The sequence below is a fragment of the Conger conger genome, chromosome 3 (assembly GCF_963514075.1).
Source record: "Conger conger chromosome 3, fConCon1.1, whole genome shotgun sequence".
Classification (NCBI taxonomy): Eukaryota; Metazoa; Chordata; class Actinopteri; order Anguilliformes; family Congridae; genus Conger; species Conger conger.
This window is the reverse complement of record NC_083762.1, coordinates 63865031-64009209: the sequence shown is the minus strand read 5'-3', so window position 1 is coordinate 64009209 and position 144179 is coordinate 63865031. Positions and strand designations below refer to the sequence as shown.

Below are 144179 nucleotides of genomic sequence, written 5' to 3'. Positions count from 1 at the left end.
ATTTGTAAATTCGGGGAGCTAATTAGTAATAGCTCATTTGCCTGTTGTTACTGATAGTGAACTTTTCTTTTACAACTAGATAAGCAATAGTATACAGAGTTTCAGTGATCGTTTGTCTGGGGTGCAATTTTGGCAGCTACACGTTCCTGTTATCTCTTTACGTGTTCAATCATCTGCTTAGTTAAACCCTTATTTCTCTCAAACTGTAAGTTGCATCATTTGCGGTAGACTATCATATCTTAGTTATATAGCTGGCTTGTTATGTAGCCAAATATCTTGCTTGCTCACAATATAGTTGGTTAGTTAAAGTGAAAACTTCAAAGAGACAAAAACTATAAATAATGTTGTGCCCAGAGTCAAGATTTCATAAGGTCACCTGTTCAAACATTTTCTTACTAGAAAGCTACAAAAAGACAGCAGGCTCTCTTCGCCGTTAGGACTCCGAAATTACCTATGGTACCTTTAAGCAGAGAGACAACTAGTCGAAGCATGGCAGGCTAAGTATGCTAGTGTAATACATTTAGCCTCTGTGTTAATTATCTTTGCCTCAAATTCAGTTAATTGCTCATAATTACGAACAACTTGAATCAGTTTTTGTGCATCTTGGGGTGGGGGGAACTGATGGTCAGAGAAGGAACAGTTAATCTCAGAGCATTTATTTGAATGGCCCTTGAGCAAAACATTGCAGAACTGTAATACAGTTATATAATATGGGAAGGACTGAGAGGGAGCTGCACTTGGTGATTGCAAGTTTGAATCCGAACAGGTACTGCTGTAACAAAAAGTCCCAAATCTGTCTAAAAAAGCATTTTTCTAAGCTAATAAATCATACGGTGTCATATAACTTGTGCTGTTATCCTTGGCAATGGATCAGCAAGGACACATGACTGGTCTTGCCACTTTAATTTAATCCAGGACCATACACATGCACTGTTGAGTACAGTCACCATTCAGAAAAATTGAATCTATCATGCAAATGCTAATGTCAGTGTCTACATATGTAGTGGAGGGCATATTTGAAGGCAAAATCTTTTTTGAATATATGGGCAGACAACATGAGTGAATGTTGTGTTGAAGATTACAGTATGGCAAAACAATAGCACTTTGTGAATGTCGCCAAGAGTGATTGTGTTTGATGACCTCAAGGTTTAAACAAACATGAGTAAGAGACACAATATCAGATATGATGTGACTTTGTGCCCCAGAATTGTTTGCAGGATTAGTGCAAACAAAGAACAATGCACTGTTCCTCATATAGTATGACTTTTAGACTCCCCAGAAAGCTGGAAAAGAAAACATCATGGTGAAATGTTCAGGAAGTATCAATGCATTCCAAGTTTACTATAACATGTGTCAATAAACTGTATAAATAATCATGAATCATGATTTACCATTAAACAGGAGCAAACTAACAAAATTATAATTTTCTGCTAATATGTCTAAAGCAGATACAATAATAGACAATACATAGAAGGAATAAACATAGGGAGAAAATAGAAGGATGCTGAAAATTTAGTGCCAGAAATAATTATATGGAAGTGTTCCTTTTGCAGGTATACACCAAAAGCAGAAGATGGACATGGTAGATGGTAAGTACGAGGAAAAGCAGGGATTACAAACAGTTAATTTGACCATGTACATGCAGCGGATCAATAATGCCCTTCTCCACACATGCAATTCCCACACATAACAGCACTCCCAAAATAACACCGTCTGTTGTGCATTATCACTCTCACACACTGCATCAATATCAAGAGCACACAGGGACCATGACTTCTCCAAAAGAACTGTAACATACATAGAGACAGCACTTATACAAACAAAAAATACAAGAGAAGTGGAGGATGTAGCAACACCCCGACAATCTCCACTCACACTCCGCCTGCACTCCAGCTCTGAGCCCTCTGTCCACATTCCAAACGATAGTCAGGGTTCCGGTCGCAGGATTCCCCTTAACCACATTTCACCACTCAGTACAGATGACCGTGTTTCTTCCCAAATAGTATACTTACATTTAGAAAAACATTTGCCTACTTCTGATACCGTATACTCAATGCATATACTCAATAATAGGCAAGGAAGCTGTTTTGGACATGGCCTAGGTTTAGTTCACATCAGTAGGTACTCCCGTTTTGGGATTTATGAAGCCTCACTTTATCATCCCGAGGCAGAGGCATTGAAAGATGTTCAAATGCACCAAGGACAGTCCCCTGGTGAACTCCCATATGTTTTCAGACACCCTGATCCCATTACAGCAGAGCACAAATTCAGTCTTGTATTGGGATTGACAGAAACAAAGAACTTACTTTACTGTTTGAGTTGAGACGGTCATTGAGAATAGCAGTCTCAACAGTGTGCCAGGTGGAATCCCAAAGCTCTGTTTCCCCAGATAGATAATATTGAATCATAGGATATCTGTAAGCTCTCATGAAGGACGGAATTCAAACCCAGGACCTCCTTGCTGTGAGGCGGCAGTGCTACCCCCTGCACCATCCGTGCGGCCAAGAGATCAGTTACTAAGCCTAATTGGCAATTACAACATGCATAAAACTTAATAAAAAAAACGTATAAAAGGGGATGGGGTGTGCAGGTGAGTGATCGGAAGAGAAACTGTGGTGTGGTGAGCTTAGACACCTTATAGGTGATCACAGTCAGAACCCTGCTTCAGAAACCAGTGAATAAAGCACCTAACTCTCAAACTGACGCACGGGGCTAGAACAACAGTATGTGTGTGATCCAGGTGAGTCATCACAACATGCGTTTCTCTCCTTAATGCATATGCATTTAAAAGTGGATCGCGTAAATAAAGGGCGGAGATATTATGATTGTGGCTCCGCCTATAAAGATCAGCCGTAAGCTGAGGCGCAACCGAGACACAGGGCACAAATCTTTAAATAACTTCGCCGTGAAATAATATTTTCAACAGAAATCACACTACGGATTAATATGAAATATTAATGAATGATTGCAGCCAAGCAATAATTAAGGCTGGGTGTTTGTCATGAAAAATATTTATTAAATCATTTATTAAATTAACTCCCAAATTAAATTAAATTCCACGTGGAGCAGTAGGAAATTACTGAAAAAACATACTCAACCTTAGTGACAGTAACCAGTGTTTGAAGTTTCAAAAAAACAACCAGCCATACAAATAACCAGCCAAACAGCTGAAATATGTACCCATTTTATCCTGCGTTGGATACGCTTTTAAGTTTTTTCATTGTCCCCATGTTGTGCATTTGTACATCACAGTCTGATAATGAGCGCCACCACACTATATCGTGTTGGACATCACCAACCCACCCATTTGGTATGCTACATCAAAAAAGTAGGGGTGACATTCATTAGTATAGCAAGTACTCACAGACTCCCCATAGCTGGGTTCTGTCTCATTAAAACCTCACAGCTCTGGTAGCATCCTATTACTATCATTCAAGGTTGACCTGCTTTGCTGCCACCCATTCTGTCTTCTTTGGGCCTCCTCGGAGATTGTTAGCCGAGGACAGTCATTCATCAGACCCCAACACTCCTGACCTACATTCCAAAGGATGAATTCCACACAGACATTAGAAATTGTTTTTTTCAGAGTGTTTTACTGAGTGGGATGGCTTGCCTCTGTAGTGGAGGCAGAGACACTGGGTATTTCAAGACCAGGACTGATATGGTGCTACTATCAAGCTTTTAGGTAAACTAAGCATGAGGTACGCATTAGTGGTAGAAAACAGTGTTCCCATCATTATGGCATTATGTCATGTTTTGTTAAACACAAAAGTGGATCTGAGGGGACATTTCTGAACAGCAGGAAGAAATTTGGCAGACCTCTATAAAGCACAAAACCGAACCCTGACCATAGCCAGCAGTGAATCCAGTCATTTGCAAATGGCATGCAATCAGGCAACACCCAGCCAGCTTTGGTCCACAACAATACTCATGCATATTGTAGATAATTTCATACAGAGAATGCAGTTGGCTAGTTTCCAGCGAAAAGGATTAAGCTTCAGCTATTTTAGCAAAGAATAACTGTAGGCATACTGTACTGTACAGCTTGGTGTATATGCTGCAGGGGCTGACAATTCAGTAATTGCAAAATGATTTGGCATATACACATACATTCAAAGTGAGGTAATAATGGTAATTACTGTGTCTTTAATCTACTTCTAGAGTTCTCATGGACCACACTGATGCCCTTGTTTCTTATCAATCAGCTTTTGAAGCTTTTTGCCGCATTTAATAATTACATTCCCACTTTACATAATTATTGCAGATCAAGAAAAGTGCCAGATTGTCCAATTTTTTGTGGGAATTAATCAGGCAGAGCACTCAGCATTTGCACTTGGTGCATGAGATTTAGGGACTATACACTCAGTGGGCACTTTATAAGTAACAGCTGCTTGTTAACACACATAGCCTGCTCCGCCGAACAGAAAATCAATATAAATATACAAAGCATTCAGACATGATGAAGAGGTTTAATTATGGTTCAACCTAATATTAGAATTGGTAAGACGACTTTGACCATGTTAATGACAATGGTGGTTCTAGCATCTCAATATCAGCTATTCTCCTGGTATTTTCATTTCAATCATTAGAGTCTAGAGAGAATGGTTCAATAGACAAATGAAATCTGATTCTTGCCTTAGCCCTTTTTGGTTTATACGTACCAGTGTATTACTTGTGCTCGACATGTTGCCCCTCTGCTCGCCGTAATAGTAGCTCCGGTAATTTAGAGTGTTTCCAGCAAGGTTGCATCCTTCCAATGGGACATTGTTTGTTACTTTGCTTTATTATTTTTGCTTTATTGTTTTTGAAGGTGATCCTGAGAGGAGACCTGATGTCAGTTGGAGGTAGGCTACATGCTGCTTTGAGCCCGGTAAGTCTTCGAAGACCTGCTGAGGTTTATTTAGACTTGATTAAGCAGACAGGACAGGAGTTACTTGTCGGTCTGCAGTTCCGACTCTCCATTCTCCCTATCCTTTACCCTGCCACAGCCTGACCCTATACCAGGTAATAACAGACATGCAGATGGTAGGGTCAGAATTTGGCATAAACAACATGAATACCATAGAGCTATCCTACATTGTGTCAATGGTGCAGGCTAGTGGTGGTGGTATAATGTTTGGGGAATGTTTCCTTGGCATATGTTAGGCGCCGTAATACTAGTTAAGTGTCATTTGAATGGCACAGCATACCTAAGCATTGTTGCTGGTCATGTGCATCCCTTTATGGCCACAGTCTACCTTTTTACAAATGGTTTATTCCAACATCTTAATGTGCCATGCATCATCTCAAACAAGTTCCTGGAACATCACAGTGACTTCCGTTTACTTCAATGGCCTTTACAGTCTCCAAATCTGGAGATAGCATTTGCAGAGACCTCCGTCTGGTGCCCCCCTGGATGGATGGATCCCTAGGTGCGCGCCTATGTCGCCTATGCCTACTGCTGTTATTATCAGTGGTGTTCGTCGAACTGTGCTTGTGAAAAAAAACTTGTGAAATAATACATCAATTAACTCATTAATTTTAAAAAGTTTTGACATGACACCGGAAGAAAAACATAAAAACAGAAACATGACTAATTAGCATCAGGAAGAACCTAACATGTCAGAACGTTGAATCTTCCAAAAACAGTGGGTGATACTTTATCAGTGTGTCGCTGTCGATTAGAGCAGTTAACAGTCCTGGGTTTGAAGTGTGGTGTGTGTGCGAGTGGTCAAACAGTCTGTGTGAGGTGCAAACGCCCAGGGCTCTACTGTCAGTTCCACATGTGGCGGTTCACATTTCTTCACCTTTTATCTCATGGTACACAGTCCCTCTGGTTCCTATTGGACTCATCTGTACTCTGTTATAGTTGAATTAATACTGGCTATTTTACTGCCAAGTTCAGCCGACACGAACATGAGCAGAAATAGAATGGCGACTCAGCGGGTGTTGGAATGCAAGCGTCCTGATCCTTAAGGGATGGGAAATCCTCCCAAAAAGAAGGCCATTTTCCTTTTTGGAGCAGGTGTTCCAACAGTGATATGGCTTATGTACGACACTGGTTTATGTACAGAGCCATGAGGGGATATGGAACTTAGGAGATCAAACACTGCAGCCTATGTACATAGCGCTCAGTCTCGCATCAGCACTCCCAGTATAAATATACTATAACTGCAATCCATACCCTTTTAACTGCATTCCGTAATTGTGTGATGTGGTCTTCCTTTTCTTTAAATTCTCCATGATTTAAATGCATCTACTAAACCTCACCTTTGAAAATCTCTTTCCACCCACCCCTGTCACACTTATCTTTCCTTCTGTGAAAACCTCACCCCCACATATTATAGTAATTATAACATGAGTCATGCATCTTTTTCTGGGTATTGACAGCCATACATATAGTGACAGACCCCCCACAATTTGTTATCCATTTGGGCTAAATTTATTCAGCCTGTTACAGTTTGAAGCATAGACTGTATAGGTCTGAAAGTCTGTGTGACGTCTCATCTCTCTAATCGTGTCCGTGGTTCCAAGGCATCTGAGGCGCTTATTGTGCAGCGATCAGCTAACCCTGCCAAGACTATCCCTCTGGAGTGGCGAGCCAATTATGCCGCTCCACGTGAGCCGGCCAAACTTGGCTTTTGGCAGGACTAGGAATCAAACCCCGGTCCCCGGTGTGCAACTGCAGCGAACTGCAACCGCAAGTCTGTTGTATCTTAGCCTGTTGCACCACCGCGGCCCCTGAACGGCATATTTTGAAATGCAATGCTGGAGCGTGAGCTATTGATAGGCATTCGGCTATTCGTTTCTAGCCCCCCCATCCAGTATCACCACCACTGATAATCATCATCATCATCATCTTCAGCATCAACAAAAACACATAATGTATTATGTGTTACAGTTTCAGCACATAGCAACCGTGAAGGAAAGCTCATTTTGCTTTCTGATTCAGAATTGTGTCCACTATCATGACATGAAAAGGTTAGGCCATGTTAAATAGCAGAATAATGCCACATCAGATCCAAAATGAATGGTATTGGACACATTTAACTTAGTAATTAACTTATTTATAGAAGCATGGACAATGAACTGTTTTAGAAGAACCTGGGCTTGCAATTTCCTCATATCTGTACTGAATCACGCCCAATTTTGTTAAAATGTGCGTACAATCAGATTGACCTTTTTGGTGACCCAATTACTGAAGGCAAAAAGGGAAATGTCATATCTGCATTCAATAAGAAATGACTGCACTATCGAAACTGACATTTGTATGAGTGACAGGAGTAAAAGGTTTAGCCTAATTCTACTATAGAGCCTTGCATTACAAATCTTCAAAAAATAGTTTGAGAAGAATTGTAGAATAGTATTGATTAAGTCAAATGCTATTTTTAGCAGGAAAGCCTAATTTATGTTTTTTTACTGCAAGTATACTGATTAATCTATACAGCTGAATATTCAAGTGAGATATTCAGGATATGTATCTTGAAGATACAAAAAAAAACCTTTACAGGATCCAAATCTATAGGCCTAATGCTTACAGTATATACACTACCTTTCAAAAGTTTGGAATCACCATGTCTTTTTCAGCTTTTTCTGATTTAATGTTTGAGACAAATTAATGGCAATAACTTCAAATATAAAAGATTCAGGTTTCATATTTGGTTGCATATCCTTTGCATGCCATTACTTCCTGATGTCTGTGTCTGGATATTTAATTTCAGGTTGTCCTACAAGTGATACTAAAACTCTTTGCATCTGAATGGATCTCAATGGGAATTGAGGGGAGTAACTTGATTCAGCTGTAAATTATGCTGATACAGTATGGAACACATTTCTTGGCTAAATGGCATCAAGGATCCAAGGTATCAAATGAGCCTCAAATGTTTCTCTTGAATAATTTTCCTGTTGAACTCAATGGAAACAATTATTGTAGCATCTACTGCATATCTGGCAGCAGCACAGTGGTTTGAGGCTCATTTGATACCCTGCATCCTTGATGACTTAAACACATTCTAGCCAACAAGGGGTCCTTTTAGAACCTTTTTCTTCTGAGAGTGTAGTATACAGACGTACTCCTTTAGTACTTCTGGTCGTGTCACCAGCAAATAATTAATCCTGAAAGACAGCCGGTGGCACCTATACAAGATAAATTACTGATCTACTGTATGAAGTTCTACTTGCAGCAATACAGTTACGCACTTAGGCAGCCTATGAAAATTTTATTAACATACCTAAATCCTTTCCGCTGATTCTACCACATACAAACGGGGGATTAGATTGAAAATTACATTTGTTCATCACACTTGCAGCCATTGTGGGGGTGTTACGACTCTCTCCCACGTACCATGGAGAACAAAATGGACCGCAACCTAAAGCAAATGCCAAAGTAAAAATCATAATATGAAGAAAATTACATGATAAAATAATTTAAAAAAAGAAAAGAAAACACTTTGCTTGAAAGTATTGAAACACAGAGCTCTAAAAAGGAGTCTCTTAAAAAAAAGGTCCTAGAAGCCAAGCACTTGCAACAGGTCAAACTTCAGAAAGGATTCACCTACAGGAGCCAGCCACAGGCATGCATGGATTCCAATACAAGAAAGCGTAACAGATGGTAATACCTTAAATATTAAGAAAAGTACACACATATTGATGAGCACATTCAAGTGTTGAGTAAGACTGTTATTGCTAACATTAACATAGTGAATAATCTGAAGTACTAGGTCTATATAAAAACTTGACTTATTTTTATTTTGCCTGTAAGTCTGCATCAACGCAGACTGCAGGATACAAAAAAACGGACACCTGCATTATCGATCACCTCTCCATCTGTGGGAGTACTGCTACTGGTACACTATTTACACAGTGGTGTCAGTGTGGGGGAGAAATGAATGTCAGTGTTTGTTGTGTTTGTTATGTTGTGGGTCAAGTGCAATGTTTTTCTTCCTACAGTGCCGCCATGTCATGCTTGACATCACTGTGCAGCTGGGAGGTTTGAGTGGTGGTGTAAAATAGAATCCTTTGAGTATGAAAGTCCTTTACCAGAAAAAGGCCGGAACAGTGAATGGCTAGTGGTGCTTTATTATTTTGATAATTCATCACATCACCAAAGCACACACAAAGCCTTATTCTGTGGGGAGAGAGAGAGTGAGATAAAGAAATGTTTTGTTCCGCTGGTGCATGAAGCAATCTGGACAAGGTTTGTGGAGCAATCGATAAAAATGCATCATTCTCCCTGCTGAAACAATCCTTTACTGTGTCATGCAGACCAGCTTGAGGGTGAAGTTCTACCCCTCAATTAACATGCACATTAGAGGGCAATGTTATCTTGCCACACCTAGATATACTGTTGCATGTATGTACACCCATGGGCAAATGTTCAAATAAAAAATTACTCATCAACAAAGAATCCAGCTTTTCAAACATATGGACAATCCTCAAGCCAATGTCTATGCATGCCATGTAGTGTTATTCCTTACACTTTGTATGGAATTTGGATTGTCCTTTCTATTAAAGTTGATGAAGTGAATAATTAGGCCTGCAACAGTGTTAGTTCACCACATGCTCCACATACAAAAATATATGATCGTTTTATGAAAAGAGGTTTTATTTGCTCATTGGGTTTTCCTCACTTTGCATTTTGGCAGTAAAGCAGCAAGTTATTAAGGGACACTCCACTGAAGTCCAAAAATTTGAATGATGATGATGATGTTTATTATTATTGTTTAAATATATTTGTTTAAACCTATGCAGTAATTATCTTCCTTATGTCCCTCTCTATGCCTTATAGAATAGAATCTATTCTGAATTGCTCATGACTGAACCAGAGTCAGCATTCTTCTTCTGTACTTATTGATGACTCAGTTTGAGCTTGCATCTAATGCATTTTCCCACCTGGTTTGCTTTAGAACATAAGAAATAGCCACATTGCACTACAGTTGCTGACAAAGACACATCACTTTCTAGAAAGGTGTCACATTGTTCACCACTGTACAAAGCAATCTAACAGTGGTAAGCAAGATACGCCATTTCACATCTCCCAAAAGGACAAAGCAAAGGAAAGGTGGTAGTTTTTTTGTTTGCAGCATGGAAATTAGTTTGTGTTATCTTTTTGCATCTGCTGATTTTCCAGATTTCAGCTCAAGATATTTCAATTTGGTACAAACAAAAGTGTAACATAATGTTGAGGCAACTGGGCTCTAACTCAGTAATGTAACCCTTAAGTGATGTACCTAACCTTGATGCTACAGACTACGCTAACTGAGCACTTTATTAGGAACATCTACTTAATCATGCGATTATCTAATCAGCCAATCTCGTGACAGCAGTGCAATGCATAAAATCATTTTACTCATCTTATTCATCTTATCGTGCCGAAATGTGTTTTCTCCCCGAGGCCTGCAGCTTACTGATAGAGACAACAGCAGAGGAAATCTGGCACTCCTCTGAAATAGAAATGTCTGCTGCTGATGCTAACCTCGCATTCCCTTGATGTCTCTGCTGAATTTAACCACTTCTTCTGGAGCTCACAGATGCTCTCCCCGAGGATATACAGATTATTTACCAACTGGCATCTCCTGCTTGTCCTGCTTTTGGGAAAAAAAAAAACGGAAATAAGAGACACTAGAGGATGCAGAAGGAGTATCAAAACATGAGAGATGTGCAAGGATGGCAACACCTCGTGTCATCATCTTTCACCCCCTATCCTATTTTATTCTGTTACACAACTGTTCTAAAATATGGTATTCGTTACAGAAACTGCATCACCTGTACCAATCAAATCACATCTGGGCATGGTGTTCTGTTCCTATTTTAATTTTGCACTAAATAAACCCTTTAAGCACTAAGGTTAGATTGTATTTCCTAGTTTGTACAGGTGCATTCATTTTCAATGTAGCAGTGTATTTATGAAAAGAAAATACCTTGAAAGTCAATAATATTATTTTATTTGAGCAAATATTTATAGGAGCTCATAGCAAACCTACGAGTTAGGATTACATTTAACCTCAAACCCCTGCATTGTTCATAATGAACAATTTTCTAAGCAAATGATGTGTTCAACTAGGGCAAATCTGTTTGTAAACTATCCATGCCCACACTATTATGTAGCCTTTATGTGTCATAGAGTTGAGGTTAAGTGGGTCCTGGACTTGCTTAGTACACAGTCGCTGCTGTAAACCATGTGGGACAACAGGAAGTGATGTAGGCCAAAGGAACAGGAAGTCTCAGTGCAGTGATGGAGATGCAGTTCCTCTGAAGGCACCATGCTCCAGATGAGACACAGATGCAGAGAAACTCACTGTGCTTCCTGCCCATTACAATTATTGAAAGAGCTGTGGCATTAACACCAGTGTCCTGGGCAGATGAAACATCTACTTTTAATTACTCACCCCAAAACCTGTGGAATAGCTGCACAATCCTTAGCATTCACCATCCGCCTCCAATTGAAATCATGATTAAAGAGATTTTCTCATGTGACCTTCTGTGTCACATAAAGACAAACCTTCCCCAAATGATTATTTCCCACTCATGGAACAGGGTACCAGACTGAAATGACATTGATAAAGATTGACATGGTTCATTATCAGATGGTACAGTACATGGCAATAGCAATGGAATTGCCTCCCTGCGAAAGGTAACGGTAGAAAACCTATCCTTCATTCATAGTTCTATTGTAATTCAATCAAGGTTACCTCATGTTCTTCCATTTAGTAGACGACTTCCTCCTTCCAGAAGAGATAAAAGGTAAGATGTTCATCCACCTTCTTCTTTCTGTGGCCTTCAGACATGGAACACGAACCGCATCCCAACCTACAACACGAAAAATAAAAACACAGAAGTAATTTAAATACAATGCACAGCACAAGGGGAACCCGGGGAAACGCATGAATAAAAGGACGGGGATCCAGGAACAGGGCATGACATCGGCAAAAACAGTTGTAGAGATTTCTTGTTCTATTTTTCTTCCCCTCAGACAAGTGTTTGGCTGAAATAAAAACAAATGTAAACGCTGTGTCAATTATATTTCTGACATCTATCGTCAGACGTCATTTGTCCAAATATTTAAGAAAATTTCACATATTGGTACAATTATTAGAATTTTGAAATGCAGGTGTACGGTAGATACAGGGTATTAACTCAATGGCAATCAATTTGGATTTTGGAGTATTTTTCACCCCTGTGAATGGTCGAATATGAGACATATATCTCAAGCTTGTGTCAGGTCACATATTTAATATACATCCTTGATGTAACTGGTATGAAAAGGAGATGGAGTTACAGTACAGGATAACATTTGCTGTCTTTTACTGATCTTATTGGGACATGCCTACCAATAAACTGCAAAGCATGCCAAAACAGTTGAACATAAGGGGTTTTACAGTGAGGGTCAAAACTAGACTGTCAATACACAGCAATGTAAGGTTGGGCTTAACAGGTCAGTGCTCTCTGCTGGTGTCAATTGCAGAGGCACTCGTGTACTCTGACTGAATAACTGCACAGCTCATTTGCGGAGTGCATGTTTCACGGATGAGTCTACAGTTACCGTTGGATATTTAAAATGTAATGTGTAATGAAAGTGTGAATCTATTTTGAAGGAGTTTATTAAAGCTGTGTTTGCAAAAGCTGTGTTGGCCATTCCAAGTCCAGTAAAAATACCAAAGTGTTGGTTGCACAGCTATACTGGTATATCTTTTTTAGAGGAGGAAAAAAAAGATTCATTTCTGTACTTCAAAGGCATGTCTGTGTGTGCGTGAGTGCATGTGTGTGTATGTGTGTGTGTGTGTGTGTATATATACGTGTGGAAGTGGATTACTACATCAAGGTTCTTCCATCTAGTCGACGATTTCCTCCTGCCAGAAGAGATAAGCGGTAAGATCTTCATCCACCCATTCCTTCTGAAATTTGTTGTCCTTCCACTCATTCCACTGCCCGTATTTACCACACAGGGAAAGGACGTGTGAGACACATGTTTCTGGGACATGTCTGATGCTATTTTCTGTGGATAAGCCTTCAGGAAAATAGACTGCTGTGGTTGTCTGCTATTAATTTTTTTGCAAATTCTTTAGAATCCAACACAGCCATAATGACGTCAGTTTGTGAGCATATCATTTCTTATTTCATTACATGATAGGATAGAATCTGCATTGGGACACATTTTCCCTTTTTATATTCATATTACTGTAATGCAGGAATAATAGCAATTTTTGAATATTCAATACTGAAAAAAAAACTACTTCAGCACAACTAATTTAGTCAGGTATTAAACAGTTCATTTTGCCAAAGAGCCCCACAGAGGGGTAGTTTTTGTCTACTGGAAATAGACATGCCACTCACACAGAGGTTGTCAGGCAACAATCTACAGTGGGTTCAGAAACAGTCAAGCTGAATATAAATTGCCGATTCAAGTGATAAAATGCCCAGTGACAGCACAGAACAGTGCATTCCTTCACTGAAGGTGATATGATTCTGTTTCTGAGCCTTGGTGACACCAGATGAGTCATCGATAGTGATGAGATCACATCGGCCGTGCCCAAGCATGGACATTTTCATGGACGATCGTTGAGTTCAATTGACAAAAATGAAAACATGGCTGTAACTTTTTTATTTATTTATTTATTTATTTATTTATTTATTTATTTATTTATTTATTTATTTATTTATTTATGTATTTAATTCTCTTCAACCGCAGCTGCATTTGTGTACAAACCCCACTGCTGATTCGGGAGTGTAGTCATCCAGGGATATCCTCCGAAAAGCACTTACAAAGACATGCAGGACATTGCTACAGCCAAGTGGAGTTGGAGGAAGACCTTTCATAAGCAGCTTTGACTTGTTGTCCACGGGTGCCCAATTGACCAGCGGGAGTGCTAGGGAGCAACGAAATGCAGACTGAACCCACCCCTGGCTGATGTAATCATGAATTTTGCGCTGCCCCATAGAGCTACCAGCCACAGCCAGACCCAGCACCAGATTTAATCATCTATGCAGCACAGTGTGTCTCAACCAGATAAACCACCCAGCAGCTGTGAGCCTGTAACTTTCACATGTTTTTTCAGTACCCTAATCCCAATAATGTAAATCATGCATAAGACATTGAGAAGTAATTAATTGTAAGCAATTTGTCCTTACATGCCCTAATCACTACCCGTGGAGCTGACAAATTGCTATTTGAACAATTATGCCTCTCTCAATAATCTTGGTGTAGACCTTCAGCTAAAGAAAGACCAGTTGTCTCACTTATTAAATACTCTATAAGATATATGTACTTTTCATATTTATATGAATAAAGATAGAGGTAATGCAGGTACTTAAATATAGCATTAAAATAATACAAATTAAAATAATATTATACTGTAGGTGTATAGAGTAGAATTCAGCAATGAAATAGGGAAAACAGGTAATAACAAAAAATTTATAATAGTAATCTGAAGAGCCTAATATCCTTGAGTTTTTTGTGATGCGGACAAAGTTGTTCTCAGGCATCATATAATGTCTCTGCAAGCGGATGTTGCCCTTTTACTATGTGTCAGACAGCCTCTCTTTTACTGTCTACCACCCTGTCATTAACTTCAACTGTGTAAATTTGTTTTACTATTTATAGCACATCAGCCCATTACTAGTCCAGGGTCCGACAGCTTTGGTCAGGAACAGTCAAAATATCAGAAAACAGAAACCAGATCAGACCCAAGAATCTAGTTGTGGTTTAATTTATCAAGTAAGTGCTGAGTAATAATGAAAACCCGAACACACTGACTCTCCAGGATCTGGGTTGCAGACCCCTGTGCTGTCCATTGCTCATCCACTCGCCTGTTATACTAAATCATAGTATCAGGGGAGCTCCATTCTTGTTTTGCTGCCCTTTTGCATAGGTTGTAGGTCTCTGGCTGTTTTGCATTTTTACCTGCACTGTGCATGAGGTACTGATCCAGGCAGTATCACCAAAGGTGTGTTGATGAATGACTACCGCAGTAGAAGACGTAGGGCTTTGCACAGGCAGGTCCTCCCGCCTCTCTCCATTTTCTGTCTGTCACTCCCTAGTAATCTTCTCTTCACATTGTTAACCAATATAACCAAGTTACTATGCATGGTATGCATGATATTCAATGGTGTAGCTCAATACGTTCTGATAAGTGATTGAATATATGCAGGGGCTGATCCCTTAACTGCCTGGTACGTGAGCACCAAAGTTTTAAATTTGATGCGAGTCATGACAGGCTGCCAGTGGAGGTCGCTGAGCAGGGGGGTGACATATGAATGTCTGAGGTCACTGTGGTATCCCTAGTGAAATTGGAAAATCGGAGAAGGGAGGGGTTAGAGCAGGGAAGAAGATTAGCTCCGTCTTACCTGGGTTGAGTTTTAGACAGTGGTTGCCCATCTAGCGCTGGATGTCTCTCAAGCAGGCGGAGATATGGGTAGAGACCTGTGTGTCAGATGGGGGGAAGGAGGGAAAGAGTTGATTGTCATCTGCATAACAATGATATGAAATGCTATGAGCAGAGATAACAGGGCCAAGGGATCTGGTGTGAATGGAGAAGAGGAGACCAAGGACTGAGCCCTAGGGGACTCCTGTAACAGGGGGTTGGGGGGTTCATACTCTACCAGCCCAGGTCACCTGGGAGGATCGGCCAGAGAGATAGGATTTAATCCAGTCTAGGGCTGTGCCACGGATCCCTGTCGGGATATCGGTTCCACTAAATAGACTGAAAATGTATGCAAATTTATCATCAACAAAACTAAAACTATATCTTTTCACTATGAAACATGCTCTTTGAAGCAATTGCTTGAAAACATCTACAGTAGTGCATTATTATTATTATTCATTAGATAATTATGATTATATTTATAATAATAGCTGATGAACATGAAGACAGCAGACAGAAAGTATTGATGAAGAAAGCCTGATTAAAACAAATCTCCTCAGGCCTTATTTTCTTCCTAGGTCTTGGGTTGCTTGGCGAGACAGGTTGTCAGAGGCGTTGAGCGAGTGTTCCGTCAATGTGACAGTGCAGCTGGGTTCTCCAGCCATGGCCTGTATCTCCACACCCATCGCTCCATAAGTGTGAACGGAGAGGGGGGGTCCTTTCACAGACCCCCAGGGGGTGCTCGCCTACTGGTGACCCATCTTCATGTTCTGCCTGGCAGATGCCCCATCGTTAGAGGGATCGGCAACTGTTGCGGCCTCCCAAGGACGCGTATATTAAGTGTCAGAGCAAAGCTGAGGCCCCTTGCCATCACTCTCATTATTTTAATAATTCTACCCCAAGCTGTCATGAGCAACTGAACCTCTTCTCCCCCCCTCCTCCTGAAGAGGCAGTTGCACCCCAGTGGGTTCTAGTTTCCCTATGTATTGCTCTAAACAACCTTGACTTGCAGTCCCCTGTCTATTTAACTTCCTCTATAATCTTCATGACTTTCTTCTTAAAGTTTGGGGCTGAAGAACACAGGTTTGTCATTGGCCTCCTAATTTTGATCTTGATCTAAATCATCATAGAATCATAGAATGTTGTCTGTTGCTCTCTGATGAGTCGAGAGTTGGTGTGTGTAACGAGATTAGATCATAGGCCACGGTGGATTTTGTGGAAAGGTGAGTTTGTGCTGATTGCATCATCTGCTGCAGATGATTCCCCCAAGCTCAGCAGGTGAATCACAAAGAATGTCCTCCATGTTTTTTCAAGGATTCTATCCTTTCTAAAGTCACCTTTGAGGCCCCATGAGTCAGCAGCAGGCAAACACCAAACTGTTTAACGGTGGAAGTGTGGAATAAGTAATTTAGTAGGGTTTTAATAGGGGCTCAAAACAATAGTATACCAGTCATTATCATTAGTTGAAAAGCTATATGGTATGGGATTTTATGGTAGTTATTGAGTGCCATTTGGCACTCTTGGGACTGAAATAGTTAATGAGCTGGAAAAGCCCAATGAAAAGCCGAATGAAATTAGTTAATCAACACGTGAACTTATACACAGCAACAATATCTTCTAGGAATACAAACAATTAGAATATAATAGAAAGCGCTGTGATGGAGAGATTTGACGGAGGGGTGGGCGAGTTGGGGAAAGATCTCCCTCTACACCCTGTACCTCCACAGCCCATGAGAGCAGATCATTCAAACTGATTTTACATTTCGAACTGCTGCGCACTCCCAGCAGGTTAATGATAATACTTTCCCTCAATGACAATACTGTACGTCGGGGAAGCATATATTCTTTCATAGAAAGCAGTTGGCCTCATTTCCCAAATGGATCCAGTTCTAGTATCTGTCGTTTCGCTGCACACCTTGGCCCTCACAGCATGTCATAATAAGTGAAGATAAGCGCCGGGTGCTGCCATGTCTCTGCCGAACGTGTTGTAATGTAATGTCTACTTCAGCTGTTTCCTCTCGGTTGGACAGCTTTATGCTGTATTTTCTCATTTCCATGCTAATGGCATAATCATCCATTAATGATGCACGCCTTGAATGTTTGTGGGTTAAAGTTTGATGCATGCTGTGTAGAGTACATTCAGAAATCGAGAGACTTGAAGTGTTGCAATGACAGAATACACTGATCGTCACAATGTGGGTGTCGTCTGAAATTTGTTCACCATTTAAACATTTTTGGAGGAGAAATGTGGGAAAGAAACCTCTCGACCACGTCTACAAGTTTTTATTCATGTACTTGCTTCCACATGATTGGCTGATTAAATATTTGCATTAACAAGCTGGGCGGCACGGATGGTGCAGTGGGTAGCACTGCCGCCTCACAGCAAGGAGGTCCTGGGTTCGAATCCCCGTCGGCCGGGGCCTCTCTGTGTGGAGTTTGCATGTTCTCCCCGTTCTCCGGTTTCCTCCCACAGTCCAAAGACATGCAGGTTAGGCTGATTGGAGAGTCTAAATTGCCCATAGGTATGAGTGTGTGAGTGAATGGTGTGTGTGCCCTGCGATGGACTGGCGACCTGTCCAGGGTGTATTCCTGCCTTTCGCCCAATGTATGCTGGGATAGGCTCCAGCCCCCCTGCGACCCTGTTCAGGATAAGCAGGTTCAGATAATGGATGGATGGATGGATGGATTAACAAGCTGGTGTTCAGGTCTACCTAATAAAGTGGTCACTGAGTGTACATCTGGCCTTGATTAAGGCCATTCATGCTAGTTAACACGACATAAAAACATATTGCATATTGCTTTTGTGAGACGCTTACAAATGTCCGTTTTAAACATGCAGCATACTGTGTAAGTAATAAGTACTCATGGGATTGAGGTTCCGAGCACAGCTGTGACAAACTAAGCCTCAATGGGATTTACAGAATGCAGAAACAAAATACGATTTAAGCCTCTTCACACCTTTCTCGTAGCGCAGAATGATCTTGTTACAATATACAGTGAGCTCCATAACATTTGGAACAAATAAATATGTTTGCTCTTGGCTCTGTACTCCGCATGTCTCGCCAAACCCACCGATTTTGATTCACCAAACAGAAATTACATCAATGTTTATGCATAGCCCCCGACCCCCTCCCCCCTTCATTTCAGGGCACCATAATGTTTGGGAGAAATGGCTTGACAGGTGTGTCTGACTAGCCAGACATGTTCAATTGCTTTCTTTGTACAAGTATAAGAGAGCTTTCAGTGTCTACTCTTGATTCTAGGCTTTTGGTTGTTCAGTAAATTGACTGTAAAGGGGCTGAGGTAACAAATGTCAGTCTCTTTCTGGGCTTTTTCCTTATATTTTCTCAGAACGGAAACTATCTATCAGCCATTAGTCTTTCTGATGTGCTTATCCCCACTGCCCTCCCTCCCCTAATTTGAGGGAGGTGTAGGAAGTTAAAAACCTACAGCACAGCAACCTTTAAATTCATCAGCGATGATCTAGACCGCTATGTTACGGGTCCCTTGTGGTTTCTGATGATGATGATTGATCCTTATGCATGTGCTATACATGCTAAGCGAATATGGTGAAATTCAGCCATAGGTGTTTCAGCTTTGCTTAAATGTCCCACAACAAACAAATGAACAACAGTTAGTTAGTTTTCTGCTCTTCATATTCACAGCACTTCTACCATTCTATACCATTTAACTGTATACATTTATGTGTATGTATTCAGCAGACGCTCTTACCCAAGGCAGATTACAAGTAAATACATAAGGAGATTATAAGCAGTATGTGTGGTAAGCTGCCTCCGCTACTCAGATAAGGCTTTCGTATGTGTTTATTTTTATATATTATCTGGTGGACATTGGGTCCACACAAAACACAAAAACATGAGAACAAAACAGTAGTAAAACAAAAGAAAGACAAAGGTACAAAAAGCAACCATTTGTGAAAAGATGCAAACAGCTCATTATTGCATGCACACACACATAGGCACACATTTATAGAAAACATACACTTCATTAGGTTCAACTGAACACCAGCATGTTAATGTCAAAATGTAATCAGAAAGGCAAAACGAAAAGCATGCAGACATGGTCAAGAGGTTCAGTTGTTGTACATCAAAATGGGAAAGAAATGCTAGAATGCTTTGACCATGGAATGATTGTTGGTGTCAGATAGGGTGGTTTGAGTATCTCATAAAGTACTGATCTCCTGGGATTGTCATGCACAATAGTCTCTAGAGTTTACTGAGAATTATGAAAATAAAACACATCCAGTGAGCGGGAGTTCTGTGGGCAAAAAAATACCTTGAGAGAGGTCAGAGTAGTTAAAGCTGGCAGGAAGGCGACTGCAACTGAAAGAGCCTTGCGTTACAACAGTGGTATACAGAAGAGCAAATCTGAACATAAAGCACATTGAGCTTTGAAGAGGATGAAGACCTGTAAGTCTGAAAAATAAGTCGAATAAACACCTACAGTAATGAAGCAGTCACTGAGTGTAAGTATGTACATGTGCATTCACACAGAGACCACATGCCTTTAACCGACTGCAGATCTGCTCCAGGGCTGCGTGTATTTGGCATGTTCTCCTTATTTTGGAGAGATGCCTGCACCCATACGGCCTGCTCACGCTATCGTTCTCATTCTGGACAGTCCTGCTCCCACGCAGCCTTTTTTGCAAAAGGGAGCACACAAATGTACCGTCCATCTGTACTGCATTTGACACCAATCCGCACGATTCCGTAGTAAATACGGCCAAATTATCCAGACCTGCGAATCAACATGGAGAATGTGGAGTCTTGCAATAGGACTGAGGGGAAACCGTCAGAAAGAAAAGGGATTCTGTCTGCCAACTGTGACTACTCCAAAGACATCAAGCCTGCAGGTTAAGAGCAGCAACAAAGAGCTTCAACTAGTGGTCAACCCACTGACATTGGCTCAGGAGATAAGAGCAGTCGTCTGGCAGTTGAAGAGTTGCAGGTTTGATCCCAGCCTGGGTGTGTCAAAGTGTCCCTGAACATGACACCTAACCCCAAATTGCTCCTGAAAAGCTGGTTGGTACCTTGGATGACTGCCAATCGCCATTGGTGTGTGACTGCGTGAATGAGAAGCATCAGTTGTACAGCGCTTTGGATAAAGGCCCTATATACATGCAGACATTACATTTACTGGCAAACATGAAAGGAACTTGCTCCTGGAACTTGCAACTGAAGATTTTCCAGATGATGGAGTTTATCCAAGTGACCTTTCCTTCTGCTAACAAATCATGAAGACTCCCATAGTTCTCCATAGCTCATTTCAAATCCACAGATCACCAGCAAAGGCTCCCAGAATGCCCACACAAACCCTGTTAGGTAAAATGCGGGAGTCGCAGTGATAGAGGAAACATTCGGTGGAGCGGTGAGCTTTAGCAAGGGAATCAGCTGTGATGCCAATATGTGGAATCACAGGCATGAGGACCCATAATTCCTTTTACCCCAGGGGGATCCTTGATCTTGTTCCCCAAACTCTCAAGAAACAGGCCGGGTGATTAATGCTGCTAATCTCTCTCTCTCCATGCTAAGCCCAGTCAGATGTAAGGAAGATGTTTCAGCAAAGAAATTACATTTTGTCCCCCAGGTTTTTACATGCAATATATCAGATATTCTAATTCCTATCTTGTAAATGTGGCATCCTGGGTGCAAAGGGATCTCTCACTACAGTGCCATTTCTGTAACCGGCCTTTGGAAAACAGCATGGAGCCTCAATGAATGCCTTTCCCTAACCTAGTAGGGGGCACATATGAAATTATATTTACATTACATTACATTAATGGCATTTGGCAGACGCTCTGAGCTAATCAACTGAGTGACGTACAGTTGATTAGACTAAGCAGGAGACAATCCTCCCCTGGAGCAATGCAGGGTTAAGGGCCTTACTCAAGGGCCCAAAGACTACACCGGGATTAGAACCACCGACCTTGCGTGTCCCAGTCATTTACCTTAACCACTACGCTACAGGCCACCTCATTAGCAGGTTATCTTTTAACTTGCCACCAAGCTCCCTTTAGTGCTTCAAACTAAAAGTGTACACCACTGGCAGACATGTCAGGACTATGATGATGATGATTATTATTTGTATTATTATTAATATTATTGGTATTATTATTAATATAAATATAAATGTAAATATTATGTAAGGGCCCAAGGTGGCTCAGTCACTGCTTGGCCGAGATGGATCACATGATGCCATGAGTGAATAGAGTGAACCTTACCCACTCAGGCTTAAAGCCTGCTGTAATCCTAGTGATTCAGAGCAATGACATCACAGGCAATGTATGTGTATGTATGTGGGCATGCATGTGTAAGCGTGTTTGAGAATGAGTGTGAATGAGAACATGCACATGTCCCTATTGTGTGTGTTTATAAAAGTGTGTGTGTTTAAAATAGTGCAATGTGTTATCATATGTATAGTTGCGTCATTTATTGTACCTTAGCACGTAGATGCCTGTATGTTTATGTGCATTTATGTGCCAATTTGCAAAAGTCTCAAAGTTTCAACATCAAGCAAATACAGTTAATTAAAATATTTCAGTCGAGCTGTACTTGCATGAATATTATTCACGCTAAATTTGAATCATGACACTATGAGTCCCCATGTGGGTTTGGCAGGAAGGCAGGTTAATGGAAAGAACAGGAACAGCTACAGGTATATTCCACAAGTCAACGAGCATTGATATATCCAGATAATTAGTTAACATTTACCAGAGTAAATGGTGTCCATCCATTATCTGAACCCGCTTATCCTGAACAGGGTCGCAGGGGGGCTGGAGCCTATCCCAGCATACATTGGGCGAAAGGAATACACCCTGGACAGGTCGCCAGTCCATCGCAGGGCATACACACCATTCACTCACACACTCATACACTCATACCTACGGGCAATTTAGACTCTCCAATCAGCCTATCCTGCATGTCTTTGGAATGTCGGAGGAAACAGGGCAGACACGAGAAAACATGCAAATTCCGCACAGAGAGGCCCCGGCTGACAGGGATTCAAACCCAGGACCTCCTTGTTGTGAGGCGGCAGTGCTACCCACTGGACCATCCCTGGACCAACCCTTAAGGAACTGTCCAACCCTGCTTTACATAATTCCAGTCCCCTGTACACCCATTAACTCCAGTCATACAGCTGTGCCTTACAACCATTTGGTCATTTTCTAACCTTTTAAATATGTTCCCATTGATCTCTCATTCAGCACACAGCACATTCTTATTTTTATTTCAGAATTACTAGCATTTAATAAGATATTAGTTATTAGTTCTTAATAATATATTATTAGTTCTTTTTAGTTTTCTTTACATCATCTTCATATGTTGAAACAGCTTAAATCTTACTCTTTCAATTTAGTATTCTGCACCCTGTTACAGATACTGTACTTATAGTTCCATGTTGGAATTGTAGTCTATATACAGCTAAGAGCCCAGTATTCCAAAGTTTTCCAAAAAGGCAGACTCACAGAAACATTTTGTCTATGCCAGGTTAACTGCAGACAGACAGTACATTGTATTGATTAAATGACACAAATATACGTAATGGATTCAGAACATTACAAAATAATGTACTAAACTAAAAACGTATGACACTTCATTATTTATAACCCTTGTGTAGTCTTATCATTCTGTATACTACCCTCAAAAATGGCCTGCCTTCATGAAACCCCTAAAATAAAGCAGTTTAATTGAATTTTCTAATCTACTTTGCATGAAGAAACAAGCTGTCACTCATCACAAAGTATCATTTAGGGGGTTTTCTCTGCTGTTAAACATAACAAGGGTACAAACAAGGGTAAAAAACATAATTGTTTACCCTTAAGAACATGAACAAAGTACATGAATTCAGTGAGTGGAGGAATGGATCCATGTGGAATGGAGCCAGGTTATTCAGGCTGTGCCCGTTGTCCTAAGGCAAAGGGCTCTGGTGAGCTCAGCACCTGATTGGCATGCCACAGGTGCCAGGCTGGAGATGCCCTCATTGTCATTCAGGGAAACGTGGCAGCCTTAGAGCTCTAGCTCCTCAGAGGGAATATAGCGCTGACAAATTATGCATAGTGAGTATGCGCGTGAGAGCTGCTTCACTCTGCATCCTCTTCCTGATGCAATCAAGGGCTTTTTGTCGTTTTATTGGATTGTATGTGCACTTGCGTGCGTGTGATCATGTGCCTGTGTGCGCGTGTGTGTGTGCATCCGTGCGTACACGTGCTTGTATGTGCGTGCGCGTGTACAGTATGTGTGTATGTGTTTGTGCATATGTATGCATGTGTGTGTACAGTATGTGTATGTATGTGTGTGCGTGTGTTTGTGCATATGTTTGCATGTATGTGTATGTACATTATGTGTATGTGTGTGTTTGTGCCTATGTGTGGCTGTGTGTGTACAGTATGTGTATGTGTGTGTTTGTACATATGTACACATGTATGTATGTGCGCATGTGTGTGCACAGTATGTGTATGTATGTGTGTGTGTGTGTTTGTGCATATGTACGCATGTATGTGTATGTATGTGTACAGTATGTGTATGTATGTGTACAGTATGTGTGTGTATGTGTACAGTATGTGTATGTATGTGTACAGTATGTGTATGTATGAGTTTGTACATATTCAAAACTCCTGTAATTTGATGGCACAGTAACAGCCTGGATTCCCCAGGCACTAGCTGTCATATGGAACTGTTAACAGCACACATACACCTCAAATTTAATATGCAATATGGATACTTGTTTTGTTTCAATACATTTTTATTATGCATGGTCTTTTGTAGTGTTGCCTGTCATATATCTTTTAATTTTTTCTTGCTCTTTGGTAGAATAGCCTCCATGTTGGCTATCTTTCCTGCCAGGTGGATACTTTGGGTACTGGGTGCCTGAACTCTGTTCTGTTCTATCGTCAGATATGCTGTTGGCATACCTGCACTTTCACTGTGCACCAAGATACAGGAAGGTGGGTGAACACAGTTTATGTCATCAATTTCAGAGAACTCTGTGTGTGTGTGTGTGTGTGTGTGCATGTGTGTGTGTGAATGTGTACGTGTGTGTTTGTCTGCGTTTGAGGGTGAAAAGGGTGAGACAAGGTTAACCAATACAATGTAAATTATAGACCTTCAAAAATGGAATTAATCCATATGAAAAGATGCAATTGATGGAGCATGGCATAAAAATGTGGATGAGTTTGAATAAATTATTATACATAAGTTATTTGGAAAAAATATTTGGATGCTTTTCCAAGGATACATTTTTTCTTAGAAGGCGATGTTTGAATGCATAATTTCATTTGAAAGTTTGTGTTGTGGAAAAATCTAAAAGTTATGTTTCTGCTGCTGTTTGTCAATCCATCCATCTCAGGGATTTTACATTTTAGACATGAAATGTCTTCAAATATATTGGAAAAACAAATATGAGCTCAAAGTACAATGTCACTTGTAATCTGGGGGTATTTACATCCATATCAGGTGATCTGTGTAGGAATTACAGCCCTCTTTGTACATAGTCCATCCATTGTAAGATTTTGCTAAATGAATGTGGAGAATGACCATAATCTGAATTAAAATGGTATTTACTACTTTTAGTGCTAAATATGTACATATTTATTATATATAATTGAAGTTCATATTTCACTGCACATTTAATATATTTATAAAGTATAAATATATTTCTGATGACATTTCTTATGTTATATTAAGACCTTCCTGTGCTAGTCATAGTGCAGAACAGAAGGCTCTTCAAAACTGCATTATGCTTGATATCAGGATTGAAAACATTCAAAGGAATGGTATTTTGGTACTCAAAGCAAAGTACATTACATACCTGTGGAAGCTAGAGCTTCCAGATAAGTGTAGTGAAGAAGACATGTCGATATAATAATACATATTATAAGAAAATACATGTCTGCTTTCTGCAATAAAACTGCCAAAAATGCCTTGCTTGTATTGGAACCTGATATGAGGTCTTGGCTCATTTTGATGATTCATGGATTTTAAACAGCAGACAATCTATTGAGGGAGAAAAAAGAACACACACAGGCTCATTATAAAAATAAGCCTCTGAGCTATTAAAATGACCCCACTTATGAAAGCAAAAACCTATGGTAACCGATGTTATTTCAAGTCATGTTTTGTTTAGATTTTGTTTTGTGTGTGTTGATGTTGATGAATTGATTATCAATGATTATCAGATTATCACATTTGTTTTACCTAACCTGGGGACCAGGGATTGACATTCCCCTGAAGCTCGCAAACTTTAGTAATTACCAGAGGAATTGCAGTTTATTAAGTCTCTGGTGCCGAAAAGCACATTTCCAAAAGAAAAAGTCAATTTGAAACTAGGAATTCACCCTGACAAAATGATACTCATTTGGACAGCACTTCTAAATTCTAAAATGTCTTCACACTGAAATAATTATTCTCCAGGGATTTTTTGAGACCCAAAAACCGTGGGTATGTTGCGCATCTCCTTTTATGCATCGCTGTTTCAATGCCAAACTTGCCGATGCAGTATCTGACCAAAACACATCAATTTTGCTCTCATTTGGTGATTTTAAATATAATTTAACGAAAGTGCTGTGGTCAGATTAGACCAAATTGAACATTTTGGTCAGATACACCATCGGTATATTTTCCAATACATGCTGTGCACCAAATACTCATTGCGGAACCTTGATTTTGGTTAAATCTATTTTCATTAAATTAATGTTTGATTTAGGTTGGTTCCATGGAAACATTAATAAAGTACATTTGACTTTATCTCAGTAATCATATTGTTTTTTTTTTTTGTTTTTTTTTCTGTGCATTGCCAGTCAGTGGTGTCAATAATTCTGGAGCCCACTGTATATACAGTATGTTTGTGTTTCTATGAATCCCTTCATGTTTAGATGCCCTGGTGCCAAAAAAACCAAAAAAAAACCCAGTGTGCATGTCCTGGTGCCAAAAGCCCCATAGTCGAACTTGGAAACCTCCATGAACTGGATTCATGCGCCACTGAGAAACTCCCACAGGAATCCATGGAACTGGTAAGCAAAAGTCGTCTCCAGTTCTTATACTGTAAATCTCAATGGGCCTAACTATTCCTGGACAAGTGAAAGACAGGCATATACACATTATCAAGGGTCAAGAGTGCATTTCCTTGTCAAATTCATGCCACCGAGGGGGTGTTTTTGGCTGAAAATAAATTAAGTGTCAAGGATATAGAGGTGAATTAAAGACAGAATTTTCCCTGAAAGTACAAAAAAGAAACAGTCAATGGTGCTAGCATACCATTACAATGAATCCCAGTGACTGTTTTTCCAATTTAAAACTTATTTAAAAAATAATAATAATAACAGGCTTTTGTCCAAGATAATAAATAATAAAAACAAACTGAAAGATATTGAACACAAAATAAGTGAAATTGACCATTTCTTCCTAATGTGACCACTAATATGATTCATGTCATGTTTAATATTTACAACTAGCTCTTTTGATGACCATGAGCACTTTTCGCTTACATGAACGTTTATTGGATGTGATGATATCACATGACCCTCCCCTTCACGGATATGAAATGGAAGTGGATGTTACAAAGAATAATAACACTAAAATAAACATTTGTTTATTGATAATAGAAGACATCAATCAATTTTTGATTACTTTATTCATTTAAAAGTCCTTAGACTTATGCTGGTCCTTACTTATTAATCTGTTTAAGTACATGTATTGGCAGAATTGCAGTGTGCAGGAGTTGATCTTGGAAAAACGAATTAAGGCACGGATTTGTTTTTTATTGAGTAGCATGGATTATTTGTTTAATTTGTGCTTGTTATGTTTTTGACATATGTAATTGCTTTGTGAGCAACTGTACATTCTGAATCAATGCTGTCGAGTTACAGCTGTGGCACCTACAATAATTATTGTTCATGAATCTTTGCTCACGGTCACTTCTGGAGTGTTCCACCATGGTTTAAGTCTGAATCGCATCTTAATGAATACATAAATTAAATTAGTTTTTTTTTCTTCTATGGGAGCCTGACCCACACGTCATTTTTGAGGCATGAATTCGTGCATGTAATTTCGGTTAAGCGTTTTGGTACCAGCTCAGCGGTCACACCTGGAAGCACATGTCAATGCAAAATCGATCCAGGTCCTAAAAGTTGTCTTCAGATTTGATCTGAGTGGAGGGGCTTCTACCATCCAGCTGTGTAATTGGATTGTATGTGGTGACTTGGATAAAACCGTAATCCGTGCAAATGTAATAAGAGCGACGGCTAAATGGCGAAATGTGTAATGCATGTAAATGACAAAAGTTGCGCTGAACCTAGCAAATGTGCTCCTGGCTTTAATTGGTAGGTCGAATAGAAATGCTCGAATGATGCTGATCAATACGGATTTTTTAAAATACCCTGTTTACATTCTCTCTCCCTCCCTATTTACTGTGTGCGTGTGTGTGTACCTGTGTGAGTGCGCACAGGCATTTAGGATGTTTTCATACCACTCCGGCTGTAGTTGGGATACTCTTAGCCCCCAACACACTGCTGTCCGTGTGTATCCTTTCTCTTGTGTATGCTGACGCAACCCAGTTACGCAGCAGCCATCATAAATAGCCTAGAGTTTAGCTCTCTATCATTACTCTGCTGGAAAGCCAGAACACTCCGAGTGCCCCTTCAGTCGCATCTATACGAGAGCACTGCTACACATGCTGCGGCTGAAGTGAGCAGAATAGCGTGAGACATGGGTAGACAGATTTTGCACCGCTGCGCTCCAGCAATATCTGAGTAGCACAGGGGATCACAATTGCTTCGCAAATTCCGTTTAGCAGTTGGATAATCCGTTATGTATGCTATTAGGTTTCAGTGTCGTTATTAACCATTCTGAACTAAAAATAAAGACGCTAAGCTCGTGTGTCATCATTTCAATTCAGGAATAGTGGGACTTATTTTCACGAATCATTTAAAAAAAACCTGTCTGAAATGCAAAGAAGGAAAATTGGGTAAATTACAGTTGGGAGTTTTCAGTTCCACGTGAGGGACGCAGATTGATGGATACAGACTACAATCGAAACTCTTCCACGTTGTTTGCTTTTTGTTGGTATCATCACGTTGCAGTCGTTACAACCGGACTAATTGTTTCTGAAATTTCACTGCGTTTCTGAAATTTCTTTGTTAAAATAGAGGCTTTTGTTTTACATTTATTGGAAATGTAAACCCTAACCAAAAAGGAAGCCTTGTTTGAGGAAGTTGCTTGAACAGGTAGGCCTAGATACAATTTACAAAGGACAGGAAGGATATTCAGTGCCTTACTGTAAAACCGTGTATTTAGTTAAGTAGCCTACTTACAGTGGGCAGGCGCACTTCTGTCTTAGTTATGACCTCGTTACGTGTTGAATTTAAAGATACACATGCCCGATATGTTCAGGTGTGTGGAAAACTTTCTGGAAGGCTACGTGTTTCACCTCTGTTTCAAACGAAAAGGAATAGATGAAGTAATGAGATTTTAAGACGGGGATTCTGCCGCCAAAGATGTTTTCTGAAGTGGCCGATTTCAACTATAGCTCCAACACAAGCGAGGAGTATCCCTACGCTGTTCCGGACCAAGAATGGAGCGACGTACCGGTGGGGAAACTCTCCAGGACGGGGTTCAATGTGATGTCCGTGTTTTTGGGATCTATTATGATATTTGGTTTTCTGAACAACTTTATCGTTCTCATCTTGTTCTGCAAGTTCAAGACCTTGCGGACCCCGGTGAACATGCTACTTCTCAACATTAGTGTGAGTGATATGCTGGTCTGTCTCTTTGGTACCACGCTCAGCTTCGCCTCAAGTGTTCGCGGAAGATGGTTAGTCGGGCAAGGTGGTTGTATGTGGTACGGCTTCATCAACTCCTGCTTTGGTGAGTGTTTCATGATAATCAGGAAAACATTTATGTGGCAGCCATAGCTGAATGAAAATGGTCTTCGACAGTACAACAGGTAGGCAAGGCTAGAGTGAACCACATAGGCTAATACAGTACATACTGTTTCCTGAAATGTCTTTATTTCCCATGTAGAATTTCTGCGGTGCTGGATTCCCTTACTTTGAGGGAATCGTTTAAGTACATGTCACGCGCTTCGCAATTGCTCCCTGTGCGTGGCGCTGTATATGCAGCTGAGCAAATATTAAGTAGAATTTAGAAAAAAAATAAAAAATAAATAAAATAAAAATAAAACAACAACACGCATTATTTCGGTAGTAGGGACCACCTTGAATTGGCAACACTCAAAGTAAACATAGCGAAAACGTTTAGTCCGGCATTTGATTATATTTTTGATGAGTCAAATAACAGCCCACTCTGCATTGTATTTCCATGGGGAAATCAATGAAGTTTTCACCTTTGAATTTCAGATGAGCACCAGTGGGGGTAGTGGGTGGGGGCATGGGTGTTGTGGATGGTGGTGTAGCTCACCACATCAGGCATCAGGACTGATCTCAAAAACAAGAACGCCCTGGAGCCCTGTAGCAATTGCAATTGTCTGGGCTGAAACTGTATAGCAATGTAAAACACGCTGAAGAGGGTGTGCCTACTTAAGGGTATCTCTTGTAAGTAGTATGGATGTGTTTTTGTGGGGTGAGCGGGATCTGAGCTTTATGAGAGAGTGAAGCCTAACCCTGAGCACAGGTTGTGCTGAAATCTGAGAGTTGGATGAAATCTTTGGTCCTAACGAGTCAAGTGACGGGGGAGTGGCACATGGTCGAACAGAACCAGATTAAAGTGGATTTAGAGTGTGAGGACTTAAAGCCTGAGTGGTGGAAGAGATGTGTGTGTGTATGGTGGGGGATATGGTAGGGCACAAGTCATGTGAAAGGGATGAAGTGAGTAAAAGGTTGGGAAGACTGCAGACACCAAACAGGTGTCCCTCGGAGGAGACAGTCAGCAGAGTCTCTGCCAGTCTCAACCTCCAACAGTATGGCTTTCTCAGAGATCAAGAATCCTCATGACCACAATAGCGAAATAGCAATACACAGTATCAGCTTCTTACAAGGCTATTCTCCATATCTTGAGAAAGCATACATGCTTTATATTGTGCCTTGGTTTCCAGCAACTATAATTTATAATTTATAATTATAATGAGGTTCACTACACAGAGAAGGAAAAGTGAACCGGTAATCTTCTGTCCTCAAGCATTTTGATTGTATTCATAGGATATATTCAGTTTGATTCAATTTTATTTCATTTATTTTTTTCACAGAGAAACTGGCAGAAATATGCTGTTGAGGATGCATTAAGCTGACCAAATGTAATCTTTTTCAAAGGGAGTGCTATGGCATGGAAAAGTACCCAGTCCCCTGAGTCATCCATGTATTAGGACTTGGCCACACGACAGACTGCCTCCGAGGCATTTTTAAAAAGGTTATCTAAGATTTTCAAGCTCCACTTTAGATGATTTTTTGTAGGGTATACAGATACTTTTTAAGGTACCTGTATATTCAACAAAATAACATAACAGAACCTTTTGTTCAAAACAACCCTTGATGACCCGCAAACAAAATGGCCCAAACATGAGATGCAGTGTTTTGACTGATGGATACGGTGTGTGCACACCCCAGATGTTAACTTTTTACAAGCAATTTGCGAGTTCGCAGACGTCCCTCTATCTCCAGTAGGGGTGTGAACAGTATCATTATGTGTAATCACTGTTCATAATTTGATTAAATCCAATAATTTTCCAACTAGGCTATTTCTTTTCTTGATTGACTTACTTAATAATGCAATCTCTATCCAAGTGTTGTATTCTATATATCTAATATTGGCCAGTGCTGGCTTACCTACATTTGGCTCTGTACTCCAGATCCGTGTAGGAATTACATCCCTTTTTATACATAGCACCCCCATGGGGACCAGAAGTAATAAGTGGACAAATGCCTCTCAGCTGTTTCCGATTAGTTGTGTATTCAATTAATTCCTTAGTAAAGGTATAAGAAAGCTTTTAGTATCTAGTCTTGATTCTAGGCTTTTGATTGCCTTTGGAGTCTGTTATTGGCATTTGTCAATATGAGGGCCAGAGTTGTGCCAATGAAAGTTAAGGAAGCCGTTATGAGGCTGAGAAACAGTCAGATACATTGGCCAAACAATAGGCTTCCTGAAACGAACTGTTTGGAACATCTTTAAGAAGAAAGAGAGCACTGGTGTATGTTTGGAATCATTGCCTTGGCTCTGGGATGAAGCATTGTCCAATGGGCCTGATTTATCAAACGCAGGCTGAACAAAGTTGACCATAAATGAATAAATCGGAAATGCATGTACACATCAGTTTTTGAATGTCTGTTTTTGAGGATCCGAATGGACTTCACGATTGCTCTCAGCAGTATTGTGTGCGGGAGTGAAATCACAGAGCTTGTTTTGTGCTTTTTTTATTCCATTCATGTTTTATTTGAAAATGAAAATGAGTGGCAAAATAATTTTAATAAGCCAATTGGATATGATAATTATTCATATATTAAAAACACGACTGGATTCAACATTAAAACAGCTCGGCAAAGAGAAAGGGCAATGTTTTTTTCCTTTCCAGCCACATTATGGCTTTTTTGACTGTGCTTAGGACAATTGTGGTCCTCACACCAATAGCAGGGTCCAAAGGTGATCAAAAACCTAGAATCAAGACTATTGAAAGCATTCTTATATGAATGGACATAGGAAGTGATTGAATACACATGACTAATCAGAAACAGCCGAGAAGAGAACTGTCCAATTACTTTTGGTCCCCTAAAATAGGGGGGTCTATGTATAAAAAGGGATGCAATTCCTACCACCCGAAATGGATGTAAATAACCTCAAATTAAAAGTGACAGTCTGCACTTTAAGGTTAACATTCATTATTTAATTTAAAACGCAAAGTGCTGGAGTACAGAATAATCTTTAAAAAAAAAAACAGAAATTGTACCACTGTCCTACTTACAGACCTTGAGGTGTTCTGGGCCAAATATATACTAATATATTTTGTGTATTAGTATATTTCACCATACAAACAATTTACTGCAGAGAAAATGCTGGATTTATATTCTATATGACTCGGTTAATGTGGACTAGGTAAGGAGGCTGTTGCTTGTTTGCTGTTGAGCTTAACTCAACTTTTAATACATTTCCAATGCCATTCATATTGCAGAGATGGCTTGGCACTGTGTAAAGTGGATTTTTATCTGGAATACACAGGTTTACTGTATGTCAAAGAGTTACCTGTAGAATTGCAATCCAGTTTCGTTTTTTGCTTGCAATGCCTATGATCATATTGAGATAAATTCATGAGAGTTGGTGTGGATTTGAAAGCTCAGTCCAGTTAACCCAATTTTTCATTTTCATTTTACATTAAAATTAAAATGAGGGTAATGGCTCTGCCTTGGGCTTCTGAGAGGTTACCAAAATAATTTATTTAAACTTGAAAAACAGAACATGTTTCATATTTTGAACAACTATGTACAGCCATATCCTTTGTGAAGTTTGCGAAGAAAATAAACGGTTTCACCAGAATGTGAAGGTGCATCTGTTCTGACATTGAGCCAAAGACTTCAAGAGACGAAGTGTGCATGCATTCTGTTAGACATCACCAAAACACTGGAATTTAAGCTTGCATAAAAACAAAACATTGGTCTTTTACTAAGCAAAAACAAGAATTCTCTAGCTGAGTGATTATGATGATCTCTCAGTAATGTGAGCGACAAAGCCTGGACATTTAAGCCACCAATCTTGGCACTTGTTGTGCTTAATGACATTAAGAATCTACAGCTAAGTGAGCAGTATGAGATTTGAATCAGTGCCAAACTGGGCATGTGTATTAGAGCTACATTTCTCAACCCACCGTGAGTGCCATTTTCACTCCCCTGCATAGAACCAAAATTGTACCACTGTCCAAATACCTCCGGACTACGCTGTACATGAATCTAATTAATCACTGTGTGTCATGTTTTATCTAAAATTTATTCTGTATTACAGAAGCTATCACTGTATGACTTGGAATGCGTTGGCCTGTTTGGCTGACATCTGAAAGTACCCATCTAAATTGACATTGTCTGAAGGCCAGATATGTTTTTCAGTTAATTAAACAGGTAGTAATTTACAGTATTTTGACTCACCAGAAAACTTCACCCTCAGTTTCACACATTTCTTCATTCTTTAATATTTGTCTCCTCCAATATTCTTTAAAGGTTCAGGTTCAGTGTGCTGTGTGTTCAGTGTGGGCCCCACCACTAATGCTGTCCATTTAAGCTATACAATGTGTGATCTTGCCAGATACTTCACACGTACTGCAGAAATATCAGGATGGCATTTGATGATAAAATCATCAGTCAACATTGTTATATCACCACAACCATACAAAGTCTTACTACAGTATTTCTAAATGCTGTGACAGTTAGTGTTAACTGGGAAAAACACAGTGATCCCTTTGGGAATGATGTCATACACAATCATGTGATTAACATCTGAGACCCCATGCTGTGAAGCAGTAAAAAGCTAGGCTGTTTATGATCCAGCTTGAGGGGTTATACCAAATCCCACCTTCGAAGGGTCATGTGTATGCTGAGCAGCCTATTGGTCAAACAAGTTCTCCTTTTCTTATTGGTCCAATTGGAAAGCAGTTGAGCTTGTTTCTACTTGAGGCTTCCCCAGAATGCATTTTGGCTTCTTGAGCATGATTGTAATCTGGAAAGTACAAAGCAGCAGGCTAATTAATTCATTAAGAGCAGTGATTGGTTTAGAAAGCACTGCATATGATGCCCTGCAGGAGGTTCATTTGATCCCTTATCTTTTTTCCCATGCATGGTACAAATTAGTGCCAGCAATTTTATAACTTGGTGATTTTAATTATTCTATGAATACATAAACAGCTTAGTTAATGACTCTTTAGAACATGAACACCAGAATTTAATAAAATGCACTGACCAGGCCAACTTGTTTTTGATGTTGTGTTCGTTTTGTGGACCTGCAATTTCTCATGGGACGAAGTAACATGTCATGGACATTTTATTGGTTCTTACAGGAGAAGATTTATTGGATTTACAGCATATGTAGGTTGAACAGGCTCATTTGAATGACAAACTTTAATGTGGCTGGTTAGGTTTTACTAAGTTATGAAAAAGCCACAATTCACCATGGCTGCATGCTCGATATAGAAATGGTATATAGTATATATTTTCATAGCTTTGTGAATATTTGTTATTTACACTCACCAAGCACTTTATTAGGTATTTATTAGACTTATTTTTTTTTACTTCTACTGCTATAGCCTTTCCACTTAGAGTTATGATGTGTTGTGTATTCAGAGATGCTCTTCTGCATATCACTGTTGTAAGGTGTGGGTATTTCTCACCCTCCTGTCAGCTTTGACCAGTCTGGCCATTCTCCTATGATGTCTCTAATTAACAAGGCATTTCTGTCTGCAGAACTGCTGCTCACTAGATTTTTGTTTTGTTTTTTGTATTATACTTTGCAAACTCTAGAGACTAGCATGCATGAAAATCCCAGCAGATCAGCAGTTTCTGAGATACTGAAACCACCCTGCCTGGAACCAACAATCCATGGTCAAAGTCACTTAGATCACATTTTTACTCATTCTGATGGTTGATGTCAACTGAAGCTCCTGACCCATATCTACATGATTGTATACATTGCACTGCTGCCACACAATTGCCCAATTACATAATCGCATGGATAAGTAGGTGTAATAAAGAACAAATATTCCAAATAAAGTGCTCAGTGAGTGAGAACCACCTTTCTGCAATTACATGAATAAGCAGTAGTTTCAACAACATGTTATTCACAACCCTACCATTGCAGCATGTTTCCTGATGTTTCAGGAGACTAGTTTAAGTTAGCTCAATGTGTGCTCTTATTTGGTAAAGTTCTGGAGATTATTGTTTTTGGAGTTACAGTACATTTGGGATCATTTGAAGAAAAGAAGCTAAAATTAAACTATAAAGATCCTTCATATTCCTACCCTTGGTACAGGTGGATCAAAAACAATGATACATCTGATTTAAAAGCTTTGAAGATTAGAAGACTTTATCCAATGAGAGGCACCTGTCTGAGACAATCTGAGATTAAGTTTCTTATAGTAATTTCTTGAAAGAACATTGACCTAATTGCAGAACTCATGCCTCACCCAGAAGGAAAGTTCACGTTCATGAGAAATTCATGTCTTATGCTAAAGTGTATTCATGATTAGGACTGGGCCAGTTATTTTATTATCATGTGATTGACAATCAGCATGGATAATTTGCATAAAACAAAAAAGAAATCGTCATCATAATCGTCCATTGCATTATTAATTTTTTCATAATGTTTCCAAAAGCATGTACTTTCCCTTTAAATAAGCAATATGTATGATCCCTGAAAAACATACATTTCTCCTTGAACAGACCTTCAAAGCAGACTTTCTCTAGTTTCTCGTGCTCTGTTAATCCGGGAGGGGGTTGGGCATCATGAAAGCAAGCTTTGCTGTTGTTTTTAAACTGGCCTATGCAGTCAGCTATGTACAGTAGGCCTATTATAATAATAATTATTATTATTATTATCCATCCATCCATCCATTATCTGAACCTGCTTATCCGGATCAGGGTCGCAGGGGGGCTGGAGCCTATCCCAGCATACATTGGGCGAAAGGCAGGAATACACCCTGGACAGGTTGCCAGTCTATCGCAGGGCACACACACCATTCACTCACACACTCATACCTACGGGCAATTTAGACTCTCCAATCAGCCTAACGTGCATGTCTTTGGACTGTGGGAGGAAACCGGAGTACCCAGAGGAAACCCATGCAGACACGGGGAGAACATGCAAACTCCGCACAGAGAGGCCCCGGCCGACGGGGATTCGAACCCAGGACCTCCTTGCTGTGAGGCGGCAGTGCTACCCACTGCACCATCCATGCCGCCTATTATTATTATTAATATAGATTATAGATTTCATATGGTTTGACAAAATTAATTAAAATTAATGAATTGGGTAAATCCCCATAAGTGTGGCTTTAGATGATTGGCCATTCAAAACCAGTGAGAAAATGGGGGCAGTAACTGCCCCCATTTTCTCACTGGTTTTGAATGGCCAATCATTTTGAGTATAGCTGAGTATGGCAGGATTGAGCTAGAGCTTGCCGTTTGTACTTGCATATACTGTATGCATAGAAACACATAAACATACACACACACACACAAACACACACATAGACACACGTATACACACACATACAAATCACAGAATATGCTTTGCAATTTAAATGTTGCTGGATCTGCCTGGTTTATAGAATGTATTGGCATGATATGAGAAAAAATATTATATGAATTTGTTTTCAAAGGAACAGGCAGAGGCAATGCATAGCTCTTGTTTTTGCTGTAAGATTCAATCAATGCCAAAGATACGCTGCACCATCTCCCTTGTGCCTTGTCTGTTCAGACAAACTCATTGTTTTGCCAACCATTCTACAAGATGTATTATGTGTTTCATGAAATGTTCAAAAGTCTTGAAAATATGAATTTCCAATACCATTTCATGTCTATTCCACTGATTGCTCTGGAACATAGTTCACTATATAGGCTCGGGGATGTGTTTTTATTCCCTATAGTTCCTTTTTTATTCATTATTATTTTAGATGTTCTACATTTTTCCTGGAAATGATTGGACCAGTAGATGGAGTTGTACCGTGAATTGTCGAATTGTCAAATTGCATTGATATATATAATCCAAGACGCATCCAATCCAAGGCCCTAGTGTTGGCATTTCAGGCTGCTAAGGGGACTGCCCCACCTCACATACAATCCTTGATCACTCCCTACTCCCCAGCTAGACCACTCCGGTCTGCCAGCTCTGGTCGCCTTATGGTTCCCTCACTACGAGCACCTGGCGGTCGAGCTGCACGTTCACGCCTGTTTTCCGTTCTGGTTCCTCAGTGGTGGAATGACTTGCCTACCACTGTCAGGACAGCAGAATCCCTCATCCTATTTCGACGCAGACTAAAAACACACCTTTTCAAACTCTACCTTAGCCCTCCCTCCTGATTTCCCCCGTCCCCCTTTCTGATATCCCCATCCCTCTTGTCTAACCCCCCCCCCCCCCAAAAAAAAAAAAAAAAATGCACTTATGATGACTCTATGTTTAGAACAGCACTTCCTATGTATTTTCCTAGTTATGGATGTGGTGCTTTGACTTGTGGAAGAACCTATGTACTTGTAAATCGCTTTGGATTAAAAGCGTCTGCCAAATGACTAAAACGTAAATGTAAGACATACCCTAATTGTGGGTAAAATAAAAAGGAAAAATGAAACAAGAACAAACAAAAATGTCTTGAGGACATACAAGGGGAATGCATAACAAGTAATTAGTTAACATTTGCCAGTGTTAAATTTCACTGCATACATGGTGCTTTAGCACCAGAGGAAGATGGTGTGTGCATGATTAATGCAGATGGCCTGGCTGGCTGAAAAACCAGAGAGCAAGAACTGTGAGACTCTTTATTCCTAATGGCTGTTCCTCTACCTGAAGGGTCATGAGGAGGGTGGAGAAGGCTCAGCTGTGCTGGAATATCCCCACCCTAATATCCTCCTCACGTGCAGTTCCAGAGTGATCCAGTGGTAATTTCAGATTCTTATGAATGGTCCACACCTGTGAAGATCGCAGAAGTCAGTAGGTTCATTCATCTCTCACTAATGATGCATCTTCATGGACACGTTTTGCATGATTGTGGAACAATGGGAATTCTTGGAAAGTAATAATAAAAGGGGATAGGATTATAAAGTCACCATGATTTACTTCCAAGCCAAATACAAAAGGATTCTTGTTGCATTCCAGGCTTCAAGAACTTCAGCATTTTTGTAGCTACCATGTGGTGTTATTGACACTGGTTTGTGTCAATAACACAAACATGACACATCTCCAACTTGCACCCCAATTTGGAATGGCTAATCACCTACAACCACAGCCGTGCTGATGTTGCAAAACCCACTACCCCACATCATACATAAAAAAAAACAGTGGCCATCTTTTACCCATTACCCTCCATAGTTAGTTTGTGGTTTAAATCTATTAAGTATGGCGAGGGCCCAAAAATGAATGTGAGTGAGCTCGGAGCCTCACAAAGACATTGGTATCTCCATACCAACAAACCCTGGAAGGATGGCACGAAGACAGCCCTTACTGAGCACAATAAATAAAACCAAGCATCTGAAGTTTACAAAACCTCATTGGAATTATGACTGGAAGAGAGTGCTATGGTCAGATGAGATCAAAATGTTTGGCGGTAAAAGAGGAATGCATATAAGAAGAATGCATGCCATGGAGGTTGGTCATTGATGTTTTGGAGATATTTTGCTGCCAGTGGTCTAGGGGCACTATTTAAGTTAAATGGTTCAAGGTACCAGGAAGTTTTGGCAGAAAATCTGGTTGTCTCTACTAGGAAGCTGAGACTTGGTCATTGGTAGATTGTCTAGCAGGACAATGACTCAGAACATCACACAGAAATCCACACAGAAATCGATAAGTGAAAACAACATCCATGTTCTATAATGGCCATCTCAGTCTTCAGACTTAAATCCCATCAAAAAATTGTGGTCTGAACTTAAGAGTGGGGGTCCATCCATGCAAACCCAAGGATATGAATGATTCTGAAAAGTTCTGCATGGAGGAATGGTAAAGATTCCCTTCAAATGTGCTGTCCAACCTTATCACAAATTATATGTGTAGAGTGCTTATTTTCCCAAAATATTATTGGCACCCCTGGGTAAAGATAACAGGTTGGTAAATAAAGTTCATTTCAGTAATGGTTTAGTTTATTATCTATTATAGATTATTATCTCTGTTGTTTACTGAATACAGCCCTTTTCTTCATGTTCATCAAGGGTGCCTAATTTGAGCCCACTCTATCAAATTAGAGCTGGCAATCTACACGTTAACCTCACATTCATAGTATTTTGAATCCAATGTACAAAAACAACAAACTTTCCCAATACTTTAGCATTTAATTGTAAATGCTAGTGCTTTTAAAAAATAATTTGAATGTGGGAATTGAGAATTTTGATATAATTCTTTTTTTTAATACTCTGTCTCTTCTGTATATTGAGGGAAAAAATATATGAATAATAATATTAGGTATTGATTAATTGTTTCAGTCATTCATTTCTGTCATTGATCATTAGTCACTTGTGTGGATATGCTTACGCTCATAATCACTTCATTAATTCAGAGACTTGGTAATGAGGAGGCATTAGCAAGTTCAAACATGAAATCCAGAAAGATGAAAACCCAAACAAGAGGAACCAGTACCCCACTATTTATCAGGACAACAACCTCTTTTTGTCATTGGCTTGGCTATGGTCACTGCCTGGGGTGCTACTGAACAGACTTCAGGCCGTGAAACCACTCCTGCCATGTAGCTGCGTCACATGACTTAAGTGACACTTAAGTCACTGGAAAATCATTAGTGGTTAACTGTACATCTGTCATTTCGCATGCACATCCAATTGGATATTCATTTTAAAGTAGTACCGTCCACTCATTCAATCAAATTTCCATTAGTAATATATGGCAATAATTCCCCCTGGCCCCTGCATCCATTACCTCACTTGGTGCTTTCCTTTTTTTCAAAATGGGCTTTCATAACTAGCATTTAGAAGTAGGTTCCTATGGTGTTTGAGAGATTGGGTCATTTACTCATTTAGAAATCACATTATTCAAATGGGTGGACTTAAAAATGCTGTGTAGTCCATAAGTATTTGGACACTGGTACAATTTTGGTTCTTTTGGCTCTGTACTCCAGCACACAGGATTTAGAATTACATGAATATGAGGTTAAAGTACAGACTGTCATCTTTAATTTGAGGGCATGTATGTACATACATACCTGCTGATCCGTATAGGAATTATGGGGGGTAATTGGACAGTTGGCTTCTCAGCTGTTACTGATTAGTCAGGTGTGTGTTCAATCGCTTCCTTAGTGGAGGCATAATAACGGTTTCAGTGTGTAGTCTTTATTCTCGGCTTTTTATTGCCTTTGGAGTCTGTTATTGCCATTGGTCAACATGAGCACCAGAGTTGACAGTCAAGGAAGCCAGTGATAGGATGTGTGATAGGCTGGGAAGTGTGCTGGAGTAGAGAACAGAAATTCTACCACTGTACCACTTACGGATAGCTCTGTATCACGTTATTGACTCAAGTTCACATATCAAGTGGCAATGCAGTCAGTTCTCCCGTAAAGTATTCACAAACATTTCTGTTAAGACTCTTTTGTTAGGATTTGTGTTTTGTGTATTGTATTTGGTATAAGTTGCTAGTGTTTCCGTGTTTTTGTTACCACTGTGCACACCGTAGCCGCCCTGTCAGTTTGTCCACTTCATTCATTCATTTAAACCCCTTTGAGTGTTGATGATAAGAACATTATGATATAACAAGACAACCAAGGCTTGTAATCGTTCCTGCTGCCTATTCCCAGTGGCATGCATGCTGGCCCCCTGCAGGCAGTTGAAATTCAATTTATAGCATCTAATGAGCCATTTTAGCCTGTCAATTGGAAGATGTTACACACACCTGATTTATTTATTGATGGTCCTCCACTGTTCAGGGTTCTCCTGGGGCTGTGCATGCTGAAGGGCTCCCCCGACATGTTTAGAAAAGTGTGAAGCAAAAGGGCAGCTTGGTGGCAGTCAATTTCTGCTTTTTCTTTTTTCACTTTTCACCAGCTTCCACAAGGACCTTTCATCTATTTTATTTGCTGAAAAGATTCTGTTCATGCTCCTCCATATCCCATGTCTGTTGGTGTGTATTATACATTTTTTTGCTTCATTATTATTATTATTCTTATTTCTTTTTTTTTGTTTTACTGTTTAATGTGATCACTTGTATCACTAGTTAAAATAACTAACTAAATAAATAAAACAAAAAATCTGGCCAATCAGGGTATTTTTCAACAAGATCTCTTGGTGTTTTCTGCCTGGGGGACTTATCTCAAAACTGCTGCACTGTAGTTTTAACACACCATAGAGCAGTTGATGTGACGTTGGATGATAATTATCCCCATGGAATGTGGTGGGTGTATTTCCACGGAGCTGGGGGTCATAGTGTCTCAGGTCAGAGTTATATGAGAGACGTCCCATCTCTCGGGAAGAAAACTGTCAAAAACCATAATGAACGCATTTTTTTCACAGACTAAGCAAAATTGAAAACAACAGAACTGATTCACCAGGTTCACTCATGTAAAATATGCCTATTACCAAGAATTCCCCTATTGGATTGAGCAACAGAAAATACCTATTAGAAAATATATTACATTTACTCCCAAAAACAAATATTACAATTGTCACTGTAATAACTACCTGTGAACGTAATAAACCATGAATGTAATACCAATTTGCAGCTTAAAATGTTATAATAATTGAATAATTATTGAATAATTATTGAATGTTATTGAATAATAACATTAACATGATTAACTGACTGTTCGTAAATTAACTGATTTCAGAGCGCTCTATGACATTGAAATCAGAGCGCTCTGAAACGAACGCACCTTTAAAGTTTCCCTGATGAGACAGATCTGAAGCAGTTACTTAGCATTATCGCTAGATTATACTGAAGCAAACAAATGCTTTTCTTTATGAAAACATTTATTTCACTCCTTTTTCATATTCTTTACTGAATTGAAACCATAAGTGAATGAAAATGAAAATGAGAATAACATTTCTAAAAACTGTCTAAAATTGTCTAAAAACAAAATAAGAATGACATCTATCTTAAATAAATATTATACCTGCCATATTATCACCAGCCACACATGGAAAGAAAAGTTGAAGCAACAAACTTGGGTGACTTGGGAGGACTGAGACTTTTTTTGTGGCTTCTGGATGCTCCTTCATGCAAGGGCAACCTAAAATTGCTCTAAAGAGCCATGATGTTGCCATGAATGTGAACATGTTTCTTTTGTCTCCTCTTGTTTGTGTGGTAGCATGGCCTGTGTGTTTATTGTCTTGTACTACGGTGGCATAATATGGAAATGCTTGGATCAACATCAATAATCAATATATAGTATACTAAACTGTCATACTGCCAACGCCAATATCTTCAGGCTTCTGCATTATAGCACAGATTCAACCTGCAATCATATCATGTTCCACATGACGCAAATGAACACTGACATGAAGGGAAATTGTTTTTGCATAAGAAAATATTTTAAATTGCTTACTTTATTATTAACTCTGGGGTTGACAAGATCAGATCAACTTCACTTTGTATTTGGATGATTCACTTTGTGAACGAACATATTGACAGAAACCTTAGAATCTAGACTTCGCAATGTGCCTATTGATACATAATATTAATAGTTTTAAAACGTTTTAAATTAGATGAATAAGACCACTGTGATTTCTTAATCTGTACAGAGTGCTTCATAATAGAGTCTCTATAGTTTTGCTTGTGAGCTTGGCTAGCAAAAAAAATAAAAATAAAACAGTGTTGTGGTTTCAGGGTGTGTGTGCAATTGCTCTCCTCACCGTTAGCAGTCCGAAATTACCTATTGTACCTTTACACAATCTTGTGGTGTTATTTAAAATAGAGGAAACACTCTTAGGGCTGATTGCCTTCTCAGCTGAAGACATATCACAGACTGCTCTGGCCTGGTTGTTGAGGAAAGTTCCATCACACCCTCAGTAATCAGGTGATATGAATCGATCAGAATATAAATCAGGTTCACAGTGAAATTGATTTTAGTGATTTTGACGGCGTTCTCTGTCTAATTAAAGAGGAAAATGAGTTGCTTTGATCTGAAATTCTTCACAGAGGGAACACAGCTTGACTCTTGGAGCTTACTGAGAATGAGCCCCCAGCTCAATGTGTGCGTGTGGTGTTAACAGCCTGAAAGAGATAAGATAATCATTGCTGGGAAAGGGGTAGGCAGGTGATGTCTCAATTTCACATTTTAAAGATCATACAGGGCTTTCTTTCTTTATTCTTGTTGTATAAGGTTCAGTAATATGATTTTCCACTGCAGCATGAAGCTGCAAAAACACCAAAATATGAATGGTAGGCCTGCTGGGTGCCTTGTGGTGGTAAGGCTGGCCAGATCCATACTTGGCTGTAGGAGGGCTTTAGTCTGTAGGATGAGTGTGCACAACCCATCCTTGATGGACTCTGCCTGTATCTCTGAGCAGAAATTATCAGAAGCTTTCAGCGGAGTGTGTGGTTCTCTTTACAAACTGAAACTTCATTGAAAATCACAATCGGGAATTCCAAGTTTGAAGTAAAAAGACAAACCCAAGCACACACAAGCACACACACACAGACATGCTATTTATTACACGGGGGTCAGTGTTTCCCATTACAGTGGAAACACCACAGCATAGTTACTGTACAGTACCCAATACAAATACAATGACTGTACATGCACATACTGTATGTAAAATTATCACTGGCATTAATTGGTGCTGAATTATCACTGGCATTAATTACAATCAAACCAGTCAATCAAATTTATGACATAAATCATGGAATTGTGGAATTGTTACCAACTGCATTGCATTGCCCATGGTCATAGTAAGGGTGAGTAAGACATTACAAGATGTGAGCAACACTGATGAGGTCAAAGCACTTTACATTCAGTCATGTTTACGCCTACAAAATAACTCCCACTAATCCAGTATTGAACAGCTCCTGAGTGCAAATTGTGCTGGAGGGTTTGTCCTGCTAAAATTATAATTCTATGCACGTTTAGAATTTTACATTTTATTCCATTTAATTTTTTGCCTTTGTAATGTAAGCGTTAGTTGCAGCTATTGAATTAGTCTTACATCAGAGGAAATTTCTAAGCTCATTTCTAAAATTAACTAAAATATAAATAAATAATGAGGATTGAGGATTAAAGCATACGTTTTAAAATGAAGAATGAACTGGTTGTTATGAGGACCATGAAGGGAGTTATAAACAACAGACAGAGAACCAAATGGAGCCTGTTTCCACTGCTTTAGGGTTCAATTTTACTTTTTCATCTTTCATTTCTTTGCAATTCAAAATATGTGTAAATTGGGGCCTGTGGTTTTACTGTTGTAATCCAGCCACCATGTGACTGTTTCTGTCTAATTACCAGTTGTTCAGTGTTCAAATTCACTAAAGCATTTCATGCATCAAATTTAGATCGAAATGGGCCATGTCGGCTTAATTATAAATGGAATGCAGTACAACACATTGCGATAGCAAAATAATTACACTACACATAGGTGTACTGTAAAAGTACAAAAAAGAACCCTATAGGTCCTGAATGAACCTTAAATTTAATTTAAGAACCCTTCCTCTGTCATCGGTTCATATTTGAACCTTTGTTTGTTCGAAAATGATCCCATCTTTAAAAAGGGTTCAATAAATCTATAGTTTCTATCTATTTTGTCCTATTGAATAGAAGCGGCTGGTAACATTGCCTATTCCTCCCTCGCCACCAGGAATCGTGTCCTTAATCTCGCTGGCCATGCTCTCCTACGACCGCTACAGCACGTTAACCGTGTACAACAAGCAAGCCCCCGACTACCGCAAGCCCCTGCTGGCCGTGGGAGGGTCCTGGCTGTACTCTCTGCTCTGGACAGTGCCCCCCCTGCTGGGCTGGAGTAGTTACGGACTGGAGGGGGCAGGGACGAGCTGTTCGGTCACATGGACCTCACAGACGGCGCAGTCCCACTCTTACATCATCTGCCTGTTCATCTTCTGTCTGGCCCTGCCCGTGCTGATCATGGTCTACTGCTATGGGAGACTGATGTATGCCGTCAAACAGGTAAGTTGCCCGTTGGCACGGTGGACCAGCACTGCAGAAATCATAAATGTCAATGGATCCCCTGGAAATTCAGGATAATATTCCCAAATATTGCCCATGATACAGTACTGAGCAAAGGTTTTAGGCAGGTGTAAAAAAATGCTGTAAAAAATAGAAATGGTCATAGTTTTTATCAATTAACAAAATGCAAAGTGAGTAAACAGAAGAAAAATCTAAATCAAATCAATATTTGGTGACAACTCTTTGCCTTCAAACCAGCATCAATTCTTCTAGGTTCACTGGTGGAAGTTGCAAGTTTGGGGCTGCATTTCTGCAAATGGGGAGTTGGTCAGAATTAATGGTCTCCTCAATGCTGAGAAGTACAGGCAGATATCTATCATGCAGTACCATCAGGGAGGCATCTGATTTGCCCCAAATGTATTCTGCAGCAGGACCAACGACCCCAAACATACAGCCAGTGTCATTAAGAACTATCTTCAGCGTAAAGAAGAACAAGGAGTCCTGGAAGTGATGGCATGGCCCCCACAGAGCCCTGATCTCAACATCATCCAGTCTGTCTGGGATTACACGAAGAGACGGAAGCATTTGAGGCTGCCTAAATCCACAGAAGAGCTGTGGCTAGTTCACCATGATGTTTGGAACAACCTACCTGCTACAGGGGCGGCCTGTAGCGTAGTGGTTAAGGTTAATGACTGGGACACACAAGGTCCGTGCTTCTAATCCTGGTGTAGCCACAATAAGATCCGCACAGCCGTTGGGCCCTTGAGCAAGGCCCTTAACCCTGCATTGCTCCAGGGGAGGATTGTCTCCTGCTTAGTCTAATCAACTGTACGTCGCTCTGAATAAGAGCGTCTGCCAAATGCCAGTATTGTAATGTAATGCTGAGTTCCTTCAAAAATTGTGTGCAAGTATACCTAGAAGAATTGATGCTGTTTTGAAGGCAAAGGCTGGTCACACCAAATATTGATTCGATTTATATTTTTCTTTTGTTTGTTTACATCTTCTGTTCATGCATTTTGTTAATTGATAAAAAATAAACTATTAACATTTCTATTTTTGAACGCATGCTTATCTTACAGCATCTTTTTTACACCTGCCTAAAACTTTTGCAAAATACAGTATATATATAAGAATATATTTGCAGAATGACTATTTGTTATTTGTACTATAGCAACCAATGTATTACAACCATTATCAGGCATTCCATGTGCAAAGGAATCTGGGAAGGGTCAGAGGTCACAGGACTCTCTTAGAGAGATTTAGGGTGCCTGCTGCCCCAATGAGGTGTGTGTTCAGGGCCGACGTGGAGCACACACTGAGGATAATGATGAGCTGAAGATGGCACCATACTCAGGGGACCTTCTACGTATTACCTTACAGTGTCTCTTTGAAGAAGAGATGGATGTTGCTCATTGTAAGTCCAATCACAGGGCATTTATTCTTTTTTTCTCTTACAGATTCTTTGGAAGGTGTGCCGGTTTAATTCACCTTCCCTAAGTCTGAATTGTGTGTGTATGTATGTGTTGTGTGTGATGAAATGTGTTTTCAAGAGTGTGTGTGTGATCAAATGTGTTTTCAAGAGTGTGTGTGATCAAATGTGTTTTCAAGAGTGTGTGTGATCAAAAGTGTGTGTGTTTACCGAACTGATGCAATTACATAAAATCATGACACAGTGGATGCGAGGCTATGTGAAGAACAATGAGCATTATGTGCACGTTCATTTTTGCTCTGAAACACACCATGTTTCATGGAGGCAGAGGCAGAGAAACACAATGGAAGGATAGTGGAAGACCTCTTTATATCAGGAGCTCAGCATCGGACTGAAGCCTCAGTAAATACAATTCTCCATTCTCCAGTGCTACCTCTTCTGAATGTTTTAAACCCTATTCATAGGGCAGATAACCTGCTCCATTCTCGAGGCTAAGCCTAGAAAACAGATTTCTCAATAGAGCACATTTAATTCGAATTTCTTTGTCCTGCCTGGCTGAGTGGTAATCAAAGGTACATTATCCCAACCCTGTCATCAGCACTTGACATCAATGACATTGTCAATTTTAATTTCAATCTCAATTTTCCACAACCATTTTAATACATATTTGCACCTGACTATTCTGTGCTTTCTCTTTTACTTGAAAACATAATGAATATATATATATATATAAATAATATATAACGCTGTCCTTATCTTCAAAATTCAGATCCACATCTGATTAATGCACAGCAACGGATAACAAGTAAGAGTAGTTGCAAACCCTTGTGACCTGTTGTATTAAGGCTATGTTTCTCTGAACAATGGCTGCAGATCACGGCCAATGAACATGACTGACAACGCCAGGGCAGCAAGCAAAACAGGAAAACACTTCACTTTATTTTTTCATTCAAATCATGCAGGGCTTGATAAATATGTGCAAAAAAATACTATAAACTAAAAAATGTGATTGACATATAAGCTTTATTTTCCAAAATGAGTAGTGCGCTTTATTAATCATTAAATGTTAAATGTTAAAAAATGTTAAAATGTTAAATGTTAAATGTTAAAAATTTGTTTCTGATCCCCCCCCCCATTTTCTCACAATTTGGTTGCCAATTGTACCCAACCTGTTTCTCACCCAACAATTACTCATTCTAATTACTTAAGATACACTGTCTATGTCCTCATCCCTCGGTGGCCCGGTGAGATCTAGTGATCCGTAGAAGGACACTCCGTCTCCAAGCCGCATCGTTCAGCCCGTGACCGTGATACCGAGGCCAGTTTCGGCTACAGACATGGCGATCCTACTAACCCCGGTCCTCGGTGTGCAACTGCAATGAACTGATGCCTGTATAAAGGTCCGATGCCTTGGCCGAGCGCCAAAGCGACTCCCCAGGAATTACATCTTTGAATTAAAAAACATTGTTTCACAATTACTGGCACCCCTGGTTTAATACCTGCAAAACACTGTTGGCAAAGATGACAGCCTTGATTTGTAATTTGTGATAAGGTTAGAGAACACATTTGGATGGATTTGGATGCGCTTATGGACCTTCAGTTCAGTTTTTGAAGGTCTGCTTTTGACTAAAGGAATTGAGTGTGTGTTTCCCCATGTTGACATAAGCACTGAGGGTATAGTGGTCTGCACCCCCTCTTGATATTGGCAAATACAACCCCATTCATGACCCGGTCATGAAATTGGTTATTTTGGCCTGATTGACTCACTGATTGACGTTCACAATCAGTCTCTGTGGGATCCTAAATGCTGATGGTTTGGCCACGTGCCTACTGAAAATACCACATGCCTAGAACACTAGAAATGGTAATCAACCACAGAGGGCCACTTGAAAGTAAGGTTTCAATTACTCATTGATTACTGGGGCAATTGCACAGAACCGAGGCATAAGCTATTCAGGCGGAGATGCAGTGAGAAACAGGGTAGGAGAACGCAGGCCGCCACTCCTCCAACCTGCGCCTGCTCTCCTCCTCTCCTCTCCGCTACAGGGGGCCGGGGTGGGCTTGGGGGTGCTCAGGGGAATGTGTGCAATAGCCGCGATAACGCCTGCTGCCGGCTCGGTGACGTGCGGTCGGTGCGAAGATTGAAGGAGTGGCCCTGCATTTCTAAATGAAGCGAAATGGAATGGATGGATTGATCGTTGCCATGGTGTCAGGGTAAAAAAAAAGAAAAAAAAGAAGAGGGGGTCAGTGCAGGAGGAGGGAATTGGTGCTGTAGACCCCCCGGCGTACCAGCAGTGCCACTTTCCAGTAGCCATGGGAACACAAAATCAGGTCCTTTAAGCTGAAAATGAAAAATCATGTGACTCGCATCACATGCAGCACCTGTTTTGCTGGAGAAAACTGCGGTCTCCATCAACAGCTTATTGTGATACACTCCTAGTCTCCAAGTTCTTCCAAGATCCTAGAAGCCAAGATGACATACTGGGCACAGCAAAATGTTCAGCATTAAATCAGTTTTGATCCAGTAGCTTTCACTTTGATAGGAGTAGGAACGTTTTTATTGAAGCTGAAACAGCAGTCAAGCGTTATTGTCTTAAGTGTTGAGGAATGAGTGTCATGCGTTGTGCGCAGAGTACGTTTGGTCAGGGAACTCTACTGCAGCTGTCCAATGGTCGATCTCGTAATCGCATACACACACATAATCAACCAATCGCATACAGATTTTCATACATATCCAATCACAGGCACACATCAGTTATGGAGTGCCTTCTTATATCACAGTCAGATATCAGTCAGATTCCCTGGGCTGGGCATTGCTTGTGCTGCTTCTGCATCCTTTGCCTGCTACTGCAGTATTACTGCTCACCCTCCACCTTCCCAACTACCACCCATTGGTTGGGTCTGCTCCTAGGTACTAAGGGGGGTTTCTGGTATCCTTCTCATTTAGTAGGGGAGATATTTTGCTCCCTGTTTGATAGGGTACCTAAAGCAGACCTCCAGCAGATCCAGTCAGAGCCAGACATAAACAATGCCCTAATCTAAATATGCATGTCCTGACTGAATTAAGATTCATGAATATCAACTGTTTGGAAACTCCTAACCTCGTTTCCATTGCTTTCAAGGTGGGGAAAATCCGAAAGTCAGCAGCTCGCCGGAGAGAGTATCACATCCTTTTCATGGTGATCACCACCGTGGTGTGTTACCTACTTTGCTGGATGCCCTATGGCGTGGTAGCCTTGATGGCAACCTTCGGAAGACCAGGCATCATCACGCCGATCGCCAGTGTGGTGCCCTCCATCCTGGCCAAGAGCAGCACTGTCATTAACCCCTTAATCTACATACTCATGAACAAGCAGGTGAGCCAAGCCCTGCCCCATATGGCCTTTCCCCCTGCTTGCGGTGCACTGTGGGGTTTGTAGTCTTGACAGACTCAGAGATCTTCCTTTTCAACTTTTCAACTAGATAAAAGCCTACTTTTGTTTGGTTTTAAGTTAGATGTTTTGTCATTTGTTTTCCCTGCTCTGAAACTAGGAAGGAAACCAGGAAATACATTCATGTTTTATGAATAGTATTATTGAATATTATTTTTAAAAGGAATTTGACTTCCAGGAAGAAGCAATTGAAGAACACCACTGTACACATTGAGTCAAATCAGAAGTTTCAGTTTTAGACAAAGTCAAATGGATTTGGAATGGGATTAGAAATGAATACTCACTCAGACTCTGGATTGATTCCCTGTATGGTTCCCTTTTATTCAGACAGTAGAAAAAAAACGATTGAACAGAAAACAAATTGCGAAAAGTAACACATTTTCTAATAAAATATGTGAATTACAAACGAGTGAAAAAAAAAGAAATCAGCTCCCAAACCATCCAAAAGTGAATAAAAGTGACTTGTCAATAGCATTTGTACAGTCCAGTACATCTAATTTTATTGTGATTGTTTACCTGCCGAAATGTAAGGTTTTACAAACATTTGCTGAGAAAGATTTTAAAACCAACATTACATTATGTCTAACATTTCAAAAGCCATCTTTATAGTGAATGAAATCCATAACACATTAGAAGGAATGAACAGAAACGCACCAACCACACTCGCTCCCACACATTGAAGTATTTAAATGCTCAGAGAAGGAACACTTTCTCTACCTCTATTAGGATGATAATCTGTTGAGACATCTGTCATTAAAGAATAACAGGGCTGCTACAGCCCGTAATACAGCATGACCCTCATAAAAGGATTTGGCACAGTATCAAGATTTGACTGCCACAGCCAACGGCAGTGCATTCTCATAAGTGCTTCCAAATCAATTCATAGTTTGTTATAACCTGACATCCCTACATAGAACCAGTGATTAAAGAACACCACAGCTTATACTGTTACACAGCTTGTACACACTGTACCTAGGCAATTCATGAATTTATTTTTAAAAAAGATTGACTTGTATTTTTAGAATAACCAACCTGTTGCTAAAAGGATCTGGGGGGAAAAAAACTACTTGACTTGATCAGAAAAATACCCGAAGCCCTGATTAAAATTGCAGGCTAAGTGCATTTTATTTCCAAGAAAATATTATTCATTATTTTTATTCTCTTGAAAATTCAGTGGGTAGAATAATCGGTCTTGTGACTCCCATGTCTATGCACTGTACTTGAGAAGAAAATGGGAATGGACTAAGTTCTAAGGCTTATACGGATTCAAACATTGTATGCTTTCACGTGGTACTTAATGGAAACATAGAGGAGTCATTTTTTCTCTTCAAACAGGAGTACATTAAACATTGAACTGAACACCATTGCTTATATTGAGAACATGTACCACAGGCTATTTACCAACAGATAATGTGCATGTCCTATCTGTAAAGTATACTGTATACTCATGCACACACACACACAATTGATATACTAACATGTTTTATAAGCAGTCTTTCCTGGAAGTCATTCAAGCTTTCAGATGGAGATTACACCTGATAATAGACTCAATAACCATTGTTTTATATGGTTGTGAAACTTTTCTGTGACTGATTACTTTCTTAAGCTAGCGACTAAAGAAAGTAGTGTAAAATTTAGCTATGCCAGCTTGACCAGCTTGGAAATTGAGCTGATCAAGCTGGTCATAAGCTGGTCTAGCAGGTTATGAGTTGGTGAACCAGCATGGCCAAACTGGTCATGAAGCTGGTCAAGCTGGGTATGAGCTGGTGTTGGTAGCTTATTTGAGCTGTAGTGGTGGCATCATTATGATGTATACCGCTACTAAATTTGCACCTTTTGCTGCCAATATTTCTGAGCAGAGATTGCAGCGGCCAGCCACTAAGATATACTTATTCACTTGTGCGTTGGTCTGTTAAATGAGTTTAATGTTGTTCTGTGGTGGAATCTGCTTTTACAGTACCACCATGGGGGTTAAACATTAAAAACGAAATTATTTAATTTGAAATAAATTAAACTAAAATTTACAACTCATTTAATTGAGCTCAGGTAGACAGAAAACGAGAACACACAGGTGTCTCCATATGAATTTGGCCACAGTAAAGAAACACTGGTTTCTGACTCTCCTTGGAACACTGCGGTGTGTGTGTGTGTGTGTGTGTGTGTGTGTGTGTGTGCAGCAAATGGATGCACATAAGGCTTTATCTATGGTACAAGACCTTACAGTTGTAGAAATAACTCCAAAAAAAAATATGTATTTGGAAAAAAATGTAAACACCAGGAAGATAATGGACTTTAGAACAATGCACATCGAGGCATTTGATGGCTTCAGGGTTACCGATTAACAGAATGATGATGGCTGATCCCTAGAGTAAGGACATGAAAGTCTGTGTAACACTCAGTATTGACCAAAGTATCACACCCATTCAGCCACTAATGGATATGGACATAAAATCTCAAGTTACTGTAAATAAGACATCGCTCTGCAAAGAACAGCTAGCTCTCTCTGGGACTTCCTCGAAAAACGAGCATTTGTCATGGCAACACACATCCAGAAAACACACAAACAATTACCTATTGCTATCTTATCATCTTAATTAGCACTAGGCTCCAGTTTTTTCTTGTTTGTCTTGATTTCGGCTCAGAAGATGCAAAATGACTTGAGGAGATGTTCCTTTTTTTAACGGCAGGGAGATGTTTGGCCACCCGCCCTCAGACCCAGTCTTTATGCTCGTAGCCATTAAGCTGCTGTTAGTCTCCTTTTGAATATGTGTCATGCCCTGATTGGCTATGGCTATGTTTCTGGTTGTGGTTCAGGCAGTCCTTCCCACCAGAGAGAGAGACCCGGGGTCAAGGCTGAGTAATCAGGAGTCACAGTTGACTGTACTGAACCCAGACAGCGTGACCTTACCATTCATCTTGAGGTCACGTTCTGAGCCTATGTTCATGTGCTGGATCAGCATCTTCTCATACAGCAGTGGGTGGTAGGCGCCCAGAGTGCAGGCTATGTCATAGTAACGCTCGTGGTAGTGGCACAAGTCCGTCTGCCTCACAGAGGGAATGTACTCATACACGTGGACCTCCTCGCAGAGTGACAACATGAGGACGATTCCTGAAATTCACAAAGAAGACAAAGAAGAACGGCCAGTTCAATTCACAGCAACTCCGCTAAAAGACATACTCTCATTGCTAATGCAAGCTACAACCATTGGCACTGGAAATTACCTTCAGCTATAAATGTAAGCTTAAAAAATGTTAGCGTTTGAAATTAGCATGATGCAAATGTTAGCACAGGAAATCAAGTGCATGTATCTCTCCCTGATCTTCAGAACATGGCAATACAGTTTCAAGACACTCAGTTCAACAGACCAACATAGAACAGAGGTGCAATTTTAGCATAACTAAATAAAAGCATCATTTTAGCATAGAGGCATTTTGAGCATGTAGCAACGCAACAAAGTCACTCAGGAACCATGACACACAAGAGTGACCAGGACAAAAACGTGCAAAGCTGCATCCAAATCGCTCAATAAGGGCTTGGCACAAGTACAAAGCAACAGCATAGACGCTGATAACAAAAAACGCAGATAACTTTATTTTATTCTCTGAGCCCACTTGAAAACCTGTTTATAAATGGAACCACTCAAAAACGAGGGGAAATGATCGATTGATTGATGACTTGAAGAGTGATATTGTTGGTGGTTCTCGTCTCCAGTTCTACAGGTGTTTCCTGATTCTCTTTCGCTGCAAGGGGCAGTTACCGGAGAATGGCCTCTCCTCCATGCCCTCCAAGACCACGGCCATCCAACTCAACCGCAGGGTCTACAGCAACAATGTGGCCTGCACTGCCCAGCTCTCCCCTGGGAACCACCAGCAGGACTGCAGCACCCTTGTTACAGAGAAGTCCAACCCCCCTGATGTCACTAACTGACGCCCCAAAAATGCCCCCACTGCCCCCCCTTCCCACCGGGCTGCCATGTGGCACCTCCTGTTTCCTCTATGGACAATCTCACTGTGATTTATAACATAGTCTCATACTCGGCACCTGTTTTATCTAGCTTGTTTGTTATTAGTATAGGTGTACCATTACTGTCTTACAGTCAAGAGGTGTAAGTGCTTTTCATGCTTTTATATTAACCTGTGCGCGACTTCTTCTATGGTTGTGTTTGGACTGATGCAGTCATCAACCTTGTGCTGTCTTTAACGTGATCGAGACCAAATTTTTTATAAAGAGCAGTAATGAAAATCAAGTTAAGATATGTAAAAAAGTTAAAATACTACACGCCATACTACTGCTGTACACTCTCAGAAGAAAATGGTTCCAAAAGGAACCCTTTGGTTCAACAGAAGAACCCTATCTACAGAAGTTCAAGGGTTTTTTTTGTCAGGCAAAAGGGTTCACACTTCGTACCTGCAGTATGATAGAGGGCTACATAAAGAACTGAAAGGCGTTCCTCTGTGGAGCCACAGAAACCTTTTTTCTGAGAGTCTACCTTTGAGGAAGGCATCTCATCCAAATCAGTCATACCAGCCAAATATCTCCATGGGAAGCGTAAAAATTGCATTTCCTCTGGACATGGGAAGCTTCAAAGCAAATATGCTGTAATGAAAACAGCTACAGTGATAATAAGTAAACAAGATAGGCAGTGATGTTTCTCAGCTTTCTTAGTTCTTTATAATTAACTTTTCTACAGTTTCTCCACATCCAGCTCATGACTGGTCAATCTAGACTGTAATTTGAAGAAAAGATCAGAGATGTTGAAGCCCATGCAGACGTGAGAGGAGAGGTCTGAACACCAGAAAGAGCCATGCACTGTGATCTCTGTATGATAAGATTACTGGTTATATATGAAACAATCAGAACAAAAAGACATTTTGGGCACTTCCCAAAACTGTAAGCCCAGAAAAATGTCCAGTGTAAATTAAAATCAAACAAAGTTGGTCAGAGTGGACTCATACGAACTCTATGAGTTGATGTAAAACTGGACATTTTACTGTGCAGACTTAAAGCCAGTGGCAGTGTACTATAATGGTTAGCGAACTGGACTCACAATGCCAAGATTGTAAGTTTCATTCCCGACTGGGGCACTGCTGTTGTACCCTTCAGCAAGGTCATTAACCTGAATGGTGTCAGTAAATATCCAGTTGTTTAAGTGGATTGTATGTAAAAATGAAGTCTTTGTAAGTTGCTCTGGATAAGAGCATTTGCGAAATGTGTTAAATGTAAACATGCTTTGAACTGAACAAATTCAGGACAGACTTGTATCTGGTCCTGGTATTTATGTTTAAAACTTGACTAGTGTGAAGGCAGTCCACACTGTCTAAATGTTTCTTCATCCTTTGGAAGTAGTTATGTCCTCTCATTTGAAGTAACCTTCTTCTTAATCAAAACCAAGTGGGCTTCTACTTTGAATGAAAATTATCAGTCTTTTACTCTTGCAAGACCTCCCACCAAACATGTAGACCATGGCCATGGAGGTCAATATTACGTTAATTAGTGGGGCACAAATGGAAGTTTTTCTGTTCTTTTTGGCCCCGTCGTTTGGCCAACATCAATCAGCTTGTAGCTCCGATGCAGGTCGAGAAATTGTTTGGGGGGGCTTAACCCTTTTTTAATAAAAGGAGGCTTGGCAAAGTACGACAAACACGTTGGACTGGTTGTTGCATTTCTTCTCCCAAAGTACATTTATGTCATAGTAAATTCCGTCCAGTCCAAGCCAAAAATGCCTTTGGTTTTGATTCAGAGGACAGCTTAATTTTGAAACTATTTGCTGGCCCTCCGAGGATGAGGCTAACTGTGAAAAAACTTTGCAGATGTCTACGCATTTCATTTGCTGCACTGGGAGTCTTAACATGGTGTGATTTTCTCATTTGCTGCCTTGCTAGTCTGTACACATCAATCCCAAACCCATGTGAGCCTGGGGGGTATTTGATTTGTGCATGCAGAATCGGTTGTCACCATTTTTCGGTAAGGTCTGATCTGAGCCTGTCAGGTTCCTCAGTGCTATCCCCAGCCCAGCAGCTGAGATCCAATAAAAATGCCTTTGAACACTGACTGCTTAACAATTTTTTTTTCAGCCGCAGTCAAAACCAGTGATGTGCAGACAGTGGCACTAAGGACAGACAAACTTGAAACACAATCTACATTTAGCACTGAATGTAGCATCAAAATGTAGAAAAAGAGAATGTAGCATCAGAATGTAGAAAAAGAGAATGTAGCATCAGAATGTCTAAAAAGAGAATGTAGCATCAGAATGTAGAAAAAGAGAATGTAGCATCAGAATGTCTAAAAAGAGAATGTAGCATCAGAATGTATAAAAAGAGAATGTAGCATCAGAATGTCTGAAAAGAGAATGTAGCATCAGAATGTCTAAAAAGAGAATGTAGCATCAGAATGTATAAAGAGAATGTAGCATCAAAATGTAGAATCAGAATGTAGAAAAAGAGAATGCAGCGTCAGAATGTAGAAAGAGAATGTAGCATCAGAATGTAGAAAAGAGAATGTAGCATCAGGATGTAGAAAAAGAATGTCCTCTTCGCACTTGTACTTGTGTTTGATCTGCACTTTGTTGTACGTGGCTCTGGATAAGAGCGTCTGCTAAATGCCATGTAATGTAATGTAATGTAGAGAATGTAGCATCAGAATGTAGAAAAAGAGAATGTAGAAAATGTAGAATCAGAATGTAGAAAAAGAGAATGTAGCATCAGAATGTAGAAAAAGAGAATATAGAGAATGTAGAATCAGAATGTAGAAAGAGAATGGAGCATCAGAATGTAGAAAAATACATGACTCAGTGTACTGAGGAACACTGTGGTCACCGTACATTGGGGATATAGTGCTGTCAGAAGGCACATACACACACACACACACACACACAGCTCCCCTCATTCTGGGGTCCTTGTGTAATTCTCAATTCTCAGGGCCCCCCAGTAAGGGGAAACACACATTATCACACAGAGGCGGTGGGGCTGGTAGGACCCACCCCTGTCTTTGATGCTCCTGACCCCAGGGCCAGTCTGCTTGGTTCCCGCTGTGAGGAGAAGCCAGATAATATATATAATCTGCTTTCATCGGTTCCAACGCCTCACACACGTTCACGTCTGCATGCATGTTCACAGCACGCATCGCCATGGAAATCTCTCTCAGACAGCCCCCTCAGCCTGGCCTGCCCAGTGGCCTGCCCAGCTATACACACGGGCGCCCCGGGCCATGTAATCTGTAGATCAGTTACACTACATTCACTGACACTTCCGCTGACTGTGGCACTGAAGTGTGTTTTCCACCTCCGCAGGGTCAAAAGGGCATACTCCCCACCACCCAACACATTTACGCTCTGAATGGCACTGGAAATATGACAGAGCTCTGTCATGCAATCTGTTTTGTGTGGCAACACACCATCTTGAAAAACACAGATGCTACAATGCGGTGCGGATAAAAAGAGACAACAATCCTGGAATGTGCAATATTTCCATCAGTAGAGAAGAAGATGAAGCAGAGCGCCCAATCCCTGGGACAGTGAGGACCTTACTGTCAGGTTTGGCCCCTCTGAATGACAGTGAGGAACCTTACTGTCAGGTTCGGCCCCTGTAAAAGATGGCGAGGGGCCTCATAGCCAGGTTTGCCCCCTCAGAATGATGGTGAAGGACCTTACAGCAAGGTTTGGCCCATGTGAATGACAGTGAGGGACCTCATAGCCAGGTTTGGCCCCTCAGAATGACAGTGAGGGACCTTACTGTCAGGTTTGGCCCCTGTAAAAGATGGCGAGGGGCCTCATAGCCAGGTTTGCCCCCTCAGAATGATGGTGAAGGACCTTACAGCAAGGTTTGGCCCATGTGAATGACAGTGAGGGACCTCATAGTCAGGTTTGGCCCCTCAGAATGAGAGTGAGGGACCTCATAGCCAGGTTTGGCCCCTTAGAATGACGGTGAGGGAACTTACTGCCAAGGGTTTTCAAGACCAGGCTTGATAGGGTGCTAGATAGTATTTTGTTTTTAGGCAAACTGAGCAGTACGTACACTTTAATGGTAGGAAAAGGCAAGCATTGTTAGACTGAATGGCCTGCTCTTGTCATTGGTAAAAAGGTAAATGGTAGGAACTTATATAGCGCCTTTATCCAAAGTGCTGTACAATTAATGGTTAATGGTTGGAATTTATATAGCGCCTTTATCCAAAGCGCTGTACAATTGATGCTTCTCATTCACCCATTCATACACACACTCACACGCCAACGGCGATTGGCTGCCATGCAAGGCGCCGACCAGCTCGTCAGGAGCATTTGGGGGTTAGGTGTCTTGCTCAGGGACACTTTGACACAGCCTGGGTGGGGGATCGAACCGGCAACCCTCCAACTGCCAGACGACTGCTCTTACTGCCTGAGCCATGTCGCCCCTGCTATATCGCCTCATTATGCTATGTTAACAACAGTCAGGCAACGGACGCAATCCCACAGACAGACGGACACACAGGCCGCAGGCCGAGCTTGCAGACAGACGAACGGACGGCACTTGCCGATGAAGCCGGAGGAGGGCGGGTTGGGTTGGATTTCCTCCTGGGTGTGTCCCTGAATGACGTCCCACATCTGCCAGAGGAATGCTGGGTGGAGGATGTAGAAGGGCTGGGCAGGGCGGCGCTGTCTGTGCTCCACGTAGGGCCTGAAAAGGTCGTAATCCGGGCTCTGGTACCACTGCGGAGAGGGAGGGAGGAAAAGGAAGCTCTAAAGCCCAGTCTCTAGCAAACAGTCTATTGAGACGAGACGATACGGTTTCATAACGTCTTTAGAAGAAAGTTTTATCGGTGTGAACTGTCCAGTTTCAGAACGTCGAATTTCAGCAGCTGCCGTTTCGAAAACTGCGAACTGCCTAGTCCATACTCACAGACGTTTTGAGATTCAATCACGGACGTTCCGAAATTTCACTAGTCTTGTCTCATCTTGTCTCGGCTGTTTGGTGGAGAATGGGCTTAAGGCAGGGGTGCACAGCAAGGGCCAATCCGCTTCAGGATTTTGTACCAACTTCTGCTCATAATTATTTAATTAGCTAAATAATGTCTTGATCAGACATTTGAATATGCACCAGCTACAGCTGCAGACTGCAAGATGTTACTGTGCTCAAGTACAGGAGTGAAACTGCTGTAATTTATAGCTGTTGGAAAAATAAATTAAGGTAATCGGTTGGAACAAAAACCAGGTCGCAGACTAGACATCCAGGACCGGAGTTGTGCATCCCGGGCTTAAGGTTAACAGTGAACTTCAAAAGTGACCCTCACGCTCCTGCCAACGTGACTGTGTCTGTCAGTATCCACTTTGCAACCGGCAAAAGCGGAACTGTTATCTGAAAAAGCCACGTGTCAGTGTACTTTATAAGTAGATGGGGGCTAATGAATGGATATTTCACAATAACACTATTCATAAGCTCTCTACAGAACCTCAGCTCTCAATAACACCTGAAAAACTGCTCTCAACAATAACATGACTGGATAGAATTCTCACCTGGCTAGACCACTACAAAGACTACTATACTTCCATTATCACAGAACATAATAAAAATGATTCTTACACATATCGAAGCATTAATTAAATTATAATGATTTAAAAACATGCATGAAAAAATAGAGCTACGGTCTAGGAAATTTCAGAATCTCAAAAATCCATATATGTTGTTGTAAGTTTCTTAAAACATAATGACAATAATCATAACAAGACAACCAGAAATTATCTGGTAATGAGAATGACCTGCACGTGCACATACAGTAGACTGCAGGTACAGGGGAACAGCCACAGTCCCCTGAGAGATGAGGCTTCAGATGAGCTTCTCTGCATCAGCCAGACTAAATTCCAGGTAGTGTCAGAGGTGCCCGACAGCTCCAGCTGCGGTGATTTATGGTCCTCCGCATCGGCGTTGTGTGAAAGATAACATCTGCTCACACTCAAATCCTGCGCAACAAATCTACGACTGACGACCCTGCCACCTGCCCGTGCTTCCAGCCAAAGACGCCGCTTCCGTGGCAAAAGACATACATGCCTGTTTGACTCCTAGCGCAATGATGCGAGTGCAAGTTTCAATGAGCTACAGCTAGGTAACCAGATGCGATGTTGTAATCAGCCAATACTTCACTATCTAACAGCAGGTACCGTACGTTTCACCATATGACTGATTATGACAAATTATTGATACCGTGGTACTGTTAGCTAGCAGACACAACGCAACGTGCACATGACCAATCTTAGGCGCACTAAGATTTATTATTTTTTCTGATTCTTTCAATGTATTATTTTAAAGCAAATTGTTTATTTTCTTCAGGTACACAGTGCTTTGGCAAAAGACAGATTTGAGCTTTATTAAAAACAGAATAAATCCTCATTTGGATTATCCACATTATCTGTGGATAACAAGGGAGAATGGCAGACACTCTGCACACCAACAGAGTATAGTGGAGTGTATTACAGAGCTGAGTGTTAATAGTGCTATAGTGGTAGAGTGTACGTATTTGATTGCTGAGTGTTGACAGATTCACCTTCTGTACAATCACAGAGTATAGTAGTGGAGAGAGCTCAGTGTTGATAGTGGCAGAGTGTATTGGAGAGCTCAGTGTTTATAGTGGTAGAGTGTATTGGATAGCTCATGGTTTATAGTGGTAGAGTGTATTGGATAGCTCAGTGTTGATAGTGGTCGAGTGTATTGGAGAGCTCAGTGTTGATAGTGGTAGAGTGTATTGGAGAGCTCAGTGTTGATAGTGGTAGAGTGTATTGGAGAGCTGATTGTTTATAGTGGTAGAGTGTATTGGATAGCTCAGTGTTTATAGTGGTAGAGTGTATTGGATAGCTCAGTGGTTATAGTGGTAGAGTGTATTGGAGAGCTCAGTGTTTATAGTGGTAGAGTGTTTTGGAGAGCTCAGTGTTTATAATGGTAGAGTGTATTGGAGAGCTCAGTGTTTATAGTGTAGAGTGTATTGGAGAGCTCAGTGTTTATAGTGGTAGAGTGTATTGGATAGCTCTGTGTTTATAGTGGTAGAGTGTATTGGAGAGCTCAGTGTTTATAGTAGTAGAGTGTATTGGAGAGCTCAGTGTTTATAGTAGTAGAGTATATTGGAGAGCTCAGTGTTTATAGTGGTAGAGTGTATTGGATAGCTCAGTGGTTATAGTGGTAGAGTGTATTGGAGAGCTCAGTGTTTATAGTGGTAGAGTGTTTTGGAGAGCTCAGTGTTTATAGTAGTAGAGTGTATTGGAGAGCTCAGTGTTTATAGTGGTAGAGTGTATTGGAGAACTCAGTGTTAATAGTGCTAGAGTGTATTGAAGAGCTGAGTGTTTATAGAGGTAGAGTGTATTGGAGAGTTCAGTGTTGATAGTGGTAGAGTGTATTGGAGAGCTCAGTGTTTATAGTGGTAGAGTGTATTGGAGAGCTCAGTATTTATAGTGGTAGAGTGTATTGGAGAGCTCAGTATTTATAGTGGTAGAGTGTATTGGAGAGCTCAGTGTTAATAGTGGTAGAGTGTATTGGAGAGCTCAGTGTTTATAGTGGTAGAGTGTATTGGAGAGCTCAGTGTTTATAGTGTAGAGTATATTGGAGAGCTCACTGTTAACAGATTCACCTTCTACAGGATCACAGACTATAGTAGTAGAGTGTATTAGAGAGCTCAGTGTTGACAGTGGTACAGTGTCAGTAGAGGTACAAGGATCACATTTCCCAAATGTACCCTGGAAGTTCAGTAATGTTCTCTTTGGGTACAAATTAGTATGCTTTCCTAGCAAAAAAGGTAAAGGATAATTATACAGTCAGTGAGTAATTTAGTAGGTAGACCTATACACCAGCTTGTTAATGCAAATATTTAATCCAATCATGTGGCAGCAACTAAATGCATAAAAGCATGCGGACTTGGTCAAGAGGTTCAGCTGTTGTTCAGACCAAATGTGAGAATGGGGAAGAAATGTGATTTTAGTGTCGAGAGTGTAGAGAGTTGCGTGATGAGGGAGACCCACCTTATGCAGGTTTACAGTGTACGGTGCTGGGTCCCAGGCCAGCAGGACCACATCCTTATACAGGGAGCTGGTGCTGAAGCGATGCTGCGGCTTAGCCAGGATCTGAAAGGGATTGAGAGGTGGGGAAGGTAAGCTGATCCACCTTCCCAGAGGGCCACAGATCCCTCTGCCCGAAAGCAATGAAGTTATGAAGGTAATGTTAATCAATTATGTGTGTGTGTGTGTGTGTGTGTGTGTGTGGGTGTGTGGGTGTGTGTGCATTTTCGTGACAGCTCTCACCTGAGAGTTGATGATGCGCAAGGTGGTCTTGTTACCGACGTCTTTCTCGTAGCCCTCCGTAGGCGCGGAATTGAAGCGGAGAACAGCGTCATGGGAATCTGAGGGAAACCAGGGGTCAGAGGGTCAGGATTCAAAATCTGCAGAGCAGAGAGGTGCTCCTTAAGTAGTTCAAACCCACGAGCCCTCTCACAAGTAGATTGAATAGAATTACTATGTTTGATTAGGAGATGCTTCTATGCATGGACAATTAAGAAAGAGCAACAAAGAAAGCTCTCTTCAGCTGAAAGCCTTCACGAGAACTGACTCATTGGAACAGTTAATCCCACAAACGACAACAAACTACATTATAAAAGTTCTCACGATCGGGGATGAAGATGTTTATTGAAAAACAGCAATCTGTACCTGTTGTACAACTTAATGTATTTACGGCACAGACAGAGGATGGCTGGGGTTTAACACACTTAATCTTCCTTAAACTGCCAGCCATTCTGCCAGCTGGCCAATCACAATGAAATTTTGAAATTATGCCATACCAACATAGTCAATGTGCAAGGCACAGAGGCAAAGTAAGAGCTTTGATCCTTCAGAAAGATAAAAAGAGCCTGGCAACTTTTCCTCTGAGTAATAGCCAGGGTGGAGGCACAAGGCAGATATAAATATTATACATAAAAAATTCCTGTTATCCTAACTCCAACACTAACAGTTTGTTTATTTCTCTACTGTGAGAGACAGTGAAGAGGGGTGTATGTATACAGTTTGGCTTTTGGGTTGTAACGATCCATCTTAACTAAAAAGAGCCTGGAAACTCTTCCTATATATAGCCAGGCAGCCCCAAGTGGATGAAAATATAAAAATAATTTTCACATGGTATTCTGTTTTTCTTCATTAATGGTTTCATGTTTTCCCATGCCCTCAAAAGTACACTATAGGCAAAGTACACTATAGGCTATAAAACCTTGAATTCCAAACAAACACCAAGTACTGAAATGTAAAGAGGTCAAGAAAAATGTCCACTATATTCCATCTTTATATACTATTCACTGTGTCCTTGAAAAAGTTCCATTCAACACATTTCAGAGTACTCTGCCACACAACACAGCATGCACACACACCCACACACACAGGAAAAGGTGAATATAATAATTGTTCAAATGATTATCTTCAATTTTAAGCAAAGGTTTCATAACACACATTCACCTAAATCCAGTTGTGAAGCAATCAATGTTTATTCTTGTGTCCACAGCAATGGCTCCACCAAGTGGTCAGGCCCTGTCTGAGGCCAGAATCATAGTGATCACATCAGTCACATCCCAGTCCTACCTGACATTGTAGTGCATGTTTACCAGGATCGTTCCAACCCAAAAGCAAAACCATATACACACACACTCCACAGTAGAGAAATGAACACTGAACCAACTGTTCGTGTTGGAGTTAGAATAACAGGATTCATTTGTGCGATACTTGCTTGTTAAAAATTCACGTATGAACACACACAAACACCTACATGAGGTATACGGAGAGGATGATGGTCACATCTTCTGACACTCGCATGCGTGTAACCGCAAACAAAAATCAATCCACACATTCTCTCCGCTGGATGCATCATATTAATGGATTTCCAAGCCATCCATCACTCAGCCCTCTGATGGACACATTTGCTGACCTTCATTGATTGAACATATGAATAGAAAAAATATGTCTCTTTAAAAAAGAATGGAACATGGTTTTTGCCAGTAGCTGCGAGACATCAATTTGGCAGTCAGTGAGTCACTCAGATGGTGTTCATCCGCTTGGGAATTCTATCTGCAGTAATTTAATTCACATTCTCCGAAAGGTCAATCATCACCAATATGCTTTGTTGTGTTTCTAAGGTAGGAGTCATCACGGTTTGAGAGAAGTGCTGAAATCTGGACCTGTATTCATACAACGTCTGAAAATATGGAGTGCGGACCTGAGATCACTTCATCATTTTAGCTCATATTTGACAAGATTACAATTAACCTTACCCTAGATGCGTGCTCCTACACTTCTTGAAGACTATTCCTGGTCTCATCCCGTATTTTGTTTTTGGATAATCAACACGATAAAAAAACTGGAACTGGGGACTGGAGTGGTGTGGGAGGGCTCCGCCATAACTGAGTGACTGAGTGACTGACAGGCAGGTCACCAACACCAGCGAAGCACTTTAAACCACAGTACAGAGTCTTGCTCAGGTGGTTGACACATGCAGCTCCAGATTTATATCCCTTTCACTTATTTTCGACAGTTTTGATATCATCCTCCTCATCCGACTGCGACTCTACGTCAGCGTTCTGTTTTCAGGAATGTGAGCCGAACGACAGTGACGCAGTGTGTGGGTAGAAAACTTCAATACCCGTCGCTTTTCTTGTGAACCTGCAGACGACATCCGCTCCGCTGGTCTGGAGTCAGATTAAATGCATTCCATTGCACCAAATGAGCAAAAAGCACTCATCATTTTCAGGTTCTTTAAAGGTCACTTAGCAGTGGCAGTTGGCACAACAAATCCGGGATCGTCACGTTCAGGTTCTTTAAAGGTAATTTAGCAACAGCAGTTGGCACAACAAACATATGATTTTTAGAGCTTGTGCATGCACTCTATTAGTTCCATGATGATGACTGTATGTGACCTGCTCTATCAAAATAAGTCACACAATGTTGAAATAAAATGTGGAAGGATAATAACAACAAAAAAACAACAACAACAATAATAATAATAATAATAATAATAATAATAATAATAATAATAAAGCCATAAACATGAGTATTAATTACAGGGAGTTTAAAATGCCTTAAAAGACTAACTAGCTATGCCCACCTCAGTGAGCACTTTATTAGGTTGTTAATGCAAATATGTAATCAGCCAATCATGTGGAAGCAACTAAATGCATAAAAGCATGCAGACATGATCAAGAAGTTCAGCTGTTTTTCTGACCAAATCTCAGAATGGGGAAAAAATATGATCTATATGACTTTTCACGCACAACAGTTTGCGGAGAATGGTGCGAAAACCAAAGAAACATAGAGTGAGCAGCAGTTATGCGGGCTGAAACACGTTGTTAATGAGAAGGGTCACAGGAGAAGGGCTAGTCTGGTCAAAGCTGGAAGGTGACAGTAACATAAATAGCCACACATTACAACAGTGGTATGCAGAAGAGCATCTCTGAACATCTGCATGTCAAAATTCTAAGTGGATAGGCTACAGTAGTAGAAGACCAATAAGTAAAACAATAAGTATAATAAATACCTATTAAAGTACTCACTGAGTGTATATTGGAATCTACTGCACTTGGGAAGCAAAATTGAGATTAATGGGTGCAATTGATAATATGCTCCACTAGAGGTCAGCAAAGACTACGCCAGGATTCACGATTCTTTCAACAGTCAGCAAGGGGGCAGCCTGTAGCCTCGGGGCTAAGGTACTTCATCAGGACCCGGAAGGTTGGTGGTTCAAGCCCCGGTGTAGCCACAATAATATCAGTGCAGCTGTTCAGCACTTGAGCAAGGCCCTTAACCCCACATTGCTCCAGGGGGATTGCTCCCTGCATAGTCTAATCAACTGTCGCTTGGATAAAAGCGTCAGCTAAATAATAAAGTATTATTCAGCAAACAGTCTTGCAGCTGGTACAATGAATAATTTATTGATGCATGGTTACAGTGTAACTTAGAAAACTAAGAGTAAAAGCACGATTGCAAATGTACGCTGAAAAATAACAATGCACAAATAAGCAAATGTCCCAAGTTCTCAGATCTCTGAGAACTTGGGACTGAGGGAGATAAAATTTGAATGTTATGAAAATGTCCAAGAGAAGAAACTACATGTGAAGTGGTCCAACTGCTTTAACATATTCAGAGAATGCAAACAGTGTAATCTGAAAATTCTTTGAAAAATCGTCACACATGATTCCTCTACTTTCAATTGCGGCCAAGGAACGTCATGTGTTTGATTAATTGCAGTTTCACGTATTTTAGCCACATAGATTTTCGGAAATATACCATCTCCTTAATTCCCCAAGTCCTGTGCAACAAATCATTTTTTCAGGTGTTCAACTGTGAAATAATTTTCTCAACGATGCTCAACAACTAAGAACTGAGCTCATTAATCTGAACTGCCCCAAATGTCGTTGTTTGTCCTTGACAAAGAGATATTTTTCCTCAGCACTGAACACGGTCATTCATCCAATTGTCTGGGTCCAGTATTTCAAACTCTTTCATCTAGAACCAGAATTATCTGGGTTTTGAAATCCCTTTTTTTGCTCTCCGAGATCAAATCGATCTCGTTGGTTTTGTGACGATTTTTCAAAGAATTTTCATATTACATTACATTACATTACATGGCATTTAGCAGACGCTCTTATCCAGAGCGACGTACAACGAAGTGCAGACCAAACACAAGTATAAGTGCGAAGGGGACCTGAGAGGACAGTACAGTTCCAAGTCCTAGTGTAAACATACAGATAATCAGAACCCTTGAAGAGTACAATCAACTAGGATCAGATAGGATCATTCTGATCCAGCTACCACAAGTATCAGTATTACAGAATTTATATTTGCAGTCTTTGGATCTGTCTCTCTGTTGGACAAAATAATGCAACATTTAATTAAGACAAACATTTTTCGAAACATAAAATGTGTAATTCAGTTGGCCTATTAGTCCGATTAATCTGAAGCAGTACACAATACATGGGCCAAATCAGTCTAATTTGAAAATGCAAAATTTCAAAATGCAATGCAATGAATAATAAAAAATAATTCTACAGTAACTACAATAATAAAAATGAACTTACAAAAACAAGACCTTGAGACCTTGAAGTTTTTGCTGATCAATCGTCCCTAGTTCAAATAATGGTTTACAACAATTCGGCAATTATTTTAGAATCAGAATATATTTTCAAATATATCTCAAAGCATTTTTAAGTCTTTCTTTAGACCCCTTTTAGTGTTGTGGGTTCTTCTTGAAAATATTTTATTGTCCATTTAGAATGGACATTGTTTTGGAAGAGTTTGTGTTAATGAATGTGCAATCACTGGATAAAACATTTATTAGAGATGTGCCATTTACCCCACATGTCCTACATCAATCTTAAATCCATCCTGAATCCGCCCTTTCAGTGGGATCAAGATTATCCACAGTATCAAACCTATCCTTATCTCCACCTTAGAATTCTGAAATACCCAAAACCAAAATTTGATGGAGAGAATCTAGATTCTATGCAGGGTGGGATTATACCTAATCCTAATTTTTAGGATCAGGATCAGAGTTTCTAGTTTTGAAATACTGGGCCTTGACGATATGGGTTCAGTATGTACTGTTGCAGCAACACAGCAATCTGGCATGCCTGGACTTGTTCCCTTGACAGAATCCACAGTATGGGCAGCACTCAAAGTCTTGTTTTCCTACTCTGCTTCCCCCAAGGTCAAACAGGCCCTGTTTTCCCTAATATTCACTGTGCTTTCTCACGCTTATTTCCAGAATTCTGGGCAATACTGCATAACACAGATGCAACATTGGATTGCATTGGCTGTAGAAACAAGATAAGTGTTGGCTTTTCATGAATCAAATTTCAAAGTATATTAATGTTCTCATTGGGTACAAGCATAAAACGGTACAAATTAGTTACATATAAACTCAATAAGCACTTCATTAGGTATTTATTAGACTCATTTTTTACTTATTGGCCTTCTGCTGCAGTAGCCTATCCATTTAAGAAGTGTGTTCAGAGATGCTCTTCTGCATGCGACTGTTGTAATGTGTGGTTATTTGCATTACTGTCAGCTTTGACCAGTCTGGCCATTCTCCTCTGACCTCTCTCATTAACAACACATTTCTGCCAGCAGAGCTGCTGCTCACTGGATCTTTTCTGTTATTCACACCATTCTCAGCAAACTATAGAGACTGTTGTGTGTGAAAATCCCAGGAGATCGGTAGATACTCAAACCACCCTGTCTGGCACCAATAATCATTCCACAGTCAAAGTCACTTGGTCTGACATTGGTCTGAAAAATAACTGAACCACTTGTCCATTTTTCATGCATTTATTTGCTGCCACATGATTGGCTGATTAAATATCTGCATTAACAAGCTGGGTGGCAGCACGGATGGTGCAGTGGGTAGCACAGCCGCCTCACAGCAAGGAGGTCCTGGATTCGAATCCCTGTCGGCTGGGGCCTCTCTGTGTGGAGTTTGCATGTTCTCCCCGTGTTTGCGTGGGTTTCCTCCGGGTACTCCGGTTTCCTCCCACAGTCCAAAGACATGCAGGTTAGGCTGATTGGAGAGTCTAAATTGCCCGTAGGTATGAGTGTGTGAGTGAATGGTGTGTGTGCCCTACGATGGACTGGCGACCTGTCCAGGGTATATTCCTGCCCAATGTATGCTGGGATAGGCTCCAGCCCCCCTGTGACCCTGTTCAGGATAAGCGGGTTCAGATAATGGATGGATGGATGGATTAACAAGCTGGTGTACAGGTCTACCTAATAAAGTGTTCACTGAGTGTATATTGATGACTATGCACCTAATGGGTACTGCCCCATTAACAAGCATTTGTACCTTTTTAGGAATGTTTTGTACCTGTCTCTGAGAGTGCAGCTAATTCTAACGCTGATTCAACTGCTGTTTGCATCTCTCTGGTCATAAAGTTTTATATTTTATGATGAGTTGCCAAAAATAATGCTGTGTCATTCACGCTCCAACAATGCATAAGGCATTCAGCACAGCATGGAAAGCAGGTGGGAGGGACTCATCCAGGCACAGTAAGCGCCAGGGTATGAACGTCCTCCCTCTCTTTAAACAAGGGCCAGTGTGGGTGCAGGTTTTTGTTTTAGGCCAACAATATGGTGCGTGACTCATTAACTAAGCGTCGTCTTCAATCAATCAACATTGCTGGGCTCAAACCAAAACCTGCACTCACTCCGGCCCGTGTCGGATAAGATTGGACACCCCTGCTTGAAATGGACTCGTTCACACACTTACATTGCATTAGAGTCATTTGGCAGATGCTGTTATCCAGAGCGACGCACAATAAAGTGCAAATCATGACCAGGGACAAGTGCGCTGACTAACTCAGAGCTGTTCCTTTGTGTTACACTGCATACAAACACACACACACACACACACAAACACACGTGCTTGCCACCCAGTTTCAGCAGCTGACCGAGGGTGGGTCTGTGCACTGAGGGAACCAGAGTCCAGATTGGAGAGTCCAGATTGCCTGTCCCTATGGCATGCCGCGTCTGGTTGTCGGTTTGTCTGGAACCCCCCCCCCCCCAACCACCCACCCTCCCTAACCACCCACCCTCCCTACCCAGCTGACAGATTGTCGTTGTAGCCTGAGGTTTCAACCGGTATTAGCCTGCACACACTGGGAATTACAGAAATCCTGTAGAACAGTTGTTAAACCTGTTCCTGGTTTTCATTTCATCATAATTTGGCACACCTGACTCTACTAATTAGCAGTGCAAAGCTCTAACTGTTGAATGAGGTTAACTTTATTAGGGTTGGAGTGAAAACCTCAGTATGGTAGATCTCCAGGAACAGGGTTGGTTACAAATGCTCTAGAGCTTGGTTAAAATGCCACTACTACAAGAATACTGTGCATTGCGATCAGGGAACACACAGAATTACGGGAATCCTGTAATATAGAGAGTGGTTGAAATGCCACTACGACAACAATACTGTGCATTTCAAAAATCTGGTGACTCCAGAATCATGGATTATTAGCACACAAAAATTACCTCCAGAAATCCCGCGGTCCCTTGAGAAACTCACCGATCTCCTTGCCCAGGTTGGAGTTGAGGATGGCCCCCGCGGAAGCGACCACCGCGCAGGTGCTGAACTGAGCCTGGTAGAGCTGCTCCAGGGGTCGGGTGGGCACGAAGCGGTCCCAGCCGAGCCCGGAGAAGGGCTGCTCGCTTCCGTCCAGGGTCCGAACGTGCACCTGCTTCTTCATCTCGCACAGCAGCTCCCGGCCTCTCAGCTGGGTCTTGCGGCGCCCCCCGTAGACGGCGCGGTGCTTGTTCATGTTCACGTAGTTCTTCTGGGCCCTCTGCAGGTGGACGCTGAGCATGCGTGCCGAGACGTCGCCCTTCCACAGCTTGCGGATCACCGACTTCTCCTTGGAGAAGTAGAGTTCCTCCGGGTCCTCCTCCTTGGGCCTCTCCTTGACGCTCTGGCGCGTGGTCTTGCTGGTGCGCATGGTCTTCCTGGCCTCCTCCCCCTCCCCCGCCTCCTTCCCTGAGTTGGACCGGGGAGCCGGCACGGTCAGCGGGCCTCTGGCCGCATTCGCCGGCCGCGGGGGGTCCGGTTGAGAGGCGGGGGTGGGCCGGCTGTCGGCCTGGATGGAGGTGAGGCGACGGGTCTCGGCGTGGGACTCCTGAGACTGCTGGAGGGAGGTGGGCTGCTCTTCAGAGCGCCCGTCCATGCTGTAGGCGAAGAGCGCCAGGCACAGAAGGGCCCAGGCCACAACGGCCGCCAGAAACACATGCTTCCTTTGCTTCATCTTCATGGTGGGGTTTCCCCCCCCCGCCACAGAACCTGGGCCGGCCCAGGAGGTGCCAGGGGCGGGGGGCAGGACAGGCTCTGGGAACACAGAACACCCCAAACAAGCATGTAACACAGCCCAAAAAAAGCATCCCTCAATACACAGCTCCATGTGCGCCAGTTCTCTGTGCCTCTCTGTTTCCAGACTTAAATGTTTCTCTCTCTCTCTCTCTCTCTCTCTCTCTCTCTCTCTCTCTCTCTCTCTCTCTCTCTCTCTCTCTCTCTCTCTCTCTCTCTCTCTCTCTCTCTCTCTCTCTCTCTCTCTCTCTCTCTCTCTCTCTCTCTCTCTCTCTCTCTCTCTCTCTCTCTATATATATATATATATATATATATCTAAGGCAGGGGTCGGCAACCCTGGTCCTGGAGAGCCGCAGGGTGTGCTGGCTTTCGTCTCCACCTTAAAATAAGCAACCGATTCAGACCCAAGAAACCAGGTGAGGTGAGTTAACTGTGCAATCAACAGCTTTCATTGATCAATTAATGCCAAGTAACAACGAAAGCCAGCACACCCTGCGGCTCTCCAGGACCAGGGTTGCCGACCCCTGATCTAGGGCTTCACTCTTTCTTTATTGATCTCTGCTTTATCTCTCTTCCTCCCTCTGACTATGGCATATTTCTATTTGCTGTCCTCTCTCTCTCTCTCTCTCTCTCTCTCTCTGTTTTATGAGAAACTATTTCCTCTTCTATGGTTACATGTTATCGTCCAATAAATTAGAATTTCCAAAATGTACTGCTGGACAGATTCATACTGGTAATTTTGCTACATGCAAAGATAATGCGTGCAGTGGGAACTTTTTTATTTTTAGATTGGTATATTTTTCCACATAAGAGCCACATAACATTAATATTTCAAAATGATTAAATATGAGTGAAGTTGTGATACGGACAAAATAGGGGTTTATTATTTTCACCTGGTGCTCATTAGTGCCAACAGGGTGGCTACCTCCAGAAGGTATTTAAAGCCCTCTTTGACCATCGGTCGATGCTTTGGTGTCACTGTTCGCACTGCCACCAAGCTGGTAAGCACACGGTAGACTCACGGTTAAATGAGTCAGGTATTGTGCTGGTTCTGGGTTTTGAATTTAAAAGAAAAAACAAAACGAAAAAAAGGTAAGGAAGGTGTTCTGCTCGTTGTGTGTGTGTGTACACTGCGAACACCTTCCTGTAGATTCTTTCATTTTCTTTTCTCTTTTGTTTTTGGCTCGTGTGAGTCTGTGGGTGAGGGACGTTGTCCCCGGTATATATTTTGGTTTGTGCGTTTTCCGGAGCTGCGACTCACGGTTGTTTATTTTGTTTACCTAGTCTTTTTTACTAGGTTGTACTTTTATTTTGGGGATCCCCGGTCCGGGGTTTCAGGGCTCGCCTTTTAGCCCTCTTTTTGGTTGTGTTATTCGCCCTGGTTTTTAAGGGTTGCTTTATTTTCATTAGCCGTTTTTTGGGGCTATTTTCTTTATTTGGTCGGAGCTGTCTCCGAGTTGTTTTCGTGTCCTCGACCTCCCTGGGTTTAGTGGCGGACACGTTCGCGTGCCCGCTTACTAGGGATTACCCTTAGTCGCGCGTGCTCTCCGCCATTCCTCAACCTCATAAGCCTATGCTCTAGGGACTGTTGAACTAGTCACTGTTAACCCCCATCCTCAAAAAACCTGGTTTAAATCATACAGCTCTGATAGATGCCATTTTATCAATAACTACAGATCCCATACAGCCCCAGTGTTCCATGGTGTCCCCATATGAAATATTATATCGCTTGTCACTTATCCATGCATTTATCGCTTCTAGACTTGACTACTGCAACAATATTCTTTATAGCACTTCATCCAAAAACCTCAATAAATCACAATATGTCCAGAACTCTGTTGCTCGACTGCTCATTCACTCTCATACCAGAGATCACAAAACACCTGTTCTTGGATCCATTGGCTACAAGTCAAACAAAGAATACACTTGAAAATACTGCTTACCACCAAAAAAGTCCTTAACATCCTTGCCCCCTCATATCTTGCTGACCTCCTCCATCGGTACACCCCCATCCGAAACCTTAGATCTGCTGATGCTAAACTCTTCTTCTTCTAAAAATCTCTCCCCAACAACATTCAAAAAAGCACTCACCTTAGAACTCACCTCTTCAAACTTGCTTGTAATGTATGTATATATTTTTTAAACCTTGTTTTTACCTTTTGTATTATTAGCAAAAAACGAAATAAAAAAGTACCATTTAGTCTCACGAAAGAGCAGATATCAGGAAGTAAAGCCAGATGTGAATTTTGTGACGCCTAGCAAACATGAACTTGAACAGGACTAATATTCAAAGTCATGTAAAAATATTAAAATTAGCCAGCGACTGTTCAATGTCATGTAAAAATATTAAAATTAGCCAGTGACTGTTACGTATATGATATGCAGTGGTCTCAAACTCAGAGCCATGGAAGGCTGTGTTTATATAAAGCCTCAGATCTTCATATCATATAAAAAAAACATAAGTGGATTCAACATTAAAATGCGTGATGTTTCATTCGGGTAATCCTGATGAATTCATGCTTAATTGGAGTTGAATATGAATGTCATAAAACATAAACAAAGTTTGCTATAAACAGGGTGTACAAGTCATAGGTTAGACATCCGCTGTTATGATTCACCTCTCTTTACATTACATTTACATTGATTTATTAGAATGTTTGGCACATTCAAAGAACAAGCCGATTTCTTTGGTGAGGTCGGTTCTGACTGCTTCTGGGTTTGTGCAACGCACTGCAGCCAGAACTCAACACGCAGTTCTTGTCCAATTACAGAACACGATCAGGTTCTTTCCGTCCTCAGCTTCTTCGAGACTGGCACAGGACAGTGTAAACATATTGCTGTTGCCCTCCTTGGTAATTCCAGACATTCCACAACATCTCTCCTATAATTTTATAACTTTGCCTCCAGTTTTATGTCAAACCGTTTTTGTTTTACCTGTTCCATAGTACGTGGAACTCGACTCGAGACAGAGTTTAAAACAACAGCAATATCTCCAGTGTGTATACTAGGGGTGCAACGAATAGTCGACGTAGTCGACTAAAATCGATGACCTAATTAGTTGCAAACAAATTTAATTGTCGATTTGTTGGTTACATCATCACGTGTTTTTCGCACTGACTCGGCATTACCTGCTTTATTTCCTGGTTTATTTCCTCAGAACTGGAGTGGTTTATTCTGCTTATTCCACAGCTACTCACCAAATAAATAATTCTGCCCTTATTTTGAATTCCTATTTTATTATTTTGACAGAAGAGTATTATGGTTATACATGTGCACATCCACAGAATATAGCTAGATCCTTGCTAACTAAATTTTAAAATGTTTTTATACGGTTTTAAAACGTCGGCCATTCGTTTGAAAAAAACTTGTGTAACTATATGCTATGCTAACTGTATGCTAACGTTACCGTATTTTTCGCTGGAGTGTCATGTGATCACCTGGAAGGGTGGCCGCCCATAAACCTCTCTGCATTCAAAGGTGGAGTTTGAGCGCCCGTTACCTTCTGGGAAACACAGGCTGGAGAATCAAGCCAAACACATCCAGTGAAGTCACTGGACATGTTTGCCCTGAGAAGTTTTGCCCCATATTTAGGAAACAGCTATACTGACAGTGATTTTAAAAAGTCCTACACACATAATTTAAGCACTTATTCAAAATAATAAATATTAATAATGAACAAGCATGACAGTGCTCCTTTAACCAGGAGATTATGTAGGTCAACCAATTACAATCCAGCTTTTCCTCACTTGTTTAAAATCCTCACTTCACCACTGCTGACGAGTTACAAGTTGTTCAGTAGCCTACAACAAAACATTGACAAAGAACATTTATTCTGTTGAAGTAAAAAAATATATATATTATATTAGGCTCTATTACTTTTTTCTTTTTTGGTTAACTACAAGCCATACAATTTCTGTCAAAGTATGGCTTGCGAGCCATGCAACTAGAGGTTCTCAATCATTGGTGTAGGGACAATATTTGTATGTGTGGGTCTGCGTGCTTGTGTGTTGACAACTGGAATGGCAGGATGCGTTTATTACTTACCACAGCTGATACCCCTACTTCTTTGAATCCATTTGGCTAACAAATATCGGCAAGGACCTACAAAAAAAAGAAGATTAAGCACAGACACACAGACAGCAGGACACACCCTGTTCAGGATAAGTGGGTTAGGATAATGAATGAATGAATGATAGTTTCAGATGCCACAGAAAAAGTGTCCTGTTTAGGTTCTTGCTTTTAGCTACAGATTCACCTCAATTAGGCCTATGTCTATTTTGATCTTGATCTTTTTTTTCCAAAGGTATTAGGGCTCAGAGGCTAACTGCACATTTAGGAACATATCTTTGTTTGAACTGAATAAAACAAGTTGAACAAGGAGTATATAAAACCTCAAAATATGCAAATGCACAGCATACAGTTGAATGATTTATGATATGTAAAAAATACAGGAAATACAGGATTCGTAAGGGGTACAACGTTGATAAACTATGTGCATGAAAAATTGTTCATTGATAAATGGGTGCCCATCTGTCTCTACTCCAGAATAACAAAATGGCCTGAGATTACTAACCAGTCATAATCCTGCATGACCAAGCAGTCAACATGCAATCACTTTCATTTTATAACCAACATTATTTTTCAATACTCTGCATCTTCAAATGTCCTTTTTATGTCAACCTTTTTATATCAAAACTGCGGACGCAGGGCAGTACGGCACACTTACGTATCTAAACTACCAATAAATGCAGTGTGTTCTAAAGAGTCAGAGGATTCTCCATGCAGTGAGGAGTAGATTATGGACGGGGGGTGGAGCTTGGGATCCTGGTTCTGCATGCTTTTTAACCAGACCCAGAGCACAGGGCTTCCCACATACATAGAGACCACAGAAGAGCCATTTCCCCCAATCAAGACGGCAAAACAAGCCATAATGGGCAGCAGGGAAGAGTAATCGAGACAATTGAGCCCAATGACACAAACCTGATAGCTTAACACAGCACGCTGAGGCTCCACTGGGGCCGACTGATTTCACTGCCTCTTTCATGGAATCAGTTAAGCAATCAGTCGATTTTTCTACAGCACCAAATACAGCCAGGATGTTGCACTGCCACTTCCCAGTGGACGTATTCCAGAGGGAATAAGAGAAATTGAGCTAACGTGGGAAGAAATGACTAAAAAATGTCAGAGCTGAATTGCAGGAAAATGGTGGGCAACTACACATTAAACAAAGAAAGAGACACATGGCAAATGATCAAGTGGGATTCTACAGAATGTCTGTGGCTGGGTCCCTTGACACATTGAGGTCATAACAGGACATTGTACCGATTCTGAGAAACCGCACACTGAGCCAAAACTGTCGTCCTGTGAGGATAAATATATAGAAAAATTATGCATGAATGGATAAGATATGGGCAAAGGGTTTGGATCCCGGGTGTCCAGACAAAAGGTTCTCCAGACTTGAGGCACACACACATCCCAGCTGTTCAAAGCCCAGAGAAGAGTCAGACTCAGGAACCTTCTCACTCAGCTAACAGGGAACGTTATGATGTTATGAGAACATTCAGTACTATTTTCTATAGGTTCTAAGAAGGTTCCAATGTAACGTTACAAAAATAACGTTCCTGGAAGGATGTTTTACTTCATTGTGTTTTTAGAATATTGCTCACATAATGGCCCCCAGATAATGTTCATGCAACGTTCTGATTTAACAACATTTTGCTTCACGTTTTCAGACTGTTGCTCGCAGAACGTTCCCCAGTTGCTCCAAAAATAACAGGAAATGTTCGGGTAATGTACAAGAAGTTTCATGACGTTAGTTCAATGCTGTGAGAACATTAAGTAAAGTTACATAAAAACATTCTAAGAACTCCCAGAAATCTTGACAAATTGAATGTTCTGGGAACTAAAACAAACCTTCAGAAAACATCCAAAGTACCTAAAATTGTTAGCTGAGTAAGAACACCGATAAAGAAGGGAGTGTGTGCACAGGCACACACGCTCACACACAGGCACAAACAGACCACTAAAAAAGCCCTCAAAAATGCAAACTGACAGTTACTTCAAGGAGTTTTCAGGATATTTTTCTGTATGTTTTAAGAACGAACTTCAACATCTCAACCCCCTAAGGACAAAAAGACAATAAGAGAGAGAACAAAAGTTGTGACAGAGAAAGAGGCCAAGAGGCAGTATGAAAGCAAAAGTAGTAAAGTACAAGAAAAAGCAATAGACTCCACCCTTGATTATCCATCCACATCCAGAATTTTCTTTAGAGTGTCATTATGGAAGCTTGCAGAGCCCCATTCTGATCAGAGCAGTGTTCACATTAAATACAGGGGAACAAGTCATGGAGGTGTCAAAGCTCTTTAATAAACAGCCTATATTTCTGCTGAGTGTGTTCAACCAGACATTTACAGTAATTCCTCGCCCATTTGACTGAGCCTACACACCTTTAAGGAGATTAAACGTCAAAGCTGTACAATGTGGGTCACTGGGAAGTGAGCCGCTTACTTCATGACGCCAGCAGAGGTCAAAGGTCACAAATCGCAAGTCAGGCACCTCCCCACCCAGGGAGTTTTTTTTAAATATTAAAACTCCTTTCAACTGACTACTTGTGTCTCCTCACTGTTGTACGTCACTTAGTAACTGCAGGACACCATTATCTTCAGTATCACAGTGGTTTCAGCCACTTTTTAACCTTGCAGGGATATTTCACTTTGGTATAAGTCATTTTGTGGATTCTAACTAATTGTATTTGCATAGCATGAATACTAGCAACATTAGCTGTCCCTGAAGATACTGAAATACAACAAGCCGTTGTTTGATTAATTTTGTTGATCAAACTTGGGTTCGAACTTGGGTCTCCAGGGGAAGAGATGGCAACACGAACCACTACAGATTAATTATCAGAGAGCAGCTAAGCCCTTAGAACTCTCCAAGAAAAGTTTGTAGAATAGGCATAAAATTTAAATTAAATGTTGCAACAACTCCACATGATGGTCACACAAACACCCATGCTGAAATACTATAGTTGCAAGACACTCAGTTAAACTGAGTGTTGATGCTTCCAGTTGAGCAATTGGTGCAATTATAATGAAAGATGATTGTGATTGTGATTGTCCGTCAATTCGCAACTGGATAATGTGCTTTTCTAAACTTTACTTTGCCTTTGGTCCACAATGCTGATTTGTGGTACAATTATAAATGGCAACAATTTATGCTTGCTTGCAGTTATCAGAGAGCAGGTGCTGAATTCTCGGAGACTCCCAGAACTTCCAGGAGAATCCTGGACCTTCCGGGAGAGGTGGGATGTAAGATACCGAATGTTCTGGCCAGGAACAACAGCTCAAATCACATTTCTCATTTCAAGATGCACTACATGCAACGTACAGAATACACAATCGCAAGGAGTCTATGAGGGATCATGATATTCCAGAGAAACCTTGGCAGAAGTTAGGATCAGACATAATGTGATTTGAATTCAGAGGACTACCTCATTCTAGCTGAGTACTATTAAAACATCATAGAAGTAAAGAAAGTAAATAACATAAAGAGCCAGATCATAATACAAATATGTGAGCAACAACTCGACATGGCCTTTCACAAGTGTTTGAATGTAATGCTAATGGAACAGCTTTTGCCTTAGCCGATTTTGGCATCTACAGCAATGAATATGGGTTTAGACATGTCAACTCTTCACAAACAAGACCCACGGCTAGGGAATTGCTCCAACTAGAACCCATCAAAGGCACTGCAAACCATCTGAAAAACAATCAAGCAAAAGAACAAAAGAGAAACATAACTATGACAGAACTGGAACCAGGAAATGAGGCACAACTGCAATAATATCCACACTGGAGACCAGCAAGGGTTATCTGTCCCCACCATTCATATTTTAAATCTCACCTAAAAACTAATCTTGCTTTTAACTCCAGGTGGTCGTTTGGTTAATTTGTTGTTTTGCGTGAATTTGTGTGCAGTTTTTTCCTTCTATATTGCCTATATTGTGCATAAATATATTGTCTTATTTGTGTGTATGTGTATACTTGGAAAGAGATGCTCCTGTTGAGTTTTTCTAATGTAAATTGCCAGCACATTGATGAGCATAAAAGATTAAAGCTAGAGAGCTCCATTATATCACGGTGAACTGTATCCGAAAAGTTAAAATCTGAAAATAACGTAACACACTTTAATTTTAATTTTTGGGTGAATTGGCCCTTTAAGAAGACACAAGAATCAAGATCAAGAATTGGTGGTGCAGCAGGAGGAACAAGTGCCCGCAACTGCACATAAAACAACAAGATGGCGAAATGAAGCAACACTCAAGGACAATCAAAAAGGAAGAAAATACAGAGAAGTGACTTCTAAAAAACATTAATTCATAAGCAATAAATGCATAATTGGTCAGTGACTGCAACAGGCTAGCGTAACAATGCCCTTAAGGGGGGAAAATTTAATGATGTAGTACTAATGCCACAACACTAGGTTGCATTAGCAATAGAGTAATTGAGGTAAACTCATTTAGCACAGCTGTCTTCTTTCAGAAAAATTGACAACTGAGGCATTCTTTTTTTTCAACAGAGATCAAACTTAAACATTTTGTTAACAAAAGGGTCGCCTTTCTCTCGCAAGGTAGGTTGAGTCGTAAAAACTGCAGTAAAAGTGCATAAAATACACGAAGGACGACAAAAGATGACAACACGCCAACATGAAAAACACCGCAGGTCGCCACAGTGCAGCGCCCCGGAAGTGGTTGTTTATGACGGGTTTGTCATGTGTCCGCAGAGCTAAAGCCAATTTGGAGGTGCACGAGCACTGTGGGTACTTATTCCAGCAGGGGAGAACTCACAAAACAAAGAAACACAAGTCAAACTGAGCTACAGAAAATAACAACAAAAAAATGGACAAAACCCAGGAAAAACTGCACACACATAGAGGGAGACAGAGAGAGACGTTAGAGAGGTGCCGCAAGGAGAGAAGGATATCCCCCAATCTGTTTTGGTCCGTTGTCCTTTGCCGCCTGACCTCGTCCTCACCCTTCCCAGTGGCGACTTTAAAAAGCTATATCCACACCAGTAACATGACCAGAAACATCCTTCAAACTGTCACCGCAGGGCGAAAGATGGCTGCCAAATACTAATGTAAAAGACACTGTTTTCAAAAAAGCCTTATGAGCAAAACTGCAGATGGAAAGTAAGAGTGGGCAGGAGGACACAGACAGGGGCATGATCTCAAAGCACTCTAACCAGGGGGAAATTAAGGGATCCCTCTTCTCCAAGCACAGATCGTGTCTGTGGACATCTGAGGAGGGAGCCACAAATAATTCATGCAATCCTTCTGCCTCCTCTGGAACTTTTTTACGTTTAGAACTTTTTTACGTTTAGAAAAATAAAAACAAATAGCTATTCACAGATTTAAAGAGATAAGATCAGTCAAAAAAGTCTGAGCAAAAAAAAAAAGGTAAGTAAAACACTTAATTCTCAGACCTCATTACATTACATTACATTAATGGCATTTGGCAGACACTCTTATCTGCACGCTTATCCAGAGCGACGTACAGTTGATTAGACTAATGCAGGAGCCTGGAGCAATACAGGGTTAAGGGCCTTGCTCAAGGGCCCAATGGCTGTGTGGATCTTATTATGGCTACACCGGGGATCGAACCACCGGCCTTGCGGGTCCCAGTCATGTACCTTAAACACTACCCTACAGGCCGCTACATACCTTATGATAAAATAACTTCTGTGAACAATGTGCACATTGCAGATCGTGAGAAGGCGATGCCTTCAGTGAGGGAGAAGGTGTGAGGTTACTCCAGGTCAGAAGCTGATCTCTCTGACCGAATGTCGTCTCACACAGATGGCTGTCACAGCATGTCTGGGCTGTGCCCAAACTCTGGGGGGGGCAGAGTCTCTGCAGGAACAAACAGACTTGAAAAAACAAGAGAGAATGAGATAACGGGACCGGAAGATTGTTCATCACCTTGTCCTACAGACATGGGGAGCCTGAAATCTGAAGGGTTCCCTTACTGGCGTACACTGAGCCCAGTCTCATCTTGCTTGTATGGACAGGTTAAAACATAATTAATTATCTGTAGTTTTATTCTTCACTCCAGAAGAATGAAGTAACTTGCAGTGGCTTGTTTGTTTAGAGCGCAGTAAAGTGTCAGAAAAACCTTAGGGCACCATCTCGGAGGGGCGTGTCACTCCACCCCTTTCATCATTTGATCTTTTAAAACATATGGGGGAGCAAAGATCAAACACATTTCTGCAAGTATATTAACCCATTTCACTATAAATGTGTCAATATCTCAAAAGGTTGTAACTACATAATCAGTTGGATATTTGGTACCTTAAATATGTCTGTATCAATTAATAAAAAAAAAAACCATATTTCTACCAAATTAAAGAAATTAAAGAAATGCACTCTGTTTAATACGAGACCTTTTTTTTGGACTCTGAGAAAGACATTGTTTGACATTGAAAGTCACACATTAAGCAGAGTGCATTTCCCTGTTCCACCGTCTCTTATTTCGAGCTTGTCTCTTGGAAGTTTCCAGGTAAGGAGTCTCAGGCATAAAGGTACTTCAAACTACAAGCACAGCAAATCCACTGTATACACAGGAAACATACAATCTCAAACAAGATCTATCCGTAGAACAGAGCTGATTCTAGTTTGTGTCTGCATTTCACAGTACTCAGGAGTAATCCAGCAATGATGTTTAGAGCAAATTAGTCCATTTAGTCCATGGGTAATTGAACAAAAACACTTTATGATATTTGTTTCCACTAAAAAAAGTTTCACTCGATATGAAAGATTTTAGTCCGCTTTCATTGTTCAGTGGTTGACCTATTCACTGATGCACCGCAAGAGAATATAAGGGTTGACTTGCTGCCTCCAATTGCAAGCCATACCTACAGAATGATTTGATTCTTCAGAATTAACTCACCATTAGGAAAAGCTGGGTGGTTTATAACCAGAATATCAACCCAGTAAGTATCATACATTCACGAGACTGACAAGTTTGGCTATGAAAGAAAAAAAAGAGAGCCATCACTGGAGTGCATGTATAAACACAGATGAATGTGTCACACCAAAGGCCCAAGGCTCTGTGTATACCACCATTACAAGCCCAGCATAGGTTCAGAATAATTTATACTATACCAGCATCACAGGGCCCAGGACACTCTTGCTGCAGAAGAATACCAACTGGACTGTGGGTTTCTTTCACTGGGGCAGTGAGTGTTGAGTTTAATCAATGGTCAGAGACAGTACAAAGTATGTGCACATATGAGTATCAGCAGTCATGTGTTTGTACTTTAGCAATCTGGGGGTCATTGTACTGTACGTTGTTCTTCCCCTTTGGTCATCCTATTATTTGCTTTATTGATACATTATCTTACCGATGCCTTCTGCTGTGCCATAAAAGCTAATATTATTATAAGATAAATATTAGTCTCAATGAAAGCTTTTCATTGGCATGTAAAATTTAGCATGAGTGACTTTCAAACAAACAAAGAAAATGAGCAATGTATGGATCTCTTTTGACACATAGGAATCAAACTGATGCCGAATTATCAGTGATTTTGCAACTCACAGAGTTTTCTTTCTTCAGCAATCAGAAAATCCTTTATGTTTACAGTTATTCACCTTTTGTCTGTCCTATTTTTAATAACAAAAGTGTATATTGTGGTGATAGTCGTGTGTAAGTATGCCTTTGAGACAAAAAGATTTTGTAACAATATTTGTCCAAGCTCCAATTTAATCAGCTTCCTGGAGAGCAAGGTCATTACAGCCAGTGTGAACCCTTCAAAGTTAATAAGAGGGAAACATACGAGCCATTTGAAATTAGAAAGCTAAAACTCATCATCTTAGATATGATCTCCGTTTATACTGCCGAGAGGCGAAATCGATAGAAAAATATTAGCGCCAAATAAATTAACAATGACCTGCTGTGTCTTTCTCCATCTCTACAAATCATTCCATTACAGTGACTAAAGATACAGCTTTGTGTGATTCTTACCTTTAAAGGTCAATGGCAAGAGTACATTTCATGGCAGGTGTCCAGTCTAGAGAGAGCAAATTACTTTCATTTCTTTTCATAAAACATTCATAATCCACCTGATAACAGATTATATTACCAGTCCACACGAAAGCACCACTGCGGCATAAAAAAACCAAGCATAAATCTCACAGACACAGAAACAGAAATATGTGACACCAGACAAAGATTGTCCACAGCAGTGCATCCACATGAGTGTGATGTTTTTTCTCTCTATTTGCATTAAGAAAAGTTGCCTTCAGCCTCTCCTGGCCTACTGGTCACACAGAAAACCTCACAGCTTTACATAACTGTCCTGGCTCCACTTTTTTATCTCATGAGCCGCATTTCTAAGTTGCGAGATGGCCCAGCATGTGAACCACGATAGCCTGCCTTAATCTGCTCTCCTAGGCAGGCGGAGAGGCCCCAGGAAGCCTAACTTAAAAAAAATTGACCTCAAGCTAGATTGGCTAACAGGTTACACACACAACAACTGCTGCTACAACCACTCCATCTCCCCTCTCAAAGGATAAACAGGCTCTGCGGCATCACAATCTGCTACTTCACTGGGATGTCTGTCCCAACACTGCTTTATCTAAAATATAGTAGAAGGCTTTCCCTCAGTTCACTTGGTGATAGCTATGATGGCAGAGACTCAGGTCTAGACCTGTTTTTTATATAGATCTAGATCTGCCCAGCATAACTGCCCTGGCTCACTCACTCCCCGGTCAGCCTGAGCATGTTCATCAATGACACATATTTACTGAGAATGTCAAAGCTCAAGACTAAGAGGGGCCAAATGTTCTGATAAGTTAGCCTCGTGTGCAAAAAGAGAAAATAATTCCATGGTGACAGTGAAGTTGGTATACAAGTCACCAAGTACTATAAGGGAATGCACACACTGGAAGCCTGTAAAGATGGACACACCAAGGTAGTTAGTACGCAATTATGCTGAATTCAGCAGGAGAAATATCATAACGTTCGTCAACAAGGACATCAACCAACTGGCGTTAGCTGATGGACATGAAAACCGCCATCTCATAACGGTTCCAAACATTTTATTTTGGTAAGCATATTGTTTAGGCTCTTACGGCATTGTTCTTACTTCACAGCCTCATCTTGACTGTTATAAGGCTGGTCCTTATGTGAGCAGCATGGCCGGATGACAGCAGGAGGAAGCATACGTCACACATTACCCCAATACGAGCCCCTGCACTGGCTGCCAGTGAAATTTTGAATCAATTTAAACATTTTATTAATTACCTACAAGGCATTACATGGTTATTATTATTATTAAATGCCAATAACATTCCTAAAAATCAAGACTAGATACTAAACGCTTTCTTATACCTGCACTCAGGAAGCGATTTAACAAATTAAAGGAACAGTCCGCACTTTAACGTCATAATCATTGTTTCAAATAATTTCAAATCCAATGTACCAGAGTACAGAATCAAAAGAACATAAACTGTACTACTGTCCAAATACTTATGGACTGCACAGTACAACATTTTTTATGAAGTAATATTCTTCCCTCCGTTGAATAAATAAAAAGCTTCATGGGAATTATCTCTCTCTCTCTCTCTCTCTCTCTCTCTCTCTCTCTCTCTCTCTCTCTCTCTGAAATACCTGGCAAAGCACCAGTTTGACCTTCATGGCAAATCGTTCTCCAGTAAATAACATAGCGGACCCCCATTTCAATGACATCCTTTTTAACTCAGGATAATAGAGTGCTGAATGCCTTAAATGGATCCCTCCCAGGAGCAAGGTCTTTCAAAAACGGAACACTTCAGTAGCATACAGATTGAGGATACAGGCTGTCTTACCAAGTCTGGCAAGCGTGAAACCTTCTAGCACTATAGGGGCACTTAAGTCAACCCCCACAACAACGACAATAAAACAAAAGGTCAAACGGAGCTGGGAGTTTGTGAGCACATTTAATGAGGGTTATGTCACTGTGCTTGGAAACTTAACATGGCCTGCAAGTGTGGACGCCCATGTTAACATGGTAATCCCTCCTTCCCCTGAGTTAGTGCACTGCTGTTGTAGCTGAAAGTAGAAGGCTTTTCGGCATGCACAAATTATAAATTGTAAATAGCCACAGACACAGGTTCAGAAAGTCATAATCAGATAACTCTTTTCTTGTCTTTTTCTGCTGCACAGTGCCACACAGATTGAAGCACTGACCTAATTACCACAAACCTTCTGTCACACCAAGTGGCTAACAGGATTTCAGCTAATTAGCTGAACATACGCTGTGTCTGTCAGGTCGTGGGCCGGACTGCCTTTTTGAGGCATGTTTAAGTGTGACTCTTTTACATGAAAGCCCTGGTGAAAGTAAACATTCTCTTCTCCTCTTGGACTGCTGGAATACTGCCGTGTGTCACTGATACCAGTTGTGTGTATCCGTGCAACTGGACACAGCCTCACTACCTTTTTTTTTTTTACAGTTCTAGCCATTGAAAGTCATACCTGAAATGTTTCTGCATGTGTCTGTCTATATGTCTGTGTTTTTTTGTTTGTGGGGGCACGGTGGCTAACCACATTATTTTCCAGAGTTTGATCACATGATCAGTCCTGCTACTTGAGGATATGTCAGGTGTGTAGCCAACACTGAAGACCACAATCAGTTTTATACATTACCTCCCACTCCCTGTACAGTCTTTGTAAAAAGAAAGTATTAATTTATATCGATTTGATGCTCACTTGAGGAAAAGCACAAAATAAAATTAAAAAACACAAAATAGACATCTTGCACATACGTTTTGGCTATGGCTTCTTCACTGTGCAAGTTCAAAGCTTGTGACATTCTACCAAGCCAGGCAAGTTCAATGGCAATCAATTAAAGCTGCCAGCTAATCTGTGGATGACAATTTCTGTAAGCATCAGGGTTACTGGAGGCATAGAACAATGATATTAAGGGGTAGTTAAGGGGTAAATATGTCCATGAGGCACCACAGCAGAAGACAGGCAGCATCAGGCAGAGTTGTTCATAAATATGAATGGACATCCATAGATACAGACACAGAAGTATTAGCGTCTGTACATGTACATGTACATGTACAATTGTACATGTTTTATTTTAAAATGTAAGATGTTGCTTGATTCCATTGAATCATATATAAAGCACACTACTTCATGTTGGGAAATAAAGCATATGTCGACATGTATATGTATTATCTTTTACAGTACTTTTTTGTGCATATTTATGAAGGGTGCCAATAATTATAGACCTGGCTGTATGTCACCCATAATTAATAACATAACACTGACCTCTTATGATTGAAAAAGAAAATGTATCAAATGAACCAAGGCTACTTAATGTAGTCTTGGTTTATTAAGCAACACTTGGTGTACCTATAATTTGTAAATCAGCCCTGAAAGGTGCCAGCGACTTGGCGGTAGCTTTGCATGGACAATTACACATGTAGGATAACCAGGGGTTCACTACCAAATATTTATTTGAATCATATTCTTTTCCATAATTAATTTCATAGTACAAGGTATTGTCCACTTCATAGTAACGCACGTTAATTCCAAAAAATAAAAAAAATCCATCTTATTCATCAAAGAAATAGCCCGCAATTATCTAATGTGTTTTGCTGTAAATTACACCAAATTATTCACAAATTACTTGTGAGGCCCTGAGGTGTTGGAGAATGTTTTATATATATTTAAAAAATGAGACAGCTTAGGTGTTTTACGAAATAATATTTATCCCTAGCTTTCAGTTCGTGATGCGACCCGTAGTGCTCCAAAACTAGTGCGGACATCATTATCGACACCGTTTGAGTTATACTCCTGCTTGAGTACCCAATTTAAAGAAAGCTGGCTGCTGCCTTTACAATGTAACTTGCGGCCATTCGCGATATGGGATAGCAAATTCTCCTACACACAGGCTATGTTATATGCTGTTGTTAATGTGTTAATAGGGTCTGAACCAAGCTTCCCATTTATCACAGTTGCAATAGGCTACTGGTTTTCTCTAAAATTAGGTTATGCTCATTGCATTTAACCAAACAGTCTAATAAGCGACTGACCTTTGTTTTTCATTTACTTTGAAGATTACATCACATTCTGTATTTTACGGGTGCTCATCGTCTAAGTAGTCGTTTACACACGCACACACACACACACACACACACACACACACACACATCAGTGGCGTTAATTGCAACATGAGGATTCAACATCTGGGTAACAGTCCCGAAGACTCCACCGTCCGCTATCTAGCTAAGTAGCGAGCTAACCAATCCATCTAAGCGGCATCACAATAGTTTCTAAAGCGATCCGCGTGCAAGTTATGCGGGAAGCAAACAATGAATTACCTGCAAAATTCGCCCGCCTTCATTATTTTCGGAAACAGAAGATGCAGCCTTAGTATTTCGCCCACCTCTATAGACGGCATGCAGTTAATGCATGTCTTTACTCCATGTACCGATGAACCACAGCGACAGCTCTTAGCGTGATTTCAGCACTGCCCGTTATTGATAGCCCTTTTCAGTTTTCACTGCCATCCCCTATGTGTTTATGTGTGTCTGTGTGGTTGCCTGCAAGGAGGGGCGCATGTAAGCTGTAGGCGGGGCAACGCAAGGTATAGTCTACCATGTCATGAGATATTATTTTGTTGCTACATCTCCAAAGTACGGTTTATTTATTTATTTATTTATTTATTTATTTATTTATTTATTTATTTATTTCTACTTTTTATTACTCAATGAACTACTCCTTTTTTATTTACACAATGTCAAAAACCGTTGTCAAATGAGTCGGTTCCCATTCATATGTTCACCAAGGTTTCCAGTGTGCACTACCTAACTAACTGGCATGAAACAACCACACGAGATAGGTAGCCTCAGAGGTGTTACTAGGATGTCATCTTTGGGTGGGCATTTGGATTATTTGGGTGGGAAACAACAAAATGTATGTAAAAGGCATATGTAAACAAGGAATACAATTACAGCATCCAATTCTTGTAGGGGGGTCCATGGCCATTACCCTGTGAAAAAGAAAAATATAATTGAACTGAATATTTAGATTTAGATTGTATGATGATAATTTAGAGAGGAACTAGAGAGGAACTAGAGAGGAACTAGAGAGGAACTAGAGAGGAACACTTTGTGAGCAAATGTTGGTTTAGATCTTCAGTAGGCTACAATAGAATAGAATGAACAGGATCAGGGAGCAATGCCTGTATGTCTAGGCCCAATATGATTAGCAGATTTTACTGGCTGTGCTGCCTGTGTCTATAGGCATACATCATCTTATGAGATGTTGCATCTGAGGATAGAGGTTGCTGCACATCTGAGACTGACTGACCTATTGCTGTCTGTGGAGCTGGATGATGAAGTAAGTGACCCTCAATATATTAAAAAATGTACTTTGATTATATTATTATCATTTAATTCTAATTTATTCACACAATAACTGTTCAATCAAGTCTAAAATTGGTTGAGATATTCTCTCTCATCTCTACATAACATAAGCGTATACAACTACATAATAGATCATGCAATCGGCCTAAATAAGCATATAGAACCACATCATATTTCACTGAGAATGTGAACAACATACATTTCAGCAGTAAACCAACACATTGCTATTTTTAACAAAGCCAGTGATTGCCTTGCCCAGCACTTGCTTGGGCTTCTTTTGTCTTTGGCCATGATGGAGCTGTAAAAAGGCAAAGTGAAGGTTGCACTAGAACAGGGGAAATGGGAAAGCACACACTTCCAGTAGGCTATATTGCCAATATCAATACAAAAGTTTTGGAAGCTGAATGATAGCCAACTAAAGCTGTGGGTTCCCTCGTACAAACCCCCCTTTTTTTTTTTTTTGCTAGCACCACTTTTTCGTTTTCTACTCTGCACAATTGGTGAAAACATTCAGACAGAAGGGAGATAAAGACAAAAGACAGCAGTGTGTCTTTTTGTAAACGTTTTCTACTCAGCTTCTATTAACCATTTAAACGTTTACACCCCTAGTTTGTATTCATTGACTGGAGGGCTGGAGTAAAAATATGTGACAGGATTGGAACTGAAATAGCTGGCTCTTGTGGAACTTACTGCTTCCTGTCTGTACCGTACTGTCGTGGGTGGAGAAGTGTTGGGGGGATGGGCAGATGATTCCTTTGAGTGGGCATGGCTTACTCCCACCCCAGTCCACCAGTAGACAGGCCCCTGGGTAGCCTAGAGGTTGGTAACTAATAAATATAAAATTCAATCTGTTGAATTAAACGGTTTAATTTAGGGAATATTATAATGTTGTGGATAGGCTTTTTTTCTGTTATAGTAGCTACCTCACCCCAGGGCTACCCAGGCTGGAACAATATTTACCACAAGTTCACAGACCCGCGGGGAGGACAGGTGACAAATCCCTGGAGACTCCCGGACCTTTCAGGAGAGAGAGAGATGAGCTACAAGAAAATAAGCAAGCAGCTTGGTGAGAAGTTCACAACTGTTGGAGCAATTATTAGAAAATGGAAGAAACACAAAGTCACCGCCAATCTCCCTCGGTCTGGGGCTCCACGGAAGATCTCGCCTCGTGGGATATCAATGATCATGACAAAGGTCAGGGATCAGCCCAGTACTACACAGGAGGAGCTTGTTAGAACAAGGTTCCTCTGCTGAAGAAGGCACATGTACAGGCCCGTCTGAAGTTTGCCAAAGAACACCTGGATGATCCAGAGAAGGCTTGGGAGAAGGTGATGTGGTAAATGGTAAATGGCAGGCATTTATATAGCGCCTTTATCCAAAGTGCTGTACAATTGATGCTTCTCCATTCACCCATTCACACACACACTCACACTCACACACCGACGGCGATTGGCTGCCATGCAAGGCCCCGACCAGCTCGTCAGGAGCATTTGGGTGTTAGGTGTCTTGCTCAGGGACACTTCGACACAGCCCGGGCGGGGGATCGAACCAGCAACCCTCTGACTGCCAGACGACTGCTCTTACTGCCTGAGCCATGTCGCCCCATGTGGTCAGATGAGACCAAAATAGAGCTTTTGGAGGAAGAGAAATGCTGAGTACAACCCCAAGAACACCATCCCCACTGTGAAGCATGGAGGTGGAAACCTTATGCTTTGGGGGTGTTTCTCAGCAAAGGGGACAGGACGAGTTCACCGTATCGAGGGGAGGATGAATGGGGCCATGTACCAGGAAATTTTGGGCGACAACCTCCTTCCCTCAGTGAGAGCACTGAAAATGGGTCGTGGATGGGTCTTCCAACATGACAATGACCCAAAACATACGGCCAAGGCAACAAAGGAGTGGCTCAAAAAGAAGCATATTAAGGTCCTGGAGTGGCCTGGCCAGTCTCCAGACCTAAATCCCATCGAAAATCTGTGGAGGGAGCTGAAGCTTCAAGTTGCAAAGCGACAGCCTCGGAACCTTAAGGATTTGGAGAGGATTTGCAAAGAGGAGTGGACCAAAATCCCTCCCAAGATCTGTACAAACCTGGTGAAAAACTACAACAAACATCTGACCTCTGCTTGCCAACAAAGGTTTCTCCACCAAGTATTAAGTCCTATTGTTCTATGGATCAAATACTTATTTTATATGATTGTTGTTATTGTGGATTATTTTGTGATATTCTGTCTCTCAATGTTAAAATGTACCTATGATTAGAATTCTACACAGTTCCATTCTTAGTAAGTGGGCAAACCTACAAAATCAGCAAGGGATCAAATAATTATTGCTCCCACTGTATAATAAGTCCAAACAAATTCCAGTGATGTACTTTTCTAATAGCAGTGGTCAGTTATGTCTGATAAACTATGATATTGTGTAGGTGGGGCAGCAGCAGGAGGTGTATCAATCTGATCAACTTATAACATAGTTCTGGTTAAACCTTATTTCAATAACTAGACTCATTTATCATCAGCAAGGAAGATACTTTATTTCTTGAAGGCAAACTGGTGATAAATCACTCTAGACAGATGAAAGAATCCCAAAGGTATGTGTTCAAAAAGGGCCCAAGCATTTATATGGTAGTGAAACACCTGTCTTTCAGCAACATCAGAGCTTGCCCTATTATTAAAGAATGTCAGAGTCCAGGTACATCTGTCATCAGTGTTATACACCATTCTCTTTGTTCTTCCATGGGGAGCAGAAGCTACCCACACACACACTCACACTCATGCAGGCACGCACGCACGCACGCACACACACACAGACACACACACACACATTGACTAGATAGAAAGAAACATCTATTTTCATACCTGTATATATTATATCTTTATTTTGTGTGACAGTGTAAGATGATGAGGCAGTCAATAGCCTAGGTGCTTGTCTGGGGATCTGGAAGGTTGGTGGTTCAAGCCCTAGTATAGCCGTAATAAGATCAGTGCCGCTGTTTGGCCCTTGAGTAAGGCTTAACCCTTAAGTAAGGGTAAATATTGCTCCAGGGGTGGATTGACCCCTGTGTAGACTAATCAACTGTAAGCCACTTTGCATAAAATGTGACAGCTAAATAAATATAATAATTATTTGCTGAATTCTCACAGGCCTGGTGTGTATTGAAATGATAGCTCGTTTAGCTCTCCTCCCATGCGATTAAATATTGGTTTTATTCAGATGGATATTTACAGCCAGGTTTCATGGATTGTCTATATTCAGCATTTTAATGAAAATAACACACAAACATAAGAATGGGCAATGACACAATGGGAATGGGAAAGCAATATGGAGCCTATTGTAAATGTCAGCAATTCATATTTTCATTACATTCATGTGGATGCCCTTTTTTTGTGAGCTTGAATGTGTGTGTTTCAGAATGGCTTTTCACCGCGTGATATTAGCTAAAACTATCAGTCCAGTCACTGTTCAGGACAAATCCTGTCATTTTCAGTGGTGGGAATGTGTCTAGTTTTGTTCTCACAGGATTATAAAGGACCCTTTTGACTAAGTAGAGATCTTTTTTACCAAGGCCTTTGAGCTAGGTGTCACATTTGAGTTCTCTGTCCAACTTTTCCAGGAAAAGGACCGAGCAGTCCCATACTGGAGCTGCCAACCATGCAAACTTACATGCCTGATCGGAGTGTGTTTTGGGGGACTCTCAGATGCCACCTGTAATTAAAATGGAATGCCACTGTATGCTCACAATCACCATTGAATAGAAAGAAGACACTGCTGAGGTTCAGTTGTGTTTGTTTACCTTGATTATCTTGCACGTAGTCTGATTCCCACAGTTCACACTGAAAGCATTTCTGCACAGAGAACCAGCTGTGGAAAATGATCCTGCCGGTTTTCATGTTGAGTGAGTTCTGCCTTAAAATTGAATATAACAGTCATGAAGCAATGCAGGTGCATGCAAGCCAACACCGTTTTGTCTGCAGTTAATCATTGAACGTGGGTGCTGAATAAATATTTGTTTCATCCGTATAAGTTGATTGCTTGTTGGTTTTGCCGTATAAGTTGGTTTTGTTTTGTTATTAAAAAGAGACCTTGAATGTTTCATTGAATGAAGCATGACATGGTGGGAAATATTATTATTATTATTATTATTATTATTATTATTATTATTATTATTATTGCACAAGACACCCAAGATAAAACATTAATTTCCAGTTTATAGTTGAAACATGTTAAACTGCACATTATCTCTGCCTGAGATTATTTGAGGCAAAGGCTGCCATTGTGTTTGATGAAAAAACTGCACAGTAACAGAACAAAATGAGTAGAAGGCAGCAAAACAGTAGATCTATGTTGATCAAAGGGGTGTTAGTACCTATTTTAGCCAAGCTCACTGAACTAATATTTATAATTATATCAGCAAAGAAGCTTCCTTAACCTCAGGTTGTGTTCTTGGTTCTATTGTTTATGTTCCAGTCTTAAATCTAGACAGTCCATTTTAACTGTTTATCAAGCAATCAAAAAGTTTAAATTACCCCCTTTTGTTATACGTTTTAACCAACTTAATTCCCAGCCATTAGCACAAGATTTACACTTCTTTTCAGAATTATTGGTCTATAGACCTAATTTACTTACAATTACTGTACCACTTGTTTTTGAGGCATGATTTATGGATATTGGCTTAGTAAATACTAATTGAAAACACGCTCAGTGCCTCAAATCATATCCTGTAGGATTCACGATGGCCCAGGCATTACACATATAATGGAATCCAAAACCAAACGTTTGCATTGGTGTGATTTATTGCCTCTCTTGTGCAATGGTCAAGTGCAAGACATGCATTTCAGGCCCGCATTTGGTCATATGTAACATTACAGAATAACACGAGCAGTCCCATTTTGTCTGTGTGTTTGTGTGTATGTATGCATGTGTGTCTGTGGATGTTTTTCCCAGAAAAGTTGTAAATCGGTCAAATTCGACCATTGAGATTTAAGATGATGAATTAACATTTGAGCAGGAATTTGTCTGACATGTTGCGACAACAGTAAAATTCATAAAATGTGTGGATAGCTCCAGGGGTTAGTGCATGATATCCACAGAAAATATGTGGCTGGAAAACAACAGGATTTTGCAATTCACTGTGATTTCTTTGAGAAATAATTTGGGAATGTTTAACACACACTTGTACACATATACACACAGAAAAGAACGCCCATTGGTGCTCATACACATCTCATTGAGGTTTTACATGGGATTCACCCCAGTGGTGTTGCTTTGTAGCATGTTATTACTGTCCTCCATACACTCTTTTCAGGTAGCTAGCCTGAGTGGTTCACACCAAATACTGACTGTGAACAATAAGCAGAAAATATTTTCCTGACTTAATTTGCATGAGATGGGTCCCATTTCTCACCTTTACCGATTTGATAAAAACCATGAAATGAGTGTAAAATTACATGGAAAGAATGCCTGTGAAGTCACAGACTGGCTGGATTTTAATTTGCACAAAGCAAATTCTCAGTCACTTGGTAGGAAAATGCTGGACCTTTGCTGAATGTGGGCATTCATTCATTCATTTCTATCTCCCTGCCACTCTCGCACTCTCTCTCTACCACTTTTATACTGGTTCATTTAAACTCCATTCTGAACCTCGTATGCACTGCATGTCATCTTGACATGTGATATCAGTGCCTCATAGTTATGGCGATGTCTCTGCCAAATGATTTCTTGTGCCTGGGTTCAGCTTAGCCAATCACAGATGATGTGTACATGGTTTTTCCATATAACTGTAATGCATTTTTGTTTGTCAGTTTGATATTGCTAACATTAGTTCACTGTAGAGTCCTCAGAAAGGTGTGCAATTCGTAGCTCTAGGCTGTATTATTAAACTTAAAAGAAGCCCTCTCATCACGTGGGTTTCCCAAACACATTTGTTAGATAGACATCCTAGTGTGAGTAAATAGCAGTTTCATATTTTTTACAAATAGTCCCTGATAAAATACTCCATAATGTTGCCTTTATTAACATTGGCTACAATACTGTGGAAAGGTCTTCCACAAATTTCAACAACAGTACTGACAGTGCTGGCAATAGAGTTTAACTGCTGGGTAGATGCTGCAGAATACGGGTGTGCTTTGCCGGAAACTTCTGCTTTCGTGGAAACAGGTGGCCTTCTGGCAGCAGAATAAATAGTTTTCAATTAAAATGTGTATTTTTGAGCTCTGTTAATGTCCATGAGAAACTGTGACATTATATTAGGAAAGAGACATTGCATTTTTCTTATGTCAATTAGAGGACCATTATATCATGGTGAACTGCATTTTAAAAAACGAATATACTTAAGGAAGAGAATACTTAATACTTTTCCTGCTGCTGACCATATTATAGTGATATACAGTATATGAACGGTAGAAGCCTTTGTCCTTTTTATCTTTGATCTATGTCTCATGCCTTGATCACAGAATATGTTTAACTACCTTGTTAAATTTCGCACAATATACCTTGATTAAGTTTTTTAAATTCAAAATAAAGAAATGCCATACACTATATGTACAAAGCAGTTCAGTTGTTGACATTCAATTGACCAATTCAATGCAATAAGTTTAGCCATGAGTAATTCTTCACCCAACAATTTATTTGTTTAGTTGACTTTGTTTACATTACATTGTTTAACTGCATACGTAGTTCGGTTTTGAAAAGATTGTCCTGTGATTTGTATGTTGGTGAGGACAATGTTTGAAGCCATTGTATGTTATGAATGAAAAATGTATTAATGTAGGTAATAAATGTAGGTGTATTAATCTTTGGTACAAGGGGTATATTTATTGCTACACAGCTTTTTGGGAACTCCTTTAGCTCAGGGGAGTGAGACAATATGCAGTGTGCTTTAATTCCTGGCAGAGGCTGAACAGTGAAGTACAAGCGGGCAAGCCGCTCAAAAGCTGGAACTGGGTTGTTTCCATGGCGACTGTGGACATGATGGACGTGCCAGTGTGTACACACTGGTCCAACACGATGGCCGTCTTGTAAGGAATCTAAATGAACTGTGCCGTAATTAGCAGCTCTTCCCAACAGATGATACCCCTATTCTCCCCTATTCTATCCCTTAAGATCAGCTGCAACAGATTAACATCAGGCTAGTTTAGCTGGTTGGTCCTAAACAGAGCTGGTCATATTCTTTATAGCAGTGGAATTTTCATGAAATTTGTTTTGTATATTTATCTTGGACGAATATGAAGCCAACACCTCATCAAGAAAAAAATGATGTTCCACTGGAGATCACTGAGTTCATTTTTGAAGGCATTAAAGGCATCAAATTATTGACATTGTATTTGCGAGGTGATCATTTATCTTTCTCCACTTACGAGGTGGATTAACAGAATTAGTCAAGAGGAGGAATGTCTGAAAAGAAAAGCAGGGTGTGGTGGCAGTATGCACGGACATGCATTTCTGCTTCAACTAAACCACACTGTGGTATAGTGTGTGCTTTGTGTGGTTATAACAAAGAAAAACAAAATGTACAATAATAATAATGTATCATCAATGTAATTTTTTACAGAAAAGTCATGGCAGGTACAGGGTGTGTCATGTGGACATATCAGTTGCAATGACAGAATTATAGTTCCAGTATTTTGCCATGTTCTGCTATCTTTGCAGCTAAACTGTACACTCAACCTAATGAACCAAAATAAAGCTGACAGCCACTGGCTTATTAGAACAGATCAAATAGATTTGCTCTCCACATGGAAATGCAGCAATTTGTTCAAATCGGCTCTGCCAATTTTAGGTTTTATTAAAAAGCACTAACAGTCACCAAACAAACTTAATTGGTCATCATCGGTGGGAGACAGGCATGTCTATGTGAATTAGTTTGGTTGCATCTGATGTGATCTTAGGAGAGCTCCTGCCATCTTTTCACCCATGCAGAAAATATCTCACCTATGCCGGTGATGACAGTTGCCTTGCTTACCCCTGATGAAGGGATATTTAATATTGAATGGAAACCCACAAGAAGAAACAATGCTGTCCCATTTAATTTCAACGTCAACAAGGACTCGATTCGCCTCAATTCTTTAATCTTTTGTTGCTTTCTTTCTTACTTTCTTAATCATTTCAACTATTTTCAATGATTGAAATTATTTTTAACTTCATTATTTTATGGAGATCCTCCTGCCATATTCACCAAGTGGATTTGCCAACATCATAAAGAATGTATTTTAATAGACTTCTTCCTACAGCAGTCATGCTTTGAATTTTTTCCAGTTTTCTTGTGAATTGGCATCAAATTATTATTAGCATTAAAGCATAATAATTTGGAATGAAGTGGAAAAACACACTTCTGATGAATTTACCCTTTAATCGTCCTTTGGCATCTGCCATGGTATAAAAACGTATTTACATTCAGTGCACTAAGTGTACTCTTTTCCACTGTAAAGGCTTGAAATATAAAAAGGAATAAATCCATTCCTGTGATGTCACTGATGAAGTTAGGGTGGTAGTGGTGGTGGGGGGGTATTATCTTTTCATACCCCCAAGCCATCTCTGCCTCACCTTCATGGGTGTACAATGTCACTCAGACTATTTACTCACTTTTGGCTGGAATGCCTAGACACATTTCCCTACTGGGTTTCCATACACAGATGTAGGCCTGCATTCAATCAATGCTTGCCCTAAACTAAACCTAAAATGAATGAATGTGTCACCTGACTCACCTTGAATTTCAACTGCAACATTCCCTTTTTAGTTATCCAATAAATTTGCTACAATGCTTCTGTACCACACACTGTTCCATTTAACCTTCATATCCCAACAAAATTGTCGATACAGTTGGATGTACAATGATAAAGTCGTAGCCCAGTGGGCATGTGACAGGTTTAGCAAAGGCTGATCTCATGAACAGAATGTTGACCTCTAGCTAGGTACTACCATGTAAAATTTTGGAACAGACTGAAAATGTTCCATTCATGCAATATGTATCCTTTCAGCTTAAAAATTCATACTTGCCACATGCTTCTTGGACCCCGTAAATTACTGCTTGCAGTATTTTATTTTTGTAATTTTAGAACAGCCTGATCTGGAGAGAGGGGAGGCTACATGACTACCCTTTTGCGTGCAAACGCTCACTCCGCATGTGACATGTCTCTTTGTGGACACTGCCCCGGGACAACGGCGATATCACCTGTTCTGTCTGTCATTCATGTGAGCACTCCAACCCTGAGGCCAGGAATAAAGCCTCATCACTGAGAGTTGGGGGTGGGCGGGGGGGCGGCGTGCCTTCTATGGCCATCAGTCTATGAGTTAAGTGATAGAGAAGTCGACCTTGCACTATTGATTGGGAAAATGTAAGATGCTGGCTTGGCACCATGCCTAAATGGTTCAAATTGCCTGGGATAACATTTACTTACTGGAGTGCTGTCTGGATGTGAGTAGGACAATGACCCCCCCCCCCCCAAAGTCTTTGTCATTGTGTCTCCAATGATGACAGATTAAACATGACTCACTGTATAACCCCCCCCTCCATTTTCACCCCTTGCAATCATACAAAGCTGTGATGTGCAGTATAGGAATGTGTTTTTGGCTAATGTGTACACTTAAGCTTTTTACGAGCAGCTACCCATCTTATCTACTTACAAGACTTAAGACACATAAGACTGGCATTATCTGCTAATGATGACTGAAAATTGACAGTGTGCCACTAAACTGGAATTTTAGGGCTGGTGACGCCAAATTGGCAAAAGTCTGGAGTCTCCATTCCATTGAAGTACAGCCATATTTATTAGTCATCAGCTGCTATGATTTCAGCTGCACAGACATACGATCAAGGACACTTCACAATTGCCTATCTCATTTGGAAGAATAAAAATGTTATAAAAATGAAATAAAAAATGGTAAATACACACATTTTCCTGTGGCAAAAAGGCCAGCTTCTTCCAATATGTAAAATCATGGGTTGGCCATGATTCACTCTTATAACATGTTTCCATACAGGCTGCTGCTGTTGTATTAGTCTATTTGAAATCACAATTAAATTATTCAGTTATTCAATTTATTTCAGTACAACGCATTCATATGTCATATTATATTAATATTAACATTCACTTTTAGCAATGTTAGCATGGATTGTGTCGCACATGATGAAAGAATGGAAAATTGGATATGAAGAAAATATTTCCATGTTCATCTTGCTCAGAGATATAAGAAACTAATTGAACAGAAAGATTTGCTGCAATTTCTGGCTCTGCTGTAAGCTGTCTTGGCCACTCCGAACAGATACATTATTGTCTACGCCAGTGTCCAAAACCACAGATAATGCACTCATCCAGACCCTATTCTAACACAACTGTGAATTAGAAGCTCTCTGTACTTTAATTTCCCATAATAACTCTGACCAATGCTAAATGACTCTGAAAGATCTTTATATCAGTTTCTAAAAAAACATTGCTGGTAAAACAGCAGAGTGACGCATGTGTATTACTCAGAGGAAAATCATTCCCCTGGCATACACACAATACAGTGCTTTCAGTGCATCCTGGCTATTACCTGTGCCCTAATGTTACTTAGTTCTGCTGGAGCTGTCTGTGAAATGAGCCAGTACTTTACCAGAGCACACTGTTTTAGTGAAAATTGGAGCAATGCTTTGCCGTCTAGGCCAATTACAGCTGCCGGCGAGCTCCACATTCTCCTTTCATGGTCAGATTTATTTTAAGCTCACCATTATGCAAATTCCCATCCTGTGTCGTACCTTTTTTTAAGAAGTCCTTGTCGTTGACACACTGTGTACTTCCATTTACTAAAACCAGGACAGCCTTACATGAATAAAACATGTAGGTTTTTTTTGTTTTTGTTTATTTATTTTTATTTTCTTCTACTTAATGCCAGACTATGCAAGAAATGCAGAATATTGCATGACCTAACATCTTTCTTCATGATACAACCCACCAGGTTTATACATCCATGGGCACCATGAGAAGTCTTTGAGACAATTTCCTGTTTGTTTGCTTTTTAGTTCTTGTTTTTATAGTATGTTCATGTATACACACATATACATCTTGTTTTGTTCCTGTAACACAGCAGTTGATTGAAGGCAGAAAGGAGAGTGTTTGTGTCTTGCATAACAGCTTGAACTCAACTATGGGGTTTGTTCCTCAGCTCAGGCCGTAGAAAAGATTATCAATGGGCCTAGTGTGACAAAATGACAGCATTCGTTACAAACCTGACGACCCATGGCTGCCTGCTTTAGCAGCGTCAGCTTCAGTTCCCAGTCCTGTAGGTCTGTCCAAAATGTTTTCTTCACATTCATCCATCCATCAGAGCTAGGCAACCCTGATCCTGAAGTGGCAGATGGCATTGCTTTGTGTTTGATTGCACAGCGCGGTCCATTAGCCAGAGGATGAATATTTAGAGTACGGGGAAACACTGATTACCACTAGAATATGGTCACCAGCATTCATTAAACCTCATAATGAAGGTAATTATGTAGTTAAGGGTTTAGATGGAGCAAAGATCAATACCATCTCTGCCAGTCAAGGGCCTGGGTTGTGTATCCTTGCATTCCATCGCTCCCACAGTTTTCATATTCATAGCTTTACAGTAGGGATGGAGCAATAGGCTTTCCTATATCATCTCTAAGTTGGTTTGTTATGAAGACTGCATACAAACTATATGCATACAAATACCTACACACAAATTGTACCGTTTCAGTGTGTCAGCCATTTGTGAGTGACCTACATTCTACTTAACACATTAAAATACACATTGAAGGCTAAAGAAGCACTGAAATCAGCGGATTAAATAAGGAGCTTGTAATTTTTTCTTTTGATTGAAAAATGTTGTGTTTTATGCCTCTCTTTCATTGAGAAGTGCAAAACACAACAAAGACCCTCTGACATTGAATATATCTGACATGGACTACACTGTAAATGAGTGGGAGTTGTTCCGCTCCCTTTAGTTGAATGGGATTGAATCGACGATGACTAAAGGGGAACTTTTCTTCGATATTTGTTCATCTGTTTCATCATAAATACACAACTGCTACCTGCACTTAGAATCGCAGCCTGCAGATAAATGTCAGACATGTCCCTCATCTAAACAGAACTGATCTTCACTGACATTTTTGGAAGAAGTGCTTGTTCCTCTTGAGTTTTGTAAAAGGTCAAGTTTGATCCAAGCCACTTGTATCTTGAATTAAAGCATTCAGAGCTGAGAGATGACGATATCATGCTTATGGCCATGAGGGAGTCGCTTACCTTTCATTTAATCTCATTTGACAACAACAAAAATGCTCTTAATTATAAACAATTCAAACAAGGACATGTCCATGAAGACGTACTGTGGAAGGGTAAAAGGATGCACTACCTTCTTTATGGCATCACTTCAGGACAGGACACAAATTCTCCACAGTCAGGATCTCCACACACAATACCAATTTTGGACTATAGGACATTCAGACTCCGTCTTTGCCTTCGGTTTAAAGCACAGGTGTCAAACTCCAGTCCTCCAGCCACAGTCTGCTGCTTTTTGGGGTGTTCTGGGCACCCGTAGTTCATTCAAGTCATCGATTGGTTAAAGTATCCACACGCCTTGTTCTCAAGCCTTAATTGGCAGCTGATTGAAAGAAAATAACAAAAACCCATAGGCATTGCGGCCCCCTGGGAATTCAGTTTGACGGCCCTGGTTTAAAGAGTATCATGTTTCAAGCTCAGACTCCCTCCAGGAAATATACCTCACCTGCATGATCTTGCATTCTGTTCTATATTCTAATAATCGACATTGCAGGTATGACAGATTTGTCTATACATGTCTTTAAACCTTGAACATTCAGAACTATACCAGTGCCATGATATAATAAAAGAGAAGAACAGAACAGGAAATTCAGCCCATCTAGACTCCATTTGCCAAATACCGATAGAGAGTACGAGTACTTGGTCAAGCCTAGACTCGAACACCCCAAGGGTATTTTTCTTGACTAAATTTCCTGGCTAGTTCATTCACATCCAGTCACTGACATGGCAGGAGCAATGGACTTGACACCGAGAGGATTTGTGTTTGAATCCTGGCCTTATTGCACCGTGGCAGTGCAAGGAATTTAACCTCAATTGCTTACACGGCCATCTGGAGCTATGGAAGCGCATAAGAAATGTTGATGGTTAAGGAGCCTCAGCAGTGCAAATAAACAACAGATGGGATGTTCTGCAATCTCTTGCATCTCTTCAGTCCCACCCAATGGAGCCTCTGGATCTGCTCCAGGGATCAAGCCTTCTGAAACTCACCTCCACCCCTTCCTCCCTATATTCTGCTCACTCGCCCAGTCAAAGACTTCGCTCTGTGAGTGCACCCTCACACCAGTTGTCCTCTACAGTGAGGATATAGCTAAAGTACTCTACTTCATCAAATCACAATCCTTGAGGGCCAAGAACAGCTGGTTTTCCAACCTTACTTTACCTGTGAGCCATGTGAAGACAGACTAGCCAGCCAGTAGCACTAATTGTTGAGTTAATTACTTGGAGAAAAAATAAAACCAGGGCTAGATTTGGGTTGTTGGGCCAGATTTGATGATCCCTGCCCTACCTCACCAGAGTCAGGATATCTTCTGATAACATTGTCACAAATGTTTCTATGGATGTCTGGCCATGGTGAGGTGGTAGTGGTGAAGTTTTCCACGGCATCCCACAGAGGAAGGCATATTTTGGCCATGGGTTCACCTCTTTTATATTATTGATACCGCATTTTGGTATTCCTTCAGTAGGGTAACACTGTTCACCATGACTGTGACTGTGAAATCGCTGTGGATAAGAGCGATTTTAATGTAGAGACTGTATTTAATGTAGTGTAATGGCGGAAATAACAGACGACCATTGCGCATATGAAACCAGCCCTCCCCAGGTACCTGTTGACTTGTCTCAGGCTACATTTTTTCCCCTTTCTGTATTCAAAGCATCCTTGTCTGTGAAACACGAGAAAGAAGGCACTTCCTATCCCCACCACCATATTCACTGCATCCCAAGTGGGTCTTTGTAGATGAGCAGAGCAGAGAGCCTCTGGAATGTAGCCTTTGGAGCTGAGATTTCTCATCGTGAAAGGAGCACAGCGGGGGGAGGTGCCTTACCAGAACATTCAAACACACTGCTGATTGCCTTTGGCACCTGAATTTAATGAGGTGATGAAACTAAATTTGTGAGCAAACTGCAGATCACCCTGTATTTGCCGGGATAGAGAATATGTGAAACAGACCGTCTGATTTGTCATTGAATATTCAGTGATGTTTTTTTAGAACCCAGAAAATGTATCATGCATGAAAAAAAGGACAAAATTAATCCCCACCAGGAGGTTTGATAAGATGTTTGTATCACCTTTTGGTAGTCTGAAGTTTGATATGACCAGAAGTGCAAGTGCTTGGAAGAATCACTGCCAATGTCCATAAATATTATTCCTCCCGGCTCCTGGCTGTTTGCCAGCATGCGCGACTTGCTACGTCTGCAAGATCACATCCTGCACGACTTGTGTCCGTCTGGAGGAACAGAGATAAATCAGTCATTTGGGTTCTTGGCAGGGCTGGGACCATGAGGCGGGGATTGAGCTGTGTCCTTGGGGGCGGTGGGGAGGGGGGGTGTGCGGTTGGGGCTGGTTCCAGGATGCCCTGACAGCTCCCAGCAGGAGGAGCCACTTCCCGAAGCAGAGAGGGAAGGCTGCATCTGCTGCTCACATCAAACTCCCGGGATACGGACTGGCAGGGCCGAGAGCGGAGTTCACATGGCGGGTTCGCCGGAGGGAACATCCCAGGACGTTCACGCGAGGACGCGCTCAGTCCTTTTCCCAGTTCGCTGCAGTGCAAAAAAAAACCAGGGCTGATCTGTCACCCATCCCCCCAGCCAGGTGTGCTTTATTAAATCTCCCAGAGCAGCAAGTGTGGGAAGGGAAGGCCTCCATCTTTGGCTCTGGCTGTCGTCTTATCTGCTAACATCTTATTTCTTTGAAGACATGTTCAAATGTAAGCTAATCTTTCTATTAATGCAACAGAAGTTAACCAGTGCTGCCAGATAATTCCTGGAGGGTGGGGGTGGGGTGGGGGGGGGGTGAACATTTAGGATAGAAACCAATCCCTCTTCTCTTTCTTGTCCTCCCCTTTTCCCACCCTCTCTCTTTCTCTGGATTTATCAGTGGGAAATTTTAATGGCTTATTATCAGCAGGGGGTGGCGGTTCATTTTAATTTAGCGGTCCGCCATCGTAATCCCCACACATGTACACACACTTTCACGTTAGTGAAAGGGACTGTGTTGAGAGCTGTCTGTTTCCTGGCAAATCTATGGGAATAACACAGTGAAATGAAGAGGGATGGTGGTGTGGGGTGCACTGAGACAGCAGTGCCAGGCTTTCTGGTGCGCTCCAGCTCCTTTGTGAGAAAGGCAAAAGAGAGACTGATGGTATCTGTCGTCCCAAAATGAAAGCAATATATGGGATGCCACAGGAGTTATAGATGGCCTTACATTGATTTGCGAGCTCTGGCAGAAAGTCTCTCTCTGTCTCTCTTTCTCTCACACGCTTTCACTCCCCCATCTTTCTCCCTCTCTCCCCCTCTTCTAACTCTCACTCACTTCTCTCTGTTTCAAGATCACGTACATTGTTAGTTTTTTTTTCTTCATTAGAGATTGTTCAACATCAGTGTGCATAGTATGCATTTGTCAAAGTGCTGGTGATATACTCAAAGGCCAAGCCATAATACGGTGATATTCCAGAGGCTTCTCAGCTGCACCCACGCTGTTGCCCGAAATTCTCAATGCTGAAACCCTGAATCAACTGAAAGATAAGTGAGTAAAAGCCCTGATTGATTGAAACAATAAGGACAAACTACTACTTTTACTACTATGTTTATTTCTGATTACCTAATCACTTCAGTCTTTGTATATCTGAGGGGAAAATCCGTTTTTGATTAAAATGTTCATGCACACTCAGCCACTGGCAAGAGAAAAACAATCACAACATAAAGGGGATTTTAATACTCATACAAATACTCATACAAATACTCATACAAAACTGGTTAAAGTAATAAAGCATATATATTTCAATATGACAAATATCTTTTTCTTTTTCAGAATGTACATGCAATGCTATCATTTATGTTTAATGCAGGGCCTCTGTCAATTAGTATTCAATCAGTATATAAACCTTCTTCTGCATCTTCTGTTCTGTTGTGTGTGAACCAGAGAACCAGTCTTAATTGTTTCTTCTTCTTCTTCTTCTTCTTCTTCTTCTTCTTCTTCTTCTTCTTCTTCTTCTTCTTCTTCTTCTTCTTCAGGTTTTTAGTAAGGATTTCCTCCTTTGCACTTTCTACAGTAATAACACTCAAGTAAATACAAGTTAAACAAAAGATAACAATATAAAAATAAAAATAATTACACCTACTGAAATACATAGCACTCATGGGCAACTGAAATACATAGCACTCATGGGACACTGAAATACATAGCACTCATGGGACACTGAAATACATAGCACTCATTGGCAACTGAAATACATAGCACTCATGGGCAACTGAAATACATAGCAGTCATGGGCAACTGAAATACAAAGCACTCATAGGCAACTGAAATACATAGCACTCATGGGCAACTGAAATACATAGCACTCATGGGCAACTGAAATACATAGCACTCATAGGCAACTGAAATACATAGCACTCATGGGCACAGTGTGATTAAACTGTTTAAGCAATAATTCAACACAGAGATGGGATTATCACTCACATGGAAGAATGAATTAACAAATTGGATGATTAATATAGTGACTCATTACAAACAAGTTAATACTGTAAGTCAGAAATTGATTGTCTTCTTAATGATCAGGGAATTCTTCTTGAGCTTGACTCTCTGTCACATACTTCCTGGATTTCTTGCGATCACGGTATTGGTTGGGACAGCATGACACAAAGGCAGGGGAAAAACACTGCCGTGCCAGGAATTGAAATCTGTGAAGCTGGATGACATAGACCGGCAAAAACAAATGTTCTGGGAGTCACATTATGGGACTTGGTGCTTAGAAAACAGGAACAGCAGCCCTGAAAACATCAAATGGAGCGAGACAGACCTCACCAAAGACAGTGCGTCGAGGCGTTTTGTTTCACGGCACAGATGCGGGAAGGGGGATGTGGTGTGTGATGTCTGGTGTCAGCAGGATGCAGCTGTGCAAAGATGATCTCTCACAACCTTCTCTTCACCTGCGGGGACGGACGATTGGAGAGAGAGAGGGAGTGAGAGACAGGGACATAGGGGTACGGAAGAAAAGGTTGTCACCCATCTGCCACAAATACAGCAAGCATTTTATTAGGTATTTATTAGACTTATTATTTAGACTTCTATTGCTGTAGCCTATCCACTTAGAGTTATGAGGCATTGCGTGTTCAGAGATGCTCTTCTGCATACCAGTGTTGTAATGTGTGGTTATTTGCGTTACTGCCACCTTCCTGTTAGCTTTGACCAGTTTGGCCATTCTCTCATTAGCAAGCCGTTTCTGTCTCCAGAACTGCTGCCTTTTTTTGTTTTTTTGCACCATTGTGCGTGAAAATACCAGGTGATCAGTAATTTCTCAGATACTCAAACCACCTCTGCCACCAACAATCATTCCATGGTCAAAGTCACTTAAATGACATTTTCTTTCCATTCTGATGGTTGATATGAAAATTAACTGAAGCCCCTGACCCATATCTACATGATTGTATGCATTGCTCTGCTGCCACACAATTGGCTGATTAGATAATCGCATGAATACTTAGGTGTAATAAAGTAAATATGTTCCTAATAAAATAAATAGAGTGTAAAACATGTAGAAATGTGTGAGTTGTCTACAAATGGGGGAGCATAGGGGACAGTCATTACATGCAATTAAAGTTGTGTGATAAATGCAACACCACAGGGGTAGAATCCCGTGCAAAATCTAAAAAGAGAATGACCCCTGTGTGTGTGTATGTGTGCGTGTGTGTGTGTGAGAGAGAGAGAGAGAGAGAGAGAGGGGGAGAGAGAGAGAGATGAAGAGAGATGGAAAAAAAAGACGGTCAGCCTTGTCTGGAGCCAGAACTTTGGTCTCTTCGAGGAATGTGACAGGGAGGATGCAGGGACACTCAGGAGACAGAGAACACCTCTCTCAGCTCTACAGCTCTTTTATGCTGCATGGTCTGTCTGTTTGATCTTGGCTCTGATATTGTACAGCATCCCTTGAGAAGGTTCTGTGGGGGAAGCTTGGATCTCCATAAAGAAGTTCCCATGTGAAAGCCTTATTTGCTTGTTGTGTTGCAAGTTCTACATATTGCCTGCCCTCAGATATGCAGTTCTGGGAAGCGAGGAGCTTGTGAATGGTGCTGCAGCAGCTCCGAGCTCCAAGCTGTCAGTCCCGACATCTCTCGGAGCACGCCGCGGCCGGAATTAGAAGCGGCGAAACCCAGCCGTGCACAACCAGCCATCAATTTCCACCAGCCTTTCATCTACGCCCCTGCTCTCTCTTCCTACTCCCGTCTGTTCCCTGCCCATCATCCCAAACCACCCTGACACGGTGTGGACAGGGCCGCTTCTCCTCCCCCTAGCCCCAGCAGGTACAGCCCAAGAGATCTTTCAGCCTCACGACTTCAGGGAATAATTCCCAATGGACAGGCAACAAAGAAGAAAAAAAACTGAAACATCATTGGAAATCTGGTCACATTTCATAGGCTGCTCTTCAGCTCACTTAGCTGAATGAAAGCAATCACACCGAAGCCTATAGCTAAATAGGCAAACGTTTATTGCAGGCACGGGTGGTCGTACGAACAAAAAATTTGCCGCAATCGCCATTCTGGGTTGTCCTTAACTACATTTCCTTGCATGCAATGTTAATCTGTTTGATTAAAATGTGGAATCAAACAGACAATATAAATCAAGCAATAATGAGTACCAATTGTACACATTTTAGTGTTTTTCTGCATTATGGATACCGTCTATAATGCAGTATCCATAATGCAGAAGAGCAAGTCAAACCACTATGCCGACAAGCTCACAAGCTATTTCGTACACTTTGGAACAGCAGCTACTCTGAATCTCGCTTGTGGGTTTGATCACTTTTCCGAAGTTACTGGTATCTCCCAATTTAAATTTGAGCTATTCAAGAATGAGGACGGGTAGGGGTGTATGACCTCATAATGTATACCTCTACCAAAATGTGCATATTCACGGCCGATGTCACTGTAGAGAGATTGCTTTAGCCAGCTACACAGAGAATTAATCAGTTGTGCCTTGATCTGTTAAATGAGCTAATTGAAATAAAAGTGTGCCACCAAGCTTTGACTCAGCTGAAAAAATAGGAGTAAACAAAAATTCTCTAAGATACGGATTCAAATAACGAGAGTCAAAAAGGTGTGTTAGCATGAAACCAGTCTGGAATGTTCATGGTCTGACCCAGAACTAGGCATGCTGTATATGATGTATTTACGGAATGGAATGGGATGGGAGAAGATATGAGACAGACAATGAGTTGTTATTGTCTGTTTTATCTGTATCTGCATTATGTCGGATTATAGGTTGATACAGTACCAATGAGATACCGTACAGTATATCCTGCTTAATCCAGCTAGGTTTAAGTGTTCATTATTTTATGTCACATTACTCATATCATGCTTTGAAGGTGGTATTGGTTAACTGCTAAGAGGCAGAAATAACAATGCCAAGCAGTTACATAATTCACCCACTCCTCAAAAAAAAAAAAGAATTTTTAACACAGCTGTTCTGGAAGCACCATGGCCCCCAGCATTAATGCTACTGGCTTCAGAATGCTTAAACAGCTGGTTTTTATGTGGAACATCTGGTTATGTCAATTTAACATGGTATGGCTCAACCTCCAGTCATGGAACTGTTTATTTTCCATGTCTGTTAGGAGTGACTCTTTGCTATTTATTAAACCACTTGTTGTACTTGCTTTCTGTGGTCACTTGCCCTTGCTTTTATACTATGACATACCTGTTAACAGTGAGAACTCCAACAATTCAACTTGAAAATGTCAATGTTTAATGTATCATTCAATATCTACAAACTTCTGGTCACAAGTCCAGCCAAACATCACTGCTGTAGTCCATCTCACAGTGAATACGACCTTCGACCCCACATATGGAAGTATATGGTCACTTTTCCATGTGCTTCTGTGTCTCTTTTATGTGTTCATCGACTGCTGTCTGGGCTTTACAGTTGTTATTTTAACTTCCTCTGTGATTCTTCTATGGTATTGAGATATTCTACGAGGCGATCCCTGAAGGAAACCACTTCAGCAGGAGAGGCATTTGTTGGGCATCTGAGCCCCATCAGCCAAAACCACTTTTTCCAATACAGTCATGTTGTTTTACTCATCGTGTCTGTCGTCGCTGAGCTCTGATGATGGTAGGGATCTAAATTTGTGTCCTCCCCTTGAACAGCTTACACGCTGATTTCATGAGCATGCCTGTGAAACGTGCCTTGTAGTCTGAGTCAGTATTCTGTGCATCATTGCAGACCAATGGTAGTCACAACTACACACCTGATTCATTTCCTGTTTTGACCATGGACCTTTGCCAAGCTTGCATGTAGTCATGAATTACTCCAAGGGTGTAGTGACTGTCAGTAAAGATGGTAACATTCATAGCCTACCCCTCATTCAGGGCCTGAGTATCGGCAACCAACTGAGAGACCTGACCTGAAACATCTATGGGTCCAAGGGGGCATGTTTGTGGAGAAATGCCTGACCGGCAGTACTTTATCTCAGTGTTCCTGCCATATTGCAGCATGCTGCACTTCCTATTATCACTGCAAAGCAAATGAAAGGGTCAGGAGGCATCAGTGAGGTCCACTGCTGGGGTCTTGTCTCATGGCCGGTTTTCTGAGACCTGATTTAAATTCCTTATCTTGCTTCTTGTGTGTTTCCCCACAAAATTATTTTCGGTGACCGTAAAGGCTGCTAGCTGAGTCGACTTTAAAATTTACATTTAATTTAATAGAAATCTCCATCTCCAAGTTATCTACATAAAGCCATGCTCATTTGCTTTAAAAAAAAGATCCCAGCCCAGGCACCAGGCTGCACTTCCTGTTTCTTGAATTTTTCAGTCCTTATAACCATTAAGGTTTGCTTGGCTGAATGTGAAAACATGTAAACCACCTACCCTTAAACTGACCAAGTTCTCTCTTCTTAACAATGTTGCAAACAAATGAATTGGGTCAGCCTATTGTTTGGCATATGTCCCTGACTGTCGCTGACTTTCATTGCATTACATTGACTTCTATGAAAAGCTAATTTCCTAGGGGAGGCCTGGCCTCCCTTAATACAAACTGATAGGGAAATCTGGCCTGTTGCTTTACAATTGCAATATTGGGTTTTAGCCATGGGAAAATTTAGATTTATGAACAAAACTAAAATAATATGAATATAAAAAATAAAAAATATGTTTTTTGTTAAAATAAATAAATAAAATAAATATATTTATTGTTTTTTTTTAATCTCTCTCTTCTCTCAAATTATTGGGGAGGCCAGGCCTCCTCCACCTCTATGGAGGAGCCTCCACTGGTATATACATATTTTTCACTAATTTTTAAAGGGAGGTAGAATGAATTACATCAATATTTGTGCTTGAATATGACTCATTGTATTTTAGCTTTAAGCGTTTCTTCCCACTCTGTGATACTTATAGCACTTTACCCTGAGGCTTCGAGCAAAAGCAGCACACTTTTCTTACTTCCATCTTAGTAATACCACCCTTAGTGTCAGTAGGAAAGAGAGTCTGCATGCTTGAGAAAGATGAAGCATTTACTTTAGTTGGTAGATGTGAGAAGTCCTGTTATCATCTGTCTCTGCTGATTTATTTGGACATCATCATCTCTTTTTCCTGATCTGGTTTGATCTGGTTTTGTGCTGCAAGCTTTGACTCTAATAATGTGTCACATGCCACTGCTTATGCTTCAGAGTTTATGAAATGTTGACCTTACCAGCTCACAACAAACAAAAACATATGACTTCACAAATACACATAATGTCAGGGACCACTAAGGGATTTTTTCATAAGAGCCTTATGGTTTCATTTTTCTTTGTGCACTATTTCTATGTGGAACAAAGTAGATCCTTGTATGGTCCATTAAATATTCTGCCAGTTTTCAGTTCTCCTGAGAAAGAAACAATACATTGCTAATACTGTAAGTGAATCTGAGCCACTAGCCTGGGCTGTGCATAACTATTTGTTAATTTCATAAATGGAGAGGGAATAGACTTAACTACATTCTGAAAAAAATCCCAATGCTCTGGAGTATTCAATTCAAATGATTAAACTTGCCTTATCTGTCTGTATTGCATTATCAGTATGATATATTGCCTTCAAAGTATGAGGCTTATTAAATCCAATATTCAGAGATACAGCTGGAAGAAATTGCATTTATCTCCTTGAATCAAATTAATATTTTGTCAAAATATGCATTTCTTGCACTTTCTCAGCCACAACTTGTGCTGTCTTGTGGTGGCAGGGCGATAGTGAAACATTTTGCAATCAGAAGAGTGGTAAAGTGAAGTCATTCCTCTTCTCCCCAAGGCCAGCTGGAGTAATTGAGCGTGTGAGTGCACGAATGAGAAATTTAGTCAAGGAGCAGCACAGGTTGATAATCAGGAAGCTTGGAAACCGATGGGAGCCCAGGGCAACAGGCGGGAGAAAAACAGAGCTGGGAGGCGAGGCGGCGTCACAGTAATGTTCATTTCTGATGATGTGGTTGTCGGCCTGGCCTTAACAGGCTGCACAGGGCCCGGTGAATTACTAATTTTGGGTTCTGCTTTAAAATCAAACTGACACATCTTATACATCTCGCATTTCGCACCCAGAGACCACTTTATAAGGTAGACCTGTTCACCAGCTTGTAAACGCAAATATTTAATCAGTCATGTGGCAGCAGGTAAATGCATAAAATCAGGCAGATGTGGTCAAGAGGTTCAGCCATTTTTCTGACCAAATGTCAGAATGGGGAAGAAAGATGACTTTGACCTTGGAATGATGGCTGGTTCTGGTTTGGCTGGTTTGAATATCTCCGGAACTGCTGATCTCCTGGGATTTCCACACGTACAAGTCTCTAGAATTGGCAGAGAATGGTGTGAAAAAACGAGGGCAAAAACATGTTGTTAATGAGAGGTCAGCAGAGAAGAGCCAGACTGGTTGAAGCTGACAGACAGGTGACAGTAACACAACCACAGATTACAACAGTGGTATGTAGAACAGCATCTCAGAACACATAACTCTTAAGTGGATAGGCTGCAGTAGAAAAAACTAAATAAGTCTAAAAAATAAATCTAATAAATACCTAATAAAGTGCTTACTGAGGGTACATCTTGAAGGGCAGCAATTAGTAAAATAAAAAAATAAAAAATAATAATAATTAATAAATACAAATATTTGTATTTACCACAAATAACAAATAATCTTTGTGGTTAAATTATCTTTTTTGTTTGGAGCATAAAACTGACTTTTTACAAACAAAAAAAAAGTAGAGTGGCAATAATACCCCAGGGGAAATTAAGTAATGCACCAAGCGCACCCCAGGTAAATTACATTCACAATCAGGGCTTGATTTATAGATGTTCTTGCTACTTGATACTTTTCCCTTGGCTTCATTTTTTGGCTTGGCCGCACAGGACTTTTAGCAAGGGTGGGCATGGCACAGCAGATGAAGTGCACACTGGAAACTGCCCCCAGCATTTTGGCTCTCAAGTCACTCGGTCGCACATTCCCTCTCCAGAGTGAAATGAATGATAAAACAGTTAGAGAGAGAGTGTATAATGAGATCTAAACTTAGGGCTCTGCTGTGTGTCATATGCAATTTACTGAGTAATTATTCAATCACAGAGAACATATTTTTGTTTCTCCTCCTCATCTCTTCCATACAGTGCATCCAGAAAGTTTTCCCACATTTTGTTATGTTACAGCCTTATTCCAAAATTGAATAAATTCTTTTTTTTCCCCAAAATTCTACACACAACACCCCATAATGACAACATGAAAGAAGTTTTTTTTTAATTTTTGCAAATTTATTAAAAATAAAAACTAAGAAATCACATGTACATAAGTATTCACAGCCTTTGCCATGAAGCTCAAAATTGAACTCAGGTGCATCCTGTTTCCACTGATCAACCTTGAGATGTTTCTACAGCTTAATTGGAGTCCACCTGTGGTAAATTCAGTTGATTTGACATGATTTGGAAAGCCACACACCTGTCTATATAAGGTCTCACAGTTGACAGTGCATGTCGGAGCACAAACCAAGCATGAAGTCAAAGGAATTGTCTGTAGACTGCCGAGACAGTACAGAGAAATTTCTGCTGCTTTGAAGGTCCCAATGAGCACAGTGGCCTCCATCAACCGTAAATGGAAGAAGTTTGGAACCACCAGGACTCTTCCTAGAGCTGGCCGCCCGTCTAAACTGAGCAATCGGGGGAGAAGGGCCTTAGTCAGGGAGGTAACCAAGAACCCGATGGTCACTCTGTCAGAGCTCCAGCATTCCTCTGTGGAGAGAGGAGACCCTTCCAGAAGGACAACCATCTCTGCAGCAATCCACCAATCAGGCCTGTGTGGTAGAGTGGCCAGACGGAAGCCACTCCTTAGTAAAAGGCACATTGCAGCCCGCCTGGAGTTTGGCAAAAGGCACCTGAAGGGCTCTCAGACCATGAGAAACAAAATTCAAAACGACCCTAAGCACACAGCCAAGATATCAAAGGAGTGGCTTCAGGACAACTCTGTGAATGTCCTTGAGTGGCCCAGCCAGAGCCCAGACTTGAATCCGATTGAACATCTCTGGAGAGATCTGAAAATGGCTGTGCACCGACGCTCCCCATCCAACCTGATGCAGCTTGAGAGGTGCTGCAAAGAGGAATGGGCGAAACTGCCCAAAGATAGGTGTGCCAAGCTTGTGGCATCATATTCAAAATGACTTGAGGCTGTAATTGCTGCCAAAGGTGCATCAACAAAGGCTGTGAATACTTATGTACATGTGATTTCTTAGTTTTTTATTTTTAATAAATGTGTAAAAATTAAAAAAATATATATTTCATGTTGTCATTATGGGGTGTTGTGTTGAGAATTTTGAGGAAAAAAATGAATTTATTCCATTTTGGAATAAGGCTGTAACATAACAAAATGTGGGAAAAGTGAAGCGCTGTGAATACTTTCCGGATGCACTGTATAACTGAGTTGAACGTTTGCTTGTATGTGGCAGTGTATGTGTGCACTTGTGCATGTACGTGTGTGTGTATGTGTGCGTGTGAATGCTCATGTCTTATATATATATATATATATTTATATTTGAACACGGTGGCACGGATGGTGCAGTGGGTAGCAAGGAAGGATGTCCTGGGTTCGAATCCCGGTCGGCCAGGACCTCTCTGTGTGGAGTTTGTGTGGGTTTCCACCAGGTACTCCGGTTTCCTCCCACAGTCCAAAGACATGCATATTAGGCTGATTGGAGAGTCTAAATTTTCCGTAGGTATGAGTGTATGAGTGTGTGAGTGAATGGTGTATGTGCGCCCTGTGATGGACTGGCGACCTGTCCAGGGTGTATTCCTGCCTTTCGCCCAATGTATGCTGGGATAGGCCCCAGCCCCCCTGCGACCCTGTTCAGGATAAGCAGGTTAAAGATAATGGATGGATGGATGGATGGATATTTGAACACATTTAAAATCAACAAATGAAATTACTGGTTAAAAACAAATTGTGCTGGTAGAGACAAGAAACCCTAGAGGGCTTATATGAGGTCTCTTACCTATGATAATATACTAATTACACTGAATATTTACAACAATTACATCAAAGCGTACACATAAACAAGGAGGCACAAAACAAACCAACCAAGATAAAAGATAAAACAAAACATCAAAAAGAAAAATAATAAATAGTGATAGTAATAATAATAAAGGAAATAGACATAATAAAAACAGCATAAATAAAATAATTGTCTTTTGTATAATTAATTAACACAAGCTAAATTAAGATGCACAAGACTGCCTCAATTACTAAGGGGCTTTTTTATACCAACTGTTTTGTACCATCCTTTATTTATTTTCATTTTAACCCTTAGAATCCATTGCTTGTCTTGAAGGTATTCTCTTATTCTTCTTTTTCAAGTTAAATGTAACTTAATTTTAATAAGAAATTAAAATATTCTAAATACAGAAATGTATTATAAATAATGATAATGAATAAACTTGAAAGTTAAATCAGGAAATATTTTCTTAGATCTCAAATTCTCATGAATCCAGGCCTGTATTTGAAAAACTTAAGTGGTGAGCCAATAATCAGTATTTTCAGAACTGCTTGGGCGGCAAAGCATTAGCCAAACCCTACCTATTTAGACAAGATGGCAATATCTGTAATCTACAATGACAAATTATTATTCAAACAAAGTGTACAAAACAATGCTTCACATTTTTCAATTTTAACCATTATAGAGTCTGATGACATGTTATTATGTATAAGGGCAGAAGGGCCAATGCTGAATAATGATGTGCACTTACCCTACTGTCTTGTGTGGAATGTATCACATTAAATGTGTACAGCTAAATATTTTTCAACCAATCAATCAAAATTATTGGATTGGAGGAGGAGGGAGAGGGGCTCTTTCAGCGAACTTATCCCTGGTTATAGGTATGCACTTTGTTGTATGTCGCTCTGGATAAGAGCGTCTGCCAAATGCCAATAATGTAATGTAATGTAATGGGGAGGAGGGAGGGAGGGAGGAGAGAGAGAGAGAGAGAGAGAGAGAGAGAGAGAGAGAGAGAGAGAGAGAGAGAGAGAGAGAGAGAGAGAGAGAGAGAGAGAGAGAGAGAGAGAGAGAGAGACTCATTCATTCTGCTCCAACTTTTCAAATTCAAGGGCATTTTTCTGTCTTTTTGCACTATTTTAATGTTTTTTATTAAATCAGTCGAGAATCAAGGTGAGAAATAAGACCCATCTGATGCAAATGAAGTCAGGATTCAGGAAAATATTTAATATATATTATATTTATATATAAATATTATATTTAATATTTGTTCATGGTCATGGTTCAGTGTGAAAGAATGTATGGAGGACAGTAATAACATGCAAGAAAGCAACAGCACTGGGGTGAAGCCCATGTAAAACCTCAATGAGAGCACCAATGGGCATACTTTTCTGTGTGTGTGTGTGTGTGCTAAATATTCCCTAATTTTTTCTCAGAGAAACCAAACTTAAATGCAGAAACCTGTTCTGTTACAACCTCTCTGTCCGTGCACTAATAGCCGGAGCTATGCACACACAGAATTCGACAAATTCCTGCTCAAATGTCAATACACCGTCTTAACCCTCCAGTTATGTCTTGTTTTACAACTTTTCTGTGAAAAATGTCAACATGAAAACTTGTGATGTTTACAAAATATGACCCAATGCACTCACCGTGCACTTTATTCGGAACATATTTACTTTATTACACCAACTTATTAATATCGAGTCAGTCAATTGTGCAATGCACACAATCATGTAGATACAGGTCAGGAGCTTCAGTTAATGTTCACATCACCAACCAAAATGGGGAAAAAATTTAATCGAAGTGACTTTGACCATTGAATGATTGTTGGTGGCAGACAGGGTGGTTTGAGTATCTCAGAAACTGCTGAGACACTAGAAAAGCATCTCTGAACACGCAACACATCAGTAGAAGTCTAAAAGATAAGTCTGATAAATACATAATAAAGTTCTCACTGAGTGTAAGTATCATGCACTTAACCATTGAAAAATCACAAAGGCCGATAAAGAATGATTTCCACCGCTATGATAATACCAAACATGTTTGGTATGTCTGGATATACCTCAGTCAAGTATCCTGGCTAAACTTTGACACAGACCAGTCTGATATTAACACTCAGCATATTTTTGACTAGTATTTATTTACTCATTGGGCAAGGCCCCTAACCCTGCAATTCTCCAGGGGAGGATTGTCTCCTGCTTAGTCTAATCAACTGTACGTCGCTCTGGATAAGAGCGTCTGCCAAATGCCAGTAATGTAATGTAATGTACTCAATATGCATAATATATGCATATTTTACTCAAAAAGTGGTGTACAGTAATTATAGCTAAATGAGGTCTACAGACCAAAGAAATGCAAACAACAGATTCAGCATTACTCCACTGAAGATTGCTGAAAATGCAACAACAAGACAGAGATATGATTGCTGCAAACAGCCCACCATGTAAGCCACAGGAAATGTGACTAATACCTTGTGGCATGTTACATGAGATCCTGCCTCATGTTTGCTCACATTCTTCGGTATGCATAGCATATCTGCACCAAAATGGAAATGCAAATCGGTAATTACATTCTGTTTTCATGCCACATAAGAGCCATGTCATAATTAAAATTAAAATGCAAAAGCTCGCTACAAGTTAATGTACTCACTTTTTCTGACAATAGTAAAATGTAAATCCAAAGTCATTCCATATTAAGTTTCTCTCGACATCTACCACAAAACCCTGTCATAATAGAAATGAAAGATTCTTAATAACAGTTTCTTATTGTATTCACATTATCCATGACAAAAATCAGATGAACTCAACTGGCCCTTTATCATTTAATTTTTTCATGTTTTTGTGCCACAAGGGTGACGTAAATCAAGTGAAATGCCATTGTGCCGCTTTGTGATTGGTTAAGTTCTAAAACCCGTCTACAACAAACAGTCAACTTGAGACAAGACTTGACATGGTCAGTTTCGGAAATGCTAGCTAAAAAAACGTTCAAAACCCTCCCGTCTCGTCTCGTCTCAGTCGGCTGTTTGATGTAAACTGGGCTTTATTAACCCAAGGAATGTGGGTAGGCCTGAAGCCCAGCTATTGTAGCACATAAAGCCTATTGTGATGCCGCGGCTCATTGGCGCGTCCTCACGCGTCCTTATTTGTGTGATGCTGCGGCTCATTGGCGCGTCCTTATTGTGGCCGCACTGAACTTTTATATGCGTGTTTTATAAATGATGGACTTGCGTTCATAAAGTTCATATGTGCCCTCCACTAGTATTCACTAGTGCTGTGATATGTGTTACGTGTTGAGCTTGCGTGAGCATAAACGGATGGGTGCTCACATGCGTTTAGAATTCGCCAAACATTTCACGCACATTCGTTCATTAAAGTCATTCACTCGGTTATGCAGAAACTAGGTTGTGCTCTGATAAAATATGCATGTTAACTCAAAAGATATGTGCCTTTGGACAATGTCTGTGAGCATAAGTTATTTCTTTAATGTACAGTGCTTGGTTAAATATAGTGATTTAGAGGCATAACTTCTAACCGCCATATCGGCTGGCTCTCTTCCTGGTGCTTCCAGGGAAGCACGCTCCCGTCCTGGGACAGCTATATGGTGAGTTACGGTGAGTTTAATGGCATGTGTCAAGATACCGTTGTAAACTTAAAGGCCTGGTGTAGTCTGTGTGTAATAGGTACCTTAAATGTTTAATACATATTTTGTCATGGTGGGAGGTAGTACCCGGTGGGCTGAGGATCATTAGTTCCACCTGTTCCTCATTAACTCGTATTAAGTATTTAAAGCCAGTCTGTGTATTCGCCCTGTTTTCGGAGGGTTGTTTTTATTTTCTACAGCCGTTTTTTGGGCTTAATTTCTGTTCGTTCCAATTACCGCCTACGGGTTAGTTTCTGTTCCTCTCTGTGTCCCGAGAGAAGGTCTTATTGTTGTATACCACTTCCTGTATTGTGAGTTCGCCTTCAAGGGTCTAACCTCAGTCGCTACTGGCCCTCCACCCTGCCCCTACTCCACAGAACACAAAAGCCATCTCGGAGGGGCCAGCGACTAGTCAGTAATGGAAGCGGATTCCTCACTGGAAGCGGTGATAGCCGCCCAGCAGGCTGCTCTAAATAGGCAGGAACACCAGCTGCAGGCGCTGCAGGCTCAGCAGGCTGCCACCACCGAGCAGCAGACTTTAGTGTACCAGCGGCAGGATGAAATCTTGGCTAGGTTAGGTGGGCAGCAGGATGTGCTGCTGGGGCTCGTCAAGAGTTTTCGGCAGTTAGCGAGCAAATTTCGTGCAGCGCAAACACCTATGCCACCCCCTGACAACCCTCAACCACCCACCCCTCCCCAATTTGCTATGCCCACTTACCAGCCTATTCCCCCAGTGGTCAGGGAGCCAAAATTACAGCTGTCGTTGCGGTACGGGGGAGAAACAGGGAAATGTAGGGGGTTTCTCTCCCAGTGTTTGATTTTTTTTAAAGCGCCCTCGCGGTTTTCAACTGAGGAGTCCCGTGTGGCGTTTATCCTGTCGTTGTTAACCGGGACTGCACTGGCCTGGGCTGAACCTCTGATCAGGACCCAATCTCCTTTTATGAATGATTTCCAGCTCCGAATACAAGAGATGACTAGGGTCTTTGATCACAATGTCACGGGAAAAGAGGCTGCAGCCCGCTTGACTTGGATGAGGCAGGGGACCCAGAGTGTCGCTGAATTCTCCGTGGCATTCCAGGCTCTGGCAGGGGAGACAGGATGGGCTGACGAACCCCTAATGACACTGTTTACGGGAGCTTTGTCCGATCCTGTCAGAGACGTGCTGGCCACAGTAGAACCACCAGGGGATTTAGGGTCACTGATTTCCACAGCGATCCGAATTGATAATTGGGTTCGGGAGTGAGAGAGAGAAAGAGCCGGCAAAATAAGCGGGTTAACGTGGTCGGGTTCACCTCCTTTAGGCAGAACCTTAGAGGCAGAAGGGAGACAGGGTGCACACAAGGGGGAGGAGGCTATGCAGCTGGGTAGCACTTCTCTAGCACGCCCTAGGAGGTGGTCCAGAAGAGAGGGGTTGTGTTATTTTTGCAAACAGCCAGGGCACCTGGTAAAAAACTGTCCACACTTGAAAGCAAAAGATCAGTCCCACTAGCGGAGCGAAAGTCGCTAGTGGGACCGGTCAAAGGTATTAGCTTTCGCACAACTCTGTTCGTAGAACTAGCATGGAGAGCGGTCGGTGCTGAGGCTTTTATTGATTCAGGGGCGGTGGATAATTTTATTGACCGTCAGTGGGCTGCACAACACCAACTGCCGGTCCGATCTATGCCGCGGCCCCAACCTATTACGGCGCTCGACGGTCGTCCCTTGGGGTCTGGGGTGGTCCGCCACAAGACCGAGCGGGTTATTATGCGCATCCCGTTTGGTGGCCACCTGGAGCGTATATATTTTTATCTAGTGGAATCTCCAGCGTATCCCATAGTTTTAGGCCACGTCTGGCTGGTAAAACATCAGCCGCAAATAAACTGGGGTAACCGGAGCCAGCCGGTGTCTCGGTGGGGTCCGCAATGCGCTGCTCACTCATATCAGGGTTACACTTCCTCGACGCCTCCCATTGACACTGATATAGGGTCCGAAATGGACGAGGAGGAGGCTAGGGAGCCCCTTGGTCCTAATGTCAGGGTGTCGGAGCAGGAGGAGCACAAGGGGAGTTTGGAGTGGGACTCTGATTTTGATTGGAATTGTCCTATTGACGAGAGTGAGGGCAGTGATGACATTGAAGGGGACACCGGGCTCCTGGGTCAAACCGCAGGCGGTGGAGGCTATGATCAGATGGTTGGGGCTATCAAGTTTTCGCAGCCAACCAAAGTCCCGAGGGTTTATTGCGAGCTAGCTGAGGTGTTCAGCAAGCAACGAGCTACCTCGTTACCCCCGCACCGGTCGTACGATTGTGCGATAGACTTGCATCCAGGTACCGTTCCGCCTCGGGGTTCCCTCTATTCGCTATCTGTGCCTGAGAGTAAGACCATGAAGGAGTACACCCGTCAAACAGGTGCAGAGATTTATGGGGTACGCCAACTTTTATTGGCGTTTTATAACACATCACCACGCTCACTAGGAAAGATGTTCCCGCATGCTTTCTGTGGACCCCTCGGGCGGAGGCAGCATTCGTGGAGCTAAAAAAGAGGTTCTGCTCTGAACCCATTCTCATAACTCCGAACCCGGGCCTGCCGTTTATTGTGGAGGTGGATGCCTCCGAGGTAGGAGTAGGAGCCATTCTCTCCCAACGATCTCCCAAGGACCACAAGGTACATCCCTGTGCATTTTTTTCGCGGTCGCTGTCACAGGCTGAGAGGAACTATGACGTAGGGGATAGGGAGTTACTCACGGTGAAATTGGCCTTGGTGGAATGGCGTCATTGGTTGGAGGGGGCAGAACATCCATTCACAGTATGGACCGATCATAAAAACCTAGTACATGCGTTCGGAGGGTTGTTTTTATTTTCTACAGCCGTTTTTTGGGCTTAATTTCTGTTCGTTCCAATTACCGCCTATGGGTTAGTTTCTGTTCCTCTCTGTGTCCCGAGAGAAGGTCTTATTGTTGTATACCACTTCCTGTATTGTGAGTTCGCCTTCAAGGATCTAACCTCAGTCGCTACTGGCCCTCCACCCTGCCCCTACCGCACATATTTGTGTTGTGATATGTAAACACCCCTGTGTTTATGGAATGGGATGGTGTGTGCCAATTTGGGGTGGTCACGTCTACCTGTTAAAGAGGAAGGCATTTATTTTGTTAGAGAGATCTCGATGGGGAAGGAACCAAGGCCTAGGTCCTCCTTATCCCTCAATTGTGTGAGGTATGGTCTCATTATTATCGTCATCGTCGAAGTCTGACTTTATTCGAGTACTTTTGTTTGGCTGATGTAGCCATAGCTTTATATAAACATTTATATACATTATTTTCCTTTATTTCCTTTTTGTCATTTTTTTGTGCATTTCTTGCATTTTGGATGCCTCAACACCTGCGGGTGGACAAATAAATGACAAGAAAACACCATATCTGCCTCACTGCGATCTTTTGTGCCAACCTAAAAGACCCTCGACATCCTACTATTTAACACCTATAGATAGTATTTCTGCCGGTGGTCGCTCGATGTCAAAAAGAAAATAAGCCAGGCAGTTTGTTATTTGACTAACCTAAACATGCCCAGTTTGGACATCAAAATGAAGCTGCCTTAAGCTAGCTACATATGTTAAAGTTCCCATTGACCCATGTAAATTTCTTTATTTTTATACATCATACAAAAAATTCACTATTTTTAGTAGGCTAAGCTGACTGTCCCAATCACTCTCAGCCTTTCCTTAGACCAGCTTTGCTCAGCACAAAACAGTCAATCTTGAGAGTTGGAGATTGTGATACTGATGAAAAAGCCCACGGTGAAGAAGGGGGAGCCTATTATGTGGATAGGCTATAGCCTGCCAGGAATGACACTATATGATACCATCTCTTGTAGATGGATTGATTTATTGAATAGGCCTACTATATCTAAGCTATTGCCAGGGTGCAAGCCAAAATACAGGCACATTTATGGAAGAGTTAAAGTAGCTTGGGGAGCTTGTGAAATGTACTGTAGTTTTTTAGACAACTGAAGGTGTCATGGGGATTATTTGAGTTGTTCTCTGATAGTTTAGATGGGATAGACTTATTGGTCTTCTGCAGCTGTAGCCTATCCACTTAGAGGTTTGACTCATTGTGTGTTCAGGGATGCTCTTCTGCATAGCACTGTTGTAATGTGTGGTTATTTGTGTAACTGTCACCTTCCAATCAGCTTCCACCAGTCTGGCCCTTCACCTTTGACCTCGCTCATTAACAATGTGTTTTTGCCCACAGAACTGCTGCTCACTGGATCTGCACCATTCTCTGCAAACTCTAGAGACTGTTGTGCGTGAAAATCCCAGGAGATCTGCAGTTTCTGAGATACTCAATCCTCGATACTCACCCTGCCTGGCACCAACAATGATTCCACGGTCAAAGTCACAAAGATCACATTTCTTCCCCTGTTCTTCCCCTTCTTCTGATCAGTATCTACATGATTGTATGCATTGCACTGCTGTCACACAATTGGCTAATTAGATTGTTTTGTTTTAAAAATCGTGTGAATGGCGGAATCCACACCACAACTATACAACAACCACAGTGACAAATGATTTTGTTGGGATCACTTTCAAGGTGAATTTCTCCTGCTGTATGAATGATAAAACACTGACAGGCAATCAAAATACATGTGAATTCACAGTGTGTTGTGTTAAAAATGGCAGAGGACATAGCTGAGAGGCCTTTTACAGAAAGTTATCGCTCATTAGTGTGGATGCTCACATTGTTAAAAAACTGCAATTTACACAATATGTTAGTACTGCAAGTCATCCATGTGGACTATTATGAAATGAATGCATTATTGGACAAAGATAAGACATGGTGGGCATTAACTGCTAAATAGCTGGGTTCATGAATGGAGTTTTGCGGGATAAACTCCCATGGGAAACACAGCAATTGTTCCCAGCATCAGAAAAATAAACAGCTGTATAAATGGATGATATGAAAAAGGTAAGCTAGGAGCCATTTATTGAATAAAAAGAGCCATTTATCCATTCAGGCATTTTAGCCAAACTTGCCAAGTTTTTTGCCAGCATTACTGAATCAGTTTTTGTGACATGCAGGTACACATAGAACATCTGCGGTGTGAATGTGTTGGAACATTGTTGGCTGAAGTAGACACAAATCACCCCAGACACATTGGGAATGTTGTGATCTTATCCTCCCCTACAACCCAAATTGAGTCCACCTCACGGGCGGTCAATAAAAAATTGATGACTCTTTCCATACTTGGACCAATTAGAGACAACCACCATAAATAATCCATGAAACATTTAGGCGTGATATATAGGCTTAACCTTTTCTGCTTCTTCCCAATAAATTATTCAAAGTACATATTTTCATTTAGATTTAGCAGATAATGTCTATTTAAAATGTGTGTCAATGTCACAACTTATACACAATTATTTATGGGTCAGCAGAATATGCCTATGTATCCCTTGCACATTAAAATGGAGGTAATTTCCTGCATGCAACCTGTGTAAAATTTTGCAACACATTGTTCCTGCAGGCCTGATTCTATATCTGTAAACAGGATGTGGTACACTCTGTCTAGTCTAGACATGATAATAATAAGTTATCATGAGTATCCCCATGCTGTTCTCACCTGCTACTGCTGTGGGGGGTGAGCAGCCATATTAATTTTGTCCTGCCACCATCCAGCAGATCATTAGGCTGTTCCACACAGACACTGCCCTCTCACACGCCTACATCGACACTCCTCATGCGGGTGGGGATGGATTTGTGGTGGGAGGACATGTCTGTGAGGTTGGTGCTCCTCTCCTGCTCTCTCACAAGCACATACCATCAGTGAAGTTGGGATAAAATAAGGACTTTTTAATGTCATGTTCTAGTGACCGTCATTAACCAGAGGGTTTCCTGTTCATTTAAAAAATATATTTTTTGGTCCCACTTGAGCTGATGATTGGCTGCGTTTTTGTGAAAACAGTGGAGGCTGATGTGATGAGGAGGCCCGAGGGACCTGCCCAGCAGTTTATCATCCTGAGGGCAATGGCAGTTTCCTGGAAGGACCAGAGAGCTGTCGTGGATGCTAATTCACTTTGGCTGCAGTGTCTGCTTTTCCCAGGCAGTCCACAGAAGGCTTCTCAAACTGTCGTTATTTTCCCTCCCCTCCCTGGAGACAGCTGAGAGCAAAGCAAAACACACACACATGCACACGAACACACACACATGCACACTGTAGGAATTTGGTCCTTTGTGAAGTAAAACAAGTAGTCCGATATTCAGGTTAGCAACAATGTATTCATATAGCAAAAATAGTCTTTAATTACAGTATGAAGCATACCGGGTAAAAGCAAGGCAGGTCAATTACAAACTCATGTTACAAAGGAATTAGCTTTTATGCCCAAAACCTCCTGATGTAAAATACAGGTAGTTGTCCCTGATTGGGTGGCAGGCAGACGAATACACATTATTTTGTAATCATATGGTGTGACCAAGGAAACCAAATGGTCATTGTCAGCAAAGCGTACAGTAAACCCCCCTTGTTTATTCAGTATGGGCTTCCTAACCCCCCTTTGACCATTCAGTACGATTGAGGTGTTAGGTGGCCACACAAGAACAATGAAGTCTTCCCTACACACACACACACATTTGCGCACACAGACACACACACACATGCATGTGCACACTCACACACACACAAGCCTCAAACACATAAAACACCAGAGGAAAAAAAAATAATGCAGTTAACTTGTCTTGTGTGCAAGTGTGTCCGCGTGTATTCATTTACAGAATTCTTTCACTTGCTGTATAATTTGTCTGTAGCTTGCCTGATCTGTAAGCATGAAAGGATGTGGTCATGTTGGTTAGCTTGAATGGTTGCTTATTTTCTGAGCACCCATTGCACAGTTACAGTATGTGCCAACTACTCTTATGCACAGCTACAGAAGTGTCATCATTAGCCATTGTGTTCTGTTCACTTGGCTGTTTGCCGGGTTAAATTGACCCGGAACATTATTGGGATTTTAAAGCAATACAGAAATAAAAATTGTCACTATACATAACAAATATTGTCTTTTCTCATTCCCAAACAATATAGATAAAATATATGATTAATGCCAATTACCTTTGCTGGATCACATTTAACAATTATAGTGGCATTCGTTTTTGTGAAAAAGTTATAAATCCACGATAATGAAGAAATGAGTGCCATAAATCATGTTTATCTTGAAAAAATGTAAATGAAACAAGGTTTTCATGACTATTGATGTTCATTGTTTTAAGCTAAAACCCAAAACAAGAATGAATGTAAAAGTTTTCATCACTCAAATAGATCTCTCAAAAATGTGTCAAAAAAAACAGAAAAACCAGAACTGAAAGAAGGCACAGTGGTTTGGCACAGATTTGAATCATCAGTAAAACAAATAAATAAATAACCTTGTTGCAGAAACCAGGAACAGCAACCACTTGTAAAGTAGCTATGCTAGTAGCTATTATTCCATGTATGAAAACCTAAGTGATTTCATGTGTGTGGCATTTTCTAAAGTTGGACACTTATCTACAACAACATGCAACAACATTACAACATGCATAAGAAATTTCAGCCCTGTCTTCAAAGGACAGCCAGATTTGCACACTTAAAGTATGTGGTTGTGTTGCCCTCTGCAGTTAAGTATAATGCACTGTATGCACTGAATACAAATGCATTGAATACATTGAGACATTTTTGAAATGGTTTGACGGATTGCCAAACCATTTTTGAACATTTTTGCACATATTTGAACTCAATTGTTTTTGCGCAGAGGTCCAGTGTGTCCTATTCAGCGTGGTTGATCAATTAACGCGGTTCGGGAGACACGTGTTGGATATTCCAAATAAGGGTTGGACTGGATATACTTAGCCCCAATTTGTTTCTTTCTGAAATAATCAAATTGCAACATTGCATAACATAGCTCAACATTAACGGAGGTAACTTAGATTGTCATTTAGCTAGCTTACCGTTAGGCTCAAGCAACTGCTTTAATGTCCACTAGCTATTAAAAATGAAAACTTTAGTAAATTAAACTGTTCATACTAGTCTAATTTAGTTTATATGTTTAATAGTGGTGGCACGGATGGTGCAGTGGGTAGCCGCGTGTAGGTGTAGAGACCTACGATGGTCACCGCGGCTCGAATCCGCCCTTTGGCAAACCATGACATAAATAATGGAAACTATTTCCTTGTAGAATTGTCCCATAATCATGTTTGTTGTGTCATTAGATCTCCAGCTCCATTTCACTATGGATAGGAAATCCTTTCTGCCATCATTCTACTTAATAGTTATCTCACATTACAATTAAGGTATTTGGCTTTGTCCCCCACTGTTCACTCTGAACAATATGGGATATGCAATTTGTTTTAAGTACATTGTTTTTAATGGCTGTTATTTTTTTATTTTTTTATTTTATTGTTTCAAATTGTTAAAATTAGGGATATGTTACGGCCCCCTGCTCTGTGCTACTTATTCTGGCGTTACTTCACAGGTGCCTTGTTGGCGGAGTATCAGGTCATTTGCGCAATTGGGAGCACCTGTGACCAGATGTTAAAATGTGCCTGACTCTTGTCTGAAGGAGGGAACTCTCTTCCCACGTACCTGTTGGTTCTTTTTGGGTTTGCATCAGATAACATTGCTTCAGCATACTTTTCACACATCCACTCACTCACACTACTGATGCAACTGACTTTCACACTACACATTTTTGTTAACTGGTTATTTCAAATAAATTTGACCTTGTTTTTTAAATGCGTCAGTGTGCGTCTCCCGTTTTGTCACGGCCACTGAGCCAGGTCGTGACAGATAATGAAGTACATAATTTAATAATTAACAAACTTTACATTCAAATGAATAATATCAAGCAGGAAATAAAATGAAAGGCAGGCAACTGATTGGATGTTGGGTAAAAGTTTTTATGGCAACTGAAAATTGTGGAGTACAGAGCCAAACAAAAAAATATGTCTTTGTCCTAAACATTACAGATGGCACTGTATATAACATTGTAATCTTTTTTTGTGTATGTAATAAATTGCAATAATTGATCTAATGTCAGTCGTGATGTAATGTCAGTACTACATCTAATGTAGAACTTTCCACATATTGTTACACTGCTATTTTCACATACATACTACTGTACTACTTTTATGTTGCCTCATTGTGTAAGTGTAAATATATTAATGGAAAATAAAGGAACATATACCAAGATGTCTGAATGACAGTAAGTTAGGCCTATGTCAATAAACGATTGGCATTGGCGCTACTTATTACTTTTACAATAGCAGTGAAATAAGAGCAACAATAATACATTTTATGTCTAAACCTTTATGAATCAAACGTGTATACAAATTGTCAACACTATTAATTACGGTGATATTTTAAACCGTAATGTGATGTTAATGTAGCTGGCTACGACGTTGAGAAACAGACATGCAGAGACATTATCCCGGTTACCTGTAATTTTCCCACATAAAAAAACGAACAATTGGAACATTCAAAATAACAATAATACATCGCAGTAACTGATTAAACTACAGGCAATTTTATTGAAAATATTGTGGGAATACCTCAACAATATAAATATCATTCGAGGACCCGTTAATAGTAAAATAATTATCTAGATAGACTTACCGAAACGTGCGTCGGAGCCTATGTAAATGATTCGCGCCAGGCGATTTCGAATAGTTAAGGAATCCGCATTGTAAGGACGTCATTCATTTATCTCGGAACAGCGCCGCGATATCAACGTGCGGCCAAGAATTTATCGCATCCGAAGTGATAAGAACTTCCGTTGAAAATGAATTCGCAAGGAGGTGCTGGGTTCGAATCCCCGTCGGCCAGGGCCTCTCTGTGCGAAGTTTGCATGTTCTCCCCGTGTCTGCGTGGGTTTCCTCCGGGTACTCCGATTTCCTCCCACAATCCAAAGACATGCAGGTTAGGCTGATTGGAGAGTCTAAATTGCCCATAGGTATGAATATATGAGTGAATGGTGATGGACTGGCGACCTGTCCAGGGTGTATTCCTGCCTTTCGCCCAATGTATGCTGGGATAGGCTCCAGCCCCCCTGCGACCCTGTTCAGGATAAGCGGGTTAAGATAATGGATGGATGGAAGTTTAATAGTGATCCAGAACACCTTAAACGCAGCTTCTATCCCACTCTCCACTCTCCATTTTTTTTAACTGAACCACAAAGGGTTAACTTCGTGTGATGTCATATTTGTGCGACGGAAATAATGGTTGACAGATCCTGCGCAAAATGATAACGTAAACAACACCAATTTCACAGTACGTTAGCTGGTGTGTTTTATCTACACAATGGAACTAGCTAGCTAGTATTCGTAATTTACACCGTTTAACAAATTAAACAATGCTACCTAGCTTGTATCAAAACATAAACCCAACCGTTTTTATGTTCAGTCAATAAAGCTATAAAACTCCTCGTTTATCAACGACGACTGTTTTTAGCTGCAAGTATGTCATTTCTTGTGGACTCAATTATCATGTTCACCTCTCAGGTAAATTAGCTAGCTACCTAATATGAAATTAGACTGCTATTTTGCAAGCTAAATTACGTCCAGTGTCTAAATGTATGTTTTAAACATGATACCAAAGGCTTACCATGTTTTAGTTTCTGTTCACTGTACTTTGTCACTTCTTCGCAGGTGCTGTTCTTCGGATTTGGGTGGCTTTTCTTCATGAGGCAACTGTTCAAAGATTACGAGGTAATACGCATGGTATTAGCTATAAGTTCGCTAGCTAGCTGGAAAGCGTTGGGTGCGTTTTATTAAAGCTTTGAGTGATGCGTTAAAGTCTTAAGTTTAAAAGCTACATTACGAGCCACTACGTCTTGTCTGTCTGGTCAAGGAGACGTGGTTAAATTATGATTGCAAACTATGCATCAATATGATCATTACCTGGAACACATTTTGATACATTTGATATTAAAGATATTGGAATAATCTGTATTTTTACAGTTTTATTTTTATGCACTTGTGAGTGGGAGGAAAGGAGTTTATTGAAAGCTGACAGTGAGAGACTTGGCTGTGAAGTTAGGGTTTGTTGTACTAGAGTGCAAATCCCCTGTAGGAACTGCTAATGGTGAGACACAATAATTCTCTCATTCTTAACAGGTTCGTCAATATGTTGTGCAAGTGGTCTTCTCCGTCACCTTTGCGTTTTCCTGCACAATGTTTGAGCTCATTATCTTTGAGATACTGGGTGCCCTAAGCAGCACGTAAGTATGCTTTGGACATTGTTTTGTATGTCCTAGTGCAGATAAAGCTTTAATTGTGTAGTGTGTTACTTAAGAAGTCACATGGGTTTGTTAATTGAGTTTCCCATGGCATGGCCATGCCCATTGTCATTCTTTCTCTAGAGATACACTATTAGATCACACTTTCCTGGTGTTCTCATGTTGCTTGTTTTGTATTTCCAGCTCTAGGTACTTTCACTGGAAACTCAACCTGTATGTTATCTTACTGGTTCTCATTTTTGTGGTGCCTTTCTACATTGGTTACTTTGTGGTTAGCAACATACGACTGCGTAAGTGTCTCTTGCCTATTCTGAAAAATATTATACTGCAATCTTATATTCCGCTTATCAATATTGCTCAGCAGCATGTAAATGTATGTGATAGGTGTGTGTGTGTGTGTGTGTGTGTGTGTGTGCACGTGTGTGAACATACTATCCAGAGAGCTGAGATTCAGCAGCTCACAGTTTACATTTTGTTGAATGAAATGGAGTGATCTTGTGTTTTTGAAGAAGTCCCTATGTTGTATGTGCCCTCAGTGCAGAGACAGAAGCTGCTCTTTGCCTGTGTCGTATGGTTCACTTTCATGTATTTCTTCTGGAAGTTGGGTGACCCCTTTCCCATCCTCAGTCCCAAACACGGTATGTACATCAAACATTTCACTGTTATATTCAAGCACTGTAACTGAAGTAAGTGCAGCTTGCTAGGATCTGCTGAGTGGGTGGTCCCCCATGGTCTGGTGATAGAAAATCTGGACCATGTTAGTGTCGACTGGTTGCCTGGCTGCCCTGACACCATTGAGATATACACTCACTGAGCACTTTATTACTCTACACCTACTCAATCATTCCATTATCTAATCAACCAATCGTGTAGCAGTGCAATGCATAAAGTCATGCAGATACAGGTCAGGAGCTTCAGTTAATGATCACATCAACCATCAGAATGGGGAAAAAAATGTGATCTCAGTGATTTTGACCATGGCATGACTTGATGTTGGTGCCAGACAGGGTGGTTTGAGTATCTCAGAAACTGCAGATGTCCTGGGCACTGGGATGAGGACTGGGTATCCATACGGAAAAGGAATGAATAGGAATGAAAAAATCTTATATCTTCTGGGTGTCTCAGAAAAAAAAATCTGAATGTCAATCCTGGTTTTCACAAGTGTGTCACCCAGGGAGGGAGGGAGGGTTTTCAGTCAGCCAGGATGATAGGATCTCATCAGTCACTAAGGATCCGCACTGGCCGACTAGGTGCCTGCAGTCTAGCTGCTGAGCTGTACCCGAAGTATCCTCCACCAACTCATGTTTATGTGAGGCTGTCTTACAAACTGCGGTGTGATCAGAATCACAGTTGGATCGTTTGCTTCAGACTTCAGAGAAGAGCACGTTTGTCTGCGTGTCTCCAAATTGATAGCTGTGGTTACAGTAATGAGTGTTGAAGAATAAGAGTGTTTATTCAGAACTGGGGAAAATTAGAGGGGGGAAAAGATTGATTAGATAAATTTAACATATTAAAAAGTACACGTTGAAGGTTACTGGCCACAGAATGCAGTGTTATGGTTGATGCCTTTTGTTGTGACTTATCGAGAGTATCAGTACGACTGTTGGAGGGATTTTTTTCACGACTGTTCTATCTAGTGCCTTCTTCCTGGCTTCAGGTCTATAGTCTGTCCTGCTAAAGTAAACATCCGACCATGTGTTGTGTCCCCTCTCCCTTACTGCTGTGTAAAATTGGTTCCCGCCTCCTCCCCTTAGGGATCCTGTCCATTGAACAGCTGATCAGTCGAGTGGGGGTGATTGGAGTCACACTCATGGCCTTGTTGTCTGGCTTTGGTGCAGTCAACTGTCCTTATACCTACATGTCTTACTTCCTGAGGTGAGCCTTTACCCATGATCCTCTTTCCCTTATGCTTCAAAGTCTTTCTTCCTGAGCCACGTCTTTTTTCCAAAAATACTGCTTGCACCGACAAGTCTGCTTACACATCTGAGTTTTGTTTAATATTAGAAACGCATACTTTTTTACTTCCTAGACTAGCTAAGTCTGATGCCAAGCTGCCTTGATTTCTATGCCCGCAGCAGCCTGATTTCATACAGATTATGAAAGCAAATATTGCAAAACTATTTTCTAAAAATATAGCACACTACTAAGTTTGAACCGATTTCAACATTTTTATTTCTAAATTATAGCAGTTTTGTTATATAGGGTAAGGGAAAAATGTGTCCAGGCACATTATAGGCACACCGAGAACACCTAAAATGTGTGAAACAAGACCAAGCAGAAAATGGGAAAAGAAATACAAAGTGTAATATTTAAAAAAAAGTTATTTATTCAGTCTTCAGTTCAGTGTGAAAAGCCTGCACTTAGAAAGCTCTGGTGTCTGGAGAGATAACATCACATGCTATTGACCAAGCCACTGGAGGTAGAGCTGGAGTTGGTCCCTGGGCACTGCACACTGCTCCTAAGTAATTAGCATGGGTTAAGTGCAGAGTTAATAAATAAAATAAAAATAAAATAAAATGCTTCCACAGGAATGTGACAGACAGTGATATCCTGGCCCTGGAACGGAGACTGCTCCAGACTATGGACATGATCGTCAGCAAGAAGAAGAGGTAGGAGAAGTAAAGGGACAGTGATTATGCACAGTAAGAAACCGTGGTCTCTCATTTTGTTCACAGGAGAATTCTGCTAAGTGCAAGTTAACCAAAATAAACCTTGAAAATAAACCTGCATGTACATGCACGCACTGTGGGTTTATGTACATGTTGTGTGATCAGTGGACAAACGTAGTCAGTTTTGAAACAACAGCTATCCGGGGCTTTCATCATGCTGCAGGACTGCTGATTTGCCTGGTTAACTGCATTGCGCTAAACCCTGCTAAATCTGGAACACGAGTTGAAGTTAGAAGTTCTGGGTTTTGCTCAGTTATCCAGCCTACTCAGAATTGTGCTTTATGATGCAGGCCCCAGATATCTGAAGGAAACATGAGACCGGACTCACTATGAGTGATTTGCAATGACTACAGTAAAAAAAATACATATATATTGTCATTTCTACTGATCATGTTGGTGCTTTAGTTCAGGTCAGTGTTTTTTAATTCCTGTGGAAGAAACAACACAGGGTTATTAAAAGGCATTGAGGTAAACAACCATCCTTAGTAGTGTATCCATTTTTTTGTTTTTCATTTGATGTAGAACTGCAAGATCGACATGATGACATTTAGCATGTTATAAGACACATTTCCTGTTAACGGTGGGCTGTGAGCAGCAATCATATCTCTTGTTTTCATCTATTGTTTGTTTTATCTTCCTCTCTCTCCACAGAACATGCTTTGAACATTAAAAAGTTCACATTTTCATGTTTATATTATGCCTGCTCTCTTAATTACTGTTCCTAAATAAGTGCACCCTTATTGATGTATTTTGAGGGGCTTTGACCCTATCTGTTGGTGTTAAGCTGTGTCAAACCTTTGAACCCTGCTGGCTTGTGGTGGGCCCCTTTGGCCCGGCTCCTCAGTCCTGGTGTGTTTTCTCAGAATCGCCATGACGCGGAGGCAGATGTACCAGCGCGGGGAGGACCAGAACAAGCAGACGGGATTCTGGGGGATGATCAAAAGTGTCACTTCCTCTCCTCCGGGCAGTGAGAGTATCCATTTATGAACCTCCCGTTTCTATTGAATGTTTAGCCGATTCTCTAGTGTAACTGCGTAACTTAGCGTAACTTATTTAAAGAGTGACTTAAAATAAGATTAGAGACACAGCATAATGGATGCAGATGTTGACTGACACCATCGTAATATATCATGGGAAGAAACAATGCTGTAATACTGTTGCACATACAGTAAGTGACATGCAGAAGGGGGGAATTAATATAACTCATTACATTACATTACTGAATCAGCTCTTTACATTACTCCAGGTAAAGAGCTGATTGAGAGGTGAAAGGCAGTGCTTTGCCCCTCAGTACGCATCTGTTTGAGGTTGAGTGAGCTCCTTGACTGCACATGTGCAGATCTGTCTCTAATCCAACAGGAAGTGGATGCTCTGGAGGAGCTTAGCCGACAGCTCTTCCTGGAGACGGTGGACCTGCAAGCCACTAAGGTAGTGATAAGCCCTGACCCCCTAGTTAGGGCCAAAAATGAATAATTTACTCTCCCTTTCAGTCTCTTTAAAAGCTTACCTTTCCAAAGTGCCTTCCCTGTAAGCTTATTTTTAAATCTTGGGTTTTAAAAACTTTGGTTATATAAAAGAAGCTTCACATTGTATATTGTGATTATGGGGAGGCTGCCGCTGTCCCAGAATTCAGTGTACTGCCGTACAGCGATTTCTGTTTTTCCTGTGTCTTCATACCTCAGGAAAGGATAGAGTACTCCAAAACATTTCAGGGAAAATACTTCAACTTCTTGGGATACTTCTTCTCCATCTATTGTGTCTGGAAAATATTTATGGTAAGAATCATGCCTGTCACAACCTTGAGGTGGCTTGTAGTTTTCCAATTACATATGTATAAAATAGATTATTCAGGTGAGAAAATGTCATTTTGAATATACTGAATACGCATTGTTTTTGAAAGCACACTGGTGATATTTGTCATGTCTGATCGGTAGTGCAGATATCACCTGTGTGGAATTGTGGCCTTCTCGTATCAATAGCATTGCAGACGTGGATGATTCATCCTCAGATAATGTTGGCAGATGCATAAGTTTTAGACAGCCGTGAATATGTGTTAGCAGTGAATCTGTTTATGTCACAGCGCGTAACGTCTTGCACTGCCTGGTGTCCTTCCAGGCCACCATCAACATTGTCTTCGACCGCGTAGGCAAGACAGACCCTGTAACGCGCGGGATTGAGATAACGGTCAACTACCTGGGCATCCAGTTTGATGTGAGTTGAGTGAAGAGGTGGCACTACACCACGCAAAGGGAATATGAAGCCTTTTAGTCTCTTCAGGCTTGCTCCTGACTGGCACCATCTCAAATTCCCACATTGTTTTCACCAGGTGAAATTTTGGTCTCAGCACATATCCTTCATTCTGGTTGGCATCATCATCGTCACGTCCATCAGAGGTCTACTGATTACGCTTACCAAGGTAAGTGGCATTTTATCTTCTGTTATTTTTTGAGGCGTCGCCTTATTTTTGAAGGCCCTGTCTTTATAGGCTCTATGTCAATGCCTTGACCTTCTCTTCCCCACAGTTCTTCTATGCCATTTCCAGCAGCAAGTCCTCCAATGTCATAGTGCTGGTGCTGGCTCAGATTATGGTGAGCTCACTGTCTGCGTGTCTGATACAGTACTCTCTCTCAGAGCATGTACCCTGTCTGTGTGTCTGATACAGTACTCTCTCAGGGTATGTACCCTGTCTGCGTGTCTGATACAGTACTCTCTCAGGGTATGTACCCTGTCTGCGTGTCTGATACAGTACTCTCTCAGAGCATGTACCCTGTCTGCGTGTCTGATACAGTACTCTCTCTCAGAGCATGTACCCTGTCTGCGTGTCTGATACAATACTCTCTTAGGGTATGTACCCTGTCTGCGTGTCTGATACATTACTCTCTCTCAGAGCATGTACCCTGTCTGCGTGTCTGATACAGTACTCTCTCAGGGTATGTACCCTGTCTGCGTGTCTGATACAGTACTCTCTCAGGGTATGTACCCTGTCTGCGTGTCTGATACAGTACTCTCTCAGGGTATGTACCCTGTCTGTGTGTCTGATACAGTACTCTCTCTCAGGGTATGTACCCTGTCTGTGTGTCTGATACAATACTCTCTCTCAGGGTATGTACCCTGTCTGTGTGTCTGATACAGTACTCTCTCAGGGTATGTACCCTGTCTGCGTGTCTGATAGAGTACTCTCTCTCAGAGCATGTACCCTGTCTGCGTGTCTGATACAGTACTCTCTCAGGGTATGTACCCTGTCTGCGTGTCTGATACAGTACTCTCTCAGGGTATGTACCCTGTCTGTGTGTCTGATACAGTACTCTCTCTCAGGGTATGTACCCTGTCTGTGTGTCTGATACAATACTCTCTCTCAGGGTATGTACCCTGTCTGTGTGTCTGATACAGTACTCTCTCAGGGTATGTACCCTGTCTGTGTGTCTGATACAGTTATCTCTCTCAGGGTATGTACCCTGTCTGTGTGTCTGATACAGTTATCTCTCTCAGGGTATGTACCCTGTCTGTGTGTCTGATACAGTTATCTCTCTCAGGGTATGTACCCTGTCTGTGTGTCTGATACAGTACTCTCTCTCAGGGTATGTACCCTGTCTGTGTGTCTGATACAGTACTCTCTCAGGGTATGTACCCTGTCTGTGTGTCTGATACAGTTATCTCTCTCAGGGTATGTACTTTGTCTCGTCTGTGCTGCTCATGCGTATGAGCATGCCCCTTGAGTACCGCACCATTGTGACCGAGGTCCTGGGGGAGCTGCAGTTTAACTTCTACCACCGCTGGTTTGACGTCATCTTCCTGGTCAGCGCCCTGTCCAGCATCCTCTTTCTCTACCTGGCACACAAGCAGGCTCCCGAGAAGCACATGAACTTGTGACCTCATCACCGGACCCATGTTGTTTTCTTCATTTTTTTTTTTTTTTTGGGGAGCAGTTTATTTGTGCAGTTCGGTGAAGACTGTGCCACACCTCACGGCTCCTGAATCAGGAGTGTGTGTGTGTATGTGTATGTGTGTGTGCGCGCGAGAATGAGGTTTACTTGTCTTGCCATATGACAAGTTGAATATGGAAGTCACTTTTTAAATTGCTGAAGAATTGAATGTTCAACAGTGGGATTGGAAGGCGAATTGAGTGCACTCTCAGACCTAATTGTCCAGCTTCTCCAGGGACACCGTGGAACTTTTCCGGCGTGTTCCCACAGCACGCTCGGCAGTAGTTTGGGATTTGGTACAGTGCCTGAGTTGACTGACCGTCAACGGCCGTCTGTTCATCTGTGCCCTCATGTGCATCTTTCTGTCCCCCCCCGGCCATCATGGCGGTGGGCTACTGGACCGTGTGGGGCCTTCTGCACAGCTGGAATTGTCACATTATTATGGGGCCCACATCTGGGAAGGCTACAGACATTCCACTGGTGGCCTTGCTGTCCAGAGCTATCGGGGATTGGGCTTCTCGACTCCAGGTCCTGAGGGCTGCAGTGTGTGCAGGGATTTATGCTGCCCATGCACTACACCACCTGATTTCACCAATTACTTTGAGGAAGTGAAGTAATTGGTGAAATCAGGTGGTGTAGTACATGGCTGGAGCAAGTACCTGCAGAGAATGCAGTCCTCAGGACCTGGAGTCGAGTAGCCCAGCGATAGATTGTGTTTTTGTTTTAACCGCAGATGTACAGGATGCCTGACAGGTCTGGTTTTTCCTTGTTGTTTGTGCATGTTAATACAGTGTTCCAAGTTTGAAAGCCCTCGACCAACCAAGCATTGACTGGGTCATTGTTTATTGGGATGTCCTTGTTTATTGGGATAGTGCAATTAAAATGATTTAGCCATCTATTTTATCTGAAGACAAGAGGACGCAAAAGAACAATATGCACCATATCCTATCAAATTTCACTTTGCTTATTCTAAATTTTCAGCAACATGGAAGCGAAGAGTTAAAGATATATTTGCTTTCGAGGCCGGGCATATGGGACAGCCTGGATTATTCAGCAGTTGCCATAGAAAAGCTTGTCTGTTCATTATTCAACAGATTGTAGTGCTTTAGGCAGTTGGAGGGGAAAAGCAGAATGAGCAGTCTTGTTTCATTAAAATCTTTTCTATTCTAAGCCTCATAACACTTCAGCTGATTATCAGCGCCTGACACCTTTTCACTCAGTGTTGAAATAAAGACATTAATTTCATGCCGAGATCCGTTAACAATGGGACGTAGTTTAATTATCGTGGGTTATTGCTTGGGAAGGACAGGCATGATATCAGCTGAAGAACAGCTGCTGATCAAACCCAGCGATAGGCATTTGCATGCCTTGGGGCTCTGCACAAATATGATATGGCTCACGCTTGAACATTGATATTCTTGTACAGATTCTAGAGGGCACATGAATAAATGAAAATTGTTTTGATGAAAATGAGTCTTTTGTTTTCAGTCTTTTGAATAATATTACACATTAGAATTGGAATATCTATTGAAAGCCAAAAAAGAAAGGTTCAGCCGCAATTTCAGGAATCCCTCCTTAGCTCCCATCAGAAATGAATGACAGTAAAAACGGATTACCAGTCGAGAGAGAGACCACGGAGAGATGCCCATTGAAGAGGGTTCAGTTTACACTTGAATTGTATGCACTTAGCAAGCACTTCTTGATTAATTGATTAATACAGTTTACATTCTTTACATATCATCAATTTGTACAGCTGGATATTCACTGCAGTAAAGTTAAGTTACTTGTTCAAGCACATAGTGGCAGCACCACAAACCTACAACCTGAGGTGCACTCATAACTAATATACTGTAATTGCAAGTGTGAGTCCAGTAGAGTTGCTCAACTTTATTAGTTATTCTGTTGTTCATCTACTCTTTCTCTCTCTCTGCATCGAGGCAACATTGTACACATGGCTCAGCTCAGCTAAATTGTCCACACGTTGTAAGGTGTATCCTAGAGTACAGACCGACTAGTACAGTATTAAAACAATTCATTACCGGAGGTAATGCAATTTGTCACACATAAACCCTGTTCAAAAATCATTTTCTTGGCAGAGTAGTGCTTTTAATTGGCCTTTGTTCTTAATGTGACAGGTTCATCAACAAGACATTTCCATGACAGAATTCCCCAAGAACAGACTTTATACCTGAAAAAAGATAAGCACAAGTTCTGAAGCTGCCAGGAATGCAATCAGTGGTTTAAACATTTATAGAGTAAAACCCATAAAACATGACTACGCCAAAAGAAAAAGTGTCTTAAGTATTTTAGTCTTGTAGTCTATTGAGTGTTTAGTCAGATTTCAGCTAAATTTTGTAAATGTGTTAAGTAATAGTGTGCGGGACATGAAGAAATGTCTTCAGAGCTGTTCATCTACACTCAGAGAGGATGACGAAGATGAAGCAGATGCCGTCTGTGGAAATGACAACAACAGAAAAAGCCTGTGAAATCCAGTTATGAAACATAGGAAACTGTACAGCAATCATTTATCTCTGCTTGTTACAGCCACAAGAAAAAGGCATTGCATCAAATTCCAAGCTGACTGTAGATAAAATGCAAAAAAGCAGCAAGGGTGAAGAGAAACACAATCTATAGTAAAAGCTATCAATATGGTGTAGCTGTTGGTCACTGTTGGCCTACTTGTTTAACAGTGGTTGTGATCTTGGTAACAAAATAAGACGTGGAAAGTGCTCACCCTCTCACGAGCCTCTGTCAGGATGGGCAAAGTAGCTGGTTCTTTCTCCCCCTCTTTGTCTCTCTTTTCCTCTTTGTTACTCTCCTCTTCTTTGTTTTTCTCTATGTCTTTGTTACTCTCCTCTTCTTTGTCACCCTTATCTCTGTCACTTTCCTCTTTGTCACTCTCCTCTTTGTCACTCTTCTCTTTGTCACCCTCCTCTTTGTCACTCTCCTCTTTGTCCTCCTCTTCCACCTCCTTCACTTCCTTGAGACTGGCGGGAGTGTGAGGCCTGTCGAAACTGTCCTGGGACAGCAGGAGGGTGGTGATGGGGATCTTTTTGGCCTTGAAGTAGTTATAGGCCTGTTGATCCACAACCAATAGGACCAGGCTGTTTCCACTAGCTTTGATCATGTCCACCACTTCCCCATAGGGGTGGGCCTCTACGTTCACACCATCCACTTCAATTACTATGTCTTCATCCTCGAGCCCCGCCCGGTCTGCTACCCCGCCTTTCACCACCTCAGGACAGGAGGGAAAAAAATGTTTACATTTTTTTATTTTACCTTTATTCTACCTCTTTGCTTAGCTCAATGTTGGTCGACTGATCAAGTCAATTCTCTTTCAATTGGGTAGTTTACTTGCAGTTTGTCACAGAATGAGAAGAAGGAATTTCAAATCTGTCTTTTTCACATATAGGATGTCTGTGTCCTCACCTCTTTAATGAAGTACTGGCCTGTTTCTCCTATGATGCCGTTCAGGTGAAACCCAAATCCACTCGAGGTCTTCTCCAGCTTACAGAGTTTGGGTTTGTAGTTGTCCTCAGAGGGCTTTGCAGGGGCAGGGGCCTGGTCATATGCTGGGAGGGCTGTTATTGGTTTCGCCATTGCCTTGGGAGATGCGGGAGGAGATGGCTGCGGAAGGGGTCCTCTCATTTCCTCCCAGTAGAGGAGGGGAGATGCACCTCCCTGTGGAATGACATGAAACCAGTCTGTACAGTGAGTCCTCAATCTTACAGTATTTACAGTTAACAGCAGATGAAAAACAAGACAGGACAGGGCACATTGCAATGGACTGTCACTGTAATGAGAGTGAGGTCGTAGAGTAGAGATGGCAGGGCATGTTGGGTGGGCAGTAGACAGATGTCTTTAATTAACTAATTGACTTAACTAATTCTCCCAGAAAAAGAGTCATTCTTCAATTTAGCAGTTTCACTATTTGTAAATTTTTGATTACCCTTGAGCAAGGTACATACCTTCTTAAGTGAGCTTCTTCACACTTTTAAAGCTTTACAACTACTCCTCTTGGGCAGGACACCCATAACCAAACCATTAAACCAGTCCTTCTTTGTAATACAAAGCAGGCTACGGGTATGCTGTCAGTATTTATTATTTTTCACATGCATAATTTATTGCATGTCACCATTACTTCCATATTGTACAATCTATATTGTATTCCTACGAAAGGTGTTGACATTTGACAGAATTTGATCAACATTTGGTTCCACATTTGGTGAACATGTTTGCCTACCAGCTTGTACAGCTTGTCGGTTTCCGCATCGACCACCAGCAGGCAGCACTTGTCTCCGCACTGATGGATCCGCTCTACCACCTGTTCATGGGTCAAGCCATCCAGCCCATCCCCATTTATGGCCACCAGGCGGTCCATGTCCCTCAAACCCACCTTCTCTGCTGGACTCCCCTTATCAATATCCTTTATGAAGTGACCTGGGGAAAGGGCCACCCACAAATATTGTTTTTGTCAGATGTCTTTGGATCTACATACAGTACATACATACTTATGCTACCACTCTCAAGCCATTTTGCATCCCCAGTAACAATGTAGCTAATAAGGAAAGCAAAAAAATAAACCGTGTTTAGAATGACTCAAATTCCGTATGTGTATGTCAGATGATGTAGCCACTGTAATCGTATGATGGAATCTCTGCTCTTATAATATCATTCTTGGATCTTATCGCACAGTGTGACAGCAATGAAATACATGATTTTGTTGGGGCTACATCGTGCGACATGTAACAAGACAAAAAGTCAGCCAATATTGCACAATGTGCAGCCAGCATTATACAGGTCATTCTTGGTCTCATATGCCCACAATACCTTTTTCCAGAACTCTGCAGGCTATTGTAGGTACTTCGGTAACTGTAACCTGGCCATCTTGCTTTTGCAGCTAACTAGTGGTTTGAATCTTGCAGTGCCGCCTCTGTAGTATATCTGTTTGTGAAGTCTTTTGGGGCGAGTAGATGCCTGCCTCCAGAAGATCTTTTGGTCATCAACTGCCTACCAGCCCCTTTGCAATTACCGTTAAGTGCACTTTATTATTGATATATCAAACAGTTTAGTTTGTGTGTGTGTGTGTGTGTGAGAAAGAGAGAGAGAGCGGGGGATGAAGGTAAAGCTGCATCTCTCTACTTGTATAAAGGTAAACCATTTTAGAATGCCATCCTTTTCCAATATAAAAAACCCAATGAGGATATTTTAACACAAATACAGCAGTAAAGTTCCTTGTATGCATTGACTCAATTAACCAAGGCATTTCCACACATGCACATATCAGTGTTAGTGTGTGAATTGGAGGACCAATCTGTAACACACACCTTTTAGGTTGGGGTAGGACCTCAGGAAGTACCCGTAGCCATCAGAGCCCTTGGTAATGTCAACAATGCGTGGCGTGCGCGGGAGATACTTGGTGGTGGCCAACCCCACGCCCAGCTTTATCTTCTTGTTCTTGTAGTGTCTGTCAGTCTCTTCGTCTGCCAGCAAGAACATGATGCTGTTTCCTCCAGCCTTGATCTGAAGGTGAGATATTACTGAAGGTGAATGGTCAAAATCTGGCACTTACATTTGAGTTATCCCATCTCAATGCTTGTCAACTTTACTAAGTCTGTTTAGAAAAGACTGGTGCTATGTAAGATCACTGATAATAAAAATGTCTCACACACTGCTTTCCACAAAGGGTTTAGCACAAAGTGTGATGGATAATCATTCCTTTTTCTACAATCTTGACATTCATCTCTTCTTTTTGTTAAGCAATGATTGATTTAGTTTTCCCTCTATATTGAATCTTGGAGGAAACCTTTTTTTTAAAGACATAGATAGGGTTCTAAGATACTATGACTATCTGTTTTGAAATCTCTATGTACTGTAGTCTGCAAAAATGTGTGCAAAATTTGGGAACCCTTTTTGGATTTTTTTCCTTATTCTTCCTGCCAGAACACCTCTAGCTCAGAAATATTCTTTGGCCTCCTTGCATATATGGCATATTTGAGATCTCTCCACAGATTTTCAATAATATTAAAGTCTGGGGACTGTGGTGACCATTCCAAAACCTTCATCCGTCTTTCCTGGAGGTAGTTCATGGTTGATTTTGACGTCTGCTTTGGATTATTTTTTTGCTGGAATATCCAAACTCTCTTGAACTTCAATGTCTGGATTGACCTTTGAACATTAGCCTCTAGAATTACTTAATATTTGGTAGAATCCATTCTTCCTTCTAGTCACACAATATTTCCTGTGGAAATGGATCTCCCGCCATGCTTAACATTTGGCATGGTGTTCTTATCTACAAAGGCTTCACCCTCTTTGGTGGTGGCCAGAAAGTTCAATTTTGTTTTCATCACACGCATTGTTACAAAAGGCTTCAGGCTTCTCAATGTTTTCTTTTGCATACTTCAAATGCTTAATTTTGTGTTGAGGTTGTTCTTTTTCGCAACTCTGCCATGTAGGTCTCTGTTGTTTAAAGGACATTGTATTGTTGTCCTGTGAACAGCTATGGGTTCAGTATGGGTTCTTCTGAGCATTTCTCACAAGGTCTCAGGCCATTCTATCTGAAATCTTTCTTGGTCTTCCAGACCTTGTCTTGACTTCAACTGTTCCATTTATCTTCCATTTTCGAATAATGTTTCTGACAGTGGAAATAGGTTGTTTGAAACATTGAGCAAGTTTTTGTAGCCTTCTTGGTGGAAATTAACCAACTTCATTCTGAAATTCCATGAGGAACCCACGATTGTTAACACCAGTCTGAACAGCCACTGCAGTCGGATACTTTAGAAGGCATGGAATTAGAATAAAAAAGGTCAGCCCTGGAATCATACTCACCTGACTCATTGAAGCTCTAATGAGTAAATCACCTGGGTCTGGGCTTTAGTAATCATATTTTTTTAAAGTAATAATCAATAATCCAAAAGGGTTCCCAAACATTTGAACAGGGCCCTTTTACTTTTTATAATGATTATAATAAAATTAGCAAAACGTTATCATGTACAGTGGTGTGAAAAAGTGTTTGCCCCCTTCCTGATTTTTTTTATTTTTATTTTTATTTTTATTTTTTGCATGTTTGTCACACTTAAATGTTTCAGATCATCAAACAAATTTAAATATTAGTCAAAGACAACACAAATAAACACAAAATGCAGTTTTAAATGAAGGTTTTTATTATTAAGAGAAAAAAAAAATCCAAACCTACATGGCCCTGTGTGAAAAAGTGATTGCCCCCCCTGTTAAAACATAACTTAACTGTGGTTTATCAAACCTGAGTTAAATTTCTCTAGCCACACCCAGGCCTGATTACTGCCACACCTGTTCTCAATCAAGAAATCACTTAAATAGGACCTGCTTGACAAAGTAAAGTAGACCAAATGATCCTCAAAAGCTAGACATCATGCCGAGATCTAAAGAAATTCAGGAACAAATGAGAAAGAAAGTAATTGAGATCTATCAGTCTGGAAAAGGTTATAAAGCCATTTCTAAAGCTTTGGGACTCCAGCGAACCACAGTGAGAGCCATTATCCACAAATGGCGAAAACATGGAACAGTGGTGAACCTTCCCAGGAGTGGCTGGCCGACCAACATTACCCCAAGAGTGCAGCGACGACTCATCCAAGAGGTCACAAAAGACCCCACAACAACATCCAAAGAACTGCAGGCCTCACTTGCCTCAGTGAAGATCAGTGTTCATGACTCCACCATAAGAAAGAGACTGGGCAAAAATGGCCTGGATGGCAGAGTCCCAAGACGAAAACCACTGCTGAGCAAAAAGAACATTAAGGCTCGTCTCAATTTTTCCAGAAAACATCTTGATGTTCCCCAAGACTTTTGGGAAAATACTCTGTGGTCTGACGAGACAAAAGTTGAACTTTTTGGAAGGTGTGTGTCCCATTACATCTGGCGTAAAAGTAACACTGCATTTCAGAAAAAGAACATCATACCAACAGTAAAATATGGTGGTGGGAGTGTGATGGTCTGTTTTGCTGCTTCAGGACCTGGAAAACTTGCTGTGATAAATGGAACCATGAATTCTGCTGGCTACCAAAAAATCCTGAAGGAGAATGTCCGGCCATCTGTTTGTGACCTCAAGCTGAAACAAACTTGGGTTCTGCAGCAGGACAATGATCCAAAACATACCAACAAGTCCACCTCTGAATGGCTGAAGAAAAACAAAATGAAGACTTTGGAGTGGGCTAGTCAAAGTCCTGACCTGAATCCTATTGAGATGCTGTGGCATGACCTTAAAAAGGTGGTTCATGCTCAAAAACCCTCCAATGTGGCTGAATTACAACAATTCTGCAAAGATGAGTGGGCCAGAATTCCTCCACAGCGCTGTAAGAGACTCATTGCAAGTTATCGCAAACGCTTGATTGCAGTTGTTGCTGCTAAGGGTGGCCCAACCAGTTATTAGATTTAGGGGGCAATCACTTTTTCACACAGGGCCATGTAGGTTTGGATTTTTTTTCTCCCTTAATAATGAAAACCTTCATTTAAAAACTGCATTTTGTGTTTATTTGTGTTGTCTTTGACTAATATTTAAATTTGTTTGATCTGAAACATTTAAGTGTGACAAACATGCAAAAAAATAAGAAATCAGGAAGGGGGCAAACACTTTTTCACACCACTGTATAACTATGTACCATTTAGATTCAGATTAATTGTAACAGACATTTAAACAAAAGGTGCCTAAATCTTTACACCCCACTGTGTACCTGTAAAACAACAGGGGTCTGTTGTCTTGCACTGTTATTTAATAAATCTGCTGGGACTGCAAGTGTATAAGACATA

At 41.0% G+C, this 144179-nt stretch overlaps 4 protein-coding genes across 4 annotated transcripts in view; 2 read left to right on the top strand and 2 right to left on the bottom strand.

Moving 5' to 3' along the window:
* The first annotated feature begins 28848 nt into the window (after nt 1-28848).
* Nucleotides 28849-53986, top strand: LOC133124693 (vertebrate ancient opsin-like). Its single transcript, XM_061236105.1, has 4 exons — nt 28849-29218; nt 44767-45092; nt 49644-49877; nt 53665-53986. Exons 1-4 carry the CDS (start codon nt 28849-28851, stop codon nt 53878-53880), a joined length of 1146 nt encoding a protein of 381 aa, XP_061092089.1. The 3' UTR covers nt 53881-53986.
* On the bottom strand, nt 50249-87328 carry LOC133124692 (beta-galactoside alpha-2,6-sialyltransferase 2-like). Its single transcript, XM_061236104.1, has 7 exons — nt 87141-87328; nt 74820-74876; nt 69987-70796; nt 62204-62301; nt 61925-62026; nt 58459-58633; nt 50249-53061 (listed from the first exon to the last, which is right to left on the bottom strand). The coding sequence occupies exons 3-7, from the start codon at nt 70720-70722 to the stop codon at nt 52814-52816; spliced, it is 1359 nt and encodes a 452-aa protein (XP_061092088.1). The 5' UTR covers nt 70723-70796; nt 74820-74876; nt 87141-87328; the 3' UTR covers nt 50249-52813.
* A 40482-nt stretch (nt 87329-127810) lies between these two features.
* Nucleotides 127811-136865, top strand: si:ch73-390b10.2 (Golgi pH regulator). The gene is made up of 14 exons (XM_061234886.1): nt 127811-128066; nt 128214-128273; nt 128682-128785; nt 128987-129093; nt 129340-129441; nt 130558-130678; nt 131332-131412; nt 132336-132445; nt 132812-132900; nt 133155-133247; nt 133588-133683; nt 133799-133888; nt 133995-134060; nt 135136-136865. Exons 1-14 carry the CDS (start codon nt 128025-128027, stop codon nt 135340-135342), a joined length of 1368 nt encoding a protein of 455 aa, XP_061090870.1. The 5' UTR covers nt 127811-128024; the 3' UTR covers nt 135343-136865.
* A 928-nt stretch (nt 136866-137793) lies between these two features.
* The window catches only part of pdzk1 (PDZ domain containing 1), a 7818-nt gene continuing 1432 nt past the window's right edge, over nt 137794-144179 (bottom strand). Inside the window, exons 4-8 of the mRNA XM_061233978.1 lie at nt 140723-140918; nt 139639-139835; nt 138825-139076; nt 138130-138630; nt 137794-137847 (exon numbers count right to left, since the gene is read on the bottom strand). Coding sequence (XP_061089962.1) covers nt 137794-137847; nt 138130-138630; nt 138825-139076; nt 139639-139835; nt 140723-140918 — 1200 coding nt within the window. The remainder of the gene's footprint in view (nt 137848-138129; nt 138631-138824; nt 139077-139638; nt 139836-140722; nt 140919-144179) is intronic.

Coding starts and splice junctions, on each gene's coding strand:
- LOC133124693 (XM_061236105.1), top strand. CDS start 28,849: ATGTTTTCTGAAGTGGCCGATTTCAACTATAGCTCCAACACAAGCGAG. Junction 45,093..49,643: donor TGATGTATGCCGTCAAACAG/GTAAGTTGCCCG, acceptor ATTGCTTTCAAG/GTGGGGAAAATCCGAAAGTC. Junction 49,878..53,664: donor ACATACTCATGAACAAGCAG/GTGAGCCAAGCC, acceptor TCTCGTCTCCAG/TTCTACAGGTGTTTCCTGAT.
- LOC133124692 (XM_061236104.1), bottom strand. CDS start 70,722: ATGAAGATGAAGCAAAGGAAGCATGTGTTTCTGGCGGCCGTTGTGGCC. Junction 58,634..61,924: donor ACACTGTAAACCTGCATAAG/GTGGGTCTCCCT, acceptor CCCTCTCCGCAG/TGGTACCAGAGCCCGGATTA. Junction 53,062..58,458: donor GCCCTCCTCCGGCTTCATCG/GCAAGTGCCGTC, acceptor TGTGAATTTCAG/GAATCGTCCTCATGTTGTCA.
- si:ch73-390b10.2 (XM_061234886.1), top strand. CDS start 128,025: ATGTCATTTCTTGTGGACTCAATTATCATGTTCACCTCTCAG. Junction 132,446..132,811: donor CTCTCCTCCGGGCAGTGAGA/GTATCCATTTAT, acceptor GCACATGTGCAG/ATCTGTCTCTAATCCAACAG. Junction 133,248..133,587: donor GTGTCTGGAAAATATTTATG/GTAAGAATCATG, acceptor GTGTCCTTCCAG/GCCACCATCAACATTGTCTT.